This window comes from Barbus barbus, assembly GCF_936440315.1.
Source record: "Barbus barbus genome assembly, chromosome: 42".
In the NCBI taxonomy this organism is placed as follows: Eukaryota; Metazoa; Chordata; class Actinopteri; order Cypriniformes; family Cyprinidae; genus Barbus; species Barbus barbus.
This window is the reverse complement of record NC_136720.1, coordinates 6,065,868-6,191,843: the sequence shown is the minus strand read 5'-3', so window position 1 is coordinate 6,191,843 and position 125,976 is coordinate 6,065,868. Positions and strand designations below refer to the sequence as shown.

The 125,976-nt window shown below is 37.5% G+C and overlaps 3 protein-coding genes across 3 annotated transcripts; 2 read left to right on the top strand and 1 right to left on the bottom strand.

The window, feature by feature from the left end:
• The first annotated feature begins 5,542 nt into the window (after positions 1-5,542).
• On the top strand, positions 5,543-15,751 carry LOC306861395 (uncharacterized protein KIAA0930 homolog). The gene is made up of 10 exons (XM_079403621.1): positions 5,543-5,764; positions 9,254-9,402; positions 10,615-10,719; positions 10,879-10,956; positions 11,466-11,567; positions 13,105-13,245; positions 13,322-13,510; positions 13,610-13,769; positions 14,227-14,382; positions 14,477-15,751. The coding sequence occupies exons 1-10, from the start codon at positions 5,623-5,625 to the stop codon at positions 14,515-14,517; spliced, it is 1,263 nt and encodes a 420-aa protein (XP_079259747.1). The 5' UTR covers positions 5,543-5,622; the 3' UTR covers positions 14,518-15,751.
• Positions 15,752-17,816: 2,065 nt separating this feature from the next.
• Positions 17,817-45,438, bottom strand: LOC306861574 (nuclear pore complex protein Nup50-like). Its single transcript, XM_079403934.1, has 8 exons — positions 45,290-45,438; positions 44,518-44,596; positions 44,029-44,112; positions 43,766-43,943; positions 27,182-27,793; positions 24,736-24,817; positions 24,529-24,647; positions 17,817-18,536 (listed from the first exon to the last, which is right to left on the bottom strand). Exons 2-8 carry the CDS (start codon positions 44,584-44,586, stop codon positions 18,337-18,339), a joined length of 1,344 nt encoding a protein of 447 aa, XP_079260060.1. The 5' UTR covers positions 44,587-44,596; positions 45,290-45,438; the 3' UTR covers positions 17,817-18,336.
• An 11,218-nt stretch (positions 45,439-56,656) lies between these two features.
• Positions 56,657-98,698, top strand: LOC306861403 (PHD finger protein 21B-like). The gene is made up of 13 exons (XM_079403629.1): positions 56,657-56,866; positions 77,851-78,072; positions 85,669-85,761; positions 87,315-87,659; positions 88,579-88,704; positions 89,565-89,616; positions 91,434-91,510; positions 91,596-91,650; positions 91,951-91,973; positions 92,786-92,944; positions 95,077-95,143; positions 95,246-95,349; positions 96,367-98,698. The coding sequence occupies exons 1-13, from the start codon at positions 56,813-56,815 to the stop codon at positions 96,631-96,633; spliced, it is 1,644 nt and encodes a 547-aa protein (XP_079259755.1). The 5' UTR covers positions 56,657-56,812; the 3' UTR covers positions 96,634-98,698.
• Positions 98,699-125,976: the final 27,278 nt, after the last annotated feature.

Sequence of the window (125,976 nt, the reverse complement as noted above, 5' to 3'; positions counted from 1 at the left end):
AAGAAAAGCATCTGGGTGGGCTGTCTGCTGCTCACTGGTGTGCTGGTACAGTTCATTTAGCGCCTCACTCCTGATGTTGTTGTTGGAGCTGGGAGGGATGTATACAGCAACTAGCAGTATGGCTGAATATTCCCTCGGTAGATAGAACGGCCGGCACTTAATAATCATAAACTCCACCAGGGGTGAGCAGTGTTTGCAGACCACAACAGCGCCGCGGCACCATGCATCATTGATGTAAACACAAAGCCCGCCGCCGCGGATCTTACCTCCCTCGACGAGAGCTCTGTCAGCTCGATAGCATGTTAGCTGGTCGAGCTGTATGGCGCAGTCCGGTACGCTGTTGTTAAGCCATGTTTCCGTAAACACAAAAACACAACAGTCTCTTACAGTCCTCTGAGTGGAGCGGAGTAGTCGGATGTAGTCCAGTTTATTGTCCAAAGAGCGTACGTTCGCCAGTACGATGGTGGGGATAGCTGGCTTGTGTGGATTGGCCGCTAGCCTAGCTCGGATACCTCTGCGCTTACCCCTCTTCTGCTTCCTCTCACGCCGCTTGTAGCGCCTCCGCTGTGGGCGAGATGCAGTAGTGGGGGTCAGTGATGTAGTAGGCTTTCGGAACAGACCGAGGTCCCGCAGTTCTTCGGCGTGTGCTGAGTTTAACTCAAAAAATGTGATTCTGCCGACATCGAGCAGAAACTCACGACTGTATGCGCGCTTACAGACAGGTAGACGAGACGAAGATGTGCAAAAACATTGCGACTTACAAGACAAAAAACACGAAAACACCGTTCTGTCGGGAGAGAGAGAAGCCGCTGCGATTGTGCGCGCCGCCATTTCAGATCATTATCTAGTCTGGTGTAAACTCCATATGTGACCTTGGACCACAAAACCAGTCATGTGGGTCAATTTTTCAAAATTGAGATTTATACATCTATAAATAAGCTTTCCATTGATGTATGGTTTGTTAGGATTGGACAATGTTTGGCCGAGATACAACTATTTGAAAATCTGGAATCTGAGGGTTGAAAAAAATCTAAATATTGAGAAAATCGCCTTTAAAGTTGTCCAAATGAAGTTCTTAGCAATGCATAATGCCTATCAAAAATTAAGTTTTGATATATTTACAGTAGGAAATTTCCAAAATATCTTCATGGAACATGATCTTTACTTAATGCCCTAATGATTTTTTGGCATAAAAGAAAAATCGATCATTTTGACCCATACAGTGCATTTTTGGCTATTGCTACAAATATACCCCAGCGACTTAAGATTGGTTTTGTGGTCCAGGGTCACATATAGCTAAAGCTATAAATTAAACTCCTTACAAATATGGTAGAACCATCACTTCTACCACAAAAGACTGCTTTGTAAGTAATCTTCCTGATTTATCTCAATTCCTCAGCATATCCAACAGTGCAGAAAAACTTGATGATATAACAGAAACTGTGGACTCTCTCTTTTCTTGCACTTTAGATACGGTTGCTCCTTTATGCTTAAGGAAGATTAGGGAAAAGAGTCCAACACCGTGGTATAATGAGCACACTTGCGCCCTAAAGAGAGCAGCCTGGAAAATGGAGCGCAGCTAGAGGAAAACTAAATTAGAAGTATTTTGTATTGCTTGGCGGGAAAGTACCCTATCCTACAGAAAAGTATTAAAAACTGCTAGATCTGCTTACTTTTCGTCTCTTTTAGAAGAAAACAAACATAACCCCCGGTATTTATTCAATACAGTGGCAAAATTAAGAAAAAACAAAGCATCAACAGGTGTTGACATTTCCCAACAGCACAGCAGTAATAACTTAATTAACTATTTTACTTCCAAAATCAATACTATTAGAGATCAAATTGTAACCATGCAGCCGTCAGCTACAGTATCGCATTAGATAGTGCACTATAGATCCCCTGAGGAACAGTTCCACTCATTATCTACTATAGGAGAGGAAGAATAGTATAAACTTGTTAAATCAGCTAAACCAACAACATGTATGTTAGACCCTATTCCATCTAAACTACTAAAAGAGGTGCTTCCAGAAGTCATAGATCCTCTTTTGGCTATTATAAATTTGTCATTGTCATTAGGATATTTTCCCAAAACCTTTAAATTGGCTGTTATTAAGCCTCTCATTAAAAAAAACAACTTGACCCCAAAGATATACTTAATTACAGACCGATCTGGAATCTCTCTTTTCTGTCAAAGATACTAGAAAAGGTAGTATCCTCACAATTATATTCCTTCTAGAAAAATGATATCTGTGAGGATTTCCAGTCAGGATTTAGACCGTATAATAATACTGAGACTGCTCTCATTAGAGTTACAAATGACCTGCTCTTATCATCTGATTGTGGTTGTATATCTCTATTAGTGCTACTGGATCTTAGCGCTGCGTTCGACACTATCGATCACAACATTCTTTTGAATAGACTAGAAAACTTTCTTGGCAATAGTGGAAGTGCATTAGCATGGTTCAAATCATACTTATCTGACTGCCATCAATTCGTGGCAGTGAATGAAGAGGTATCATATCGATCACAAGTGCAGTAAGGAGTACCTCAAGGCTCAGTACTAGGGCCGTTAATTTTCACGCTTTACATGTTACCCTTGTGAGATATCATTAGGAAACACAGGGTTAACTTTCACTGTTATGCTGATGATACTCAGCTCTATATTTCTTTGCGGCTCGGTGAAACACACCAAATTGAGAAACTTATGGAATGCATGGTCGATATAAAAAACTGGATGACGAGTCATTTCTTACTGCTAAATTCTGAAAAACAGAGGTGTTAATTATCGGACCTAAACAAATAATAACCTAGAACACTGTATAACACTTGATGGCTGCTTTGTCGATTCTTCGTCATCAGTCAGGAACCTAGGTGTGCTGTTTGATAGCAATCTCTCCTTTGTCTCAGCCTCGTTTCTAGCATTTATAAAACTGCTTATTTTCATCTTAAATATATCCATATAATACATCTTATAATATATCTAAACTGAGACCTATGCTCTCAATGTCATGCTCTCAATTCATGCGTTTATGACCTCGAGGCTAGATTATTGTAATGCTTTATTGGGTGGTTGTTCTGCACGCTTAATAAACAAACTACAAATGGTTCAAAATGCAGCAGCTAGAGTTCTTACTAGAAACAGGAAGTATGACCACATTAGCCCGGTTCTGTCAACACTCCACTGCCTACCTATTAAACATCGTACAGATTTTAAAATCTTGTTAAATACTTATAAAGCCCTGAATGGTTTAGCTCCTCAGTACCTGAGCGAGCTCTTATCACATTATAGTCCTCCACGTCCATTACGTTCTCAAACTCTGGCCATTTGATAATACCTAGAATATCAAAATCAACTGCGGGGGGCAGATCCTTTTTCTATTTAGCGCCCAAATTCTGGAACAATCTACCTAACACTGCACGGGAGGCAAACACACTCTGTCACTTTAAATCTAGATTAAAGACCCATCTCTTTAACCTGGCATACACATTAACAGTAACAGGATTGTTACTGCATTAACTAGGCCGGCCGGTACCGGGAACACTTCCCTTAACACCTGATGTACTTCTAACATCGTAAGAAGATTGACATCTACTCTAATATTAGTCTGTTTCTTTCTTATTCCGAGGTCACTGTAGCCACCCGAGCCGGTCCGTATCCAGCCCAGATGGTAACTGCAGTCACCAGATGCAGTTCGTATCCAGATCAGATGGTGGATCAGCACCTAGAGACGACCTCTACAGCCCTGAACGTCAGCGGAGACCAGCACACCTAGATGAGCCCCAGAGACAGATCCCCAGTGAGGACCCCGCCACCTAGACAGCCATCGGGAAAAGACCACTGGAGCCAGTTGAGCCCTTACAATCTGACTTTGCTGCAGTTGGAATTGAACTGCTAGTTCGTTTGGCCAGAGGAGAACTGCCCCCCCGACTGAGCCTGGTTTCTCCCAAGGTTTTTTTCTCCATTCTGTCACCGATGGAGTTTTGGTTCCTTGCCGCTGTCGCCTCTGGCTTGCTTAGTTGGGGACACTTCATTTCCAGCGATATCGTCGACCTGATTGCACAGACATTATTTAAACTGAACTGAGCTGGATGATGACATCACTGAATTCAATAATGAAATGCCTTTAACTGAAAATTGAGTGTTTAATCTTGTCATTTTACATTATTGACACTATTTTCCTATTTAAATAAAGGTGACTTGACTTGACTTTTTGATTAAAAAATATAATTTAGGGGTGTCAAACCAAAGGACAACCAAACGTAACACTTTTGTAGTGGTTCCAAAAAAGTTAAATACTTGAACAATTCTGAGAGAAAAATTGACCATGTGCACGTGTCATAGGCTTCACAGGGGGCTTCAGTAACATGACCATGAATGGGGTCCTTCAACTAGTTAAAGTTTTCTCTGGAATTGGCTGATTTAAAATCAGGATATGGTGTCACACCAGAGGACATGGTTTTCAGAGACAAAATGTATTAAGTTCCTACGCTTTCAGAAATATATGGATGAAAAAAATGATTGCCATTTACTAAAATAGACATTTGTAGAATTATGCCGGAGCTATTTATTAACATTTTTATGCTTTTCTTTTTCATTTATAAAAGTTGTAATTTATTGAACCATGCTTGACACAGTCACACCATAGGACAATTTTGAGATTTGGCTCAAAAATGTTAAAAATCGAATAACACTGCAGCTTTTATAACAAAAGGTCCATGTAGGACAAGTCAAGTCAAGTCAAGTCAAGTCTGCTTTATTGTCAATTCTTCCACATGTACGGCGCATACATACAGAGAATTTAAATTGCGTTACTCTCAGACCCTTGGTGCATACAGTTAACATTAAACACGTTCAAATACAGATAATACAGTTTAAACATATGTACATAGAAACATATGTACATAGACAAAGAAATGTTTAACCATTTACTGCATTTTAAATAACGACAATATTAATTATATTCATTTTTATCTTGTGGGACAGTGAAAATGCCATGTCAAGTCAACAACCCATACACACACGCACACACACACACACACACACACACACACACACACACACACACACACACACACAGACAGACACAGCTGGGTAGATTAGCCAAAATTTTACAAATTGTAATCCCTTACTGATTCCAAATTACATTAAACAAATTGTAGGTAGTAACGTAATACATTACATTGCACCTTTTAGGTAATGTAACCTTATCAGACTACTTTTTGATTACTGGGTTTTTGAAGGAACTGCAGGGGGTTTATGAGTTGAATGAAAAGCTAATAATTAGTGCTGTCAAACGTTTTTTTTGTGTGTTTTTTTTTTGTTTACATATGTGTGTGTTCTGTGTGTATTATGTATTTACATAAATAATTTATTTACATGATCAATTATCATATATTCATATAATTATTATTATATATAGGTAATTAAGAAATAATTTACTGTTCCATATAAAACACCTATGAGGTGAGAGGCAATATTAGAAGTGGCCCCCTTTAAGTGACGCCCTACGGCGTGACATCACGGGCCGAGCACGGGGTGTTTCCGTCGCCGCTGACGGAAGCGCAGAGCGCTTCGCTTGTGTTGTTGTGCTCGGCTTGTGTCATGTACGGTGAGATCGTGTCATGACTTCCGCGCGCATCATGGCAGCTCTCTCGGGTCAGAGCGATGATCCCGCCGAACCGGACCAGTCCCTGCAGCACATGCTGAAGGCTATCGCGGACGAGCGGAACCGCCTGACCGTCAGACAGGACCTCAGCGGACTGGGTCAGTACATCCAGCCGTCAATACTCACTTTTCGAGCCTGTCCTCATTCACGTCCGCAGAACTTGGTTTAATCCTGACGATCAAAGGCGAAAACAGGCCGCGGTCATCAGCCTTTGTTTCAGCTGATACTCCTCTATGACATCATAATTCACGAGGCGTGCCGCCGCTCTCTCGCGCCTGTGATGTCATAGTCCTGTCTTCTCCTTTCAGCATCTATCTATCTATCTATCTATCTATCTATCTATCTATCTATCTATCTATCTATCTATCTATCATTTATGTCTCCATGTCAGTCAGTGTAATCAGATAACATGTCAAAATGTTTTAGATACTTTATGGTTGATTAAATCATAATAATCAACTCTTTCTTAGCTAACACCTGTTGAAAATGGCATGGTGGTGTAATGTATATTACCGACTAGACCAAATGTTTATACAATTCCTTGTTAAACTACATTTTGGCTGATTGATTTCATTGACATTCCCTTTGGCTTGGGGATTTTCCATCCTATTTGGCAAGGGTTTTGGTGATTTTTTTTGGTCATGTTAGGTGGTTTCTACAGGGTAATTTAAGGGCAAGTTGAGGTTCTACTGACTCTGGTTGGTTCATATTGTAAAAGTGAACCTGTTTGTCCCCATTAAGACCAGCTTTTCTTTACTGAAATCCTGGAAATCCCCTAAGGAGAGATCCCATAGCTGCTGTCTGTGTCTTGTTGTCAGGGTCAGAGTTCTTGTGATTACTGAGTAACTCGAGTCATCATCTAAGCTCACAACAAACACGTTTCAGTAACTCGTATTCATTATAAACCATATAATCTAGATATTTCAGTTCACTGCACAAAGGAAAGTAATTTTAGCCATTTTTTGAGAACATCTTTGATTATGATGTGGTCCTTGTTCTTCTCTCTCTGTCATCTTTCTTTGATGACTTGTCCCTTTTAAATATTTAATTCTCTGTGCGACACACTGTTAATGTTTGGCCTTTTGCACAGTTCTTCACTTCTGCTTTTGTGAACATCTTCCTCTGGTTACAACTGGCGCGTCTAGTACCTCTTGCTGTTTTTGGTGGAACGTGTCTTTTTTGGTAACACTTTAGTATAAGGTTCATTCCATTAACGTTAGTTAATTATGCACTATGCATTATAAACTAATCATATATAATCATATATGTAATGCTAAGTTATAATATTGTTCATTGTGTTTGTTCATAATACATTGACTAATGTTAATTTACACAACATAAAATGTTAAAGATCTAAAAGGGCAAAAATGTAGATATTATCATTAACCGACATTAATAAATGTTGTAAAATTACAGTATTAACCAACTCCACTGTGAATGGAGTTGGTTTAAAACATTCATTTAAAATGTTCCATCCCTTCACCCAGTTGTGTTACCATTGAAAGAACTCACATAGGAAACCTGTTATATCTATAGCAGTAAATATTGCAACTTTATGCCAAGTTTTTCTGAAATTATCCAATTAACCAAGCAAGCTCTGTTTAAGGAACAGATCTGTGATGTCATGAAAACCTTTCAGTCCAAAATGGTTCAGTTTGTGTGACTCAGAAGCATTCAGGACTAGGAATTAGACCGTAACAGTAACTTGGAATATATATGACCCAACAAAATATTGAAAAGATTTCCACAAATTACCAGTGGACAAAAGTAGGGCTGCAAACCTATTAATCGCATTCAAAATGAAAGTTTACGTTTACATACTTTAAGTGTGTGTATTGTGTATATTTATTATGTATGTGAGTGTATGTATATATATATATATATATATATATATATATATATATATATATATATATATATATATATATATACATACATACAGGATGTATATACACACACATACATGTATATATTAAGGAAAAATTTTATATATATATATAAATTATACACAAGTATAAATATATACTGTATACATACAAATATTTTTTAAAATATATACATGTGTGTATTTATATACATAATAAATATATAAAAAAAATCCTCAAATTACTTATGAATCTACAATTCAAATGAATCTAGTCTGATTAAATGGTATAGAAGTTGCCATATGTTATTAGAAGAACTGAAAAGTTTCATTAACTCTAAAAGAACTGAAGAGAAAAATGAAGTAGGTTGCAATGTTGTTGTGCTGGCGGGCAGTGCTTTTAGATAGTGTTGAAGTTTGTTCCTGTTGAGCTGATAAAGAGCTGATAAAAATGTAAAAACTGTTACTTGAATGCAATGTGATACTGGACTTCACCGTGATATCTTGACTTCAGACTTGTCCTGCTCAGTTAATTTGTTTGTTATGAAAGATGAGGTAATCTCGGCTCATGGATTTAAAACATAGTAGTGGGATTTATATGCTGATAAATATTTGCTCAGTTCTACTTGAGGATCCACCACTCAACAAGCTTAAAGGGATAGTTTAAACCGAAAACTGTTATCATTCACTTATACTCAAGTTGTTCCAAATCTATATTAATTTCTTTCTTCTTATGTGTTCAGCAGAAGAAAGAAATTCATACTTTAGGCTAAGTGGTTTTAATTTTTTTTGTGATCTATCCCTTTTGGATCCTCAGGCAGAACTGATCAGATATCCAGCAGTATCTTCCTCCTTTTAAATGGGGATGTGGAAGTCCAAGTCCTGTGATCATTTCTCTTTTTTTTTGTAGATTGATAACCATGGAAGTAAATGTCATGTTAGGAGTTACTGAAACACTACGGTAGCCCCTTTTTATAGCTGACAGGGTGCTGGTGCAGATCTGGAAGTGTTCCAGGATTCTTTACAACTCTCAGTCTCGATGGATTGACATAGAACAAATCTAAATGGCTCATTTGCATCAATAAAGATGTCACTAATCACACGTACAATTGCAGCTAATGATGACATAAAGACACTGAGTTAAATGTCTTTTGAATTGTTTAAAAAATGTTGTGATCATATATTCATTTATTTAAGTATCCATGTTATTCTTTGGGAATTGATTGGATGGTGAAAAGTGGGCTTTTCATACTGGAATGAATGCAAGAATTGCTAAATCAATAAATAAATGACAGTTTTAATTTGTTTAATATTTTCCATACAGTGGATAATGAAAGTCATATCAGAGGTGAAGCAATTTATTATAATTTTTGATGAAAGATTATGAAAATTTAGAGTATGCATTAATACATTTTTCACAGTTAAAACAATAATGTGTATTAATAAGCAAGTAAATAGGATACATTTTAATTTCATTTTTACTGTAATATGTTTAACTGTTTGTTGAACTTGCAATAGCACTGAAAATCACCAATAACATCTGACAACAATGGTCAGAGTTTTTGCTTCCTTAGGTGAAATCTGACCAAAAAAAATACATTTGCAGTCAGTTTTTGTTTCTAACAAAGAAAAGGCAGCAGATATGGCTGAAATTTTGCAAAGGTGCCTTTTGATTAAAACGCTTGTACGAAATGAATTAAACTGGATTCTTGTTTTTTTTAAGGATGCTTCAAGGATGACCGCATAGTGTTCTGGACATGGATGTTCTCCACATACTTCATGGAGAAATGGGCACCACGTCAGGATGATATGCTTTTCTATGTGCGCCGCAAGCTCTCCTACGTCAGTGCAGACAACACAGAAGGGAAGAAGGTGAGGTGAACCTATTAATTCTCATCGAATGAGGTGTAGAGGTGAAAACTGAGAGAATGGATCCGAAAATTTCACACCTAATAGTTAGAGAGCTTCATGCATGCCCTAGCTTTTTTGAGCACTGCAACGTATAAACTGTAACATTTTCATTAGGTAGCTAATATATGTTTTTGAATGAATCAAGTGAGTCAATGATTCAGTAACCCATTTCTGAATGAATCAGCCATTTGAACGAATCGTTTGAATGAATGAATAAATGACTCACTCATTAAAACAATTTGCCACCAACTACTGGTGGTTTGGTTTCATATTTAAAAGTATAATTGCATTTTCCCCATCATTTCTTATTTGTATATTCAAAAATTATTTAAAACAAATCTTATAACATTATTTGTGCATTTGCAATTTTGCGGTGTAAATGCATTTATGGCGCCTCAGCATCATCGAACAGTCTGTGTAAATACATCTAATGCCACTTCAGATGCAGCTTCTGTGTTTCCTGATGTGGAGAGATGGAGTTTGTTGATACTGATTTCATTTGAATGGTAACAGTTTCTTATTATTCTAACTGAATTAATTGATTTGATGTGAAAGATGACACATACATTTAATAAGATTAGGGAAAAAATGCTCATATATAAACATAGTGGGAAATGGCATCTGTTTTGTTATATACAGCTACTCATTTCCACAGAGCACAGAGTCACAGAGCACTTTATTTTGAGAGTTGATCAAGTGAGAGAACATCTAGTCCAGATTAGGGGAAATAATTTATTTTATTATGTAAATAATGTTTTTGCATTGAAAAAAACAAAAAGTAGATTTTTGTTTTTATATGCCGTCAAATATAATTCTTAGAAAGAAAATCGGGAACTGCAGAAATCGGAATTAGCCAAGAAATCTTTAATGCAATCGGTGCATCTTTAATAGTTGTCACTTAAAAGTACTTGCTAAAGTTAAACAAACTTTCCAAGATGGGTAATCTTTGCCTACATTAATAATGTCATGTTATGAAAATTTGAGCTCACCAAAAAAGTTTAGAAATAAGTGTGTGAGAACAATTCCAGTTCATCTGGCTGTTTTAACATGGCACTAACTAAACTGAATGCAGAGGAGAATCAGATGTTCCACCAAAAATCCCTATCCTATCAAAACAAGAGTGTGAAGCATCTGAATTGGGATTTGATTTACTGTGACTTGTGTTGGTTTCAGGTGGAGGTCGAGGTTTACAGAAGAGACTCTAAAAAGCTGCCTGGACTCGGTGATCCTGACATCGACTGGGAGGAGAGTGTCTATCTCAATCTCATCTTGCAGAACGTAAGCAAACCTCAGTGATCAGATGCTATGAGGCGCAATGTAAACACAATTAATTGCTCTAAAATATAAACAATAAACCATAGATTATTTAACTGCGACATAGAAGTTTTCATAATGTCTTTTTGATGTAGTTTTGCTTATAGTCTTTTTGTCCCACAGCTGCACTATGTGGTCACATGTGCAGTTTGCACACGCTCAGATGCAGGAGACATCCACATCCACAAAAAGAAATCCCAGGTGAGACAACATTTATGCAGTTTGTGTGTTGAGATATAATTATGCAGTTCAGACGCAAGGTAACACAGTAGGAAGTCTTACAGTTTAGTTAGCCATCTTTAGTCTAAATTCAGGGTTATGATACTAGAAGGTGATTATTATGTAAGGAATTGTATATGCTTGTCAATTATCAGGTGTTTACTGCACAAAATCATAGTAACAGGGTTGAGAGTCTTGCAGTTATTAGCCTTAGCTGAAGATTGACACCAGAAGGCATTTATTACTAAATCATTTATGGTGCGTTTTAGAAATCAGTTTAAAAAAAAACTAAGTAACAGAGTTGACAGTCTTATGCCCCGTTCTCACCGAGAACGATAACTATAAAAGTAACGACATTAGCGTCCACACCAGTGGACAATATCGTCTGTTTATTCAAAGCACACACTCGTCTGTCGCTTTAAATTCTTGGGCTCGTTATAGCAGGATGGATTCTGATCTATTAATTTAATTATTTTTTTTTTTATTTACAGCAAGTGTTTGCCTCTCCAAGCAAACACCCAATGGACAGCAAAGGGGAGGAGTCAAAAATGAGCTATCCCAACATCTTCTTCATGATTGACAACTTTGAGGAGGTAACCTTTATTTAAGCTCTCAAATCACATTATGGTGCTAGATCGAAACTGCTGGTCATTTCAAGAGCTGTGTACTGCAACATCAGGTTAATCAAAGAAGAGAAAAGTGTGTCATCAAACATAAGGAAATAAACGATATGTTCTGAGGTCATATCGAATTCATATCTTTGTATGCATGAACAGGTTGGACAGGTTTATGTGGTTTTCCTGGGGTTGTTGCTACCTAGTTCACAATGAGTTTTTAATCATAAATGTTCAAGCAGTGAATTGTATGTTGGTTTCAGAAGATGATGTCCAAAAGTTCCACACTTTTTTTTTTTTTTTTTTCAGTTAAGTGCATCATCCATGTATTTAAGGTGCTTTTTTACTATTTATACTACAAAACGGCAAGTTCTTAGCAGTGCATATTACTAATCAAAAATTAAGTTTTGATATATTTATGGTGGGAAATTTACAAAATATCTTCATGGAACATGATCCTTAATATCCTAGTTTTAATATTTTAAATTAAAATTTCTTTGTAATTTTTTTGTAAGTTTAGTACTTCAGTTAAACCTAAATGAAAAGCAGAAATGTTGCCTTGCAGCTAGTTGAAATAAAAGTTCTTAAGGCTTTTTTTAAAATAGTTCCATTAATGTTTATTTTATTTCAAGAAATGAACATGTTTTTTTTAAGGTCTTTGTTTTAGTTAACCATAATAACCCTGCTTCTCACTGCCAGACAGTCATGATAGTTCTAGCTTATGGTTTGTTTGTACTTTGATTCATCAGATCCTCCATTGCTGATCAGACTAAAATGATGGTGTGTCATGCTGTGTAATGTTATGATAATGCTTCTGCTCATAAACATTGCAGTACATGCAGTTTTAAGACAAAGTGTGCTTTCCTCCTGTTACACAGGGCTGGGTGGCTGCTGAATTATACCTAAGACTATAGAAATACAAAGACTGTTCACTCCTATACTTATGAATGGGAGAAACTGCAATGGGCAATATGGTGGAAAAGTCCCAAAAGTCCCAGTTGGAAAAGAGCCAATTGCTGATTGGTAAAGTCATTGTGTCACTTCAGCAGCCGTTATAATCTCCGGTTCCCATAGAAACCTAAGGCTGGACCAGCCAATGTGCATGCGCAGTCATAAGCGTGTTGGTTGGTCTAGCCTGTAAAATAAGCTTTTTAGCGCTATTTGAACATAAGAAACAACATTCATGGGGCAGTTCATTTCAGATTTTGTTGCTGATTTGAAATATGTAATTTAATTGTGAGTTCAGCAAGCGGTTTTTGAGATTTCAGGATTTCCCCATTCATTTAGGACTTGGTCTCGTTTGAGCTGCAAATATGGCCACCGAATGAACAGACTTTCCTGGAAAGGGACTTTGTGTCATTTAAAATTAAATTTGTTGAACAAAACGGTGGGAACTGTACCACTGGTGAGCTGTACTACATAAACACATTAACTAACAGCCCTAATAAGGAGTAATTCTGTATAACCAGTGGTGTAATTGTCATCATTGGCTGTGATTGTTGTGTGTGTTGGGCAGGTGTTCAGCGATATGACTGTTGGAGAAGGTGAAATGGTTTGTGTGGAGCTGGTGGCCAGTGACAAAAGCAACACATTCCAGGGTGTCATCTTCCAGGGCTCCATCCGCTATGAGGCCCTCAAGAAGGTCTATGATAACCGGGTATGTTTCCTTTTACATTTGTCCAAACATTTGTTACATTTGCTTCTGGTGTGTATTTCATGGTTTGTTTTTATAGGTAAGTGTGGCAGCTAAGATGGCCCAGCGGATGTCATTCGGCTTCTACAAGTACAACAATATGGAGTTTGTACGGATGAAGGGACCTCAGGGGAAAGGTCATGCTGAGATGGCTGTGAGTCGAGTGCACACTGGAGACACCTCACCCTGTGGCACTGAAGAGGACCAAGACTCCCCTCTTCACGAGAAGGTCAGTTAAACCCATTTTCTGTTCCCAATTCATTAGATGTTTTCAAGTAATGCATAAATACTGAACCATTTACAGTAATTGTTTCTGTTTTCCTCATAGGTGACATCATTCAGCACTCCCCCGACCCCGGAAAAAAACAGACCCTCCTTCTTCTCACCGTCACTCCGCCGAAAAGTGCCCAGAAACCGAATCACTGAGATGAAGAAATCACACTCAGCAAATGACAGTGAGGAGTTTTTCAGAGAAGAGGATGATGAAGGTACACAGACATACTGGGACAGTACTCGCATTTAACAATATTGAACCGTTTTGCTATTTTAATATATATCAAATTAAATGCTGCATGTCTAAAATTTATATTTACAAAATACAAAGCCCCACATGCAGAAAAAAGTCAATTGTGCATACGATTTACTAAATCATACCCTTCAATTTACTAAATCGTGCACATGAAATAATAATTTGTGCCCTTGTTTTAAGTAAATTGTGCTCTATAATATTTCGTTCCTTCGTTTTAAATAAAATTGTGCACAAGAACTAGTAATTCGTTCTAATTCCTGTCCATATTCTCTCCGATGTAAATGCCTATATCTTTTAAAACGATTCCATGCAAGTTGCAAGACTTTTGAGAATGCGTAAATAACTCATTCCCAACTTCTTCCTTGCAATAGTTTCAGTTTTGAAGTTAAATTAAAGGTGCTTTCCTCTTTCCTCAGACTTGTGCAACGCCACAAACTTGCGCTCCCGCTCTCTGTCAGGAACGGGTCGCTCGCTGGTCGGTTCTTGGCTCAAGCTGAACAGAAAAGAGGAGTATTTTCTGTTATATTCCCATCTCACCTACGTGACTCTTCCTTTGCATCGCATTACCACAGGTACAGCACACCTGCCCTCCATACAAACACGCTTCTTTTGCATCTGTTAGCCTTGAATTGTAGTGGCTAAGTGGCTCCATTGTTTCTTTTTTAGATATTCTGGAGGTGAGACAAAAGCCCATTTTGATGACATAACATTAACTGACCCCTCAAAATCAATGTTACCAAGTGCCTCCTCACATCAGGCCCCTGAGGAACCGTTGTGTGGCGTATGGACAGATAACCAAAAACTATGAACAATACGCAACAGCGAACGAGAAGAGGAAAAGGGACACCTAAGGAACAAACTCCATCAAGAAGTGCCTCTTCCACATGTTCTTCAGAGAGAATGGCTGGAGACCTGGAACTAAAGTGGCACTAGACTGTGACTCAAAAGGGAAATGAAACCCAATAAACGAATGTCGTTCTTGTAAATACACTGCTGCTTAGATACTCAGTGAACTGTACCGACCACAGCCGTCTCCCTTCAACTCTCCTTTAAGAGACACTCGTAGGTTTCACGATATTACTAATTTTTTGTGTAGTATATTTTCCAAAGGACGTTTCCTCACAGCTCTAGGCCTTAATACTTCGCTAACCAGCTAATCTATATCAAACCTCGTCCTTGATAGCCCATTGCTGAGTGAATCGCAGATGTCCAGCAAATGTCCTCCTGTACTTACACACTGTCTGTTACTTGATATGTTCGAGGGGATTTCTGATTTCCAAATACTAGTGAACGTGACGTATCTCCTGAGAAGATTCTGACGCATGTTTCGTAGGCCGTTTCCAGTAGATGGATGACGACACCACCTGAGCACAGTTCTGGGAAACATCTCCGTCCACAAAGACACTTGAACGTGACACTAGATCACATGATCCCACCCAGCAGACGTTGCTTTTTTGATTTGTTCTCCGCCGTGTTTCTTCCCAAGTTTGGTGACTGTCGTCTTTGAGTTTCAGTTTTGAGAACTCTTGCACTAAAGGGCTTTTGGAGTTGAACACATATAGCCAACCCAAAGTGTCAGTATTATTTTGTTTTGTACGTGTGTGTCAGCTGAATGTAATAACTGATCCGACAGCTTTAATATCTATTTGATATTTGATAGGCAGATTTGCCAGCAGCATTTGAAGATGTTGTTCAAACTATTTTAAGACCCTAGTCTTCAGTTTTATTTCATTCTTTGCTTTAGGTGCAAAGCTTCAGTGGAAGGCTGTTTTTAAGGAAGTCCCAGTTTGTTAAATGCTTTACATGCGCTTTTGTATCAAGTGGTAATTTAGCAGTAAATGTGCATGGTGTCGTATTTATGTTGTAATATATATATATATATATATACACATTTTCTGTACATCTTTATGAAAATACACATTATAAAAAAAGTTATTGTTCTAATTTATTGGCCAGTTACTAAAAGTGTATTGTGAGATATCATGCGAATTCTTGGAGATTGCAAAACTTGGATCAGCATTATTTATATGTGGCTACAGACTGTTTCAAAGCAAACACCAGATGCAAACTTCAAATATGAGACAAATTCAAATTCTGCTGCTCTAAAACTAATAGTGTTATTATTTAGTTCGTCACTATAGTATTATTAAAAGATACTCAATGAAAACATTTGTAATAATGCATGTTTGGGCTGAGTAGGAGGTGCGCTTCGAAAAAGTGAATGATTTTGAAACAATTGATTCCAGTTGATTCAAAGTTTCAAAAAGCGTTTTCCCCATCGGTAAATTCCAAACAACTAGGGTGTTTGGCAATAAATAAATAGTAGTGCACACGTGTACATATCTGCCACAGTTAAAAGTTTCACTAAGTACACAAATTTGCATTCAGTCTGACTCCTTTGTTTGATTCAGTTGGATTCACCAGTTAGACAGAGTCTTTAAAAAGAACTACGCAGAACAAATTGACCAGAAAATTATGCTGTATGTTTGACAACACAATAGAAATGTTTTCACATAGAATTCACAAACCAGCAGCTTATAATAATGTGAAGTTATTTACATAGCTGAATATTGCAAACCGCGCACAAACACAAAGCACATCAAATTCAATATCAACAATATTTTAACAATTTATTGATGATGATTATAGTGAAAACTCTTTTAAAATGAATTACCAAAAACATAATATTGCCGTTTCCCACATTTCACATCTTACTGCAATATTTCCCCCTTTACAAATATTTAGATTTACAAATAAAACACCTAAATATTTTCAATTGGTACAAATAATTTAAAATACAAATACATATATCCTTAACTTATAGGAAATGTTAACGATTGTTGGTCCTAAACTAGTTTGCAAACATTGATTTTGTTTGTAGTGATCTAGTTTTATACATTTGATTTTAATTCTATTATTCAAGCTTGTGATATGGAGTGTGTTAGTCAGTGCTTCCAGTTTTAACAGCAAAAACACAAGGGGGCAGCACTTCAAAAGAATCTTCTTGCAAATCATCAGCTGTTTTAGTAACTAGACAGTACTCTCAGTGAAACTAGGTGCTTAACCTTTAGAATATACTGTATTGTTCATCAGTTAAAAACATAAATCCAGCAGTCCATTAGACCAAATACTAAATAAGCTGTTATATTCATTGTGCTACTTATTTAATAAAATTTGCAACCTTATTACTGGTATTTGCGTCTAAATGGCATATTGATAACTGCCAGAATTAATAACGGGAATGCAGAGGGAAAGCTCATCAAAAAATATAATCTGTTTGATAACCCTCATGTTGTTCTAAAGGGTAACATACCCTAACACTTTTTTCACAGGTTGAGATGAAATGAGTGAGTAAATGATAGAATTTATTTTTATGTGAACTGTTTAGTACTAGTAGTACAATCGTGACCAAATGTTGGTTTGTAGATCCATTCTTCTGACTAGGATGTTGTTACTAAAACAAAAAAGGTACCAAATACAACAGATTGTCAATGATAACACCATTTTTAATCTTTAAGATTCATTCAGTAAGTAGGATAACCATTTGTACAAAAAAAAAAAAGAAAGATTTACATCATGCGTGTGCTGGAAATGAAGCAAATCATATCAGGTTCATTTGATTTATTCACCAGTAAATGAATGTAAGGTAGATCTAGTGCTGCTCAACACTTAAAACACATACCTCATTATGTAAGGCAGTAAAAAGGCCACTTACAGGGGAAAGATAAAAAAAAAACCCATAGATCACTTTCAGGACAGATTGCCATAAAGCATTCATCCTAAACCTCAGCAGTTCTGTGGTCATTCAATGTACAGAACAACATCCACACATGCCATAATCCAAAATAAATACCATCACAGAAAGTCCTGTGAGAAAATGAGTTGTGTATATTATATATATATGTATATATATATATATATATATATAAAATAGCCAAGTCTATCTGATCACTTCCTCATATATTCCTCGAAACTGTGGGGAATTACTTTTGATTAGAGCAGTGGAAATCTTCAGATGCCTATTTTATTCTCAAAACAAATATTAGAAGCAAATCAATATTTCAAGATCTTCAAATGTAATACTGACCTCTAAACAATGGTACAGTTTTCCATATTTGCAGGAGGCAATCTTCTCCACACTTATAAATTGAGTCACAGAATTAAAAACAAATCAACAAAACGATCTTTGTAAAACAGTCGGCTCCATCTAAACCTTGAAGAATTCCTTAAATAGCAGCTAAATTAAAACTCAAAGGAATGTCGATGAATCCAGACTCGTGTCATTGCTATAACAAAATGTGGCCGCCGTTTCTCAACCATCTCTGATACAATGAGCAGCATTTACAGTAGGACCACGAGTGATTTCACAGTAGGTGAACCAATTGGTTTCCGTCACTCTTCTAGACGATTTACAGGACGTAGACGAACAATTGTAGATCAGACAGAGAGTGTAAATGTGTGTCGTGTTACTGGAGTCGTACGAGCCACATTCAGTCAAACACATATGAGCGGGGGTGGATGTTGCTTTAGGCTTTTTTCTCTTGCAGGATTCGATGCAGCTCGTCTGCGTCCTCTGCTGTTTTCACTCGTATGAGCACTGGGACGGGCATGCTGGGATTCTTGTCGTCCACAGGAGGGTTTGGCACGCACACCACCATCACGTTGTTTTTGCCAGTTCGTGTGCAGGGCATGGAAGAGGGCACCACGATGTTCAGCAAGATGTTCCCTATGGAAAACCAGAAAAGCCAGTAAGCACTCATCCATCCCATGCTAGGCGAAGTTCTGTGTACAAACTAAAGCTGCATAACTTTTTTCAGGATTCTTTGGCGAGAGCAGCATTTATTTGAGGTAACAAATCTCTTAACCGTCACTTTTGAGCAATCTAATGTGTCCTTAAAGTAATATTTGTGTCTTTTTTAACTTACCCTAAACATCTGGGCCTGTACTCACAAAACACCTAAAGGCTAAAAGTAGCTCATAACTTGCCGATTTAGGAGAAAATCTTAGAAATAATGGGCGTCAGTCCTAAATGAAGACTCCTTAGGAATATTTCACAAAGCGTTTTAGCTAGGGGTGCAATGGATCGTAGATGATCCATACAGACCAATCCGCACGCATGTGATTTGCAGATTAACTGTTAAGTTTAACTATCATAGAGTGAAAGTTTATCATTTGCTCGTTTTGTCTTGCCAATTTACACATTCAAGCAATTTCAGACGATTCAGATGAAGGAAAAGTCTAATCAGGACTTGCGCACCGTTTTCTGTGCTCAAATAATAGTGACTTGACTTAATTTGACCTGTGTCAGTATTAGGTCTGTGCATTTAGTCTTAAAGAGACAGCAGCCTATAATACCTGCTTCTGTCTGCTAATCATCTGGATTTAATTTATGCAGTAAGCATTACTGTGACTGACTTTAAGTACTTCTATACCCCAGCAGAAACTACTAGCTTAACTACTAAAGTAAGCTTTTAGTAATTATTGAAAAGCAAACTTTTTTTTTTTTTTGCTGATCCGAAAAATGATCTTTTCCGTTGCACCACTAGTTTTACTAAAACTAGATCCTAAATTTCTAGTTTTAGAAACTAGTTTAGTGGACTAAACAGCTGTGTGAGCAGAGTGACCACACACACAAAAAAATTTTTTTTCCCCAATCAGAAGCCCTGGATGAACAGAGAGGTTCGCCTCCTGCTCAAAGCAAGAGATGCAGCCTTCAGGTCTGGAGACCAGGAGGCTTACAGCTCAGCCAGAGCCAACCTGAGGAAGGGTATCCGCCAGGCCAAACTCACACACAAACAGAAGATTGAAGAACACTTCAATTCTTCAGACCCCCGGCGTATGTGGCAAGGCATACAATCTATCACAGATTACAAACCACCTAACTCTGTGCCCCCCTCCAGCTCTGCCTCCCTCCCAGACGAGCTCAATCACTTTTATGCTCGTTTTGATCAAAATAATAAGGAGATCTCACTCAAAGCTGAGCATCAACCCAGTGAACTGCCTCTCACACTCTCCACATCAGATGTCTACTCCACTCTGTGTAAGGTGAATGCACGGAAGGCAGCTGGCCCTGACGGAATACCTGGTCGTGTGCTTAAAGCCTGTGCGGAGCAGCTAGCTGAGGTCTTCACGGACATTTTCAATCTGTCCCTGGCCCAAACAACTGTCCCCACTATCTTCAAAACCTCCACCATCGTACCAGTACCGAAACATTCCACTGCCTCGGTCCCTAACGACTTCACTCCCCATCATTGCCCCCATCATTGCCAAGCGTTTTGAGAAACTGGTTGCATCCCACTTAAAATCCTGTCTCCCTGCTACACTAGACCCATTCCAATTTGCCTATCGCCACAATAGGTCAACAGAGGACGCCATCTCAACAGCGCTTCACTCTGCCCTCACCCACCTGGACAGTCAAAACACACATGTGAGAATGCTGTTCATAGATTTCAGTTCTGCATTCAATACTGTAATCCCCTCCAAGCTGATCTCCAAGCTCAGCCAGCTTGGAATCAGCACACCCATCTGCAATTGGATTCTAGATTTTCTGACTAACAGACCTCAGTCCGTTAAGTTAGATAACCTCTCCTCCTCCATCATCACCCTGAACACCGACGTGCCACAGGGCTGCGTACTGAGCCCTCTCCTGTACTCCCTCTTCACCCATGACTGTGTTCCTGTTAATGGCTCCAACACCATAATCAAATTTGCAGATGATACCACGGTGGTAGGTTGCTAAATGGTAGGTTGCACAGCCTTATGCAAATATTTCTACATCATGACGTAGACATGTGGGGACGTGTTTTAATGAGGCGTTTTAGCCCGGTCTGGATCAGCCTTCTCTTTTACACAGAATAAATCCTTTTGTGAGAGACTTTCAGCTTTGTAACTCTGCAGATCTTATACATGCACAAACCAAACACACTACAGAAAAAGGAAAACATTTAGTCGCATCATATGACCCCTTTAAATGGTAAATGTGTGCCTATTTATTGTTTATTTATTGAGCCACTTATCAAACGTTGTTAAAAGTTTCCAAAAAAAAAAAAAAAAAAAGAAAAGCTAAATGTGTTACTAGGAGCATTTGGAAGAAAAATTTGCAAGGGTAGTTTGAAAAGTTAAATAAAGTTATATAAATAAGTGAATAAAGTTGTTATTTTTGTTTTCTTTGCACAAAAAGTAGCTTCGTAAAATTACAGTTGAACCACTGATGCCACATGGATTATTTTAACGATCTCCTTGCTTTGTTTCTGAGCCTTGATCATGTTAGGATGCTTGCTGTCTATGGGAGGGTGAGAGAGCTCAAGGCATGCATCAAAAATATCTTAATTTGTGTTCCAAAGATGAAAGAAGGTCTTACGGGTTTGGAACGACATGAGGGTAAGTAATTCTTTCTTTCTTGACAATTTTCATTTTGGGTAAAGTGAAGTACCTTTAAAGTACAAACTAGTTGACCGCATTTCATGAAATGCCCTGCAGGGGGATCCAGATTTCCTCTAATAATTTGATCTCTATTAGGGTGCTTTCACACTTGGTTCGCTTGCCTGGTCCGAACCAGAGTTCAATTGCTCCCCCCTCCCCCTGCTGGACAGCGTTAATATTTTATTTGGGTCCGAACCGCGGTTCGTTTGCATCAAGCCAGCAGCTGTTTACCCCGTTGCTTAGTAACGACGGCGCAGGAGAAGGCAGCAAAATGCATAACATTTCTCTAGAGATGCACCGATTGACTGGCCAGTGATCGGAATCGGAAGATTTTTTACATGATTTGCAGTGTCACGTCTCGCCGATTCTGAGCAGATCCTTTTATTGCCAGCATCACAGCACACTCACAGTCGCATGCAAACACACAGTTTCGTGTGAGAATGATTCTAATTTTAATTGCATTGTGTAAACGCGACTGATAATGTATTTATGTTGTGCCAGATGAGCGTGTGAGGGAGACAGCACACACAAAATAACTCACAGAAATGTATAGATGCATACTACGGTAGAAGAAAAAAATATATATTTTCAATATATGATTTTGATAAGCAACATTATACGGCCACGATGTTTCCCCGAATATCAATATCAACACGATTGCAACGTGACACTGATTTTATACAATAGTATTTAAATAAACAAGAAGCTAAAATTAAGTGACAAAATATTGACTGTTTTTGTTCAATTTTGCTGATGAAAATAGTTCCGATCAAAGCCATAGCAGAACTGTTGTGTGTCTCCGAGCAACACACAGCGGTGTTTCGTTACTGAATGAATCCATGTTTTGGAACGAATCGAGTGAGCCAGTTCATAAGGACAGTCACTTGCCTCATTTCTGAATGAATCAGCCATTTGAATGAATCGGTTCAATGAATCAATAAATGAAGAGGTGTCATACCAATCACAAGTGCAGTATGGAGTACCTCATATTCTTCGTCATCAGCTAGGAACCTAGGCTTACTTTTTGATAGCAATCTTTTCTTCAAAAAACATATTTCTAGCGTTTGTAAAACTGCATTATTCCATCTTAAAAATATATCTAAATTACAACCTATGCTCTCAATGTCAAATGCAGAAACATTAATTCATGCATTCATGACCTCGAGGCTACATTATTGTAATGCTTTATTGGGTGGTTGCTCTGCATGTTTAATAAACAAACTCCAGCTGGTTCAAAATGCAGCAGCTAGAGTTCTTACTAGAACCAGGAAGTATGACCACATTAGCCCGGTTCTGTCAACACTGCAATGGCTCCCTATTAAACATCGTATACATTTTAAGATCTTGCTAATTACCTATAATGCCCTGAATGGTTTGGCACCGCAGTATTTGAGTGAGCTCTTATCGCATTATAGTCCTTCACATTCGCTGCGATCTCAAAACTCTGGCCATTTGATCATTTCTATTAAATCCATTAAAGGATTGTTAGGTTGCATTAATTAGGTCAACCGGAACTGGGAACACTTCCTAAAACACCTGATGTACTTGTTACATCGTTAGAAGAATGGCATCTACGCTAATATTAGTCTGTTTCTTTCTTATTCCGAGGTCACCGTAGCCACCCAGATCCAGAATGTATCCAGATCAGATGGTGGATCAGCACCTAGAGATGACCTCTACAACCAGGACACCTAGATGAGCCCTAGAGACTGATCCCCAATGAAGACCCTGTCTCCAAAACGACCATCGGGACAAGACCACAGGAACCAGATGAGTCCTTTGCACAATCTGATTCTGCTTTAGCCTAGACTTAAACTGCTGATTTTGTCTGGCCAGAGGAGAACGACACTATTTCGACAAACTATTTCACCGTCTAAATACTGTAAAGCTGATATAAAGCCACCCGGCTTTATATCAAGCCGATGTAAAGCTGCTTTGACACAATTTGCATTGTTAAAAGCGCTACACAAATAATATTGACTTGACTAACTCAAAACAGACACTTGCCGCAACCTACTGGTGGTTTAGTCGTATTTAAAAAGCATAATTTTATAAACATTTATTTGTATGTTGTTAAAAAAAATAAACATTCATCTCATAAAATTATTTATGCATTTGAAATTGAGTGTAAATGCATTTATGACACCTCAGTCTGTGTAAATGCATCTAATGCCACTTCAGATGCAGCTTCTGTTTCCTCAGCAGTGGAAAGATAAAGTTTGTTAATACTAATTTCATTTGAATAGTAACAACTCTACAGTTTCTTATGCTAACTGAATTAATTTAAAAAGTAAAAATTTGATGTGAAAGATGACATTTAATAAGGTTAGGGGGAAAAAATGACCATTTATAAATGACATCTGTTTTGTTACATACAGCAACTCATTTTACGTTAGCCATTTCTTCCTCTTTCCAGTCACAGAGCACTTTATTTTGAGAGTTGTTTAAGTGAGAGAAAATCTGTAACTTAGTCCAGATTGGGGGAATTGTAATGTTTAATAATTTCTTTTATTATGTAAATTGAAATTTGCATAGATTTTTGTTTGCATATGCTGTCAATTATAGATCTTAGAAAGAAAATCGGAATTTGCAAAAATTGGAATCGGCCAAGAAAATTGCAATCTCTACATTGCTCTTCATTTTTATATTTATATAATTTTGACATTTTATATTTGTTTATGAACCATTGGTTTTGTTTCCAAAGCTTCAGTACATAACGACACTTAAGTCTGTTTTAGGAATGTACTTCAAATGCTCTAAAAAACGCAAAAGGCGAACAGAAATGAGACATACAGCTCATTGTTTGCAGCACGTCAGTCACGCTCGTGAGTGAAACGCACAAACACACATTTTTATCAAATAATACACCATAGCGGTTCACTTCCACGATTTGGTACGATTGCGTTCACAGCAGCAGCAAACCGTACCGGAGTTCACTTGAACCGTACCCCAGACCAACCTTTTTAAGCAGACTCTGGTATGGTTCGCAGGTGCGCACGCGAGTTCGGAAGACAGCGTTCACATCCCAAAGAACCAAACTGACGCCAATCGAACCCGGGTGCGCACCAAAAGTGATAGTGTGAAAGCACCCTTAATCAAACAAACCATTAGATGTAACAATTGCAACTTTATTTCTCATACTGTAAGATAAAATGACAGTGATATCTGTGATTACTTATTGCGACTTGATATCTCACAATTTACATCTCATTAATTAACACAGACCTCGACTATAGTCATCAATATAAATCTGTATCTGGATTTAGTTCACTGATGACATAGATGCAGACACTTACCCAGGTTGGTGTCGGCTCGCACTAAAAGCTGAAGTTTGCTCTCAGCCACCATCTTCAGATGAAGTGTTCCGACCCCCTTCTCCTTAAACTCTCCATCCTTCTTATAAAACAACTTACACCTGCAGAAAGATCATTTTGAAATATAAGATACAAGAGAAATAGATGATGTGTTTGTTTAAAGATTGAGTGATGGGATGTTATGTCTACTTTTTGGAGTAGAAGGCATCTTTCTCCTTGATCTCTTTCACCACAGGAACGGGCGGCTCCTCTGATTCCTCCCCATTTTCATCTAAAACAAGGAAGCACAGTAAAATTATGAGAAAAAAACTTGTGCGCAATAATCAAAAATAATCCTCTTATAAATGTTAGTTCTGTGAGCGCACTCATGTATCATGATAAACGATACAATCGATAATGACAATAGCCCACAGGCAATTTCAATATCAATTAGAACCTTCATGCATATTGAATGTGCATTCTTCCCCCATACTGTACGTTTACTTTAGTACACCATCATAAAATATACAAGATTTAACCAGTGGATATAGAAAAACAATCTCGAGAACAAATCACTCCCATTGATATTGATTTTAAAAAGGACATCCGATGCTAAATGTACTTTTACATGGTGTTCGAACTTAAATGCGTGTTGGCAGTGCGTGTACACAACCACCCTATAATGATAAAAATCCACACAGTGCTTTTTTTTTTTTTTTTAAATCCCAACAAATCATAAGCACTTTCTCAGAGCAAGCCGTGCACAGATTCTTGGCAAAGTGACGTAACTTTGCCCAGGCCAGACGACTGTAAACAAACACGTTTTATCAGACCCTGAGTGAGCTGTAAACAGTCTGCCATTCTTGTCTAGACCTGCTCCGGCATCAAACAATGTCTAAGCGACTGAGGTGTTTTGTTGTTGGATGTAATAATGAACATAGCATTCGTCATTTACTCCCGGCATGTGAGCCGCTGAAGACGAAGTCAATTACTTTCTTTTTTTGAAGGGAAAGCACCCCCGATCTACCTAAATGAGTCTATGTTCATGCAAATTATTCATGATCCAGGTTCATCTACAGAAGAAGTGAGTTTATTTTTATTTTCTTTTATGAATCTTTGCAAATGGTCTTTCCAAATAATGTGCTAGTTAGCATGTTCCGCCTCTCAGAAAACGGCTCGTCACCCCACGGAAGAGAGTGGCGGGGTCAGCAGAGCTCATTAGCATTTAAAGGGACATCCACCAAAACAGGTCGCTGTGAACAGATGTTTTTGAAAAAAATTGTTCACAAAAAAAAAAAGAAAAAAAAAAAAAAGATGTTTCTGACAAGGTAAGAAGGGTATGGTTTTACACTACCTTTGAGAAATTTTATCCAAAGTATGTTATAGACTTTTCATGAAGACCCTAAAGAGTCATACCAACTTGTGGAAAAAGGGCATCCGATGTCCCCTTTAAACCCGGAAAGAAAAATAAAAAATTTATTTAAATAAATCTTTGAAACAATCTCGAAACAGGTGTTTAATTCTTAACCTTTTAAAGACAAACTAGTAGGGATATCACATGAACCGATACTACGGTACCAAGTCGGTATTTACATTTTACTATCCTGCCGGTACTTGTTTTTCTTCAGTAGCATAAGTACCGATCGTACCGAAGGTAGCGACTAGCGAGGCTGCAATTCTTCCGGAACTGACGGGGGCAGGCAGCGCTGATCACGCGCACACAATGTTACTGACTGGCTGACAGCTTACAGCTTGTTCATTCGTTGTGTATCCGTCAGAGGATTATCCTTATTAACATTATTGGCTAATATTACTGGCTTAAATAATTGTTTATGGTTTTAAAAAAATATTTTCGGTCTGCCAGTATGTCAGTGAATTGTGTGTGCATACGTGCATGTGTGCGCGCAAGCGAGTGCATGTGTGTATTATTTGAAAGCCAAGTGCCACTTGTTGTGTTTTTGTAATGTTAAATAAAAGAGTTAATGTTTAAGTAATATTGTTATTTTTTTCCGTGGTATCGACTTCGTATCGAGTATCGTGTACTTTTAGAGGTATCGGTACCGACTACTAGATTTTTGGTATTGTGACATCCCTACAACCTAGTTTGACCATGATTGGACAACAAATCAATTTTGAACATGTATTTCTACATATCTTTAGTTAAAAAAATTATGGAAAAATTATACTACATGCAAAACCACAAACGATAAGAAAACCAATATATTTTTGCACACAATGAATGCTATAGTTATACCTTTACATTTTTACAACCTTCAATTTGCACACAGTTTAAAAAGTATAATGTGCAATATTGGGGAATTTAAAAAAAATTAAATTTAGTTATTTAAAACAATTTTCCCCAAAACAAAGTAAAATTTATTTTGAAGAAATCAGATTAACCAATTATGAAAATAGTTAATTGCAGCCTAAATTTTGTATTTTGTTTTGTTCGTAGTATTGTTTTTCTTTTGTTCTGCACATTATTCTAATATTATTCTATTAGATAGACTGAAATGAAACAGAAAACTGCCTTGAAATACAAACTAAGTGACACCACTTACAATTTGACAGTGAGAAGCTGACCTATGAATGTGAATCAGTGTGTTTGCAGTATTAGTGAATAAGTGAACAGGCTCTACATGTGCTGCTCACGTACCTGCAGTCTGGCTGGTGCTGGCTGCATTCAGAGAGGATGACACCGCAGGACTGACACTACTGACCGCTGTTCCAAACACAGACACGCCTGAAGAGGAGGAAAACGAGAAAGACGGTGCTCCGCTGGACGCAAGTGCGCCAAGCACAGAGCTGTCCACCTTTTGGCCAAAATTAAAAGAGACGCCTGGAGGAGCCGCAGCTGCTGGCTTGTCTGCTGCAGCACCATCCTTGTCTTTAAATGAAAAGAGCTGTGGTGCTGCACCGCTGACCGATGCGGTCATAGCAGCACTCGTGCCGGAAACAGAAGCTGTTGTTCCGCTCGTCAGAAGCTGCTTCTGCTCCCCTCCGAATGATGTGCTCTCCGCCTTACTTTCTGATGTGCCGCTGCCATATTTCTTCTCGATGCTGGCCAGGTGTCGCTCGTAGTCACGGAAGATGGGGTTGAGGTCGCACAGGGGGTTGTCATTGACATGCTTGGTGATCCAGTCGCGCACAGAGCAGTTTAGTGCGGTGAGCTGCCGGTTGTATTCTTTACTGCTGTGGGCGGAGCCGTTAGAGGTGACATCACCATCTGTGGGTTTGGAGGGGGTGGAGCTGTTGAACGTTAAGGGACCTGAGGATGAAAGGAGAGAAGTTAGGTGACTCTACAGAGCTGTAATATTACAAATGTTGCTTTGCTAACAGTATGATGACTGCTGCTCATCCTTCCTCTCTGACTGCAGGCGTTGCGTTCAGTGCAGCCAACTCAAGTCATATGACCTGATTTAATGCCAAGTCATGAATAGATATTTGGCCTATTATAAGAATAATGAAAGATGGTGGTTACAGACAAAATTCTGGCTCTCTTTAATGTGACCCTGGACATCCATCCTCTGAAAGCTGAATAAATAAGCTTTCCATTGATGTTTGGTTTGTTAGGATAGGTCAATATTTGGTTGAGATGCAACTATTTGAAAACCTGGAATCTGAGTATGCAAAAAAAACAACTAAATATTGAAAAAAAAAAAAAATTTGCTTTTTAAAGTTGTCCAACTGAAGTTCTTAGCAATGCATATTACTAATCAAAAATTTACAAAATATCTTCATGAAACATGATCTTTACTTAATGATTTTTGGCATAAAAGATAAATTCATCATTTTGACCCATACAATGTATTTTGGGCTATTGCTACAAATATACTCCAGCGACTTAAGACTGGTTTTGTGGTCCAGGGTAACAAATATGTTCACATCTCACACATCCCAGTGTAGTATGCAGTGACTAGAAGACATTTGTAGAATTGTTTGCCCAAGTAGTGCAACACTAACCAAAAACGGTGAATAAATAAAGGGTCTATTACATAAAAAAGCTAGATGGACACACCAATTTATTACATAATTATGTTATGTCAAAATTTGTGTCATACTAATGAATATCCTTGGTTGTGTGACTGTTGAACTCATGAAGCCAATTCTCAATGTGCTCAGTGCTGGGCATCATGTCAGACTGGGTTGGTGCCACAGCACTAAAAATACCAGTTTGTGGTTTATAGGGTAAACAGGCTCTGTGATTGCCAAATGAATAGCTGGAATAATACACAAATACTAGGGATGCTCCGATCAGGATTTTTGCAGCCGATACGGAGTACCGATTTCTTGTCATGGTGATCGGCCGATACCAATGCCAATTCTGATGCTTCAAGCTTTATATAACATATGTAATAATGTAATATACAGGTGCTGGTCATAAAATTAGAATATCATGAAAAAGTTGATTTATTTCAGTAATACCATTCAAAAAGTCAAACTTGTATATTAGATTCATTCATTACACACAGACTGATATATTTCAAATGTTTATTTCCTTTAATTTTGACGATTATAACTGACAACTAATGAAAGTCCCAAATTCAGTATCTCAGAAAATTAGAATATTGTGAAAATGTTCAATATTGAAGACCCCTGGTGCCACACTCTAATCAGCTAATTAACTCAAAACACCTGCAAAAGCCTTTAAATGGTGTCTCAGTCTAGTTCTGTAGGCTACACAATCATGGGGAAAACTGCTGACTTGACAGTTGTCCAAAAGACGACCATTGATACCTTGCACAAGGAGGGCAACACACAAAAGGTCATTGCTAAAGAGGCTGGCTGTTCACAGAGCTCTATGTCCAAGCATATTAATAGAGAGGCGAAGGGAAGGACAAGATATGGTAGAAAAAAAGTGTACAAGCAATAAGGATAACCGCACCCTGGAGAGGATTGTGAAAACAAAAAAACATTCCAAAATGTGGGGGAGATTCACAAAGAGTGGACTGCAGCTGGAGTCAGTGCTTCAAGAACCACCACGCACAGACGTATGCAAGACATGGATTTCAGCTGTCGCATTCCTTGTGTCAAGCCACTCTTGAACAAGAGACAGCGTCAGAAGCGTCTTGACTGGACTAGTGTTGTCAAAAATATCGATATTTCGATAAATATCGATACTGAAATATCTGAACGGTACCAATATTAATTTCCCGAAGTATCGATACACCGATACTAGCCGAGCTGTCACTTTAACTTCTCTCCAAAGGTGCGTGGACAAGACCACACGTGACCGCACTCGTCTCCTTCGCTCTGGTTAAATGGCAAAAGTGAAGTGAATAGAAAGATGACTGCTCTGGTTGTTAAAGAACACAGCAGGTGCGCTATCTGTAGGGATCTATGATCTCCGCGATGCAGAGAACGCACACGGGATCCAGTCATAAAAACGGAATTTACAGTTTAACGCGGAATGTCACGGAATTTGTCAAAGTTTGGATGAATTAATCAAAAGTAGGTCATTACACTTAAATCAAATCGCGATATGGACTAGTATCTGTAAATATTAAGCTGCAAAAGTGGATTTAAATATGAATCCTGCATGTTCTGCGCGTCTCTGTGTGAATGTGCTGCACGTGCGGTTGTGTTTACTAATGTGGCGCTCGCGGTGATTTCAGCGTCTGCCGTCCCAATGAGGACATAAATACATCAACAGTATCTCCAGAACTGATCTGAAAGGCACTTTACGAGCATTTTACCATTTAATTTGAGTAAAACTAGCGTCATATCATACACACAGAACTTTAGAAGTATTCACGGCAACCAGTCAAAATAAAAGTTCGGTTTAACTTAGCCTATTAAAGACGTGTGCCAGATATTGGCTATATTACTATTATTTAGTAGAATGTACATAATACTACTACTTACTACTACTGTTAATTTTTTTAAAGACATAAATCACAAAATATTTAAATTTTAATAGTAAATCCTCTTCATTTGCCAAAAATGTAAATGTTTAATTTTCAAATATAAATGAATTAAAATTGTTTTATGCCTTCATCTGATATCCAGTAAAATTTAAATACACAACACAGAATTTCTGAGGGGGAAAACACATTTCATAAGGCTACTGTAAGAATAAATAAAAATTGTTTGTATGCATTCAAATAGCCTAATAGACATGCTAAAACACTTTTATTGTTACCAAATTTGGTAACAATAAAACATAAGGTGAGAAAAAAATAAAACATTTCATACGGCCCTAAACGTGTCATTTTTGTTACACTTTTAATAAATTAAATGTTAAATTGTATAATTTTCATGATTTTAATGAATTAGACATGCTTTTAGATTAGTAGCATTTAATTTGACCATTAAAAAAAAACAAAAAGAGTCCAGAAAAATTCAAACGGAAAAAAACGGAATCCAGAAAAATTAAAATGGAAAAAAATGGAATTTGGAAAAAAATTTAACGGAATTTGGGGAAAAATAAAACAGATTTCATATGGCCCTATATTTTTAAATATTTTGGTTATGAAGCAAATGAGAATATCAACAAATAGAACTTTGGATTTTAATTAGTACATGTATTAGTAAACGTTAGTTTCAATTAACATTTAACTAAGATTAATAAAAGATTAATAAATAAAACAAATGCAGTACCTCAAGACATTTTTTTGTTCATGTAAAATATACCGCATGTTCTCGACTTGTTACATTTATCTTTAAATTAAAAAAATTACCCCCTTAATATTGTGGCAGTTTTTTTCTCCGTGGTATCGAAAATGGTATCGAGTATCGATATTTTTCAAGGTATCGTATCGAAGTTAGAAATTCCAGTATCGTGACAACACTAGACTGGACTGCTGCTGAGTGGTCCAAAGTTATGTTCTCTGATGAAAGTAAATTTTGCATTTCCTTTGGAAATCAAGGTCCCAGAGTCTGGAGGAAGAGAGGAGAGGCACATAATCCACGTTGCTTGAGGTCCAGTGTAAAGTTTCCACAGTCATTGATGGTTTGGGGTGCCATGTCATCTGCTGGTGTTGGTCCATTGTGTTTTCTGAGGTCAAAGGTCAACGCAGCCGTCTACCAGGAAGTTTTAGAACACTTCATGCTTCCTGCTGCTGACCAACTTTATGGAGATACCAGGAAGTTTTAGAGCACTTCATGCTTCCTGCTGCTGACCAACTTTATGGAGATGCAGATTTCATTTTCCAACAGGACTTGGCACCTGCACACACTGCCAAAGCTACCAGTACCTGGTTTAAGGACCATGGTGTCCCTGTTCTTGATTGGCCAGCAAACTCGCCTGACCTTAACCCCATAGAAAACCTATGGGGTAATGTGAAGAGGAAGATGCAATACGCCAGACCCAACAATTCAGAAGAGCTGAAGGCCACTATCAGAGCAACATGGGCTCTCATAACACATGAGCAGTGCCACAGAATGATCGACTCCATGCCACGCCGCATTGCTGCAGTAATCCAGGCCAAAGGAGCCCCAACTAAATATTGAGTGCTGTACATGCTCATACTTTTCATGTTCATACTTTTCAGTTGGCCAACATTTCTAAAAATCATTTTTTTTGCATTGGTCTTAATTGATATTCTAATTTTCTGAGATACTGATTTTGGGACTTTCATTAGTTGTCAGTTATAATCATCAAACTTAAAGGAAATAAACATTTGAAATATATCAGTCTGTGTGTAATGAATGAATCTAATATACAAGTTTCACTTTCTGAATGGTATTACTGAAATAAATAAACTTTTTCATGATATTCTAATTTTATGACCAGCACCTGTAAATAATCAAAAAAATTATTCCTTATACAGTGAATTTTAATATTCCTTTAAAATGGTGTTTATGCATAATATGTGTATCAGGATACTCAATAGAAGACAAAAATAAATGCAAACAAAATGTTTCTGATGCAACCCAAGGCAGAGATTGGCTAGGACTCGAGTCGCATGTTTAGGCTATAGCCTTCAGACTTGACTTGACCTGAAATGACTCCAGACTTTACTCGACTCGAGGAAAAGGACTTGTGAATATTTAAAAGCAACTTGAGTCTTTTATCCTTAAATACTTATATAACTGATTTTCAAAAGGCGGACCTCATCCTGCCATCCATCCGGACCGCGAGCCGTAACAGCAGCACCATTTTTAAGTGAGCAGCATGTCAACAGCGGAGAGATTCACATAACAAGCGCTCAGGGTCGTTTATGGTAAATATCTTTCTGCGCTATATACTCTAGTATTTTTATCTAAAGCTAAACACTCTTTATTCGAGCCCTTTCAACTCCGTGCGCTTTCTCTCTCTCTCCCGACGTGCGTCGGCACCAAGTTCAAGAGCTGCCGCAGTTATTTTAACAACGACAGAAACATGGCGAGAGGCAAAATTATAGATTACTTTCGCTAAAATACAGCAGCAAAAAAAAAAAAACAATGCTGCAAATATAGTTATTTTTCTTACTATTTATCTATCATTTAGCATCATTAATCTATAAGTACATTTATATATATTTAAACACCAATATGGAGAAGTCTGATGTAACTTATAAGGTCAATACTGTTCAATATAAGACTGAAGAGGAAAAAAGAAATAGAAACACTAAAACTACTGAAAGAACAAAACGGTTATCCACGGGCGCTGCGGATAATAAGCGAGTCGGGTAATAAAAAATGCATTCTGATTATTTGCGGGTGGGTCGTAAAATCACAAATGCAATAACTACATTTTTCTAAAATAATTTTTTTCATTAGGCAGATGATTTCATTTGTGTATGTGTGTGTTCGCCTGATCGGGAAGTTGCAGTGACAGAAACGGTGACATTCCAGATAAAGTTTAAAAGGAGTAAAGCCTCTGTTAATGCTATTGAGTAGGCTAATATGGCCAAAGAAGATATGTTTTATAAATAAATGTTCAAAGAGCAGCCGCGATCAGCTCCGGTGCCTGTGCCATAAAGCCTGGGCTCCGCAGACACGTGCAGTGATGCGCAGATCAGCTCTAACGTCACTGAATCTGCTGTTAAAAATTAACCACCCATTCATCATATCATCATGCAAAACATACACGACATATAACGAATTTTTCATTGTTTCTCGAAACGTCATAGCATTTCCACACTGGTGATGACTTGCAGCATATGTCCCCACGTATCATATACGTCGTCACGCGTTGACGTCATCAAATTGCGATCGGTTCGTGAGATCGGCCAAATGTATGAGTACCGATCGAGTCATAAAATGTGAATATCAGCCGATACCGATCTCCGGCCGAACGATCGGAGCATCCCTAACAAATACAGAAGCAGAACACTGCTGCCCAAAATAGACTATGAATTGAGACCAGATCCAGAGTGAGCCACAAACAACTGGATTATTTATGAAGGTGAAAAGAGAAAAGATGATTTGTGAATGTAGACAAGTATTGTCAGAGTACTTAATCAGGTCACCCTCAGATTTGAGGCAAACAGTAGCACAACATATGCGCTAGACCATGCTCTATGTCCAAAATTCAAAATCAGTCAATTCACATTTGCCCATGGTTTTGCCTGATCTAAATTTAACATTTTGCCACACCTGCTGGGTGAATTTGTCCGTTTTTTTGTAAATCAATGGAATTAAGCAGTTTTGTTTCCTTATTCTGTGACAAAGAGTGCAGATCATTAGCTGTAGTGAGTTGCATTGCTAAACACAGGGTTCCTACACATTTTCCATTTCAAAATTCCATACTTTTCCAGACTCAAATTTTCAAAGCTCTCAGCTCTTCAGACCATATTTAACATAAATGTTTCATAGAGCATTATTTTCAGCTTTATATTTGGTATTTAGTACAGTGAAGTGAAGTGACATTCAGCCAAGTATGGTGACCCATACTCGGAATTCGTGCTCTGCATTTAACCCATCCAACGTGCACACACACAGCAGTGAACACACACACACCGTGAACATACACCCGGAGCAGTGGGCAGCCATTTTATGCTGCAGCGCCCGGGGAGCAGTTGGGGGTTTGGTGCCTTGCTCAAGGGCACCTCAGTCGTGGTATTGAGGGTGGAGAGCGCGCTGGAAAGTCATCTGTAACTATTGTTATTTTCTTAGGCGTTTTTCTATTCATTATCTTGAAGTGACAACAGAACCCCTAAAAAAAAAAAAAAAAAAAAAAAAAAAAAAAACCCCACAGATTTGTACATAGGGCTGTGACGATGGCAGATTTTTAACACCGCGCTGTCAATGGACCAACTACCGGAGGTGATATATACATATACATACATAGATATATATATATATATATATATATATATATATATCTCGATTAAACTCGTCAGCTCATTAGAAGAGACTGAAATGGGTCTGACCTGAAATGGGTCAGAAAAGGTAGAGTTGAGAGAAAATACGATGCGTGTCAGATCTGCGTCATGTTCGGTAGCGGCAGCTCTTCAAGAAACAGCAGTCAAAACAACCTAATAACCAGCTGCTGTGATGTCTGTTCATCAAGAGAAAAAAATAAATAAAATAAATAAATAAATAAATAAAAAAGGAAATCAATAACTTTTATAGCTTTAAGGATTCATCTGTATTTAGTTTAGAATTTAGTGTTTGATAACTTTATTCAATTTCTGTATATTTCTGCTAAGGGGCACAGGTAGATAAATATGACATTTATTATAATGGGTTTATGTGAAGATTGTTTTAAGTTCACTTAAATTAGAAGTTATTTTTAAAGTCTAATAAATGTTAAAATTGATAGTGCTGGTTGTAATTATAATGTAAAGTTCAATGGTTAAATATTGGGGAAACATTTTTATAAGGAAATCAGTATTAAACAAAGGGAAGTCGTGGCCTAATGGTTAGAGAGTCAGACTCGTAATCCAAAGGTTGCGGGTTCGAGTCTCGGGCCGGCAGGGATTGTAGGTGGGGGGAGTGAATGTCCAGCGCTCTCTCCACCCTCAATACCACGACTGAGGTGCCCTTGAGCAAGGCACCGAACCCCCAACTGCTCCCCGGGCGCCGCAGCATAAATGGCTGCCCACTGCCCCGGGTGTGTGTTCACGGTGTGTGTGTGTGTGTTCACTGCTGTGTGTGTGCACGTTGGATGGGTTAAATGCAGAGCACGAATTCCGAGTATGGGTCACCAGACTTGGCAGTATGTCACTTCACTTCACAAATATTAAAAATATACTGTATGTTGTTTGTACCAAGGTTATTTTCGTAAACGAAAACTAAAACGATTGATGAAAAAACTTTCGTAAACTGAAATAAAAGAAAAATGACAAAATATTTGAAAAACTAAAAACTAACAACAGTTATTGAAAAACTAACTGAAATAAATTAATTAACAAAAAATAAATAATCGTTTTCGTAATTATTACATTCTCACCCCTTGGCGGAAAAATACAGCCTATGAGCTGTGAGACTCTTTAGGGAAAGACCTGTAAATGGCGCATCACGCGCATGGGGTTATCTGCCGGAGAGACGCAAAGCGGTTTAAAGAAGAGTCCTGCACGGGTCATGGTTGGTAAATGTGCACCAGCAGTACTTTACAGAACACCCGACCCGTTATCCGACAGCAGCACTAATTTATTTCTGTACCAGACCAGAACCGTTTGACAAAGACCGCGAGTCGTGAGCCGAACCACACCCGCATTAATCTACAACATCAGGTGGGCAAAATTATTTATTTTCTCATGTAACAAGCAATCAAACCAACATTAGGCATTCTAAGTTGGTGCTTTGAAGAAAAACGGACACGTAGCGCAACATGATAGTTAACAGAAAAAAAGATGAGAACGCGCATCCTTTCTGCAAACAATACAAAACTTGACTTCATCTAATATAACCAAATTAAGCTATATTTATTTTCATATTAAATAATTCAACACATTATTAGATATGATAATTAAGCGCAACTTGTGTAGATTTATTTAGTAAAAAGGCCTGACTGCTTCCTTTGGTGTATATTTGTATACTTTAACATCTAATCAATCTTAACAAGCGTTAATTTTGTGTTGATAAATATTTGCCTTACTAATTATGCCCAAGTCTTTTTTTGGCCTTTGCTTTGGAAGTGATCTGTTAATTCTGCTAAACTTTAATTAAAACTGAAACTAAACTATATAAAAACTAAATAAAAATGTGTTCACAAAATAAAAACTAAACTAAAACAAACAAAAATTTGAATGAAACTAATAAAACTAAACTTAATTTCTATAGCAAATTCGAAAACGATATTAAAATTAAACAAATTCAAAAATTCAAAACTATGATAACCTTGGTTTGTACATTAATTTAAAGACTGAATGTGAAATTATTGCAATATAAAAGTATTTTTAAAAACTTTAATGTTAGGTGGGATTAATCACGATTAATTAGTTAATATTTTTTAAATCGACCGACAGCACTAATATATGTGTGTGTGTGTATGTATGCATGCATGCATGCATGCATGTATGTATACACACACACACACATATACATACTCAATTTTGAAACAAAAAAATAAATAAATGCGGGCACGACTCAAACATCTATTAATAAGCGTACACGTACGTGTTTATTTTAGCACTTCCGTCCGTGAACACGGCAACACGCAGCCTGCAAAACACTAGGCCAGTGGTTCCCAAACCGGTCCTAGAGGACCCCCAGCCCTGCACCTTTTGCATGTCTCCCTTCTCTAACACACCTGATTCCACTCATCAACTCGTTAGTAGAAACTGCAAGAACTAAATTGGATGTGTTACGGAGCCATACAAAATGTGCAGGGCAGGGGGTCCTGCTGGACAGGTTTGGGAACCACTGCACTAGGCTATCAATGAAATACAGTTAAATAAGAAAGTAGCCTAAATAAGTAACGTTAGCCTAAATAATTCATAACTTCATTCACATGCTGGAAAATCTGCGTTGGCCTGATAACAATTAGAACGTAAACACTAATGCTTAGGCCTAGCTTGGCTTTTATACAATTTAAAATTCCAGAAAAAGACTTATGACATATACAGAAAAACAAATATGTTGATATTGTCTGGTTTAAAGGGGACCTATTATGCCCCTTTTACAAGATGTAAAATAAGTCTCTGATGTCTCCAGAGCGTATTTGAAGTTTTGGCTCAATATACCCCACAGATAAATTTTTACAGCTTGTTGAAATTGGCACTTTTAGGGTATGAGCCAAAACGCACTGTTTTAAGTATGTTGCTTTAAATGCGAGTGAGCTGTTACTCCCGGAGAAGAGGACGGAGCTTCAAAAGCTCCAGCTCCGCATTAGCAGTGCTAACCTTTGCATATAAACATTCCACTATTAATACAAGTGAAGTGAAGTGACATACTGCCAAGTATGGTGACCCATACTCGGAATTCGTGCTCTGCATTTAACCCATCCAACGTGCACACACACAGCAGTGAACACACACAGACCATGAACACATACCCGGAGCAGTGGGCAGCCATTTATGCTGCGGCGACCGGGGAGCAGTTGGGGGTTCGGTGCCTTGCTCAAGGGCACCTCAGTCGTGGTGTTGAGGGTGGAGAGAGCGCTGGACATTCACTCCCCCCACCTACAATCCCCGCCGGCCCGAGACTCGAACCCGCAACCTTTGGGTTACGAGTCCGACTCTCTAACCATTAGGCCATGACTACAAGCCTGTTATCTTTACAGAAAACTACTTGGTTTCAAAGTCAGTCATCTGATTATACTGTGCATAATAAATTCACGTTTATGAATTACACCGATGGGGAGCACTGCAGGATAAAAATAACAACATAGCTGGTCTCATGCTATCACAAACTTTATAAGTCCCACTTCTGATTATAAGCTCGACAACTTCAAGCGATCGACTCACATTGCTTTCATATGCAACTTTCAATTCACCCCGATCAGGAGCTTTATATGAACGTGCGCTCATCTGTTTTCAATGCAGGTTAACCTCGACGCTTCATCTTCCCACTCATTAAACTCTGACAGGTCCTTTACTGCAAAGAGACGCTCACTGCAACACTCTAAAGTGATGAAACTATGGCGCTATGTACTTTTTAAAAAACATTTTCATAGGTTTCACGTTATATCGTTGGCTCGGAAAATATGTAAATGTGCATGCCCAGTAGCCGCAGCTGTATCCCCTTCTAACCTTAACCACAAATCAGAGAGTAGATTAACTTCGGTGGATTTAAACTTGAAAAATGGTGTGTTCCGCGGTTGTTTACCAACAAGATGCCGCCGTGCATGGCAGCCATTGTGCTTGGCTCTCCAGTTGTTTGTGTTTTTGTTAGTTTTTCCAGTTTTTTGTTTGTCTAACACGATCAGTTTCACCAAGGAAGAACTGCTGAACATTCGGCAGAACACTCCACAAAATCTCCAACCGGTTTTCAATTATTCGGATGTTTTGCTGAACATAGTAGTCGGCGGAGCTGCAGCGCTGTTTAGACGCTTTAGGACGCGCAGACGGGGGGGGAAGCGAGCCGGCGCTCTGGTGAAGCTCAGACAGCATGGATTTCGAATGCCATTGCCTAGTATCCATCTGGCATGTGAGTATCGCGATATTTTGTTTGGCGATACTGTATCGATTCTCCAAAACGGAATATCGATAAAATTTTTTTTTATAAAAATTCATAGATTCATGGCAGTTGTTTCATTTTGAGTTCATATCCCGACCGCTAGATATCAATCTTCATCTCTGAACTTAAACAGTAGGGGTGTGCATTGGCACTGCCCTCACGATTCGATTCAATTACGATTCACCAGGTAACGATTCGATTCAATTCGATTCTCTGATGCATTGCGATCCATCAAAATTCTACTGCACACAAGGCAAATTTTTCATCAGTCATGAGGCAATACAAGCAGATATTAAACAACAGATTTTATTGGCTGCTATGTGTCTCCTGTATCTTTGACATAAAAGTTATTAAATAAAATAAAATGTAATTAAATAAAATGGTACAGGGTATTGGATACGGCATTTTCAAACCTGAAAAAGAAAACAATCAAAATCAGTGCTTTCAGTGCTTTGAATGAGAAATGTTTCTCTTCTCTCTGCTTAAGAACCATTTGAAATTAAATAAATAGAGCAATAAAATAACAGCCAACTTTTTTCAGCAGTGAACATAAATATTTTTTTTTTACACACAGTAAAATAGCAGCTCTAAGACAGGCCACTTCCTGAAGTCCTGTGCAAATATTAAAATAATAAGTAGCACTATTTTAACAACAACCACCCAGGAATAAAAATATTCAGTGCATCAACACACAGTAACCACTTATTACTGTGAAACTTTTTTCAAGTAGTAAAGTGCAAACTATTCTCAACAAAACAGCAGCTTGGCAGCTTTAAGACAATGGCAAAATATGCCTGCCCTGATCCTACATCACATCAACTGCATAAAACAAAATATCAAGATGTGAAATACAGTAATGTAAACCAAAAATAAAGTGTGTAGGCTAGCCTACTACCAAATTTGTGCAAACAAACAACTTCTTCCGTCCGAGTTCAACATCACCATCATCAACAATCCGTTTCAGAGTGAGGAAATGTATAGTTTAACCTAAGCCTACATCATAACTTCTCACTGTTTAGCATTTGGCAGATTTTACACACCGCGTAAGACTTGTCTAGTTTCCTATTCACTTCATAAAATCCAAAATGTGCCCAGATGTCCGCTTTCCAAGCTTTAGGCGCGTTTTTAATAACCCGTCTATCGCGGTCATCTCCCTCCGCCTCAGCCATCTTGCCCGTTGTTGTTGTTATTCCCCCGGAACCGGAAGTATTTGAAACTTCACAACTTTATTTTCCGCCAGAAAATAAACAGTGACATAATCGATTATGGCACTTTGCCGCATCGATGCTGAATCGTTCATGCCCCGCATCGCGATGCATCGCCGAATCGATTATTGTTGACACCCCTATTAAACAGTGACAGGAAATACTAGCATCAGGGCACTCCACTAATGTTAGCGTTAATATAGTTCGCTGCCAGTAATGGAGGATGAAAGAATTGTTCCAGTTGTCGTTTTGATGTACAAAGCTGAAGTGTGGCGCCATTAGGGCTTTTGTGGTAATGTCCGCCCCTGGACCGGCGCGAGCGCAACCTCGGTTCTGCTGCATCCCGTGTTGAAGAGTCTTTGTGTGGGACGCAGCGGGCGGTAGAGCGGGGGCGTTTTGTGCAGTTGGAGCAGTGCTCGCTTCGCGGTCTCGGCGATTCCACGCGGAATATAAATACAAACTGAAAAACCTGTGAAATTTAAGTTGAAAGGATCTGAGAATGTTTAACATCTGTATTTTTATTTGATTGTTTTACAATAGTTTTCTTTCTCTGCAAGCACTTTATTTTCCATTGATATTAAGCAGATATAATTTTTTGTTCAGATCAAATGTTCTGACATTGTATGTCACAATTATAAACTTAAACTGTTAACCTTTAAAGTAGAGTTTATAAATATATATTTTTCTCTTTATAAAATAAATTTTACATTTACACCTACATTTCACTGCTGGTTATACCCTGTATAATTGTGTATGTGACAAATAAAAACTCTTGAATCTTGATACATACATTTAACTAAAGAATCATGCAAGCACTTGAATATTTCCCGCTTTACTCGTACTGCACAAAAATTGGTTCAATAATGTTGAATGTTATAGGGACTGATTATATATCTTGTTGCAAACACAGATCCCAGTGTGTTCTGCAGTGTTCTGGTTAAACAATTTTTTTTTTTTTTTTTTGGCTAAGGTTTGCATATGGTGGTGTGTTCTTAATGACAGCTTACCTAAAAAATATATATATCCTATTCCTTAAATAAGAAATATCCCAATATATCACCTTATATAGCTTACAGTATCGCAATGTATCGCAATATATCGCATCACAACCCCTGTATGGGGAAGTCATGGCCTAATGGTTAGAGAGTCGGACTTGTAATCCGAAGGTTGCGGGTTCGAGTCTCGGGCCGGCAGGAATTGTAGGTGGGGGGGGAGTGAATGTCCAGCGCTCTCTCCACCCTCAATACCACGACTGAGGTGCCCTTGAGCAAGGCACCGAAACCCCAACTGCTCCCCGGGCGCTGCAGCCATAAAATGGCTGCCCACTGCTCCGGGTGTATGTTCACGGTGTGTGTGTGTTCACTGCTGTGTGTGTGCACGTTGGATGGGTTAAATGCAGAGCACGAATTCCGAGTATGGGTCACCATACTTGGCTGAATGTCACTTCACTTCACATCGTGATACGATTTTTGCCAATACACAGCCCCATCACAGACACATAACAACAACACCCAGACTCTGTTTTAATCATTCTCGGGGACTTTTAATAAAGCAAATCTCTCCCGCGAACTGCCAAAATACAGACAGCATGTTACATGTCCCACCAGAGACAGTAATATATTGGATCACTTTTACACAACAATAAAAGACGCATATCACTCTGTCCCACAGGCAGGTTTAGGACTCTCTGATCACTGTTTGGTTCATCTTATTCCAACCTACAGGCAGAAACTTAAATCTGTTAAACCTGTATTAATTAAGGACTGTAAAGAGATGGACTAATGAGACAGAGCGGGTTTTACAAGCCTGTCTCGACCTTCCTGATTGGAGTGTTTTTGAAGCTGCTGATGATCTAGACGAGCTCACAGAGACTGTAACATCATATATCAGTTTCTGTGAGGATATGTGCATTCCTACCAGGACTCATCTAACTTATAACAACGACAAACCTTGGTTCACTGCAAAACTTAGACAGCTCCGTAAGACCAAAGAAGATGCTTACAGGAATGGGGACAGAGTCTTGTATAAACAGGCCAAATACACACTGGAAAAGGAGATCAGAGTGGCAAAGAGGAATTATTCCGATAAATTAAGAATCCAATTCTCTTCCAGTGACACGGCTTCTGTGTGGAAAGGTCTGAAAGACATCACCAATTACAAGACACCATCCACCCAGCACTGTGGAGAATCAACAACTGGCAGACGATCTTAATGAGTTCAATTGTAGGTTTGAAAAAACACCATTCACACCTCCTGCAACCCCCCTCTCCCCCACACCTGAACTGTAGATAAGAGAAGATGACGTGTGCCAGGAACAAGAGAAGGAAGGCACCAGGCCCAGACGGTGTGACACCAGCCTGTCTGAAATCCCGTGCGGACCAGCTGGCCCCCATCTTCACACAGATCTTCAACAGATCACTGGAGCTGTGTGACGTCCCCTCATGCTTCAAACGCTCCAGGGTTCGTTTGAAAGCGTGCCGAGACCACCTCTTCAAGGAGGTCTCGGTACGCTTGTTTGGTCCGCTTACCCGAGTGCGATTGCTGCTTTCTCACCTGCCCAAACGAACCGCACCAAGAGGGAAAACGAACTCTAGTGCGATTCAACCGAACTAAATGAGGCAGGTGTGAAATTGGTAAAAATTAACAGTAAAAATTTTTACCAAGTCCAATTGGTAAAAAATAACCAACAACAAATAGCACTTTAGTGGTGTAAATGGCGGAGGTCTCAAACAACACTGAATAAGAAATAAATAAAAGAACAGAAAAGTAAATAAATAGCTAAACTGTATACAAGCTGAACAGATTTTAAAACGCTTGGTATCATACAATTATACATTTTACAGATGAAAAACTGGCCAACATGAGGATGACACATTACCAGGGCCAGTTGCATAAACATAGCCACTATGTTAAGACTCTGTCTTAAGAACTAGTTTGACAAACTAGTAGTTAGCCAAGAGGAAATTAGTCTTACTTTTATGATTCAAATTGGGCCAATCTACCGTTTTGCGCTTTCTTTCACTTCATGTAAACAACCCATGAGCATGGCACTGCTGCTTATGTAATACACACGCGTCAGCCCGCACATGCATCCTGATACTCTTTCCACAATGGCAGCGCACCGCAGCAGACGGGATGAGGAGGATTATTTTTGTTTTCTTTGGGCACAAAAAGTATTCGCGTAGCTTTGTAAAATTACAGTCGGACCCCTGATGTCACAGATTATTTTAATGATGTCCTTGCTACATTTCTGGACCTGGGAACATTGCAGCTGTGTTTCTGTCTATGAAGGGTTTGAGGGCTCTCTGATTTAATCAAAAATATCTTAATGTGTGTTTCGAAGATGGGTTTGGAACGACATAAGGGTGAGTAATTACTGACAGAATTAAAATTTTTGGGTGAACTATCCCTTTAAATTAACAGCCAACCAGTTACTCATTTTATTTACTAGTCAAACCAAATTTCACTCACATTTGACCTAAGGCAAAGTGTTTATTTTGGACCTTGGACTTACTACTCACACCGAGTTCATGTAAAAGACTTACCACTGTTAGTTTTAGCAGACGTGGGAACATTAAAACCAGCAAAGGATGGGGCCACTGATGCTACGCTGCCATTGGTCAGGCTGGATAGAGGTTTGAAACCAGCGCCATTACCGAAGCCTGAGAAAGATGTGGTCCCTGAGAAGCCCTTAAATGCTTTGAAAGCCCCTCCACTTTCTCCCTGTGACAAAAAAAACAAAACTCATCAATAAAACACCCTTGGAACACATAACTGGATGTCTGCTGAGACACAAGAGAAACCTTACCTCTGCTCCTACGCTTCGGCGCCTGGCTTTCTTGATGGCGCGATTCTTCATCACATCTTCACTCGCAATTGAAAACATTCCTGCCTGAGACCACAAGATATTTTCAAACAAACAAAAAAAAATATGCTTGAAACTTTGGATAGCACATTTCCGCCACTGAAAAAAAAAAGGTAATTGCGACTTCTTGCAATTCTGACTCGGAATCTAAACGAGATATAAACTTGCAATTGCGAGTTAAGTCAGAATTGCGAGACAAAAACTTGCGATTCTGAGAATATAGTCTGTTTTTTTCCTGCAGAACTGAACCTTATAACTCGCAATTGCGAGTTTATATCCAACAATTCTGAGGGGAAAAAAAGTCAGAATTGTGAGAAAGTCACAAACATTTTTATTCAGTGGCGGAAACAGCTTCCATAGATAAGAGTGTTTTCACTGGGAATGTAAAGAGGTTTGACAGTGAAAGTGTGTAGATGCTGGAAAGTGTCACACCTCCTCGCCCTCATCTTCCTGATCCCAGTTCCTGTCCGTCAACTCTTTTTCAGCAATCCGCTTGGCCATCACAGCTCAGCTGTCAAATACAAAAAAAAGCAGAAAAAATTGATTACAATACAAAAAATAAACTGGAGAAACGCTAGATTACAATACAAAGTAAAGGAAACTTGTTTAACGATTTTTTTTTTTTCAAATGTTTTTCTTTCACCACAGAAGTACACTCAAAGATTAGGCTGTGTTTAAAACTTGGCTACTGTTGCTGGCCAGTTCTGTTAACTAGCTTCACGTGACGTACACAAGCAGGACCAGTTCCTGGAGCAATATTCAAATATCAACAGATTATAAGAAACCTGATTTAGTCCTCCGTTCTCGACCGTACTATTGAATTTGACCCATTCGAGATAAGACAACATTCAAACCTTCATTATAACAACTAAAACAACCGAATAGTGCTAAAATACTTTTAGATGCTAACAACATGACTCGTTAATCAGGTCTGGGTAAAGCATTTCATTTGAATGACGTTACAGATTGCGCAAACTACCGGCAGATGAATATTAGACAGCTCAAAACTGATTTTAATCGCTCAATTTCTGACTCAAATCGCATTAAATTATATCCACGGTGTGCTTATCTACTGAAAGGCACATTTATGCGAGTATGATGCTTTAAATTTGCTGATGAAGGGCCGGTTGCTGAGTAAATACGAATATGATGTAATACGGACCAGTGTGAAATAAACCACTAATTAATGAAGATCTACACATACCTCACACTGTCTCCCGCCAACCGTTCGCGCCACACACACACACACTGTATCAAATGTTTGAATGATGACCGCGGGAATCTCGCGCATATAGGAACAGGCCGCGCGCTCACAACGCCATCTTACAAACCCGTCTCACACTGCGCATGCGCGCAGAAAAGCAGCACACGCGCCTCACACTGCGCATGTGCATAAAGCAGTAGAGGCCACAGCTCTATGGGAAATGTAGTCTCTCAGTGCAGCATAGACGGTTTAGAGTCGTGAGAACGCCATGAATGTTTACATTTATTTAATAATACCTTTTAAAATAAACAACGTTGTTTTGTTTAAGCTTGTTATATTTAAGTAATAATGTTTGGTGTTTTTATTATATATCACACTTAAAAAGGTGCTGTAAGGACAACACACAAGATTAGGCTATCAGTCTTTGCTTTCATCTTTCTCTTCTCACTGAAGTCCACACTGCCAAATCCTCACATTTCCACAACAAGATCAACAGTGCTCCAGACATGCGTAATCTCTTCAGAACATTTAATTCTCTCCTCTGTCCCCCTCCTCCACCTCCCACCACTTCGATAACAGCTGACGACTTTGCCACTTTTTTCACAGACAAAACTAGAACAATCAGTAACCAGTTCTCAACTCCACACACACAGGACCTCCAATCAACCACATCCACTGCTCTAACTCCCATCTTCTCCTTCTGTCCCCTCACCGAGGCAGAAGTATCCAAACTTCTCCTCTCCAGCCATCCTACAACATGTCCTCTTGACCCAATCCCCTCACACCTTCTCCAAACTATCTCTCCCACACTCTTACCGGCACTCACACACATTATCAACACATCTCTTCTCACAGGCATCTTCCCCACAGCATTCAAGCAGGCTCAAAAAACCTACATTAAACACTCTCTTTTAGAAAACTACAGACCTGTCTCTCTCCTTCCATTCGTAGCGAAAACACTCGAACGAGTTGTCTTCAACTAGCTCTCACTGTTTCTTTCACAGTACAACAAACTGGATGCTAAACAGTCAGGTTTCAGGAGTGGCCATTCAACAGAGACTGCGCTACTCTCAGTCACTGAAGCCCTGCGAACTGCAAAGGCTGATTCCAAATCGTCAGTCCTCATTCTGCTGGATCTTTCTGCTGCTTTTGACACTGTCAATCATCAGATTCTCCTGTCTACCCTCTCATCACTGGGCATCACTGGAGCACATCAACTGCAGCACATCAACTGGTCACTGGAGTTCCTCGGGGATCGGTTCTTGGACCCCTCCTCTTCTCCACATACACTACATCACTGGGTCCCATCATACACGCACATGGCTTCTCCTATCACTGCTACGCCGATGACACACAGCTCTATCTCTCTTTTCAACCAGATGACCCAACGGTAGCTGCATGGATCTCAGGCTGCCTGGCGGACATCTCGGCATGGATGAAATAACATCACCTACAGCTCAATCTGGCAAAGACGGAGCTTCTTGTCTTCCCTGCCACTCCGCCTCTACAGCATGACTTCACGATTCAGTTAGGCTCATCAATGATTACCCTATCAACTTCGGTCAGAAATCTTGGTGTAATCTTTGATGACCAGCTGATCTTCAAAGCGCACATTGCAAAGACTGCTCGATCCTGCAGGTTTGCACTACACAACATCAGAAAGATCAGGCCCTTTCTGACAGAGCATGCTGCGCAACTTCTTGTCCAGGCCCTTGTCGTTTCTAGGCTGGACTACTGCAATGCTCTTCTGGCTGGTCTGCCATCAAACACAATCAAACCTCTACAAATGATTCAGAATGCAGCGGCACGACTGGTCTTCAACGAGCCCAAAAGAGCCCATGTTACACCTCTCTTCATCTCCTTGCACTGGCTACCAGTGGCAGCTCGCATCAAGTTCAAGAAACTGATGCTTGCATACAGAACTACCACAGGCTCAGCACCCGCTTCCACTCACTATTACGAGCCTACATCCCCTCCAGAAGTCTGAGATCTGCTAGTGAGCGATGCCTTGTGGTACCATCACAGAGAGGCTCAAAATCACTCTCCAGAACATTCTCGTTCACCATTCCTGGCTGGTGGAATAATCTTCCCACCCCTATCCGAAATGCTGGATCCCTGTCAATCTTCAAGCAACTGAGACTTGGTGTTACGAGCACTTCCTCTGTCTGATTGCCTCTTCAAGATTAATCGCTTTTTGTATTCCCCAATTGTAAGTCGCTTTGGATAAAAGCGTCTGCCAAATGACTAAATGTAAATATAAATTTACTGTGTTTGCTAAGCTATAACTCAATGTCAAATACCACATTGGTTATAAGTCAAAAATGTTCCTTATTATTTTATTATCCAATTCATGAAATGTCCTTGGACACAATAGCTATTAGTAGTAGCTGGATTAATCACATGGGCTTACCTTCTACTTCAACTAAACAAGCTTGTTTGTGAGCATTGTGTCAATTTCTAAGTAAGTAAATTGATCTAATTTCTCCCTTAGGAGAACTCTCATCCACCCCAACTGCCTTTCACCTGCTGTTGTATCCATAAAAGGGGCATTATACAACTTAATTATATGATTCTGTGTGTGAGTGGATATTTTGACAGGTTACTAAATCCAGCATTGTTTCTTCCTGTAGGCACAGTCACAGACAGTTTTGAGTGCAGTGGCTTGGAGGAACAGATGGCTGTGTTCCAATCTCTCAGGATCCCATATTTCTGTGCCAACTCAGAAGCAGGTGTTTCAGAAAGCAGGATGTAATGCCAGAGGTCCTGATGGCCACAGGAGATCCCTGGACCAGCTGGATGTGAGAAAGCCTAGGTCTGTAGCCATCATACGAGACTGACTGTGCCGTGTACAATCATTTCTAATAATTAAAAGTGAACAAGACAATTAATTTAAAAGCATAGAAGGCCTTCAGACCACATTTTCCCCCAGAAGGTTTTAGGCTGTCAAAACTACATTTGGCAAGACACTTTTATCCAAAACGATATACATTGCGTTAAAGGTAAACATTTTATTTGTTCATGCATTTCATGGCCATCAAGTTAGTGACCATGGCATTGCTAGGCATTGGAGAGGTTCTCCTGCAGATTTTAGCTCTAATCAAGCACAGCTGAACAAGCTAATCAAGGTCTTCAGGATTGCTAGGAAGTTACAGACAGGTGAGTTTGATCAAGGTTGGAGCTAAACTCTGCAGCAAAGTGGATCTCGAAGGCCAGAGTTTGGAACCTTTGCTTTCCTGCTTGGGGTACAGGAAATTAAAATGGTTTCTTGTCTTAATCTTGACCTTTATATTGTGAAGCACTGAAGAGCCTGTGGATGTGTGGACAATTTCTCTCTTTATAGCCAAAGACATTTAAATTAATTGATTTGTCAGATGCTTTTATCTAAAGTGACATTTAAAACAATAGAAGTGTTCAAAATACAAAATACCATAATTCAACTGAGTACAAGAAAATTACATTATTCTTATCAATCATTTTTATTTTTAATTTTATAAGGTTCTTGAGTTCTTTAGAGATTGAAACCAGTCTTGATTTTAAAATAGGTTCTCAATAGAGTTTCAAACTGGGGTCTGGGGACCCCCATGAGGCCATCAGTGGGTGCAAGAATTTCTGCTTTAAAAAAGTGATTTTTAGGGCAGTCAAAGTTAACATGTTAACTAAAGATATTAATCAAATATTTAACATGCTTTAACAATACAAAGTTGAATACTGCTTCATGCCACTTTCTAAAGGCTGAACTATAACTCTATTGATAACCCTTTTTTAACAGTAAGACATAACCTTTTTTTTTTTTTGTTAAAAAATAGGTCTTTAAATCTCTTTTCTTTGTATTGTACATACGTCCAAGAATAGTTTGTGTCATCTTTCTGTGGAGTTTCTCCTCGCCTTATGGAATTTGAGTTGTACTATGCTCTGCAAATTTGTTTTTGAATATTATTTTTAGCAAAAAATGTGCTAAAATTATTTCAAGTTTAACTGAATATGTTTTTTAGCTTGTTAGGTTAACATAACAAAAAAATGGCATCAAAAAGTTTGAAAACCCCTGTTTTTAGAGCACCAGCCCTAAAACAGGCTAAAATAGAATCTTCTATGACATCCAACTATCAAAACTTTTAAATCTAAATGGAACCTTTTTATTTGAAAATTAAGAGTTACATTTAAGTAAGTAGAACAGTGGAGAAAATGTAAAAGCTGTAATTAAGGTAAGCATTTTTGAGCATTTCTAAAGCGTTCATTACACTCTTGGCAGGCCTATTGGTCTAATATGTTCATAAATTTGATGAGAATAGTCTTCCACTAATCTCATGTAGCCTGACCTTTACTATTAACATAAGGTTGAGTCCATATTGCAGCTTATTGCAGCCAAGATCCACCCACTTAGACAGGAAGACACCCGTTTTTAAAGTCTAAATATAGCAGTAAATGTGGAGACATTCTGTCAAAAAAAAAAAATCCAAATTTTTGTCAGCCTAAAAGTAATATTACAGACCATTTTTCCTGTTCCCAACATGAATTAGATTCTTTCTGTCACCTATGACTCAAAGCGGTCATGGGTTCTCCTCACTAGTTTCTTAATGAAGTCATGAGGGCTGATTATAATTTTTTTTCCAGTATGCGTCTCTAATTGCTAATTTGTTCAGATGACATATTTAAATGTCAGTCAGGCAGCACAGATCAGTGAAAGTCTAATTATGCAGATTTAGATAACATGCTGTAATTAGAGAAGCGAATGGACAAATTAAGAGGAAATTTAGTTGGTTTCTCTTAATGGAACCATTTCTCTGGCATTATCTGCATGTCTTTGACCATTATTTCAGCACCATAAAGCTACCACACTACAATCAGTTTAATCTTTGAAATGAAAGTTATCATCGAAAACAACGATTACACTGGAATAAAAAGACAACTTGCCTGACGATGTGAAATCTATAAGTGATTGTGTTTTATATTAAAGCTAAACAGAACTCAATCTACGACATTGTATATTTACACCCATTAAATATGAATGTTTACTGACTTAAGTCACACTTCTCTTTCAAATAATAAGCAAGAAGAACATGATGCAAAATTATAGATTAAGTGCATTACTGTGATAAATTGTAATGCATATGCAGCATTTAGCCCTCTGTGGTTATATTGAATAAAAAAAATAATGCAAGTCAATATCATTTGTATAGCACTTTTAACAAAGAAAATTGTGTCAAAGCAGCTTAACATCGGCTTTACATCGGCTACATACAGCTTTACAGTATTTAGACAAGGAAATATTTTGTTGAAATAGTGTCATTCTCCTCTGGCCAGACAAAATCAGCAGTTTAAATCTAGGCTAAAGCAGAATCAGATTGTGCAAAGGACTCATCTGGTTCCTGTGGTCTTGTCCCGATGGCCGTCTTGGAGACAGGGTCTTCACTGGGGATCAGTCTCTGGGGCTCATCTAGGTGTCCTGGCTGTAGAGGTCATCTCTAGGTGCTGATCCACCATCTGATCTCGGAATAAGAAAGAAACTGATTAATATTAGCGTAGATGCCATTCTTCGAATGATGTAAGTACATCGGGTGTTTTGGGACGTGTCCAGTTGACCTAATTAGTGCAGCCTAACAATCCTTTAACTGATTTGAATGATAGAAATGCGATAGTGTATTATGTGTAAGCCAGGTTAAAGAGATGGGTCTTTAATCTAGATTTAAACTGACAGAGTGTGTCTGCTTCCCGAACAGTGTTAGGTAGATTGTTCCAGAGTTTGGGCGCTAAATAGATAAACTATCTCCCGCCCGCAGTTGATTTTGATATTCTAGGTATTATCAAATGGCCAGAGTTTTGAGATCGCAGCAGACGTGAAGGACTATAATGCGATAAGAGCTCACTCAAATACTGAGGTGCCAAACCATTCAGGGCATTATAGGTAATTAGCAAGATCTTAAAATGTATACGATGTTTAATAGGGAGCCAGTGCAGTGTTGACAGAACCGGGCTAATGTGGTCATGCTTCCTGGTTCTAGTAAGAACTCTAGCTGCTGCATTTTGAACCAGCTGGAGTTTGTTTATTAAACGTGCAGAGCAACCACCCAATAAAGCATTACAATAATCTAGCCTCGAGGTCATGAATGCATGAATTAATGTTTCTGCATTTGACATTGAGAGCATAGGTCGTAATTTAGATATATTTTTAAGATGGAAATATGCAGTTTTACAAATGCTAGAAACATGTTTTTCGAAGGAAAGTTTGTTATCAAAAAGTACGCCTAGGTTCCTAACTGACGACGAAGAATTTACAGAGTAGCCATCAAGTATTAGACAGTGATCTAGGTTATTACATGCAAAGGTTTTTGGTCCAATAATTAACACCTCTGTTTTTTCAGAATTTAGCATTCCGTTAGTTTTGCAAATTGGTAAGTTTCATCAGGTCGTAAAGAAATATAGAGCTGGGTATCATCAGCATAACATTGAAAGCTAACACCATTTTTCCTAATGATATCTCCAAAGGGTAACGTGTAAAACGTGAAAAGTAAGGGGCCAAGGACTGAGCCTTGAGGTACTCCATACTGCACTTGTGATTGGTATGATACCTCTTCATTTACTGCCACAAATTGATGGCGGTCAGATACGTACAATTTGAACCATGCCAGTGCACTTCCTCTAGTGCACCTCTTTTAGGAGCTTAGATGGAACAGGGTCTAAAATACAGGTTGTTGGTTTTTTTATTTGATTTAATAAGTTTATACAACTCTTCATTTCCAATAGAAGAGAATGAGTGGAATTGTTCCTCAGGGGATCTATAGTACACTATCTGATGCGATACTGTGGCTGACAGCTGCATGGTTCCAAATTTATCTCTAATAGTTTCCACTTTACTTGGAAGTAAAGTAGTTCATAAAGTCATTATTACTGTGCCACTGGCTAATGTCTGCACCTGCTGATGTTATATTTTTTGTTAATTTAGTCACTGTATTAAATAAATACTTCTAAAAGAGACGTAAAGTAAGCAGATCTAGCAGCTTTTAATGCTTTTCTGTAGGATAGGGTACTTTCCCGTCAAGCAATATGAAATACCTCTAATTTTGTTTCTCTCCAGCTGCGCTCCATTTTCCGGGCTGCTCTCTTTAGGGCCCGAGTGTGCTTGTTATACCACGGTGTTGGACTCTTTTCCTTAATCTTCCTTAAGCGTAAAGGAGCAACCGTGTCTAAAGTGCTAGAAAAGTGAGAGTCAATAGTTTCTGTTACATCATCAAGTTGTTCTGAGCTATTGGATATGCTGAGGAACTGAGATAAGTCAGGCAGATTATTTATAAAGTAGTCTTTTGTGGTAGAAGTGATGGTTCTACCATATTTGTAACAAGGAGTTGGCTTTACAGCTTTAGCTATATGGAATATACGCAAAACTAGATAATGATCTGAGATATCATCGCTCTGCTGCAATATTTAGACTTCATATTCAGTGTCTCTAGACAATGTTTTTCATGTATTGTTTTCTTAAAGATGTGTTATGCCATGACATGTTTTATTCATATCTTTTCTGATGCTTCTGATGTTTCAAGCTTTTCTGCCTCTCCAAGGAGAGATGAACCATAAAGGTTAAAAACTCTGATGAATACGTTCAAATAAATCTGCCTGTCATATCACATTTAGTATATTTACAGCTGATGAAGCGTGTGTTCATATAAATTGGTTTAGCAACACAAACTACCTCAGAGCAGTTTCAGGAGAACCTAACATAGCTCTATATTGAAAAGTCAGATATTTTAAAACCTTCAGCTTCAGACTCGAACCTGTAGATCCCACATGAACACTACCGCTCTGTAGAAGTGGTGGAGGTACAGTACAATAATGCCCTATAATATTGATGTGTTTTAGTCATGTCATGTTTGTTTATCATGGTAATTCCACACACTGACTGGCACCTGAGTTAATTATATGAAACTCATAGTGCTGGCATCTGTAGATGAGGGTTACGGTGTGATCAGATCTCCGCTCTCTGCCGTGATGCTTACAGTAAGAGCTGAGCTCAAGTGACACACTCACATCTATTCCAGGAAATTCCGTTAGTAAAGTCAGAGAGTGTCTCAGGACAAGATAGTGTGCTGGTAAAAAATATCTAATGCCATTCATGTAATGACCAGTCGCTTGTTAGACAAAATATAAAGGAAAGTTAGGTGGAATTAATAACATTGTGTTTTATAGATCATGTACTCCATTATCTTTGTACGTGTTTGACCTAATGCTTCATTTCTGAATATATAAGCATTGCCAGTTCTTATGGTTAGTGCTTGACACCTTCTTTTTTTTGTGTGTTTTCGGGTTAGACCTGATCCTGGATTCTTCTGTTCATCTTAGAGTTGTTTTCATAGTAACAGATCCGTGAGCTCCAGAGGTTTGTTTAATGTAAACAGGATTAGATTGTGGATTTATAAGCAGAGTTGATACTGTCTGACCCAGGTGCTGTATCAATCAGTCTGTTTAAACCAAGGACAGTGATAATTTAGTATTATAATAATATACACAAATGACGTCATATACAGGATTTACAAGTACTTTCAAAATTTCAAAAGACAGAGTTTGTGTAATAATCAGCGTGATCGACTGAAATTTAGCACGATATTATTGGTATTTTTTCAACCACATACTGTAAGAATGCAAGTTCTAAAAAGCTTTAATATATGCTATGGTACAACCCAGGGTCGTTATAATTAAATAAAACTATAATCATAAAAATATTTCTGCTAAATGACTAAATGTAAATATATATATGTACAGTATATATATATACACACACTACCAGTCAAAAGTTTTTGAACAGTAAGATTTTCAATGTTTTTTTTAAAGAAGTCTCTTCTGCTCACCAAGCCTGCATTTATTTGAGCTAAAGTACAGAAAAAACAGTAACATTTTGAAATATTTTTTACTATTTAAAATAACTGTTTTCTATTTGAACATATTTTAAAATGTAATTTATTCCTGTGATTTCAAAGCTGAATTTGTAGCATCATTACTCCAGTTTTCAGTGTCACATGATCCTTCAGAAAGACATTTATAATCTTACAAAAGATTTCACTTTCTGATAAATGCTGTTCTTCTGAACTTTCTATTCATGAAAGAAACCTGAACAAATTCTACTCAGCTGTTTTTAACATAATAATAATAATAATAATAATGATTTTTTTTTTGCAGCAAATCAGAATATTAGAATGATTTCTGAAGGATCATGTGACTGAAGTGATGCTAAAAATTCAGTTTTGAAATCACAGGAACAAATTACACTTTAAATGTTTTTTTTACTGTTTTTACTGTACTTTGGATCAAATAAATGCAGGCTTGGTGAGCAGAAGAGAATTCTTTAAAAATGACTATCTTACTGTTCAAAAACTTTTGACTGGTAGTGTATATATATATATATATATATATATATATATATATATATATAATAAAAATAACACACAACAAAATCACTAAAACTTTAGCTAAAATGAAAAACTTGTCATTGAAAATGCATGACTTTTAAAATTACTATATGATCTATTGTTTTTTTTTATGTAGAGTAAATGATGTCATTATATTGCTTACTCATTGGCAACCAATCACCATTGCTGATCATGGTTTCAAGTATCTTGTGTCATTTCCAAAATAAGTGTTTGTTTCATTTCAGCAATGTTTACTGCCAAATGTTTACTGCCAAATGTTTACTGCGTAAAGGTAATTGAAATGAAGTTATTTTAGAAAGTTTGCGGTATGACATGCTTTTTAAATGTCTTTTAAAAATTTGCTAATTGTTTATAGATTTTTTTTTATAGAATTTATAGATACTATGCATGCATCTTGTATTAAAACAGAGACCACAGGACCATTTGAAATGGACAAGTGAAAGTGGAAAACTTCTAAAACATCTAAAAATATACTCTCTTCACAGTGCTTTTTGACTTCCTTCATAAGCACATTCGTCAAGAAGAAAACGATTTACAGTCAGTTGTAAGTAAATGCACCGAACTGCCCTTTCTGCATCACATGAGCTTCCACATCACATTCATCCTTTTCTGAAAGCTGATTGGCTGTCATTCATTCGGCTCATGTGTGTCTGGATGCATATGCTACAGCAGCAACTCCTGATAGGACAGCAGGGCAGAGCAGCGCATGAACACGGTGTAATGCTCCAATTACGTTGTGACTTGTGTTTAGAGGGGCGGAGGGCGGATGCCTGGGAGGGTGGATGGGGGTTGGTACGGGGGCAGGGTGGAGTAAACCCTTCAACTGGGATAAAAATTATTAGCTGGAGGGGAGGGTACCATGAAATGCAAAACATATTAATATGGATGCTCATTTTAGAACTTTTGCTGTAAAGGGGAAATTCTAATATTAACACACAGTCAGAGTTTAGCTTCATTTATTTTATACAAGCAACTGAACCAAGCTGTTCATAGAAGTAAACACAATAAACTTTATCTTCAGCGATAGACACCAGATGTCATGATTTTAGCAATAAAATATTTTATGATAAGGAGATACATGAGGAAATCTACAAGCAATACAGACCCATAAAAGTAGAAGCACTAGAACAGACTACCAATAAAGGTAGTTCAGAGGCTCATATTTGCATTTTAATAGCTGGAGGGATTTGTGTTAATTTAAGCTATGTGGGGGTGAGGTCTGTGAGGGGCTAAGGGGGTGCATACACAGTCCCAAACCTTAACATTATTCATACAGCTCACACTTAATCAAAACACACTCTTTGGTCTCTCAAAATAGTCAAAAAAGATAATTTAAGAACAGCCACTGTAATTGATTTACACACCATTTATTGCTAGAATAATATGCTCATAAACATTTAATGGCAGAACCTTGCTAAAATGTATGATTTTTCAGCTGTAAAATTGTTTTCTGCTTTTTATGCATATGGTATTTAGCTAACAAAATAAAGAGGTTTCCAAATAATTCAATACCTTCTTTTCTTCATAAAGTAAAATAACATATTTGATTTACAGCCCATCAGTGTATCTTAATCAACACATTTTTGTGAACATTTGAAACTAGTTCTGCTGTTTTGTATAGATGTGTGGGAGCGCGCATGACTCCATAACTGTGGGAGCGCGTTCACGTGACAGAGGAAGGGAGAGTTCTTCTTTTCACTGCTCCATCCGGGAACTTTCCGAATTAGCATTGACAACCAAAGCGCAACTTTTTCCCCAGGCAAAGTGAAATCAAGCCGCGCGCTCGGACAAAATATAGTTCCACATTTTCAACACATAGTCTTAAAAATAAAGCCGTGCGTATCGGATATGTCGGATAGGCCTTTGCCGTGTGGATGTCGGAGTGGATCTATGTGACTGCTGAAATCTTTAGCTCGCCTTTTGAGCACTTTTGTTTATACTGGCGTAAAGTGGGTGATGAGTCTTACGGCCAGTAAAGAAGCGAGAACTTGCTGTGCAGCCCGAGTAGTTCTTGCGATTGTTATTGTTGCTAAAAATTATTTGTATTACGCCACAAATAACGCGGATCGCGTCGAAAGTGGGGGAAAAGTGCTTCTGAAGTCGGAATATGGAGCTACAAGGCCTTCAAGAAGCATTGAAAGTAGAAGTCCAATGTCATCAGGTAAATAAAAATGGCATTTTGTTGAAGCTTTCCCGGGACTTCTTATGTGAATACACGCTGGAAGACAGAAATCCGCCGTTTTAATTTGACTGGAAGTCGTAGGCTTTTAGAGTGATACAACGGTAACATTCTTTCGCCTTTATGACGCCATAATCACTTTGTTAAAACGCTCTATGATGCACTTTAACGCGTGCGGCGTGTTTTTTGTTGCGATTTGCACTAATAATGCGGCGGTTTTGTGTAGCGATCGGGACGAGACTTGAATATTTATGAGGTTCAAACGGACTCGCTGCTCGTCGCTTTGTTCCTCCCTCATATCCTAACTTGAAACACTTTAAACGAAACGTCTTCTCGTTGTTTTATTTCGTTTAGAAATTAGTTGCACAGATGAAGCAGGACCCACAGGTAAATCGTTTTATTTGAAGTGTTGAAGAATGGGGCATTTACATTGGGTGAGAAACTTTGTCGGCATCAATAGTTCTTACGCTTTGTCCTTTACGTGACTTTGCCAGATAACACAAACGGTTTTGTCAAGTTTTGAAAATATTTGGCTTGTTTTTTGGGCCGGAATCGTATTGATCATATGTGTATAATTTTATGACGTTGAGTTTAAGAAACAAATACATTAAATGCAAAGCAGAATAACACATCTAAGTGAAAAACAAGTAAGATTTTCCAGCATTTCGATGTAAAACTACTAGAAAATCAGTTCAATCTGCTTTATTTACACACGAACATTGTATTGGTACGGTAGTAAATTGTTTAACACGTCCATTTTAGTTGGTCGACATGTTTCTAGGGAGTTTGTGAAGGAAAGTTTCTTACTTCCTCGGACATGTTGCATTAAAACATCGCTGTTTAGCGTGTACTTAACCTCAATGTACTTATTCCATACTTTACCGACAGTCTTTATCGAGGGGTTATTTTTCTTGGTCACATGACGACGTGGTCGAATTTGATTCGATCCCTGCAGTTCACTTTCACTTTTTTATAATCGCGACTCAAAAGGAAGGTCATCTGTAGCGTTCCTATAGCAATTATTTATAGGTAATTCGTCTGTTTGGCCTTGTTTCGATGCGTTTGTTATAGAACCTCTCAATCCTTCACAGAATGAATCCCTCAGAACGACAGAATTGTGAGTTCGTTCAGTTCATAACGCTACGTTCAGCACCTCGGACAGCGGCGCACGCCTGCATTTCAACGTGTTTGACATGTCAAATGTTGCGGTTGTGTAAATGTTTGTTGTGAGTCTTTTTGGTGTACCTCAGTTTGATAGTGGAAGCTTCCATTTTGTGCTGAAGGGGTGTTGGTTTCTTCCTAACATGGAGCAAAAGTCTGCAGAGTTTCTGGCTGGGGGGAGGGCTCATTCATGGCCATTCTAAAGAGGGGGGAAGGGAGGAGAAAACACTAGTCAGCATCACACAAGACACTACACACAAGCCTCTGTAGGCCTTATAATACTCATTATGAGCTTCTTGTAATTAATAGTGGCTATCACAGTTAGAATGCTTAATAATAATATACTTCTTAAGAGTAAAATAATGTATTAAATACTATAGGAAAGGCTTTAAAATATGTGGTGTATTTTAATGCATTAACATGTTATGCTACTTAATATAAATGATGTCTATTTCAACTGTAGATCGTGTAATTATATCAAAGGCTATACAGTTTTACAAGGCATGATGATGTCTCTATAATGCATTCATATAATTAATTCAGAGCTCTAAGACTAAGAGATTTCAAAGTGTATTATTAATGCACAGCTAAATGTTAACCTTTTAAAAAAAAAATAAAACATAGGCTTTCATAACCCAAGCAAAAGCTAGGTCTTTGCAGTACAATTTGTACATTTTCATTTCACAGATTTTTCCTGCTTACGTTAAGAAGTTAATTATGTAGGCTATTAGAAATGTGCGGAAAGTTTGCAGTGATTTAATAGAAAATCCAGAGTGTTGCAAACCTAACCACAACATTGATTTGCAAAGTAGAGTGAATTCATGTAATCGGACTTAAATGTCATTAAGCTTATTCAGGTTATGTATTAGGTGAGCATCTAGTCTAACTAGAAATATGTTGAACTATAACTGAACATAATATTTGACTTTTTTGTGTCTGGGCCTGTACTGACCCATCCTCTTTATATTTCACTCGAACTTTCATTTGAAGGAGGCTTGAAATGCAGATGAACAGGGGAAGCAAACCCTCCAGCATTTATTAGCTGAGGACATCATAATTGTGTGAAGCCTTTGTGTTCCCCGCAGGGCAAACGTCTTTCATCCCTGTATAAATATCTATCTTAGCTTGTGAGTTTTTAATACATATTGCGTGAGAGGGTTTTGTATTGTTGTCTTCTTGCTAGATGTTGCATCACTGATCCAGAAATGCTCATATACTTGGTGTAAGTCTTGAGCTTTGATTTGCTTGCTTCTACTCAATTTTTGGTCTCTCTCAGGGCTTACAAATCCTTCCTAAAATGATCCCTCTGTGTGTGTTCATGTGTGTCCCTCACGCACAGTGTAAAATGAATTGTATTGTTTTTGCCTCTTGGAATGGAATAAGATTTCCGTCCTGCAAAGATGGCCCGGTTTTCGTTAGCTTGCAGGAAAGGCTACATTTGCGTTGTCTGTTTATTCAGATGATGTTACCCACATTTCCATGTGATAAATGAATAGTTCACCCAAAATTTCATTTTATAGAGAGCGAAGAAAGTACAGGTTTACAGGTTGCATAAGTTTATTGCATTAGCACAATGCAAGTGACTTGTATCTCTTTGCCTGAAAGCAGTTCAGCATTCTGTCCAAAGTGATTTGTGTAGCTCTGTCCCGCGGACTGACAGCAGCTTTAATATGTAAAAGCATCTGATTGTAATTGTGAAAAACTGTATTATATGTGACCCTGGATCACAAAACCAGTGATAAGTAGCACAGGTATATTTGTAGCAATAGCCAACAATACATTGTATGGGTCAAAATTATAAATATTTCCTTTATGCAAAAAATCATTAGGATGTTAAGTAAAGATTGTTCCATGAAGATATTTTGTAAATTTCCTACCCTAAATGTATCAAAACTTGCATTGCTAAGAACTTCATTTGGACAACTATAAAGGCTATTTTCTCAATATTTAGAATTTTAATTTTTTTTGCACCCTCAGATTCCAGATTTTCAAATAGTTGTATCTCAGCCAAATATTGTGCTATCCTAACAAACCAAACATCAATGGAAAGCTTATTTATTCAGCTTTCAGATGTTTAAATCAATCAATTTAAAAAAATGTACCCTTATGACTGGTTTTGTGATCCAGGGTCACATATACATATTATACTCTTGTAAGTAAACATGTAAAAACTGACAGATGTGGTCAATGTTGACTATCATTATATGGAAAAGAGGATCAAGAAGAAACTTGAAAAGTTCTTCTTTTGTGTTTTTGACGCATATGTTTTTGTACAGAAAATTCAGATTTGGAGAGAGACTAGGGCTGCTGTTAGAACATGCCTTTGTTAGCATCATGAAACGGCTCTTCATGGTACATATGGGAAATCTATGAAACTGTTTTTTCTCAACATCTTATTGGAGCAGAATATCACAGTTACTAGAGGTTACAACATGCTTCCTCATTTAAAGTGCATGCAATCCATTATATTGCAAGATTGATATTTTGCAAGGTTCATCTAGATTTGATTTGGCACACTGGTCGTATCTAATGGTAACACATATTTTTGAGAGCAGTAGTGTGAAGCATTCAAGTTCAGACATGACGGTGTTACCTACACAAACTCAGGCCCAGACTCAAGCTCAGTGTGTGAGGATATAAAACCTGAAGGAAACATCCAAAAGTACATGATGGATGACCAGTAGAAGCTTCATTTTAATGAATCTAATTGGTTTGTACCATTTTTGATCTGTGCTCGTGTCTCATAGCAACACTGTCTGCGGTAAATCATTCATGTGGCTATTTCTGTTGATGTATTTCACTCTATTATTGTGAAACGCTTCTATAGCCATTCATTCACAATCTCATAAGACATTAAGTTGTGTAAGTGATTCGTGCCTTGCTTTTTAAAGGGTTGTGAAGCATTCGAGTTTTTCAGACCAAAGTAATCAAGATGTCATCTCCATTATCTTAATATTCTACTCAAGATAGCAGTGTTTTACAAAGATGTGATTTGTGTCCAGTTGGAAATATCTCCAGATTCTATGAATTGAATTTAACTATGTTTTTTGATTTGTGTCTCAGTAAAGACACATGTAAAACAGCACACATGGTCTTGACTCTATGGTAAACGAAACAATATTTTTGTAGCATAGCCTATTTAATGTGTTGTTGTCATTCCAAAAAAGCATGCATGTACTGTATATTCTTATAAAACTATACATGACATATGAACAGCCAGTATTTAATTATACCGCAAGTCCTTTAAATTGTAAATGCCACATTTTTTAATTTAGAAGTTGTTCTAATCTTGTTTGACTTTCTTTTGAAGAACAAAAATGTGATATTTAGTAAAACATCCAAGAAACTCAACTCCAAAACTTGTGTATTACATTCCAAATCTTCATAATTGTCATAGTGAAGGTTTTTTTTTATTTTGTAGGAGGGGGAACAGACCCAAGTAGTTCTATAGTGCTCTCGAAATTCAGTAAGGACAGAAAAAGCCTTTTTTTTTTTTTTCTTTTTCTTTAGACAAAAGCTAGACACAAGCTTCAGTGGAGGGGAATGTTATCAGTGAATAAGGACTTTATTTCAGTCTGTTCCTCACACTGAGCTTTCACACAACTTTAGAAGGAATGTAGTCCACAAGTCATATGGACCATTTCTATGATGCTTTTATGGTGCTGTTTTTGCCCTTTTTAAGAGCTTGACAGATGTGGTCACTAAGAACTGTAAAAAAATCTCCAGAGTGCACGAGGTTCGTTCTGTCATTGAAATGCATCTGAGCTTGATGTCTGATTCAACACTTTGGCTTTCTGTGCTGTGAGACTGTAATGAGCTAATAAGATCATTAGATCATGTTAGATGACCAATAGGATTACTTGATTTGAAGTCGACGCTTTCAATGATGACTGTATGGCTCTGTTCCAAAACCTATTTTATGGTGCCCATTTTAAGGCTGCATTGTGATGAGCTTGTGAAAAACGGCAATATTCAATATTCCTGACTTAAATAATGTAATATAATTCAGTACCCAAATAATATAAGAACAAATTGTCCAACTTAATTAAAATGTACCTTTTTTATACATTTATATACCTACTGTATGTCTTTTGAAGTCTCAAGCAGTGGTGACATTTCAATTATACTGCTGTTTCAGAAGGCAGACGCCTATATAGATAATATACAGCAAGACAGCTCAGTAGGTTTTGGAACGGAACCCAACTGTCTGTCAGATTTAGTCCCTTTTGCCTAAGGAGTTTGATCTATGCGTTTGTTTATAGCATGTTTGTGTCAGTGTCAAAAGCTTTTCTTTTGATCAGTAATTTATTCTTATACAGATTCTGGCCATCAGAAGCAGAGATAGAGTTAGTCATGTAGCCTATGTGATTTACACTGAACAAAATTATAAACGCAACACTTTTGTTTTTGCCCCAATTTTTCATGAGCTGTACTCAAAGATCTAAAACTTTTTCTATGTACACAAAAGGCCTATTTATCTCAAATATTGTTCACAAATCTGTCTAAATCTGTGTTAGTGAGCACTTCTCCTTTGCCGAGATAACCCATCCACCTCACAGGTGTGGCATATCAAGATGCTGATTAGACAGCATGATTATTGCACAGGTGTGCCTTAGGCTGGCCACAATAAAAGGTCACTCTAAAATGTGCAGTTTTACTGTATTGGGGGGGTCCGGGGGGGTCCAAAAACCAGTCAGTATCTGGTGTGACCACCATTTGCCTCACGCAGTGCAACACATCTGATCAGGTTGTTGATTGTGGCCTGTGGAATGTTGGTCCACTCTTCAATGATTTAGACAGATTTGTGAACAATATTTGAGAGAAATAGGCCTTTTGTGTACATAGAAAAAGTCTTAGATCTTTGAGTTCAGCTCATGAAAAATGGGGGCAAAAACAAAAGTGTTGCCTTTATAATTTTGTTCAATGTACATGAACCCTGTTTATCTTACTTCTTATGACATGATGTACATAGTACATAGGTTCTACTCTCCAGATATTTGTACCTGTAACCTTATTTGCAGGTTATGGCCCCAAAATGTTATCTGTTTTAGGCTAGGAAAAAATAATAGGCCTAATTTTAAGATTTCTATTTGAATTGCAATCCTATCCATGTGGACTACACATTTTTTACATTAACTAAATACATTTAATGTGATGCATATTTACCAGTCATACCTAAATGAAATAGGTAAGATTTCTGCACACCAAAATATCTACATCTATTAGATTTAAAAAAATACATTTATTTAAATAGCTTAGAATCAGAATACATCTGGCCATGTGAAAAAGTCAGTATATTCAGTTAAATAGTATGAACACGGTTGAACAAGCAATATTCAATTAGTTACAGATTAGCCACACGTTGGATTTATTGATGATAAATATAAACCTGGTTGTTGTTTATTTGAAACACATGCAGATATGCATCATACAGTATAGAAGTTTTTCGTTTATGCTAAACCGTGTGATCCAAATAGATGGAAATTTTATGTGAAATTCAAATACATAAATCTTAAATTAGGTCTAAATATTCTTTATATACCATTTTGGAAAGCTAGAAGTAATCAGCACGGATGCTGGACACAGATCAATGTCAGTATGTTTGCTCATGAGCTTTGAAGTTGTTGTTGTTTTTTAGTGAACAACAGTACAGTTCAGGAGGGGGGCGTGTCTTGTCAGATGTCCCACCCTCTTCTGCCATCTAATCTGCATGCTTTCTAGGCCGTCAGTAGTGGATGCATTATTGAAATGGCCTTAAAATACATAAAGACTAATTAATGATTGATAAGATAAGGTTGTGTCTTTACGCTCATGTGATACTGCCTCTAGTGTTATTGGGGCGGCAGGGCAGTGCTTTAGTTTCCACATGTTTGCAAGTGTTTACTACTGCCCACGGACTCCCTTAAAAATAAAGCAACTGCTTTTGCTGCAATCTATGAGCTTATTTCCTTCTGAAGTGCTGATTCAGTTTTGGAGTCATACCATGAAAAATGGATTTTATCTTAATGAAATAAAACTGAACAAACACTGTAACGTGCATTGCTCAAAATATAATTTCTAGTCCAAAAAAGAGCCTTTATGAAACAAAATTGTACATGTGACTCAGAGTTACAACTAAATTAGTTTGTACTGAAAATTTTCTGGTCTTTCAGTTTGGTATGCACATGTAATTCTGTGACTTGTGTTGTTTTGTAATGCATGTTGTTGTAACAATTGTAACATTTAATATTGTAGTAATGTGCAAGTAATAGGGTTCAAACTGTTCACAGCATTAGCTGAGATTTTTTTATCCTTAAAAATGTTTTAATTATGATTGAATTTAGGACAGTTAATATAAGCCCTATATAGATGAGCCCTACATAACACAAGGATTTAGCATTTGCATACAGCAGTTTTTATATAAAATGTTTTGATGATATAAAACTTGTTTTTGTGACAAATTTATTTGAACATATATTAATTAATGAAGACAACAGGTTAGGTAAAATATACTTGAATATACCATGTAGTGCATAACGTATCTAGCAAAATGCTCATCTTATTTTTTTTTTGTATGTAACATAGCTTAAAATATTGTTTCTATTTTTATTACTTCATTGACACAATAAAATTTTTGAAACTCCAGATTCTACTTTTTTATACAGAACTACTGATGTTAATTCATGTTTATTTTGTGCTATAATTAGTAGTAAAGAAAAATATATGATTGGTTCATGTGCGTTAATAAGCATCAAAACTGCATTTATTCTTTAAATGTCTTTATAAAATTGACCAAATTTAAAATCTGAGACTTCCATATCAAAAGTTATACAGGACAAGACTTATTGTGATTATTGGATGGTAGGCATGCTACAAATAATGTTTAGTGAAGTTTTGTTCACTCATCAACTGAAAACAACATAGACTAACATCTTGGCTAATCAAAATGAAGCTCAATTAAAAGCAAGAAAACAATATTGTCATTTGCAATATTGTCATAATTGGAATTTGTGTAGTATTTTCACATGACGAAATTTCAGTGCATCACTAATGTTTTAGCTTTCTGTAGTCATGTGGACCTGCTTTTGACCTTGAAGCCTGGCGAGGTGCCCAGAGCCCATGTATGTTTTCAGTGGGTTGTGTGGCTCAACTGGTGCTGTTGATCTTGTGGCCTTTGCTTTCATGTGTTTGTGAAGTCCATGAAAACGTGGTCTTTTAGTAGTCGTATTTTTCATTCAGATGGGTTTTCAGCTAGCCTGACATTGTAGTATGCTGTGGTCCCCACCAGGCTTCTTCTCTAGCTTGACCAGCACCAAACTATTGTAATCACAGGGAACATCAAAACATTTGTATCCAAGTGGAGGAGCACTGGCTTTGAAGACCTTTAAAACATTAACATTTATATACTGAGCAGAAACATTCTTGTCAAGGATATTTGAGTATTATGGGATAGAAGCACAACATGTTTGATGGCGCAGTCATACTTACCTTGGTATTCAAATGCTCAGCATGTTTTCCTACAGGAAATTGTTCGTATAGAACAGCTCTGTTGAGAGTAAATGAACAATAATGAAGGTTCTTTCCTGGAGAAAACGTGCAGCGTTTTGAGTTTTCACTGCACGGAATTAAGTGTTCAGAGAATTGATTTTTTTCTAGTAAAGTAAAGGCCTGACTGCTGGTTCATATTTCACATTCTGTCACTAATATTCCTGGGAAGTCCAACTAATTATAATTCTAAGTAATGCAGCTTTACTGAACTCTCATGACTCCATTTATGCAGTTATTTATATGCAGACTCTGCAAAATGTTTATCATAAATTTTAAACATGAGAGGGATAATAAAAGTTATATTTTTTGAATATGCTTATTTGTTTAAGATTTTATCTCTCTTGGTTAACTAAAATGCTGAGCTGCTTACATATTCAGGAACCATATATACGGACTGCATGTGATATCAGAGTGATGTATGCAAGTTATTTATCTCATATGAAACAGCGTTCACTAAAAAGATCATAACCGGTGGAACAGTAGTTTATCACATTTAGTAAGACATCCAGCTTGGACTTCTTCTAGATAAAGCTGTCTTGCTTATATAGAGAAACTGAAAAAACTGCACTGTCCTGAATGTTGGTATGGTGGTGTAGTTGTTTAAGATCTTGACTGAAGTCGGAAGCCTTGCAGGTTCAATTCCTGCACAGATACTTTCCATAAATAGTAGGGGTATAATGGTACACAAATATTTAAGTCATGGTTCAGTATGTTTTTGGTGCTCTGAATTGTTTTCAATTGCTGTTTAATTTTAGCTATAATAATCACACACACACACACACACAAAAAAAGTATGCCAATTGTACATTCAAGTCAAGTCACCTTTATTTATATAGCGCTTTATCAAAGCAGCTTTACAGTGTTAAACAGGAAAAGTTTGTCAATAAGGATAGAGGACAATAGTAAAGAGTCAAAATGGCATTTGTTGCTTGAATTTCCTGATAAAATAGATGGAATTTATCGGATTATTGGACAAGAGGCATGCTTTATAAAAAAGTATAGTGAGGTTTGAAAGGTGCTGCTGACACAGAACAGCATTTGTTGTTTACGTATGTGATACTCTCCGAAATGGCGCTTGAGTGTGATGCTGAGGAGATGAATTGTTGAATTAAGTCGTTATTTTTGTTTTCTTTGCGCACAAAGTATTCTCGTAGCTTTGTAAAATTAGGGTTGAACCACTGATGTCACATGGATTATTTTACCGATGTCCTTGCTATGTTTCTGAGCCTTGATCGTGTTAGGATCCTTGCTGTCTATAGGAGGGTCAGAGAGCCTATAGAAATGCATCCAAAATATCTTCATTTGTGTTCCGAAGATGAATGAAGGTCTTACATGTTTGGAACGACACGAGGGTGAGTAATTAATGACAAAATTAGAATTTTTGAGTGAACTATCGCTTTACAAGGAGTTTTTTTGTCTTTCTTAAATGATTTTTAACTATTTGCAAAGTTTTGAAACTCTTGCAATAAAACTTAAGACGTGTCCAAACTGATTTGTGTGATGTAGTCATTTTTTAGCACTAAAAATCTAATCACCTGGTTTCACAGACATGGCTTTAGGCTAGTCCCAGACTAAAATGCATGTTTGAGCTATCTCAACTAAAAATATCTTGCTCTGACTATCTTAAACTATGTCAGTGCCAATGATCTGTCTCAAGATGTGCACCTGTAACGTTTAAAAGCTGCTTATATATCTTAATTTATCTAAGGCCTAGTCCTGGCTTAAACACAGTTTGAGTAAAAATGTAGATAATGTAATTTTTACTTATTTTTGCATTCTGTACAAGAGGTTCAAATGCTGTCAGCATCCAGTGTGTCACAATTATAATTTAAAATGTGCTGAAAATCATGTAGTAATGGTTGCATTTAAAATGTGTGACATAGTATGTTTGTACTTATTTACTAAATAATTTAAAATAGTTGTTTACTACAATGAATTGAATATTATTTAACTGGTAATGTTAAAATTATGACACTGTTGTATGATTGTTAGATTCAGTTCATTGAGGTGGGATAGGCCAAAATCACAATTTTAATTTGATGTAAAACTAGCCACTTTTCCTGCTATGTTAATTTGAATAGATGATCAAACCTTCTCCCAACAAAAAAATGGGATTTAGGCTTCAAATGGTTTCTAAAAAGTCACGGAAAACAAAAGAATATTGTGTTCATGGATTGTTATAAATGTCACTTTAGATAAAGGTTGCTTCTTGTTTATTTAGCATTTCTAGCACATGCTGCTTCGGGGTTCATGACATTCTTCTCCTGGCGTCGCTGGCATGCAGCAGCCGGAAGGTGGCATGCTTCATATTCAGCATGCACAGATGAAGCAGCAGAGCTATTAATAGCTTGAGGACAGTTTAAACACACACCGCCCTCCGGGAAAGAGTCGCGAGAGCACTCGAGTGACTCACTGTAAATAAAGAGAGCCTCACAAGCTCTCAAAGACACTTCACATCTCCTGCCCGCAGATCTAACTTCACTTTATCACTTAAAACACCTCATGCCCCTGCTCATGCTGGTTAAAATGTGACTGAAGACCTTTAACTAAGCGTAACAACTTCATCACAGACACAGAAATGTATTCATCTTCTAATATGATGGTGGACGTACTGGAACTGATAGTCGGAGCTGAAGTTCAAAACCTGCAATGCGATGCAAGGGCCAAAAATAGACCACTTTAAAACAGTGCAACTGAAGGGTGATGTGATCGTTTTCATTGATCAGCGTTTGGTGGATGTCAGTGTCTCATGTGGACGGTTATTGGACTTCCTCTCAGATCCTTGGAGAATTCCCAGGAAGCTTTCTTTAAACCATGGTAATCTGACCACGTTAACTGTGGTAATCAATAGTGACATCAGCTCGACCCATCAGATGTATTTTCCTTCTGAGCGGTCAGGTGATGCCAGACTCCTCAGAGAAAAGTAGCTGTAGTTGAACTGCTTTATAGTAGTCATGGTGTTGCTTGTGTCTTGTAAAGCTCCAGTTTCACAGTCTGTCTTTGTAGGGTGGCAGTAAAACAGATGAGGACGGATATAATTGAGGAAAGAGAGGCTGTCCTTGTGCTGTCACTCAAAGACACGGGCGGAACAAAGAGCCACCCATTGTAATGAATGAGACTTTGATTTGCTTTTTTCTGACAAGGTCACTGCGAGGGGAAAAAAAAAACACTTTGCCTGAACATGAACAAAAAGACAGATGCAGAAAAGATAACTCAACTCTGTGACTCAAGATAACTGTGCATTCAAAATGCATGTCTATATTTACTGTTTAAAAGTAGAATTTGTGAGAAGAACATCATGTTCCTGATTTGGCTACAGTTTTGTTTAAAGGGGTGGTTCACCTAAAAATCTAACAGGTCTATGATTGTAGGAATATTTGAGATTCAAAACAATTGAAGCTCAATTGACAGCATTTGTGGCATAATGTTGATTAATTAAAATAATTATGACTCATGCCTTGTTTTCATAAAAAATTAGGTTATGTTGAGGAACCTACAATGGAAGCAAAGAGGCAATGTTGACATGATTTTGGCAGTTACTGTGTAAACGTCATATCCAAAACTTCTGTAAAATTAGAAATGTGAAGCTTATCATTTATAAAGACCCTTACATTAATTCTTCTGTTTAATAGTGTACTGTATATTATTTTGTGGTCAGTTATGGCTTATGAAATCAAATTACATATAACTACGCAGTAAATGCTAAAATCATGGTAACATACGTATTATGTCTTGTGGCTATATACTTTTAAAATAGTATTTAAACATTGACTTTTTGTAAATGGATTTTGTCCCATTCACTTCCATTATAAGTAAATCTTAAAAGGCTAAAAAAAGCACCATAATAGTAGTATATGTAACTCTATACTGTATTATCTATAGCACTATATTCCAAGTACACTAAAGTCACATGATTGTTTTGTGTGCGAAACGGGCCAAATGTAAGTTTGTAATCTTTGATAACACTTTATTTTAATGTATCTGTTATATTTACTTAAGTAATAACTGTTAATTATGCATAATTATAAGCTAATAACACTAAACCAAAACCGAAATCTATAGTAAGTGCATGTTGTTAATTGATATTACTTAGTACTTATGTGTAATTACACTGTAACAACGGCACATTAAAATAAAGTCTCACCCTCCATCTGTGTATTTTAAAGTCTTGTTTTTAAACATGTTGCAATCATTTCATATAAATGCCATAGCTGTTACCATGGGCTGTAAAGGATATAAAAGCTTAATTAGCTTTGTGATTCTTTGCATTGGTATTATAGTATTGTTGCCATTTTAGTATGCTGTATGTTTTTGACTCTTTAAAGGCAGAGGCATGCTTCCTTATTGGTGTATAAAAGACAAATTGAGCAAAGCGTATTAAGATTAAAGAGAATGCTCTGTCTCAGGATGGATTATTGTCAGACTAATATGTGTCCTATGGATGTGCTTTTTACCTGTCATGTCCTGATCTGGGATCCATTAACATTATTTAACACCATATCCTGAAAACAAAACAATTGAATAAAAGCTGAAGGAGTTATTATAAAGACTAAAGAACATGACAGTATTTTAACATCTCATGAATCAGTTATGAGTTTGATTTTGTCATAACAGATATGTAGCCTCATCGTGTGGATTATTCACAAACATAGACAAGAAAACAAGAGCCAGTCAATAAATCTCTTCAGCATGATGTTCTCAAGGTGCTTACACTGTTGTTGAGACTGATGTGAAAAAACAAGATGAGACAAAAATGTGAAAAAAAAAATTTCTTCCCCATTGGTCATTGTTTGTTACATATTTTAAGCATAAGTTTAACAGAGTTTTTTTTTTTTTTTTTAAACGATACATTTAGCAGCACAAATTTATACCTTGAGGTTTACACCCCTTTTGGGAAAACATGAGAAAAATGTTAATCAATGGTATGTAAATATATCCACATAGTATTACTTGAAGTTATTGACACTTAACAGGGATGAAGAAACATGCATGAATGAGAAAATAAAGAGTGAGTTTTGATAACCGTTATTAAGGGCAAAAATCTGTGGGAAAAAAAATCATACGCACAGGAAGCCACGTCTCTCAGACAGCATGCAATCCTGAAATCAGTTCTCTTTCACGTCCTATTATGCTTATGATACATCGTTATGTCAAAATGCCCAGCGTGTGGAGTAAGTAAACACGGTCGGTTATGTCATAAGTAAACATAATCAGTTGGGTGAAAACTGGATGGAATCAATATATTGGATCTGTGTATTCAGTCTTAAGGTGACAGCAGCCCAATAAATCTGCTGCTGTCTGTGTCATTAATGTTAGTCAAAGCCTAAAGACAAAGAGAAAATCAATCACTGCCCTTAAATGAATCACTTGTGGATGTTTAAAATTGTTTATTGAATTTCTGTAGAATGTATTACTACATGTTAAATCTAGATGCTGTAGACATAAAAACTTAGTTTAATTAATTTGTGTCTTTGCTCTGTTGTATGTCCTATTGTTTATAATTATTTACTTTTGTTCTTATTTCTAATAACTAAAATAAAATAACAAAAATGACTACATTGATTGAGATATCATTATTGTGAAATGCATACCATAAAATGATTTTGTTCATTTCACTCACTCTTCTCAGGGACACATCTTTGAAACTGTTTACCTCTTTACTAGGTAAAGATTTAGCTTGTGTTGTAATAAAATAATGTGCTTGTTCTGACTGTCAGTAGAAATTGAGTATAGTAAAGTCATATAAAGTGAAAGTGGTTAAAATGGTTACCCATACTTGGAATTTGTGCTCTGCATTTAACCCATCCTAAGTGCACACACAGCAGTGAACACACACACCGTGAACACACACCCGGAGCAGTGGGCAGCCATTTGTGCTGCGGCGCCCGGGGAGCAGTCGGGGGTTCGGTGACTTGCTCAAGGGCACCTCAGTCGTGGTATTGAGGGTGGAAGAGAGCACTGGACATTCACTGACTCAAACTCGCAACCTTTGGATTACGAGTCCGACTCTCTAACCAATAGGCCACGACTACGAGATTGTGTCAAAGCAGCTTCACAGAGATAAACAGGAAATAGCAGAAGCAATTGTGCAACTGTTGTTTCCTTGTAGAGGAAATGTTTCATCTGAGTGAACTATGGTGATATCAAGAATTACGCTCTTTGTTTTCCATGAATGTGTCACGGTGCACACACGAGGGAGGATCAAGGACACGCAAACGAGGATATAACTTCAAATAATAGTCTTTACTGATGACATCAAGGCAGGGCAAGACACAGACAGGAACACCGGGGAGTAACGAGTAGACCAGACAACACGAAACTCAACAAGCAGGAACTTAAATACACACGCTAATGAGACAAACACACCTGAACAGAATGAACTAATAATCACATGAAACAAGGACAGGAAACAAACCAAATAAGGAAACATGAGGCGGGAACACATGACATACATGACAGAACCCTGACCGAATGTGCATGAGAATGATCAAATTTAATTGTTTTTTTATAAAACGTGAAATTGTTCATAAAGCAGAAAGTGGTTTATTTAACCTTTTTTATCTTCACTTTTCATGGTTTATACATCACTTCAAATGCACCTTATGTGTTGTTACCAGAATTATTAATAAATAACATTCCACTTATTATTGTTTTATGTGGATCGATCCAGAAATGTTTGTGAAAGAATCATTATGTTGAACCATTTTTCCCCCTCATAATATAAAAGACAGCTTTCCTAAGAGAGAAATCCAATCAAGATTGCATGTACCCTTCCAGTGGAAGTAAATGTTAGCAAACATCGAGGAAATGTTAAGCGTATGGCACATTTTCATCTGGAAAATGACACTGGAAATGATGCAAGCCGTTTGTTATACAGCAAACAGAAGAGTCAAACCGAACTGAACTCAGGCCGTCGTGCTCCACCACACACAATAAAAGAAACAAGATGTAGTTTCACTCGTCACATTCACACGCGAACGCCTTTGATAGTTCAGCAAAGATTGATTTCTTCAGCAGTCATAGAGGCTGCCGAAGCTCACATATGACATTTCATTTGTGTGCGTGTGTAATGAAATAGTGATTCACTGTGAGATGAAGTGCCGTGTTGAATCTCACAGGCAGAATGCAGAAGCATAGGCAACTGTCTGAATATTGATCTGCAGCTTTATTAAAGCAAGAAAATGTTCAGTTTCTGAATACAAAACAATACTGAAAGAGAGCTGCGCTTTCATCAGACATGACATGAGTTTTTGGTATTTCAGATCATTGAAATGGAGGCAGTTGATAGACTTTGACTTTGATTTGTGTCGTGTTAAAGTGATAGTATAAACAAAAATATAACCGTCATCATTTACTCACCCTACACTTGTTCCAAACCTGTATGAGTTTCTTTCTTCTGCTGAACGCAAAATAATATTTTTTTAAATAATATTGTTAACCAAATAGTTGATAGAAGCCATTGACTTCCATAGTATTTATATAATTTTTTTTCCATACTATGGATGTCAATGGCTGCTGTCAACTGTTGAAGGGCCTAAATCAGCGGCAGTAGACACAACTGAGAGTTTGGGGGAAATTAGGAGTCAGAATCTAGTTTTGTTTAGACAGTCACATGACAAGGTTTGCTTGTTGTTTATTAGATGAGACCAGTAGCTTCCAGTTCATATGAATTATTCTTTATCTCTGCAACCCTCTATGCACACCTTTTCATATGAATGATTTGGTACATTTCAAATTAATATCAGCTTTTCTTCACAAAATCCACAGCTTTTAACAGAGATGCACATTCATATGTGATATGGTCTAAAAGCATAACTACACTTTTAATAAAAAAATTAATAAATTTATGTTATAATTTTAGTAATTACAACTAAAACGGCTCAACCATGTTGATTGAAAATGTATGAATGCTTATTTGTCATATTAACAGAACTTATGAGCGGGTAGTAGTGTTTCAGACGCTAAAAAATGAACTATAATACTGAAAAGATAATACTACTAATAACAATATAAAACATGCTAGATTCTGATGAGCTGTTGGGTCATTATGTATTCACCTGGCTCGAAATTTAGTTGCAGTTTTGATACAGCTTCAGTTTCTCTCATGCGTTAAATGTGTGTAAAGTTTTCAATAATTGAACAGATATTCTTTGACACAAACTGTTTTGTGTCACTTATGTATTTCTGTGTATTATTATGGTGCCAATTTCCAATTCAAATAGGTCTCATTTAGAAGATTTACATTCTCCACAACATAAAAACAGTAAACAGTGGTTGTATTTTTTTTTTTTTGTCCAAGTGGGCTGATCTTGGTTGGAATAAGCTGCAGTGTGGACCAGATTTAATGCGATAGTAATGGCTTGAAGGCCTTGAGCAAAAATGAGAAGGCATCTTAAAGCTCTTACTGAGGGGTTTGTGTCTTCTTATGTGTTGATTGATGTCCACACAGTCTTATCGTCACAGCGAGTGGAGGATTGGCTCATGGCCTGTTGTTTGGCAGAAGGGTGCTGGTGTTGAGGCCAAATCACACAGCATGAGAGCAACCCGGATTATCCCATTCTCCAGTGGGATCACCTCATGTGAGGGGAGGAGGTGCTCAGGTCATTTGGATGGAACCTACTCTACATTTTCTACAGCTCTCTAGCTCTATAAAGCATGGACCTTGATCTTCTGCAGAGAGAGTTTGATGCCAAAGCAAAGCCCCTTTCCCCTAACAGGGTGCCGTTACCCAGCCCAGTACTGTTTTGACCATAAAACCTGAAGGTCTTCAGAAACCACTGATGTCTTAAGAGTTTTGAGGAGATATTAGAAGATCAAATCATTGCAGTCTTTGAAGCACAGTGGGAAATTGATTAATTTGTAGATTTTCTGACAGGAATCATAATGCTGGCAAAGAGAAGAGAGTTAAAGTGACTCCCTAAAAGGTGTTTAATATCTGAGAGAATTTCTTTTCCTTTCTATTCATCAGGAACAATGAAACTGGAAGCTCAGTGTTGACATGGGACATGTGGCTGATTTGTTTAGCCTGAGGCAAGAGAGGTCCAAGCGCTTCATTATATTGCTGTAAAAGTCTTTAATGTGTGTATATGTCAGACCGTCAACCAACCCCTGTCAGCTCACTGCTGCTGAGCATGCTGGAAAATAACCCTTGTATATGAAATGTCATACATGTTATATACATATACATGGGGGAAGTTGTGACCTAATGGTTAGAGAGTCGGACTCTTAATCTAAAGGTTGTGGGTTCGAGTCTCGGGCCGGCAGGGATTGTAGGTGGGGGGAGTGAATGTCCAGCGCTCTCTCCACCCTCAATACCACGACTGAGGTGCCCTTGAGCAAGGCACCGAACCCCCGACTGCTCCCCGGGGTGCCGCAGCATAAATGGCTGCCCACTGCTCCGGGTGTGTGTTCACGGTGTGTGTGTGTGTTCACTGCTGTGTGTGTGCACGTTGGATGGGTTAAATGCAGAGCACGAATTCCGAGTATGGGTCACTATACTTGGCTGTATGTCACTTCACTTCATACACATCACACTACTGTGTGGAGGAATATTGTCAGTTTTACGTCAAAAAAGGTTGCTGTATTTAACGATTGGATTGAGACGCTTAACTGATCTCCTCCAGATTTGCCTTCAGGAGGTGATGCTGCTCATTTGACTAATAAAGTCAGCCAGAAGCTTGACAGCACTTCAGCTGTTCTTAAAAACAGTGTAATGGACTCATTTTTTAATATGCGCCAGTGTAGCATGACAAAATGCTACACTGGTTTACAAACTCTCTATCATATGGGAAGTTTGATTTATTTGAGTGAATCAGTTTGTTTAGATTTACACGAACAGGCTGCAAAAATGATTCACTGATAAGTGATTCACAGATAAATGATTCACAGGCATCTTTGTGGCATTCAAATTTTTGTGATACACTAAATTTTATATAATTATTTATTTGAAATGTATATATGTATCACTTGCTCCATAAACAGCCCATTTTATACTGATGGATCTCGCATTAAAACATTTTTTACCTTCTTACCCATGTTCCTTGTGCTGTTGGGGGGGAGGGGGCTCTGGTTCATATGGTGACCTTTGAAACAATCAGCGGTGTCTTAAGGTGAATGAGGCAGCAGTGAAAAGTTGTGTCCAGATGCCGGTTGTGAGGTTTCCTGTGGATTACATTGATCCTCAGAAACAATAGAGCTCACCTCATGCATTGTGAGGGAATTAATGCATAACATACGAAAAATCTCCCTGTTCACACTACGTTGGTGAGCATTTGCGGTGATTTTAAATGACTTTTGCTGCACCTGTGCTGCTACTTTTTCGTAAATAAGGGGAAGAGTTTATAAAGCTCTACAGCCTGTCCTTATTGCTGAATGTGTAACTTTAGATGATTTCCAGCATATTATATTATAGAAGTATTTGCATCAAGAGCGATGCATTAAAACAGCTATTCGAACTACATAAACGACACAGCAGATTTTCCATTTTATTTTGTTGACTTGACAACGTAGTGACAATGCTGTGCATTTAACAGAAAACAGACCAAAAATTCAACACCAAACCCATGATGTTAAATTCAGTTTCTGAGAAAAGTTTACATACTATGTGATCTAAGAATAAATTGGCTACTTACTGCCACATCAACGACTGTATTTCATTTATTATATTGTTAACCCATTTCACCACACACACAAAAAAATAAAGTGAGAGCCTGAGTGTGCACCCTGATGTGTTTCTACCACATTAGCATTTGTTCGATGTACAGATTTGAGTGGATTTTGTAAAACAAATCAAGAATTTAGTGTCCGTGGAGATCTGCTGAACCTCTCCATCCTCTCCCTTAAACCTCTTACACCTCATTCCTTATAAACACAGTCGTCGGTGTGTCACGGGAAACTGTGAGTAAATTTTAGTGCTAACAATCTTTCCTTCAGTTTTGCAGCTTTGACTGTGACTGAAAAAAAATCTGGATGGTGTGTCTTATGCAAACACATCACACTGCAAAAGTAATGTGATTCTTCAGAGTCATAAACCGAATATACATTTATGAATATATGTGTCAGTCAGGATTTATTGGCTGTAGGTGCTCACATGTGAAGAACATATTGAAAATGCTGCTTTACGGATAGACGGCCTCTGAATATGAAAAGCTGAATATGAAAGACCTGTCTCTCCCTTTCTCATGCTCCCTTCCCCCTCACAGTCCTCAGAAAACCATAAAAGCAGTTCAGAAATGAGAACAGGAATGGAATATGAAATATTCAGAGTGCTTATAGTGTGAACTGTGCAGATCGGAGCAAAAGAGGGTTTCTGTGTGTCGACACTTTCTCATGCACCGTCAGATTGTATAATCCACACTGTCAAAAATCGATTAAGTCTTGTTTTCCAGTAAAATATTTAAGCATCCTTAAAACAAGATATATTTAAATGGAATTATGTAAGATGCTAAGATCTTAAATTTTTAATTAATATTTATCTTATTCATAAAATTATTTTAAATTTAGTTTTTTGTTTGTTATAAGCATAACCCTTAAAGAATTTTAGTTGATGATTTATGCTTAAAGCTAGTAAATGTTTTCCTAAAATTCATAAAAAAAATAAGATACATTTCATTTTGTAGCAAAACTGTTGAATTAACTTGAAAATAACACACATATGAAGTTTATGCATAAAAATGCCAAAGGGATAACAAAAACTACATCATATATTCTCTAAAATGAGTCTTAATGTCTATATTAATATTTGTTTCCATTTAAAATGTGGATTTATCTTGTTTTAGGGTTGTTTTTACTGGCAAATGCCAAAAACACTGATTAAGAATCTTGTTTGCAGTGTGCTCGACACAACACACACACACACATGAAACTGAATGCTGCTCTACTTTTAAAGACTGTTTGATCATCTGCTGTATTATTTCCCACAGTAAATGAGAGGAAATGGAAGAAAACTTTGAACAACAAAAACACACTTGCATTAAAGTGCACACTTAAATCCCTGAACTTGAGCTGATGCATGAGTACGACCAAGAATCAAAGCAGCTTCGCATTTTATATTTCATCTCTTCATTATGTACGAGCTGCCGTGTGCTGGAAATTGGGCGAACACTTTGATTATTCGTGATAATTTGCATCCCTGTACAAAACTGACATGAATGGCGCTGGTTCAAAAAGTAAACTCCTGTTAGATTTACCAGTAAGTTTTAATCCAGTGCAGAGGTTTTAAGATTATCAGTGTTTTCGGGGTTAATGACCTGCTGCTGTTTGTGTGTTTTGTGCGACAGAAGCTCGCTGTCAGAAGTTGTCCTGTGGGGACAGTCGCCAAACCCCTCGCCCTCATCAAGCCGCCCAGCCAGAGCATCGCCATCTCTGTGGTGCCAGCAAAGACTCCCGTTTCCATGGTGACGGCACACATTAATGGACAAAAGGCGTTGAGTTCTGAGATGCTCCAGACGTCCCCCATCAACCTCCAAACACCCGCCGGACAGCACATCAGCCGCTCACAGGTACAACTACACAACACTATACTAACATCAGCCAGCCACAGATACAATGAATCCATCTGCACATATGTAGTACAGCGTTCTCAAATACTTTAGCGTGAAACAGGAACAGACCCTCCACCTCACAAAATGATAGTATTATAGAAATGCACAGCATCATGCAGTGACAAATGATACATTCAGCCATGTGGCCTTCTCTATGTTGGTCAGTTCTGCCTGGAAGTACTGTGCCCTTGTATAAAGTGTGCATTTAAGTCAGAGTAGATGACATATGTAATTTATCACAACTGAAAGTTGAGCTATGTCTTTTCAAAACTTCACTTTTGTGGTTTGTGTTGGTTATTCATCTATCCACAAACTAGGGCTGCACTAGGGCTATTTATTAATAATAGTAATAATTTACAGAAAACTTTTATTTTATGGAAAACTGCAGGTGATCTGTTAACATGAAGGGGCCTATAACTATAAACCATTAGAAAGGTCTAAAGGCCGTTTCACACTAAGCGCGATGCGAAAAAGCGAGGCGAATCGCCAACGAACGGTGCTTTCAGACAGAGCACGATACGATTGACTGCCTTCTGCTAATTCAATCCTGCATGTTAGGTGGAGCATTTTTCCTCAGATATGTATTTCGTATATAGATTTAACATCATCCGCTGCTCAATATACAGCATTAAATAAAGATAAAGTTTGGTTCTACACAAGCATATCTATAATTCTTAAAAGAATCCTAAAATAGGTACAATTAGCATCAAGCTACACTTGAAAATTTATGTAAATTATTAATGTATTTGATTAAAACCACTCATGAGTGCTTTTAATAACTTACGATTTGTGATCTATAGTTGATTTTGATTCTAAAATAGGCAGACGCGCACTCTTTGTATGCTTAATAACGCTACACCGCTTCTTATTTGTCACAAAAACATCCTTTATTGTTATAAATATACCATGACCTACATACAAAACACATACAGAAAATATATAATCATAATCATATGTCTGTTTGCTTTCATATTTCATGTGTTGAAAAATGTTTCACTCGATTTTTTTTTAATACGGAGGATCGAGATTGAACGTACTCTTGACTTGCGCACATGGAAGAAAACGGACAGTGCTCTCCAGATCACATAATTCAGTGGAATTAATAGAAATTATATTAAGTACATGTGAGAATAAATCTGTTCTCAGATACCAATGATAACAAGAACTCAGCATCCACTGTCTTTTCTCTCGGAATACTCCTCTTCTTTATTTGTTTACACTGGTTTTCAAAACAGCGCCACCACTCTCGCCTTTTTGTGCAACAGCAGCTGTTCTAGACACATGATCTAAGCTCAAATCTAATTGGACGGGCAATTTTATCGTGGAGCGTCAGGGAAAAAAATCGACACTAATCTGAATGTTCGTGCCTAATAGCCCCATATGGATCTATTGTTTTGATTCTAAAGCATCATCGCAACGAATTTTCGCTTTCAGTGTGAAAAGGCCTTAAGGTTGTGTTATTAAATATTATAACTATACGACAAAAATTTCTTACTTTTTGTCAGGAGGTCAGGCATCTATGTCTTAAATATGAAATGTGAGCCTCGTATACATCCACTGAGAAAAAACTCCTGTACACTTCTCAGTTATCTACTAAACGTCCCTTTTCATCCATGGATTCTCTCGTTTACTTCAAATTTCTTCGGAGAGAAAATAAGTTGGTTGTGAGCATTATTGAGTGCTAAACGCATGTAAAATTTCATTCATACTGGAAGCTGGATCATTGAGATCCCTAATATGGATGAAGACATTGAGCTATCGCTGTAGCTAAGTAAAGAGAAACACTTTGATTAAACATGAAGACAATAAACACACAGTCTCATCAATACATGCTTTACTTATACATGGCTCTCTTTTTTTGGAAAAACGGGTTATTAAACACTTCTCATAACAAGTTTGGGAAGTTGTTTGGTGTGTGTTGTTGAAAACTGCAGCCCTTGTGAACCCAAAGGTATGACTGTTTTACGGAGTATCGTTTTTCACTCACTCACAGTACTGTCTTGCCTTTTGTTGTTGGTTGTCTTATGCTCAGCCAACAAAACATTAAACATGTCCTCAAACTTCTACAAACCAAAAAAATTTAAAGTAATTTATTTGCTCAGAGATCATACAACACTGGACACACTGAAAGTGAAAATTTTACTGAAAGTAAACCATAGGAACATAATCTGTTCACAAACTTCTGTAAACAAAACACAATATTTTCATTGTTTGGGTGAACAGGGACAATGTTCCAACCTATTTTACAGTCACCCGTAGCCTCGTTGTTTATATCAGATGAAAAATATTGTCTGCTCTGGTTGGAGTGTGTCCTAGTGCAGGTCTTCATAAATAATAGCAAAGACCTTCCCAACAGAAAAGACTCTTTATTTGCATGAGTAGTCACCCCCTCCACTGCTTCTTTCACTCTTCCTCCCCGTTCTCTCTCCCTTCCCCCTCCTTCATGCTGGAACGCTGGGATTGTTTTACTGCCTTTTATGGCTGTATTGTTTGGGAGAGTGAAGCTGTTTTCAGCTCTCCCAGCTGCCCACTGATTCAAACACTAAAACACCCATCACACTGGAGGAGGAGAACCAATCACAGCCTTTTTGTTTTGTTGATGAATACGGGAGGGGGGAGACACCTCAGACCACCTGGCCAGTCATTTGGAGCTGGATAATAAGTGGATTGTGGTCCGGTGTGAATGTACATATTAACTGCATCATTTCAGCACACATGTACCATATGAAGCAGTTTTACAAACTACAAAAACAACAAGGATAAAACATCCAATAGTTAGCAACATCTTTACCAAAGTTTGTATGGTTGGACTTGCACATCGCCGGTGAAAAGCAAAGGTTAGGACTGTTGGATGTTTTCATGTCCACTCCTGACATAATTTAAAATTTGCTGTAGCGTTTTTGTAGCGTAAAGTTTGTAGAACTGGACAGTAAAAGCATGCAGGGAATGTAAAAAAAAGGTTTTTTCACTGTTAACAGATTTAAAAACATCACTATAGCATTTTTATTTCAAAACAATTTGTATATAACACAGCTCAAGTGTTATAACTTAATCTTATTATTACGGTTTCTTTTCCTATTATTCATCTGTAAAACAATCTATGAATAATATGTATGTGTATTATTAAATTAGACCTCAAATAATGCATGTAATACCATGATTATTAGTGTCCATGTGCAAATGAGATGAACAATGTAAAAGGTTGCTTCATGAGGCAACATGTATTTCAACACCGGAGACACAAAAGAGCAATATTAGGCAACAGATTGAGCTCAGAGATTGGGTTCATTATTTACAGAGTCCATAAAAATGGAGTCCAGCCGCACATCTTTCAGAAAGGTCGTTCTTCTGTCTGCTTATTTACAACCTCCCCCTGACTGTTCTTCTGCAGATGTCTTTACTTTTGTTAGGCAGCAGTCAGATGTATTTCTCTGCTGTTTCTCAGTGGTCAATGCCAAACAAAAGAGACTTATTTCCAGTGGAAATTCTTGGATGTTGGTTTCCAGGATTCAGTTGAATAGATTTAATTACCATTGTTGAAACATACAATTTTGTGACTCAAAAAATGGCATAAAATCACTTGTTCATGTTCATTTGTGTGCATATATATTAGGTGCTTTTAAAGTCTGCCAGAGTAAGACAGCGTTATATCCCTCCATGTTCTATTTATTATTATTCTAGTTTGTGAGCACTTCTCATTTTATCGCCTCCTTAAGATGAATTACTTGCTGTATTCCTCATTTTTAGGTCGCTTTTGATAAAAGTATTTGCTAAATGAATACATGTAAATGTTAATCTTTATCATTATTTTCAAGGTAAAGAGTATTGGGCACAAATATAATGAATTATTAATTAATTCAAGCATAAATATTTGGCGAGTTACAACATGAGAATTTACAACTTGAACTAACTTTGCTTAGGCATAAAAAAGTAAAAATGATGTAATTGACCTTGACACACAGTCATGAGCAGGGGTGAGCAACTCAAGCCCTCGACATCCACTGTTTTACATTGTCTAGGTCCAACCATAATAAAACAGTTTAAAAAAAATTAACCAAATCTTCAGGATTACTTGAAAATAACTGTCAGGTGTTTGATCGGGCTTGGATCTAAACTCTGCAGGTCCTAAACTCTGCCCATGAGGGCCCTCTATATGGTTATTGTTTGTTGTTGCTTGTTGGTTGCACCATGTGACTTTGATTTGACATGCTTAAATAGGAAATTATACTATTTTTAATAATGCAAAATATCAGAAACGTAAACAAGGTTTTCTTATGAAAGTGTATTTTAAGTTATTTTATAGATTCATCTATATTTTTAAATAAATTCATAAATAGGGACAAGGAAAGAGCATCTTATTTAACTATAAAATATTTTAACCATGCAAAGTTTTACATTTGATTCACACACAATGCATTTTTGTTTCACTGCACTGCATTCCAGTTGTAAAAAAAAAAAAAAAAGATGTCTTTAACCATTTTGCCACATCTCACTCACCTCACGCATGAACACGGTCTTTAATATGCTGTCAAATTAAAGGTTCAAATTCAAAACCCATGTCAAAACCCTGCCTTCTTTTCCATTCATCAGTGTTAGTAAATGTTTTGACATGATCTGCAGCTTTGCGCTTCCAGTGTAGACCATCAGTTGTATCTAGTGTAGCCTTAATAATAGCAACCTAAATGGAGATGGGCTCTGTGCCGATGTTTATGCCCCGCTGACAAGTCAGCATTGGGGTGCTGTGCTACAAACAGCCACACACGCCGGTCCAAAAAGCATCACTAATAACTCCCACACACCAGTGACACGGCAAGTGTCAAGTGTTAATTGAATTGCACAGCGTCTACATGTGCAGAGAGAAAATCACAGGGTTGTTCTGACACATTTTGACTGCTTCATTTCATCTTCAAAAGATTATTTCTATCCTGGTTCAGCTAACATGTAAGGTTATGTTTTTTTTTATTTTTTTTATTCAATACTGTAAAATAATAGATGTTAGTTTAATGCTAGCTTTTTAAGGTTGGTTGTTTGTCTGTCTCCATGGTTGAGGTCAACTGTCCTTTGCAGTAAAGGAATGATTTAAATCCGTGTGGAAAAACAAATATAATGTATATGCTTTGGGTCCAACTGTATCGAGATAAACGTCACTGTAGTCTGTAAGACACTCATCTGTAAGTGTCATTTCCTCTTAGGCCAAACTGCTGAAGATAGTGGCTTTATTAACTGTAGTATTTTAACTGCTCACAGCGCCTCCATGTGGTGTTTTCTGGTATTGGACCACTAGTATATACAAGTAATTTTTTTTAATGTGTCATTAAGATTATAAGAACTTCTGTGTTAAGTTATTTTAGTTTTGTCATGCACAGTTTTTTTTTGGTTGTTTCTTTTTATATTGCTTGTAATGTGAGAAAAGCAGTGAACTAATATTCTGTCATAGAACTGTTTTCTGTAGATATTTTAGCACATGAACAAGGAAAACCATGTATTTATAGCAAGATAACAAACAACAATATATAGATTTTTACTACAGAATTTTGCTAAAAATGCTATGGGAAGACTTGCATTTTTTATTGATTGATGAATTGTAGAATCAGAATTTTCTTGAATTAATTTAGTGGTACGTTTTGCTAACTCTTAACAAAGCTTAATATCTTCTGCGGTTTTGCTTGACGAGCAAATTAATCTTAAAGATTTTTAGTTATTTTACTGGAAAACAAGCAAAATACTAAGTAAAATGTTTTGTTTTCATCACATTAAGATATATAAGGCCACACAGAATGTTTCATACAGTATTATAAAAATGTCAGATTTGTCTGTCAGTGATTAAAGCGGATGTTTAAACAGCTATAAGATCTATGACAACTCACACTTGTGCCATTCCAAACCTAAATGACTTGATTTCTTTTGTGGACCACAAAAATAGACTATTGCATTTTAAATGTTCTGATAAACAGCTAAAAATAGATGCTTCAGTTTACGGTTTCAAAGCCAGGTCCAGGCCAGAATAAGCTTTATAGCTTCTGACTGTTCATAAACTCCTGCTGGAAATGTTTCAGTCTTGTTCCTCTATCATTGTGTGAGAAGGCTTTTACACTCATTGCACTCCTACACAGGTCTAATCAGGCCTCTGAATCCTCAAACGGTCTGTGACGTTCCAAGAAAGAGCAGAATTGTTAGCGCTCACCTGATATATCGTTCTTATGGCAGCTGCAGGGGCTGATGGGTAATTCACTGCAGGCCTGCTGTTTAATTCAGTACTTTCACAAAATACAAGCTGAATGCCGCAGCTCAAGGTTACTGCCGTCTCTCGCTCTCTGCTGGGATTCAGCAATTACTAAAATCACAGCCCTGACGGAGCAAGACATTTCATTCGGACCGTTGTCATGGGAACAGGCCGCAGGCTGCCCCACCTCCTCATGTCAGTTCTCTACTGCACAATAGACTGAGATGAGTGACTGAGAGGGATTTTAAAGCAGTACGTCTCAAACTCTTGTCTTGTATTCTTCTGGTTATATAAGACCCCCGTGACAGCAGGACACGAAGTGCAAAATCGGTGCTCACTGTGTACTAAAGCGAACTAAACTTCAGAAGCAAATTTAATAATTAGCATATTTATAATACTATTATATATGGCTGAGGGGTTAAATTTCCACAAGAGTCCTTATTAGTCCTTATTTAAGCAATGTGGTACTCAAGGTCTTGATAAAACATTAAAATACAAAGCTAAATAGATAAATTGTTAAAATAAAAAAAAAAACTGAAGTGACATTACAGAGCTCAAAATTCTCATGTCTTTATCAGTCAACAAGTTTCCAGCTGCACTGCTTAAAATTGAAATGAAGTAATTACCGCGAACATTTTAAAATGTTAAGTTAAAACTTCTTGACTGAATTAGAACACATCTGATATTCTTGTTTTGAAATATATTCTAATAAATATTTTAAAATGTGCTTTTTAATAGCTTTTTATCCATGTGGTGTAAACAATATGTGAATAGAGTAATATGTCTGAATTAAGAGGATTCATTAAGCAGCAGGCAAAAAGTACCCAGATGACTTACTAAAGTTTAAAGTGAGCATCCGATCAGGGTTGCCAGGTTTTCACAACAAACCCCAACCAATTGCTACTCAAAACTAGCCCAATCGTGTTTCAAGGGGGGTCTCTCAGTAAAAATCGCGTTCCGGGGGTAAAATACTATTTTTTTTGGTGGGGTTCCCCTGGTAAAATTAGCATGTTAGGGGATAAATATCACATTGTTGGGGTCGCTTAAACCCGCGGACATGAAAAACAACCCTCAGCAACAGTGTTAAAGTAGCCCAATTCCGCAGGAAATCTGCGTACTTGGCAACAACATGGGAGAGGAGTTGTGAAAGTCAATGAAGTGACGCAACCACTTCATGGAAATGAATCTGGCTCTTCTGTCCTGTTCGGCTGTTTAGCATGAGCAGTAGATGAAGTAACTACATAATTATGGATGTTTTTTCATCATTCTGTCCCCCTAACATCTGAAATTGCTATTCCTGTCTCATCATATGTTTGGTTTCTGTCTGACAGATGTTGGGAGCCCTCACCGCGATCCCGATAAAGGTGCCTCACATCAGATCTCTGCAACGGCTGGCAGGGCACTCACCCAGTGTGCTACCTCAGGTAATACACAACAACACAACAATCAAACCTGTATTCGTGAAATCTTATTATTTAGAAGTAATTTTCATAGCAGGCACTTTTAAAACATGTCAAAGACACAGCAAGCGTCAAGTGTAGATAATGCACTTTGATAAAGCTAAAAGTGAGAATGAGAGTGATTCATAATGGACCCCTTTATTCATTTTATTGCTTTTTATCCCTACTTTATTCTTTTCTTTAAGAGAGTTTCATTTATTTTTGTTGTAATTATTGAATAAATTAATGAACTCGAGTAGTTGACTTACATAGTATCCTTTTCATCAACAAAGATTTGATTAAGATTTATGGTAGTCTATGCCTTAAAGCAATAGTTCACACAGTAATTAAAATTTGTTGTTAATTTACTCACCTTCAGGTAACGTATTTTCTTCAGTAGGACAGTATAGAAGATTGAAACCTTGGTTTTTGGTGATTTCATGAAATGCAAATTCATGGCTACCATCATTTTGAGAATCAAAAAAGAATATACTGCCAAAACAAAATTAATACCGTGGTTCCTGACATTATATTGTGGTCTTATGAAGTGAAACTGTCTGTGCTAGAAATTGAACATTATTTTCAGCTTTATTACCTGCAATCCATAGCTTCAGACAAATAGGAAAGTTTGGTTCTTTTGGACAGTTCATTCTAATAAACTAGTTTAAATAACCGCTTCACCAGCTTGTTCATGTAATCATGTATTTAAGTCACGTATACACAATTATGTTATTAAAGCACCCAATAATGATGTGAAACACAGATGTTTTACATGTCTAAAGCATATAAAGTGAATAAACTGGTTTTAATCCATTCACATTTTTACATGAACCATGAGACGCTATAAAAACTTTCATATCGCCCCTTTATTCAAGTGCTCGGTTCACAGATGCTTGTATAACTGCTCATCAGCTCTTTGGTTCCCAATGTTTCCTTGTTAAATTGAGTGTACTTCTGGAATAACTGAATAAGTTGGCAAAAACATTCTTGGATCATATACGGACGTATGTTGGCTTATTTCGCAAATGATTTTCTTCCACAGACTGATTGTTTCCCTTCATAAGACCTCAATATATTGTCGGGAGCCATAGGTATTAATTTTGTGTTGCCTGCATTTGACTCTCAAATGAACATGAATCACAAAAAATTCTTTACCATTCTACTGAAGAAAAACATGATCTTAATTGGTGGCACTTGCTCTATAAATGATGATTGCAGGGGTTAAATGCCTTCATCATCAGCTTTGTATAGTAATGGAAAAAATGCGACAAATAACCGGAAAACTTTGTGCTCACATAGAATTTTATACATAAACTATTCATTTATGACATAAATATCTGAGATTTATTTAAAGAGATCATAAACAAGCCAAACTTCATCCAAAATAACCTGCAACTAAGCAAATGTCAATCAAAAGCTGACAGAATCTTGACCTGAAAGATTGAACAATTTTGTTTAAGAGATCAATATATTTGAAGCCAAAGTCAAGAACCATTTGCTGCTTAGGGGAATAAACTTTGTGTTCTGTGTCTTTTTAGGTCAGGCCAAAGACTCTCATTCCAGACAGCCTTCCCCACAGCCCATGCCGAGAGCAGCAGTCCAGTCAAGCGCTGGTCGTGCCGCAGAGCATGGCTGTGGTCAGCCCAAAGAGCCAAGGCGCATCTTTGCCAACTGCCAACAGCACCTTCAGTCACGAGAGACTGTACAACGGGCAGGAAGAGAGTTCCTCTTTGCCCTATTCTGCGCCAAGCACGTCCACAGCCTCCGCAAGTCCAGGGGTGGCTTACGCCATCATCTCAGCAGCCTCGCCTGCAGCCCATGGGGTGTCAGGAGTAACCGAGGCCATTAAGGTGCAACCGCTGATTTTCAGCCCTGACAGCAAGGTCAGAAGATCTTTCATCACCTACTTACCTAATAAACATGCTGAATTAGTTTTCAACTTGCATGATCCCGTTAGTGTCACGCTGTGGCAAATGCTAATTAGATTCACATTATCTGTTCAGTTGATTTAAGATTTTTAGGGCCAGTTTTACTAAACAGTGCAAATTGGTGCGAGAGTGCAATTCCAAAACAGTGCCGATGGGCATGGAAATTTCTGTGGGTGATTTACTAACAACACGCAAATTAAAGAACTCCGACACAACATCTCATTTACATATCGACCAATTCAATATACCAAGCGCAGTGCAAATTAGCGTAGTCGCAAATAAAGAATAAAGAAATAAATAAGCCACAGTAGGCTACATTGAGAAGAACTGGAGGCCAAAAAATTAAGGGTTGCAAGAAGTTTTGATAGAGCTGGTATTGCGAGACTCCTAGTTGAGGGTTCCAAGTCGTCTTTTATTTCCTGAAGCAAATTAAAAATAACATGGCTTGGCAAACGATATGTTCAGACAATTTGTTCTTCTGGCATTCCAAATAAATTAATACATGTGGAAAAAATACCATGCACTCTGTTCTCTGCGGTGCCTCCTCCTAGCAACAATAATTGCAGCCATTTCAAGCGCAAAATAGTTTGACATGCTTTTTTTTGGGTGTTAAATAATGCCAGTAACTTGACGAGTGCAAACGTTAGTAAAACACACTGCGTGATTCATTTGAATACTCTCCTATAAATTCTGCGTCTGAAAGGGAAACTCCTACAAATGCATATTCAATAAGGTCAGCCGTGTCCATGCCTTTTCAGTGCTAATTTATCACTTTGCGTCTTTAGTAAAACCTGACAGTACAATTTTAACGCCAAAAGACGGTTTGTGCTGGCGCAAGCTGTTAGTAAAACTGGCCCTTAATGTGTGTATCCAGGTTATAATCATTCAGCCCCAGATTCCCAGCAACTCCAAGAGTTCTCCGGCCTCACAAACTAACAGTCCTGTGAAGGAGCCAAGCCCTGACCCCTCAACCCCAGCCAAAAAGGAGGAGGATCCAGAGGTACACTCACAACTAGTCTTGGCTATTAGACACATTGTTGACATGACCAGTGCACTTTGACAGGAAGAGACCATCTGATTAACATGGCAATGACTAATTACAGCAGTGTTGTAGTACTTGAACTTGTGGAGGACTTGAATCTGAGTTTGGTGTTTTCTGGACTTGAGTACTACAACACTGAATTAGGTAACACTTTAGTATAGGGATCAATTCTCACTATTAAATAGTTGCTTATTAGCATGCTTATTATTAACATATCGGCTGTTTATTAGTATTCATTAAGCACATATTCTGCATGACCATATTCTGTATCCCTAATCCTACCCAACACCTAAACTTAACAACTACCTTACTAACTATTAATAAGCATCAAAGTAGGAGTTTATCGAGGCGAAAGTCGTAGTTAATGGTTTGTTAATAGTGAGAATTAGACCTTAAATTTTGGCCCTGAATTACAGTTCATCCAAATCTTTCTTACCTTGGAATTTGGGGATGCTGGAGCCTATCCCTTGGGTCTTGGGTCATAGACAGGGAAATAACCTCGATGTAGGGCAAGTCCATCATAGAACCACAGTTAATGCATGTGGAATATATAGTTGAGGATATCTTATTACTAATGGCTCAAACAAAACTCTCTTGAATTCAGGATTTGCTCAATCTTTTGTCAGATTGAGTGACTGGTTCTTAAGAACTGATCAGAAATTTGGTACCTTGACTAACTGAGAAGTGGAATTTAGGCCAAATAACTGTTGTCAGTGTTTGGACTTGTTTTCAAGTTAAATTTGTTCTGAAGAGTTAAGTTAACATCAAAGGTATTTCAATGTTTAATGCATTCGCTTTATTACCCTTCTGTTCTACAGAAAATTGCCTTCATGGTCGCACTAGGCCTGGTCACTACAGAACATTTGGAAGGTGAGTTGCATTCAGGGTTTAAAATTACGGATTGTCTATTTACACTAAGTGCAAATAGCCCACCTTGTTGGCAAAGGCTATTTACACTAACTCCACCCACCAACGTGTGATTGGGATAGTCAACACTGAAAAAAGACGCTCATTTTACATCACCTTCAGTGGCGTAGATGGTAATAATCCCGAGTTCGATCCTGCCTTTTTTTCTTCCTTTTCAAATCTCATATCGCATCGGACAGACATTTATTTTCAATAAATATGAAGGAAATAATCAAAAAGTTGAAAATAAAGTATCGGGTAGGGTTAGAGTAGGTGTAGGGAGGGCTTTGTCCCAATAAGGTAGCATCCATTTAATAATTTGAATTAAAACTATCATTTACACTCAATACGTTATTATTGCGTATTGTTTTATAATGTACTACAATACTGAGGTGCAGATAATTGCCGCTATTTGCAATAAGTAGTATATAAATAGCAGAAACTCTTGCTATTTTAACAGTGTAAATATAAACTGGAGCTATTTGCACGTAGTGTAAATAGCATATAGTTCAAAAATACTGCTATTTACACTTAGTGCAAATAGCCACTGGCTTAAAATGACCACTTGGCAACCCGCTAGATCTGGGGGGAAATCAGCCATGGTGGGAACACGCATATCAACTAGCCAGTTTGGCAGGTTATGATTCATAAATTATGTCCTCCAATCAGGAGCCTCCAATATTAGCAAAACAAAGCATAAAGAGGGTTGCACACTGTACGAGAAGTGCCACATGAATGCCACTTCAGTTTCTGAATTTGAACTGAGGTATCGAACAAGATGCTGAATTGTAATTATAATATGAATAAAATTTTGAATAATTAAAATAGAATAAAATTGAAAGCGGTTTATAATGAATTACACGTATACCTATACGCTATTTCCATTAAAAATTAGACATATTAACTCTTTCCCCGCCAGCATAAAAAAAAAAAAGTTTCACTAAAATTTCATGAATAAAAAATATTTTGTTTGGATGAATATCTGAACATGCAATAGATCAAAATAAAGAACAAAGCCTCTCTCCCCAAAAAAATCTGTTTTATTCTAGCTTCATGCATTCTTTGTTTATAACACTTAAATGTAGGTAAGAAGAATATCTAATTTTCCAAATCGCCCTTCAAATAGAGCCAAATATCAATATATCAACAATAGACAGATTTTTTAAATTATTATTATTAATATTTATTTAGCCATTTTTTGACTTTATTAGTATAGGATTGTGTAGAAGTGACAGGAAGCGAAGTGGGCAGGATCCGCAAAGGTCCTTTAGCCGGAATTCGAACTTGGGACACCTGTAGCGCAAACGAAGCTATATGTTGGCGTGCTGCTCACAAGGCTACCGATGCCGACTATAGACTGAATTTTTGATGTCAATATTTATTATCAATGTGATGGTCATTTTGTGGTTCTGTTTGTTAAAAATCTTTTTGATGATTGTTAATTGTTTTGATAATATTGATCTTGGAGAAATATGTCTAGTCAGTTAAAAAAAAATGCATTATACGTTTTAGCGAATAAATGAACGCATTCATCAATTGTGTTGGTGCATGACTCTGGTGAATTGCTTGAAATTGATTTAATTTCAAATTCCAATTCAACTTCCTGTGTGTTGTGACCAATTACATTTAAATTAACACTGAAAGGAGACAATTATTCTGATTTCTGCTTAACTTTGGATGAAACAATTTAACAAATTAACAAACAAAAACTAAGAAAAGGATTCCGTGTGAGATGTTGGGGTTTAAAGTTCCATCACAGATGGTGTTTTCATTTCCGTCAGAGATCCGACGTAAACGGCATGAGAGAAAACGGCGAAGCACAGCTAACCCTGCGTACAGCGGACTGTTTGAACCAGAGGTCTGTCTGCCAGTCATAGTTTCTTTAAATAATGTTAATTTTATGGCTATGTTCATTTGTAAACATCTTGTATTTTGCTTTTCAGCGCAAACGACTTGCCTCCAGTTACCTGAACAGTGCGATGTTCCTGTCGGCGAGAGGTAAAATAGATTTTTACTTCTGTCAACATAATGGTGTTGGGGTTGAGCTGAAAAAATGATGCGTGAAATGCACAGAAACATGTTTGAACAGAATAAATGAAACTCGCACATTCATCATAAGTGCTCATGTTTTAATAGTTCTTTAACCAGTGACTTTGACATGAAAGTTTGACTAATACAGCCAAATGCTAACTGCTTTAACCTGCTGATTACATGCCAACATTGCTGTTTAACTCTAATAACTCAGTTTTGTCAGTGTGACGGCTACTAACCTACTGTATGCTCTTACTCACACGCTAGACTCTGAGGAGCTCTGCTGGAAGGTACGACTTTAACATCACTCTGTGTTTGTGAATCTCATGGCAAGAATATACAAACCTGTATGATTATTTTTTTTTGTGGAACATACACACACACAAAATGTACAGTTACAGTGCTTTCCAATGAGTAAAATTACAATATTCAATTATAGGCGTAAAGTACTTAAAAAATTGAGTAAAAAATTGAAATATAATTGAAGTAAATTACAATCGAAGTACTTTACAGCCTTTCAAACTTTCTGACTGTGTTCTATCGTAAACAAACACTGTGACACCCATAGCATAATATAACTTACCGATCAACTAACATGGTCATTATAATAAGAGAAAAAATAAATAATCAAATAGCACTATTGTGTCTGTACAGTTTCATGTGACCAGTCTGATGCATTGCTGTGGAAATGTGATGGGTTCTAAAATAATGGACTCCTTAAAGAAATCTCAAAGGGGGCTCAGAATATTTAAAATGTTAATTATTTAAATGTTGGTGTCCTTGTTACAGTCTAATTATACATTTACGTACAGAGTAATATTAATTAACTGCTTGTACTTACTATATGGTTAGGGTGAGGATTAGGGTTTGTGTTAGGGTTACTTGCATGTAATTATGCATAATTTATTGTTATTATAATAGTAAGTACATGTAGCATTTATAACAAGGGCACCTTAAAATAAAGTGTTACCTAATTTTTTACATCTTATTTTTACTTGTGAAAGGGTAATAGTTATATGTTTAAATAATATTTAAATTGTATATGAAGAATTGCTGACAGACTGTTATGTGGTGTGCTTTTGTAAATGTGTGTGTGACACAGGAGGAGCTGCAGCATGATGATCACTGTGCAGTGTGTAAACAAGAAGGAGATCTTCATCCGTGCCACACTTGTACCCGCGCCTACCACCCCGACTGCCTGCATCCACCTCTCAAAACTGCCACCAGGGGCATATGGATGTGCCCCAAGTGCCAGAAGAAAGTATGTTCCTCATTGCTTTGAACACACACGTTATAAAAACCCCAACAGCACAAGGATGTCTTTAGGCCATTTATTTGATGTTTTTTCATTTCATCTGGACAATGTAATAATATGCATGGATACAAACAAAATTTTTCTCTAATGTAATTACTAAATGAATAAATTGATCTTATTTTAGGAATAATTAGATATTTTTACTAGAAAATATATATAGCTGTTCGCTTTTTATGTTGTAATGATAACATAAATTCAACATTTCTGATGAAAGTGCCCAAGTCATATTGAAAAAAATGACCTTCTGTTACAAATATATAATTTAGGGGAAAAGCGGTTGGGAATAATTATATTCTGTACTGTAGACGGTTAGTCATTTTAGAAGAAAATATATAAACATTTTCTACAGTTAAAAGCTGTAATTTGGTCAACGTTATTAAATTTATTTGCCTTACGCCTGATAGCACACATACATCCCAGAGATGTCTATTTGATGTGTGTGTTTACATCTGGAAGATGTATTTTTTAAGAGCGTTTGCTTATCAGCAATATGTCTCTAGGACGTTTCTTGTTAGACATCAAATAGATATTTAGAAAATGTCTTTAAGTGCATGTAAAACTGACATCTTAAAGATGTTTATTAGATGTTTGTACACAGAAGATGCTTTCCAGATGAAATTATTTCTAACAGATATCTTGTACACTGTATTTTAAAAGACAATATATACGGAGCCCTTAAAGGGACATGGTGGTGGAAAAAGAAAATCGGCGTGAGTGGAAAAAATTAGGGGTGGGAGGAAAAAATATTTTTCCTTTTTTATTTGTGTGTGTGTTCTCTTGCAAAACCTATGCATTCCCTCGAGAAACGTTGCATTCCCTCACAAACCTTTCGCGTTCTCTCGCAAAACCAGTTGAGTTCAGACAAACACTTCCTGTTTACTTTACAGCTTGCAGTGGTTCATACAAGCTCGTATGTTCACAATGTAGCGGTTTACAGTTTTATTTTGTACTTGGACTCAAGTATAAAGAAACAAAATCAGTGCTTAATTCAAGGCATGGTTTTGGGACATTCTAAAATGTTTAATGTGGCTTAATGTTTTAAAACAGTGACATTGGAGGACTAAATTCGATAATAATAAATACTGATAACATTATTAAGCTAATATTAATAACCTTATTATAATAATAATAATATTACTATTAATAAAGCAGAATAAATAGCCCAGAATATGAACGCAACACGCTGCACGTTAAGCTTTTTCTCCCCTATAGAAAACGGTTAAGGTGGGCTAATGAACAAAGATGGTGATTTTAAAAATACCAAGTCTGTTTTCAGTTTATATTACACACAGAAAAGCAGATGAGGCCAGAACGGAACATGCAGTTTCACATGTTTTCACCCCGTAGACAACCCATTATAAACAAACTCGTTATCATGTTGCTTTTCTGTACATAGTCTATAGACTATTTTTTATAAAATATAAAATGTTGTCTTTTTATCACAGTTTTTTATATTAAGCCACGTTAAGCACACTTTTCTATGGTTGAGAAAATGCTTATGCTATTCAGCTTATATTTTGGGCTCATCTGCTTGCGTGTACATAATACTTATTTTTGATCCCCATTAAGCGTTTTATGAACCACTGCATGCTGTATAATAAACAGGAAGTGTTTGTCCGAACTCACCCGATAGAATGCAAAAGTTTTGCGAGTGAACAAAGTTTCTTGAAGGAACGCAAAAGTTTTGCGAAAGAACGCAAAACATTTGAAAAATATTTTTTTCCATCACCATGTCCCTTTAGGGACTCCAGAAATATATGGAATGTTTTTAGACTTACTATTTTTTTTTTTTTTTTTTTTACGTTTTTTTACAATAAAGTTTTACAGGTTTTCGTTTTTTAAATATTTAAAAATAAAATCATTATGGTGTTGTTTAGAAGTTTGAAGTGTTGTTTATTTTCTTTGTGAATTATTAAATAATACATTAGAGATAATTAATTTTTGCTTACACATAATACAAAATTATACACTGAACAAAAATGAAAAGGCAGAGCTATAGTTCCCAGGTCTTTAGGATTTGTTCATCGAAAGAAGACAAACAGAATTTGCTCAATTTTTGTTCTGTTTCTTTTTTGAAGGTTTTGAACAAAGAGAACTTGTCTTGGCCACAGAACTTCATCCAGTCGTATGTTACACATAAAACGGGTGAGCTGTCAAACACATCTAAATGCACTAACACTCCTCAGGACTCGATTCTCAATGATGATGAAGATGACGATGACGGTGTTGACGTGTTTGTTTGTACAGTGAGAGAGGAGGAACGCAGGAAGCTAATGAGGAGAAACACTGAGCTGAAACTTGAGTGTGAACATCTGAGTGACGAGGACAAGAGACTCTGCGATTCTCTCTCGGTAAGAAACTGCTAAATAGGGCTGGGTTGAAATATAGACTACTTCATTTTAATCTTGATTTTAACAAACCAACATTGATCCTTAAATATAAAAAGTAAATTTTTTTCTAAGATTATAAAGAGTTGACATTTTTTATAAGGATGCATTGATCCAATACTCAGTATCTGTATCGGCTCCGATACTGGCATTTTCTGCCGGATCGGGTATCGGTCAGACAAGAGTCAAGACCGATCGATATGCGATATTCTGTGTATACTATCGTGGGGCTAAACAATAACACAAAAGGCACAAAAACATTCTAAAGCACCATACAATTTTTGTGCACTATATTTCAAGTGTTCTCAATCTGTTCCGTAGTTCAATGTGAGGTACAGATTCAAGTGGACGTAAACTCTTCTCTACGCTGCAGCTGTCTGTCATCCTTCATTCAGCATTCAAACTGTGTGTTGCCTTTGGTTACTAGTCAAAACAATTAAACTATCTTCAAGAGCGCACAATAACTGAGATTTAAAACTGTTAAAAGAAAAGGCTCAGTAAACTATTGCACAGATATAATACATTACGCATCAATACTATGTCTTCCCTTTGTGCTTTGAACTTTTCTATGCGGAGCGTGTGTTGCTTCAAGCGCATCATTCTGTGTATGGGATGCACATAAGCGATTTTTGCAAAGAGTGAAAATCAGGTCAACGCAGAGAAGTATAGAAATTCTACATTTGATTATAAATAAAACTGTGCTGGTATCAGATCGGTATCGGTATCGGCAGATACTCAGAATTTTCTGTATCAGATCAGATCGGTTCTGAATTTTTTTCATTTTTGCATCCCTAATTTTTTTTTTTTTTTACAGCTTTTTGGAATATATTATTACTTTAAAAAGAGCAATGACAGGGTTGATGCATAACCTGGGGACTGGTTCGTTAATTTTCAAACCAAGCAACTGAAAAAAACATAGAAGAACATTAAAACTGTGTCTGACATTGCTCTGTCATACAATTTTAAATCTGTGTTCAACAGAAATGCATTGAGCTGAAGGGGCATCTTTTGGGTCAGCAGCGGGAGACTCAGACGTCCTTTGAGCGTCTCAAGACTCTGATCCGACTCATCCAGCGTGACCAGATGATCCAAGTAACTATGACGGCCACCACCACCACCACCGGAGCATCGCTGCTCTCGCTGCCATGGATCAAAGCCACGGGTAGCAGCACCAGCACCACGGCGCCCACAGCTGGCTCCTCCACAGTACTACACAAAGCCACGCTTCAGCCGCAAGGCAACAACTGACCCCGAGCCCACACAAACACGCAGAACAGCTCTCTACAAGACCACCGAACGTCTTTGTAAAGAGACACGGACGGTGATACCCAACCAACGTGCATTTTCTTCTGGTAACGTCTTACCATAAAATAATGGAAAATTTTGAAAAAGAAATGATGAGCGTCACTCAATTCATAAGTATTTTTTAAAGCCAACACACAGTGCTCACAATATTTTTTTTTTATTCACTGTTTTTTAATGTATTGTTTTTCTTGGCCTTAATGTATTTATGACTAGATTACGATGCTGTTACAGATATATGAAATAAGTATTCTACATAGAAACATTTCTTTTTACGCTTTGCGTTTTTTTTACTGGGGTTTGGTGTGTGTGCGTATCGGGGGGAATAATCTGTCGCATTTAGTTATTGAGAAAGTTAGCGTAGTTATAGTTGAAGACAAGCGACATATAAAATGGAGAGCACTGTACATTGGTATATAGGAATAAACGTTTGTTTTCAGTTTTTGATGAACAATGTTTGCCATAATAATTCAGGTTAAAGCGAGACAGGGAAATGTTTTCGTTTTGTTCATTTTGTGTGTACCTGCGAGCATACAAACATAAAAAAACCCCAACAACTACATGAAATAATTTTTCAGTATTAATAGAGAGAAAAGAACAAAGTATTTAAGATAACAACAGAATTTAGCCTTTTTAGTGAAGAATTTAGTATTTTCATTCTGATGCCTGTTAATGATTTCAAATAAGTATTGGAGAGAGGGATCTTTGTACATATATGATTTTTATTTTATTTCGGCTGTCCCAACAACACAAACGAAAAGGCCATTTGAGTTCTTTGAGTGCCTGATCCCGGAATCCAAAAACGTATGTTTTGTCACCCCACTATATAAAATATGCCAAAAACCCTTGAGTGTTTTTGTACCGTTAACTGTTTAATGTTTTCATCTCATCTTGCTCTCTTGTCCGTTTTAGTTTTCTCTAAAGTATTTAAACGTTTTCATTTTCTTCACATCACTCCAGGATTATCACAAGTTGCATTATTAATATTATTCTTTATTTATACATTTTTTAATTGTTAGCAGTGAACACTGCCTGATGAATAAAATTAAAGAATTCATAACTAAAAAAGTCGATGGAGAAAAATAGGAAATTATTTGAATGGTACTTCTTTGGAGGTAAAGTTTAGCATGTTCATTTGAATGGTTTGTCTTCCTCTGTGGTTCAAAAAACAAACGCCACATCCCTGATGGAGTTACTACAAAATTCAAAAGAAATAAGTGGCACATGGTTAACGACAGCACTATCGTTCTCAACAAAGAATATTTCATTAAAAACAAACATTAGTTATAGTTTTGATTTAGTGTTAAATAAGAAATACCATCATTATATATGTATACCTTTAAGGGCTAACAGACTTGTATTTAACCATATTTGGAGTAAAATTAGTTTTTTCTTTCTTCCGTTTAAAAGGAATATCTATTGAATTCATATGCAGCTGAATTCGGATGGTACATTTGGTAGCATCTGTAAATTGTTTTTTTTGTGTAGCATTTTCTATGAAGTCTGTATATGTAATGTAATATGTGATCTATATGTTAACATATCAGAATCAGATTATAGATTAAAATAATTTTTTAAATGTATTTAATGTTTTTCCTATTAGAAATTAGAAATTCAAAACAAACCAATATTAATAAATGTTGTAAAAAAAAGGAGTTATTGTCAAATTATTTTATAATAAATAAATATAACCACGGTTATAATATTCTAATACTTATTAATGGTCAGTACAACATATTAAAATGAGATCAAGACCGTTGTTATTGTGTTAGATATTTAAAAGGTATAACCCTAAGTATGTATTGTATGTATTACAATCCATGAAACATTATTTATACAGACGTCATAAGTGATTTTTAAATTTTTTTTTTACTTTGAGGTCCTGTATTATCATATTGAGAATGTAACTTAATGCATATCATCTATTGTTTCATAACAGGCGCTTCTGCTAAGTAATGCATTGAGATCAGTAAAAAAAATTCTTGGCAAGCATCTTTCATGTTTTCCAGGTAAAAAAAAAAAGCAAAAAAAAAAAAAAAGTAAACATCCCTAATTTATTTTATACTTGTTTTCAGAAAATTATTTCTGGAAATAAAATAGTTTTTATTTGAAAGTAAATTAGTCTTGCTCTACAGATGTCTACATGTTTTTTTAATTGGAAAACAAGACAATGCTGATTGAGAAAATGACAGCATATTGCAGGGCAGTGGGATGTGACGTTAATATCAGCCCTTTCCATGAATAGTGTAGATATATTTATTTATTATTTTTTTATTTATTTTGTATTTAATTTTTTTATTTTTTATTAAAGTATATCTGTGCTCTATTCTTCATATCACTTCCATCTACATTGCGGCACTTCCCTGATTTCTGTTCACCCATTGTCGCCCATGTTCCAGATATCCTCTCCGGGAGAAACTGTGCAGTGCTTATACAGATCTATTTTACTACACTCAACACTACGTTGAACAAAAATCGAATTATATTCTTTTATCAATGAACAAATGAGGGAAGACAAAAAAATGATTTTTTTTTTTTTTTATTGTTTGCTAATTATGCATTTTGACTTAGCTTGCAATATGTGATGTGTCCTTTTGCAATGGAGAAGGAAGCAAAGCGAAGTGGATAAGACAACACAGGTGTTTAGCTAGATGTCTTTGGACTGTGTTTTTCTTTGTCATTCTGAAGGGGACTGTCCATTGGATAGTACATATAGAAGAGTGTTTGTCTTACATATGCCAATGTAGTTTTTACATCATCTTATGACCTATTAAAGTTGATTGATGGAAGTTCATCAATTGTAAGACTTGTCTCACTTTTTGTGCTTCTTGAAAATTTACTGTGTCAATTGTGTGTATTACAGTTAAGTTCTATTACTATTAGTACTTTGAGCAAATCATGAGTCTTAATGTGGATAGATGTGCTGCTACTTTACAATGTTCACCTGGTGAACAATTAAATAAGTGAATACCCCCCCCCCCCCCCCCCCCCCACCCACAGATTTACACTATAGGAGTCACTTGAGCCATGTCTAGAGACTATATAAGCCAGTAAACAACCATCGGTAACACTTTATTTTAAGGTGTCCTTGTTGCACGTTACATGTACTTACTATTATAATAATTAATTATGCATAATTACATGCAAGTAACCCTAAGACAAACCCTAATCCTAACCATATAATAAGTACATGTAGTTAATTAATATTACTCAGTACTTAAATGTATGATTACACTGTAACAAGGACACCTTAAAATAAAGTGTAACCCAACCATCTAGAATCTGTCCAGAACACCACAGCAATGATTGGTCATGCACTCAGAAAACTGTAGTAACCCCATAGTGCTATAAACCACACAGAAAACCTTAGCAAATGTGTTGCTACACCCTGGCAACCACCTACAACCCCCTGACGACTGCATAGTAATACACAAAAATGGCTTAACAATCCTTAACCGCATTTCAACACACTCAAGTCAAGTCAATATTATTTGTATAGTGCTTTTAACAATGCAAATTGTGTCAAAGCAGCTTTACACTGGCTTGATAAAGAGCCAGGTTAAAGAGCTGGGTGGATTTATATCAGCTTTACAGTGTTTAGACGGGGAAATAGTTTGTCGAAATAGTGTCATTCTCCTCTGGCCAGACAAAATCAGCGGTTTAAATCTAGGCTAAAGCAGAATCAGATTGTGCAAACCCAGATAGCAACATATTTTTGGCCCAGATCCTGCCCACATGTGGGTCAGATCTGGGCCGACACTGCTTGCTGTTTGGGAAGGACTCATCTGGTTCCTGTGGTCTTGTCCCGATGGCCGTCTTGGAGACAGGGTCTTCACTGGGGATCAGTCTCTGGGGCTCATCTAGGTGTCCTGGCTGTAGAGGTCATCTCTAGGTGCTGATCCACCATCTGATCTGGATACAGTCTGGATCTGGGTGGCTATGGTGACCTCAGAATAAGAAAGAAACTGACTAATATTAGCATAGATGCCATTCTTCTAACGATGTAAGTACATCGGGTGTTTTGGGAAGTGTTCCCGGTTCTGGCTGACCTAATTAATGCAGCCTAGCAATATAGAAATGCAATAGTGTATTATGTGTAAGCCAGGTTAAAGAGATGGGTCTTTAATCTAGATTTAAACTGACAGAGTGTGTCTGCTTCCCGAACAGTGTTAGGTAGATTTTGGGAAGAGTTTGGGTGCTAAATAGGAAAACGATCTCCCGCCCGCAGTTGATTTTGATATTCTAGGTATTATCAAATGGCCAGAGTTTTGAGATCGCAGCGGACGTGAAGGACTATAATGCGATAAGAGCTCACTCAAATACTGCGGTGCCAAACCATTCAGGGCTTTATAGGTAATTAGCAAGATCTTAAAATGTATACAATGTTTAATAGGGAGCCAGTGCAGTGTTGACAGAACCGGGCTAATGTGGTCATACTTCCTGGTTCTAGTAAGAACTCTAGCTGCTGCATTTTGAACCAGCTGGAGTTTGTTTATTAAACGTGCAGAGCAACCACCCAATAAAGCATTACAATAATCTAGCCTCGAGGTCATGAATGCATGAATTAATGTTTCTGCATTTGACATTGAGAGCATAGATCGTAATTTAGATATATTTTTAAGATGGAAAAATGCAGTTTTACAAACACTAGAAATATGTTTTTTGAAGGAAAGATCGCTATCAAAAAGTAAGCCTAGGTTCCTAACTGATGACGAAGAATTTACAGAGCAGCCATCAAGTATTAGACAGTGATCTAGGTTATTACATGCAAACGTTTTTGGTCCAATAATTAACACCTGCTTTTTCAGAATTTAGCAGTAAGAAATTGCTAGTCATCCAGTTTTTGATATCAACTATACATTCTGTTAGTTTTGCAAACTGGTAAGTTTCATCAGGTCGTGAAGAAATATAGAGCTGGGTATCATCAGCATAACAGTGAAAGCTAACACCATGTTTCCTAGTATCTCCAAAGGGTAACATGTAAAGCTTGAAAAGTAAGGGGCCAAGTACTAAGCCTTGAGGTACTCCATACTGCACTTGTGATTGGTATGATCTCATTTACTGCCACAAATTGATAGCGGTCAGATAAGTACGATTTAAACCATGCCAGTTGTTATGTCCCATGAGGTAATTGTTGTGTATGTTGGGAGATGGTGACATGTTTTTCTCTCCTCTCTTTTTCTCTCTCTCTCTGCCAAGCAGCGATCCAAATAAGCTGCAATTGATTGCAATTAGCGGCAGCATGGTTTCCCTGTTACACAGTGTGCAATGGATATAAAGGAGCAGAGCGACACAGCTCTGGAGGAGTCCCTTATCTGCTATCCCAGAGACGTCATTGGTTTAGTCGCTCTTAAGCAATTTGTGGGTAAACCTAAAGTGTGGTTACAACGAAGTTACTGTTGAGATTGTGTGTGAGTCTAGTTTTGTGAAACTGTGTAGGGAGTTGGGCGCCGATTTATTTGGGTTTATCCCCTTCTAAATTTGTCACCTGTTTTTCTTTAGGGAGAGAGGTAAGATTGTCTTATTTTGTTTTCTTTTGCCAGGGAAGTTTTGTTATAACCTTTAGAAAGGCTGTTTTGTTTGTTATTTTGGCATTTGGTCTCTCCTGATGACTTGGTTGATTAACTGCCCTGATATTGTATATTTTCAATATATATTCTTTGGGTTTATGTTAAGCCCTTAATAAATCAATTAAGTATATTTCCGATATCTTTTTTTTTTTTTTTTTTGTATTATGATGTTTATAGAGGGTTTTTTGTGAACTTTTATTGGAAGTGTTAATGGTTAAAGTGATAAGAGCTGGGATAGAGGAAAAGGAGATTTCTCAACGTTCTCAAAGATATTTATTTAATCACATCTTTTGACTTTGTCACTTCCGCTCTGAAACCCCTAGACTATAGAGAGGAACATAACACAGTGCACTTCCACTAATGCCAACATAATTTTCTAGTCTATTTAAAAGAATGTTGTGGTCGATAGTGTCAAACTCGGCACTAAGATCCAGTAGCACTAATAAAGCGATACAACCACGATCAGATGATAAAAGCAGCTCGTTTGTAACTCTAATGAGAGCAGTCTCGGTACTATGATATGGTCTAAAACCTGACTGGAAATCCTCACGTATATCATTTTTCTCTAAGAAGAAACATGGTTCTAATATCTTTGACAGAAAGGGAGATTCAAGATCGGTCCGTAATTAATTAATTCGTTACTCAAAAAACAGTGTTGCGGAGTAAAGGTCATTGTACACTGAGTCCAAAATTTAAGTCCGAAATTTTAGCACGTAAAAAAATAAACAAGACCTCATTTATGTTTACACACTGCCTCCAAAACTTTTGTCTGTCAGAAAAAAAAAAAAAAAAAAATCGGATCAGGTTCGATTTTCTGCGTTTTTGCATCCGCTCAGGTATACTAAACTGGCATTTTGATTGGAAAGATGACGAAAAAAAAAAAATATATATTTTTTTCTAGTCAGTGTGCAAGGACCTTAACTAGTTAAATTGAACACAATTACGTAACTTAATTACAAAATAAATGTAAACTGTAATCTGTTACAGTTACTGAGAAAAGTGTGCAATTAAATTAGTTATGAAAATGTTACTTTACAAAGTGTCATGATTCCGGGTCCTGCGGTTCTCCCTTTCACCACAAGAGGTCGCCATCTCCCATCCTCCCGGACTCAATTCACCTGTCATTCATTATTACACCCTCGGCTGTTCCCCATTGTCACAGGCTGTATCCGAAATCGCCCCTATACCCTCATTCACTATTCCCTACATTAGTCCACTCATACAGTTCACTTGAAGGAGTGAATGAAAACGAGTGAGTGAATTTGGACACTGAGTGCACAGGAAGGACTGCCGCTTTTGCATGATTGATTTCTTTCCCAAATTGCACTGACTGCTTTAAAATATGAAACACCAAAGTTTCTTTGGAGTTTAGGACACAGAATAGGACACAAGCTTATTTGATAACTGTTTTATTTCCTATTTAGGTTTATGTATATGCTTTATTTTTTGTTCCAAGGTACTGTTAGCTGGCAGTGTATCCTGTCATAGTTATGCAAGGATTTGATTTCAAACTGCATCTTATGATTTTAAATTTGTATTTAACAATCTCAGATTTAACCTTAGAACGTTCTCAAAGTAAAAAGAGTTTCTAAAGTCAGATTTTTGTGGTGGTTGTGCTTTAAAATGAAATAATTATAATTCAAGTGTTGAATGATTTTGAAAGTCTGACAGTAATCAGTGCTGAGTACTACTGTAAGGTTATCCCTGCCTGCTTCAAATGTTTCTAAATGATTAACAGTTGAAAACATTCATTAGAAATTTAGATAAAGTAATTGAAACAGTTACACTACTTATTACATTTTAAATATGGTAACTTGTAATCTGTAACCATTCCAAAGTAACCTTCCCAACCAAACAAATATAATCTTGCTTTTTCTATAAATCATAATTTCATATGATCCACATCACTACCTCATAAACACTTATGTTTTCCTATGAGATCAGGTTGAAAAAAACAACAACAGCATAGCAACTACATCAGTTCCCTGGCGACCCCTCACAGAATCCAGTTAATTACTTACTGTTCATTTATTTTTCACGGTATTTCAAACATTGACTTGATTCATGAGATGAACCATATTAATTAATTGCAATATCAGATTAGCAACCATTACTTCCATGTTCATGTGTAATGCAGTGAAAGTGTGTAATATTAAGATTAAAGTAGCAGACGAAGCTTGTGAAAAAACCCTGAATCATTTGCTTGGCATCTAATTTGACTGCCTCCTTACCAACATGAATGTTGCATGAAAATGTGTTTGGCTACGCAAACTTTGACATCAAACAAAACAAGGGAAGCAGTTTCACTTTTTAAAGTTGGCCAGTCTATTGTTTTTAGTCTGCCTAAACAACACAGTCATGAAATTGTATTTCAAGAAATCACGTGACACTGCTGGAACAGAACTGTTACATTGTCTATCGTATTTGACCTTTGACCTTCAGTCAAAAGGCAGTGCCCCCCTCTTTTAAAAATCAAATAATTATATCAAGGGTTTAAAAAACCTCCCCCAATTGGACAAAAAACACTAAAATGTATTTACAATACATTTATTTTGTGCTGAGTATGCTACAAATATTTTTGCATATTTATGCACTTAATAAAAACTGCCTGCAATTGTACTTTTGGTATACTAAACTGGTATACTTAAAGTCTGCTAAATTGGAACTAATTTTGTACTTAATGCACTTTAATTGTAAGGAAGTAGTACTGAAGTCTAACTAAAGATATACTTAAGATTGTGGTAAAGTGGAACTAGTGCAAGTATACTTCAGGTACATACAGCTTGCATTTAAGACTGATATTATACCGAAATAATACAATCTTTGTTAATAGTAATATTAAAACACATTTTAAGCAGAGTATTAAGAAATGTGCATAGTGCAATAAAGACATCCTCCAAATAAAGTTGAATTATAATTTTATATCTGTAAGTCTTAAGTTATATGTCAATAGATGTTGATGGATTTGAAGTATACTTAGTATGAAATAAATGTATTTTAAATAAATTATGGCATAGTTTTTTTGAGGGTCCTCATTCTGTACAATGACTATTTGCCAAACTGAAAACTGTCTTTTATATGAGCTGCTTCTTTGTCCTGATTCCAGATCTGCACATTTACTTTCTCTCTCCAACTTCATCAATTCATCCTGGAAGGTTTTTTTTTTTAACTATTAAAGGAGAAGTTTGCATGGTACGCATTTCATGATGCTTCTCCAACATTTTTTAAGTAAAATAATAAAATTTCACAAATTAAAAAATAAACGAAAAACAGTTTATTATTAGCCTTTAAACCATGCTGCTCGTGACGATACATTGAGGTCTTAAGACACGATCCAATCAGTCTGTTTGCCAGAGCACGTTGATGCGTCACGCACCGGCTGTTGTGAGCATGCTCAGGACAGTTGGACATTGCGGTGGATGAGCGGTAAAAATAAATACTGTTCAGTTTCTTGCACAGACTGATTGTTTCATGTTTTAAGACCTCAATGTATCGTCACGAGCCGCAGGGTTTAATTTGGTTTTGTCTGTGTATGTTTTTTTGACTCTCAAAGCCGTGGGTCCCATTAATTTCCATTTTATGACTGACAGACTGCAACGGTTTGAGTTAAAAGTCTTTGTTTGTGTTCTACTGAAGAAACAAAGTCAACTACATCTTGGATACACAGGGGGTAAGCAGATGAACATCACATTTTCATTTTTGGGTGAACTATCCCTTTAAGAACAATGAGCAATGTGATATAATTGTATTGCAGGATGATGGTGCATCAGCCAATGTGTGTGTCCTTTTTAAGAAATATACACAAAAACACTTGGTATTCATGATGAAATTACTACATTAAGAACATAATGCTGGTGCTATTTAAATGCCATCTATGAGCAAGAGAAAAATGAAAGTGGGGGTCATCTTAAATCAATAAGGTCAAATTCCTAATGAGCTTTAACTGAAACCCTCACAAGCACCAAGATTCTAAAACTTGTTGTCATAGATTGCATTTTGAATATAAGTGTGTTTGCTATTTTCTTTCTTTCTTATTTTTGTTCACTTGTCACTCATTTTGCATCATTGATTTCTAAAATATCACAAAAACAATGCACAAAATAAAACTGAAACAACAAGCCCACTACACTGTGACAACCCAAAATTAACAATCGCCTCCCAGCAACACACGGGAGCACCTCCTTCTGCGTTTCTGATTAGAGGACTCCACGGCGGGTTGGCGACTGATGCAACATCCCCCTCTCACAGCCAATGAGCTCATGGCCTCAAGATTTGGCTGTTGTGATGCTGATCAGCTTCATTTGGCTTCTGAATGTTTCCAAGTGCTGCTCCAAACGCTTTAATCCAGAGCTGAAGACTTGCTCCAGGTTTCCTGGTATAACAGCTGCAGTTAATGGCACTGAAGCTCACATAAGCCCTCGGAGTTTCCCTAATATCAGTGATCACACGAGCAGCACGAGTCCTAATAACAAAAGGAAATATTTGAGCTTTGGTAGCTTTTAGTAGTTTCGAACAGACTTTCAACAGTGAGTTCCAAATGTTTTTTTTTTCTTCAGGAAATAAAGGAAATAATGTGTGAAAAGCAAAAACATTTCTGTTTGTTGCAAATTAGTCTTTAATAAAAGTTATTCATTAACAATGTAAAGATCTGGTAGTGAAACTATAAGAACACTGGGTATTACTTTATTTTAAGGTGTCCTTGTTACACATGTTACACGTACTTACTATTATAATACCAATCTATTATGCATAATTGCATTCAAGTAAGCCAAACCCTAATCCTAACCATATAGTTGTCAAGATTCGGCTGCTGCTACTGCGTAGGACAACGAGGAAGCAAGGAGACTTTTTCACAAAAACCATCTTTATTTTCCAAATAAAGGGTTACATAGAGGTAAGATGCACACGTAGCAGGGGGAACAGACGAATAACAGCAGACAGGAAACAAGGGGCAGAACACTGTAAATAGACAGAACTAACGAGGGGAAAACGAGACGCATCTGGAGTCAAATCAAATACGGCTGGGACTAAATGGGGACAGGAGCAGGAAACACCAAATATGGGCACAAGAGGGATGGAAGCACAGGACATAGGGACACAGGGACAGGTCTGACAATAGTTTAGATCAGGGATCCTCAAATCTGGACCATTCCTGCAGAGTTTAGCTCTAACCCTAATTAAACACACCTGAGCTTGCTAATCAGAGTCTTCAAGATCATTAGAAAATCACAGGTAGGTGAGCTTGATCAGGGTTGGAGCTAAACTCTGCGGCAGATTGGACCTGCAGGGAAAGATCTGAGGAACACTGGTATAGATAATTAATCAGTACTTATAAGTATAATTAATTACACTGTAACAAGGACACCTTAAAATAAAGTGTAACTGAACACTGTGCAACTTTTCACTCATAAAGAACACCAAATGTCAAAATGTCATCATTATGAATTATGCTCTGTTTAAACATTTCAAAAGCTATTTATTAACAGTGACATGCCAAGACTTACTGATTATAAATCATATAAGATCATTGCAATATTATTGTAAAATAGCCATTTGTTATTGCCATATCCTGAACACTTTGGCCTAATACAATTGTCTTTATGGGTGAGTCAGTAGACCATTCATTCAAACAATTTACTCAAAAACAGGTTTATTTAGGACAAGGTGTTGGAATTATTTGAATGGTTTTAATTCCTTGGAAAGGCAAGCTTTATGCCTGCATGGTGAGAACTGTCCAAAGCTTAGGTTTTTTCTCTGTAATTACTTTTCAGATAAAAGCTATGCAGGAATATTCAACAAGGCTTCTTGCCTCAGTACTTCTTGTATCGTTGGGGAAATATAGGGAAATCGCAAAGCTTGGTATTACTTCACTCCATTTTGCAGAGAAACAAGGGGTTGTATTTTAAGCTGTCACACCATCAACATGTGTTTCTTTATTAAAGAAAATATTAGCTGTATATGTATAAAGAAAGATTACTAATATTTAAAGCACCAGATCATACATTCTTCTGTGATATTAGTAGGAAAGCGTCGTGTCATACTGTAAGTACACAAAGTTATGCATTGAATCGTAAATTATTATTTGACATTATTTCATCATCTTTTTGCACACTATTACACTTTCAGAAAAAAGGTACGAAAGCTATCCCTTGGGCAGTGCTCTTTCAAAAGCTACTAATATGTACACTTAAAGTACTATTATGTGTCTTTAAGGTACTAATATGCACCGTTAAGGGGTAAATATGGAACAAAGGTGTACTTTGCCGCTGCAATGACAACTTTTGAATGTTTTATTCTGAAAGTGTACAAAATTATTGGACACTTTTAGGATTAGATTTGAAGGATTTTTAAAATGTAATTTCAATAATGCAATTTTAGAAATAAATGTAGGAGAATATTTAGTGTATTTATTTAGCAATTTATAGGGTAAACGTATCTATTAAGCACACCAAAATCTATATTGAGACATTTTTAATGCACAAGATATTGGTTTCAGTACAAAAAGTTATGTTAAAATAAAATATTAATCTCTTACACACAAATATTTAATTTTATTTTAAATGGCAAAAGCATTTCAATTAAGATATACATTATTAAATGCAAAAAGTCTGGCTGTGCTTAATGGGTACATTTCTGTACCCTTTAAGCACACCCATGTTCCCATTAAGCTCACATCATGTTTTATTAAAAATTCTTGTTTATTTTAAACAACCTTTTTAAAGAATAATTGAAAAATATTTTTTTGAAGGTACAAAGTCAATTACAAAAAAAAAATAAAATAAACCAGAACACTAAAATCAAGCAACAAGGCATTCAAGTCGATCAGTTATATATTCATAATGAAGTGTCATCTAAGCACATATCAACATCTAGACTAGTCCACGTTCAGCTAAGTAACACATTCAAAAATCAAATAAAACAAACCAATAAAACATTGGGATGAACACAGAAACTAGAGTCATTATGAAGCATCTTATTAAATGGATGAATAAAAAAGCTGAAGAATTTGAAATGAATGGAAAAGCATCAGGTTTTATTTTCGTGCAGTGTTGCTCATGTAAATAGAATCAGATATTATTAATCATATGGATCTAACATGGCTCGGATATGAATAATCAAGTTATAATAAGCACAGACACAGGGCTAGGCAATTCCTCATGTATATTTAGTGCACCGTGGGAATTCAGACAGGCTGCTTTGAGCACTCACAGAGACCTTGTTCAAACCGTTGCTGTTTATAAAAGAGGAAAGCAAATGGTAGATGCCTATAGATCCCAGAAAAAAGATAAGTAAAGATAACGATTTCATCACTGCATTTAGGTTTAGGGGTTTATATGCTGATCTGAGAGCAGGATTGGAGCCCTGTCCACCAGAGCACAGGAAACACACCTGTATGACATGTGGACAAACTCATTTAAATGAACACTTATTCACTTACAGTTGCTTACTGAATGTATTTTCTTCAATATATTGTGTCAAAGAAAATATATCCATGCCTAAAAATCTCATGCTGGTGAATTGCAAGTGTAAACTTTTCAAATAAGTTGGCTACAGATTTTTGCTAGTGCCATGCTTTAACAGTTAAGCTGCTGATGTCATGCATAGTGCAAATATATTCTGAATAAAACCTTCAAATATCGTTTTTTGTCAGAGTAGATGCACGCACGATAAAAGTAACATCTCAGGAAGTCCAGCAGATGGCAGTATTGTAGTTTACTGTATTCAAATTTTCATCTATTGGGCTCATATGGAAAGCTAAACAACGTTTGTTATGGCCTGTTTATGGGTTAATTATCATGTTTGCATGTTACATGCATCCATGTGTTAGGAGACCCTGAGAGATTCTCTACATAATGAATCATCTCTTTACGGTTTATATAATAGGCTTTGGTGGTCTTTTATATGTGCTGTGGCTCACAAATAGTTAACACAGGTGATGGCGCCAGGGCCATCACGTCCTCTGTGTGAGCGGTTCTTCGTAATCCTGCTTGAGCCACATCTGATCTACTGTGATAGCACACAATTCCCAACAACAACACTGCCTTAGATGCCATGTGCATTGACAGATTAGAGCGCTCATAGTGTGGTCTTGTGTTTGTGGTTTGAATGGACTAAAGAAAGCGCTGACCTCTGTTGGGAGACATCAGTACTGCTGAAAGCCAAGCAGACCACCCGTTTGTCCACCACCACTGTCCTGCGAGGGCATCAGGAGCATTGATTTTCTTCAAGGACCTAATGCCTTTTTGCCGTTTACAGCTTTAGCTCACCACGCTGATGTTAATTATGGTTTATAGCCTATATTTAATGCCACAACACATAATAATATGGTAGAGGTGATGTATTGGTGGTTAAATTAGCAGAAACCAGTCTTATTCTCCCAGTTATAAATGGAGAAAAGCAGTAAATAAGTGCCATCCATCATATTAACCTTGACCGTGGCCGTCTAAGACAATTAGTCCTGAAAAAAATCTGAGCAGTCCGTTGAAAAAAACAGCATATGCTTGTTAGGTATGTTTTGAAGCATGGCAGCTGGTTTGAGTGGGTTTAAGATGGTCCTTAGTTGGTCATGAGTTGATTATGAGCTGGTCTTGAGCAGTAGCTAGTTGCTTAGGACCAGCATATGACCACCTTAAACCATTTTACAACCAGCTCATGACCAACTAAGAACCATCTCATAACCAGCTAATAACCAGCACATGACCAGCTTACAACCAGCATGACCAACTCTTAACCAGCTCATAACCATCTTATAACCTGCTTATAACCTGCTTCTTCATTAACTGCAAGCCGTTCTATTCGCCGCGGGAGTTCTGCTTGTTCATTCTCGTGAGTATTTACATTCCACCGAAAGCGCAAGTGAGCACAGCTCTACAGAAACTCGCTGATCTGATCACAGACACAGAACAACAACACCTAGACTCTGTTTTAATCATTCTCGGGGACTTTAATAAAGCAAATCTCTCCCGCGAACTGCCAAAATACAGACAGCACATCACATATCCCACCAGAGACAGTAATATCACTGTTACACAACAATAAAAGATATCACTCGGTTCCACAAGCAGCTTTAGGACTAGGATAAAATCTTGTACAAACAGGCCAAATACACACTGGAAAAGGAGATCAGAGTGGCAATTATTCTGACAAGCTAAGGAAAAAACTATCTTCCAGTGATCCTGCTTCAGTGTGGAAAGGCATGAAGGATATCACCAGTTACAAGACACCATCCCCCAGCACTGTGGAGAATCAAAACCTGGCAGAAGACTTGAATGAGTTTTATTGTCGTTTTGAAAAAAACACCCCACACCCGCCCTGAACACCTCTCCACACAACCATTAACACCTCCAGCATGCCTCCTCTCCCCCACACCTACAATTCAAATCAGCGAAGAAGATGTGTGCCAGGTCTTCAGAAAGAACAAAAGAAGGAAAGCACCAGGCCCAGACGGTGTGTCACCAGCCTGTCTGAAATCCTGTGCTGACCAGCTGGCCCCCATCTTCACATAGATCTTCAACAGATCACTGGAGCTGTGTGAAGTCCCCTCATGCTTCAAACGCTCCACCATCATCCCCGTCCCAAAGAAACCCAAAATTACTGGACTTAATGACTACAGACCTGTGGCTCTAACGTCTGTAGCCATGAAATCATTTGAAAGACTGGTTTTGGCTTATCTGAAGGACATCACTGATCCCTTACCAGACCCCCTGCAGTTTGCCTACAGAGCAAACAGGTCTGTGGATGATGCAGTCAACATGGGACTGCACTTCATCCTGAAGCATCTGGACAGACCAGGGACTTATGTGAGGATCCTGTTTGTGGACTTCAGCCCCGCTTTTAACACCATCACGGAAACCCTTCAGAATAAACTAACCCAGCTCTCTGTCCCCACCTCTGTCTGTCAGTGGATCAGCTTCCTGACAGACAGACAGCAGTTAGTAAAGCTTGGTAAATTCACATCGGCACTCGTACCATCAGCACTGGAGCTCCTCAGGGCTGCGTACTCTCCCCACTGCTCTTCTCCCTCTACACCAATGACTGCACCTCTAAAGACCCCTCTGTCACACTGATCGGCCTCATCCAGGACGGTGACGAGTCTGCTTACAGACAGGAGGTTAAGGAGCTGGCTGTCTGGTGCAGTTTTAACAACCTGGAGCTTAATACGCTCAAAACTGTGGAGATGATCGTGAACTTCAGGAGAAACCCCCCTGCACTCCCCCCACTCACCATCATGAACAGCACTGTGACTGCAGTGGAGTCATTTAGACTCCTGGGCACCACCATCTCTCAGGACCTGAAGTGGGATATTCACATAGACTCCATTGTCAGAAAGGCCCAGCGTAGGTTGTACTTTCTTCGCCAGCTGAGGAAGTTCAATCTGCCACAGGAGCTGCTGAAACAGTTCTACTCCACCATCATTGAATCCATCCTCTGCACTTCAATAACTATCTGGTTCAGCTCAGCTACCAAATCTGATCTCAGAAGACTACGGAGGGTAGTCCGGACTGCTGAGCGAATCATTGGTACACCCCTCCCCACTCTCCAAGAACTGTACTTATCCAGAGTGAGCAAAAGGGCTGGTAAAATCACTCTGGACCCCTCAGATCCAGCTCACTCCCTCTTTGAACTGTTACTGTCTGGTCGACGCTACAGAGCCCTGAGCACCAGAACGACCAGACACAGGAACAGTTTCTTCCCTCAGGCAATCCATCTCATGAACACTCAACAATAAACGTGGAACACACAACTAATACATTATCCATTCACCACACTCACTTATTTTATTTTTATTTTGCACATACTTGACCTGTACATACATAGTTGTCTATATTATATATTGTGTTTTTGCTGCTTCGTACATTGCTTATTTGGATATTTGTATATTATTATTTTATTATCTGTGTCCTGTCCTGTTGCTGTCTTTCTGTTGCACTGTGGAGCTTCTGTCACTACAACAAATTCATTGTATGTGTAAACATACTTGGCCAATAAAGCTCATTCTGATCTGATTCTGATTCTGATAACCAGCTCATGACCAGCTTACAACCAATTTATAACCAGCTCATGACCAACTAAGAACCAGCTCATGACCATCTTATAACCAGCTCATGACCATCTTACAACCAGCTCATGACCAACTAGGGACCAGCTCATAACCAGCTCATGACCAGCTTACAACCAGCATGACCAACTAAGAATCAGCTCATAACCAGCTTACAACCATCTCATAAAAGCTTAAAACCAGCTCATGACCAACTAAGGACCAGCTCATAACCAGCTTAAAACCAGCTCATGACCAACTAAGAACCATCTTATAACCAGCTCATGACTAGCTTACCACCATCTTATAACCACCTCATGACAAACTAAGGACCAGCTCAAAACCAGCTCATGACCGACTAAGGACCAGCTCATAACCAGCTTATAACCAGCTCATGACCAGCTTATAACTAGCTCATTACCAGATTACAACCAGCTCATGACCAATTAAGAATCAGCTCATAACCTGCTTATAACCAGCTCGTGACCAGCTTACAAGCAGCTCGTGATCAATTAAGAACCAGCTCTTGACCAACTAAGAGCCAGCTCATAACCAGCTTACAACCATCTCATAAAAGCTTAAAACCAGCTCATGACCAACTAAGGACCAGCTCATAACCATCTTACAACCAACTAAGACCCATCTCATAACCATCTTAAAACCAGCTCATGACCAACTAAGAACCATCTTATAACCAGCTCATGACCAGCTTACCACCAACTTATAACCAGCTCATGACCAACTTAGAGCCAGCTCATAACCAGCTTATAACCAGCTCATGACCATCTTACAACCAGCTCATGACCAACTAAGAACCATTTCAAAACCAGCTTATAACCAGCTCATGACCAACTTAGGACCAGCTCATAACCAGCTCGTGAACAGCTTACAACCATTTTATAACCACCTCATGACAAACTAAGGACCAGCTCAAAACCAGTTTATAACCAGCTCATGACCGACTAAGGACCAGCTCATAACCAGCTCATGACCAACCAAGATCCAGCTCATGACCAGTTTACAGCCAGCACATGACCAACTAAGGACCAGCTCATAACCAGCCTACAACCAGCTCATGACCAACTAAGAGCCAGCTCATAACCAGCTTATAACTAGCTCATTACCAGATTACAACCAGCTCATGACCAATTAAGAACCAGCTCACAATCAGCTTTCAACCAGCTCATGACCAATTAAGAATCAGCTCACAATCAGCTTTCAACCAGCTCATGACCAATTAAGAATCAGCTCATAACCTGCTTATAACCAGCTCATAACCAGCTTACAACCAGCCCATGATCAATTTACAACCAGCTCATGTCCAACTAAGAGCCATCTTATAACCAGTTCATTACCAGATTACAACCAGCTCATGACCAACTAAGAACTAGCTCATAATCAGTTTACAACCAGCTCATGACCAATTAAGAACCAGCTCATAACCTGTTTATAACCAGCTTATGACCAGTTTACAACCAGCTCATGACCAACTAAGGACTAGCTTAAACCAGCTCATAACCAGCTGCCATGCTTCAAAACATACCAAACCAGCATATGCTTTTTTTCAATACGTATTCATAATTTTGGAGCTTGTCAGTTTGAAATCTTTTTCACTTTCATTATATGGAAAATAAACACACACAAAAAAAACAACTTCTTGGATATCCTTGGGTAAACTATTTGATTAAAAAATATTAAACTGTTCTTGTTCATTATTTTATCAGCATTACATTTATCAGCAAAATATGAGCAAAAAAGTCTCACAGATCGCAGATCCTTGTCTAATGCGAGATCTTCTTCAAGTGGCTCCATGATGTTAAAGAGATTGGACAGAATCAGTGACCTGTGATCAGAACGAAGCGGTAATGATGAGCTGAGCATTAACTCTTTACAAGGTGAGTGCTATGTTGAGCAATGTCACTGATTTCTTTACTCAGTGTCATACTAAGTTGGGTGTACTGTGTAAATATTTAATGTGGGCACGTAGGAAATATGGACTGGATGCTAGATATATTGATTGGAATATTACACCTCAGTGTAGTGAGGAGCTGTATAAGATTCTGCTGAGCTCAACTTGATTGCCATTACACAGAGTAAATCATTTCTAGGCCAGATTGACCATTCTCTGAAAATGGTTTTGCCCTTATAACTTGCTGATGCAAATACAGCATGTTGAACATGTTGCAAAATATAGTTGTCTTTCTGCGTTTCAGTCATGCTTGATCTTTTGACTCTGTGAACACCTCTGGGGTTTGTATTTGAAGATGGGTGAGTCACAAGCCATCACATCAGAGCAGTGAATGATCTGTAGCATTCAGCAGAAGATTATTACGCTGTCTGCTGGGAGCTCATCATCACAAGTAAAACAAATGCTGTTTTCCCAAAGAATAATTAAAGCATGTTCAAACACATTAATCAACATTGACTTGATCTTTTGAGTGCTTTGCCCTAAAGCTATAATATCCTGTACAGACTAAACAAGCAAGTCCTGGATATGAGTGGATAATATGACGTTCAGACATTGTTTGCAGATTGCCGATTACTCCACAGTCTTTGAATCCAATAAAACAGTTTAAATAAAACATAATTTATATTATAGTCATATAGAAGATGAAAACATTTTTAATTATATTGCGAACAATACATTTAGTATTTTACCAGATTTTACTACTGGAATGAAGGCATTTCAAGAAACCTCCAGTCCCTCGCATAAAGCTATAGGATGATGTCTGAAGACTTGGAATATAGCACACACGTGATACATTTATATATGTAGGATTAGAAGAATGTAAGCTTTTGATTTTGTGTTCGAGAGACTCAGTGTGGAGTGTCTATGTTGCGATGTTCAGGCAATACGCAGAGCATGACCCAGGCAGAGCTCTATTCCTTCAGTGAATTTTGGTGGCGACAGTATTGTCTTTTGAGAATTCTTCTGGAAAATTTAAAAAAAGGGAAGGAGCTCAAACCCTGAAGGGAAGCGTTGCTGTAATCCACGAGTGCACTGGAGACAATGATCCAAAACATACAGCAAAAAGCCCCTCAGGGTAACATCACATCAAAGAGGTTAATGTCCTTGAGTGACCCTGATTCAGGATCCATATCCAACTGAGAATCTAATTTTCTCAAAACTATTCTAAAATATTTGATTTGTCTTTTTTATTTCACATTTCATTTCACACAGTTTGTCCACACCCTTAGCTATACTTAAAATATGAAAAAGGTTAAAAATTATTTTTAAGATCTCTCAGTTTAATAACGTCCTTTAGTAAGCAAGTTAGCAAATTTAGAGTAGCATAAGTTAGCATACTCTATTTACCAATAGACAACAGCATCAGCGAAGAGCTTAAGATGAATTATGAGACACTGAATCTGTGAAGAAAACAAAGAAAAACAGAAAAGGTAAATATCACTTTACAAACAATCACTTTACAATCATGTTTTGAAAAAGAAATGTCATGACATACTACTATATACAAACTATGCATAGACTTTTTTTTTTATTGAAACTATTAAGTGATACTATCAGAATTTATTTAGTCATCTATTAATATGAAATATTTAAATTAGAAGTACATAAATAATCTTTGACAGGACTTAAACAATGTATCGCAAATGGGATTTAACATTTTTATGGTACTTTTCAAGCCTGAAACCACAGATTTATAACTGGAGGTTTAACACTGAGCCACTGAAAAGCTCATATATGTGAACCTGGACCACAAAACCAGCCATAAGGATACATTTTTTTTAAATTGAGGTTTATACATCATCTGAAAGCTGAATAAATACGCTTTCCATTGATATATGGTTTGTTAGGATTCAACAATAATTGGCCGAGATGCAACTATTACAATATATACAACTATAGATTAAAAATCTGGGTTACACTTTATTTTGATAGTCCACTTTAGACATTCTACTAACTATAAGTAGCTTTATAACTACATGTCAACTGCATGTCAACTAATTCTCATTAATTTGCAACTACATGTCTACTAACTCTCAGTAGGGTAGGTTTAGGGGTAGTAGAATAAGTTGACATATACTTGCAAAGTTTCTAATAGTCAGTATGTTGTATGTTGTGGACCCATCAAAATAAAGTGTTAGAAGAAATTAAGCAGACAGTCTACTAATACTCTAATGACTGCTAGTTGACATGTAGTTACAAAATGACTTCTGAACAGAACACAGAACAGCATACGTTGTTTATGTTCAGTGCATCCGTAATCGTAAAATTACAGTTAACCGCTGAAGTCACATGGATTATTTCTACCTGGTCTCATGGCATAAACGTACCTGGGGGCACTTTTTAGTGAGATGCGAAATACGTACCAATAAGTACATAGCACTGCAGTTTCCAAAGGAAAGTAACACTAGAGGCAGTAAAACTCCAACGCCTTTTATTCCTTTTCACACAAATTTACAGAGTTTCAATTAATAAAGCATAATTTTTGCACAATTACTTGAAGAATATCATGTTATGACTTCAAAACAATATTAATATGCTGGGAGATTTGAAAACTGATGCTTTTGAACGTTAGCATCACACATTTCCAGCTTCATATCTATGGGTTTTCATAGGCGGTAGGATTGTTCGGTAGCTCACGGAGTACGGAGTTGTACTTGAGAGGTGAGGGGCTCCTGTTCAAATCCTGTGTAACTACGGTTTGACAAAACAGTTCAAATCTGCATGTAAGATAGTTCAAATAGCATGGTTGCATCAACAAATGTGTTTTTATATCAGTTTTGCATTTGTCAACACTACTGTTAGGTTTAGAGTTAGTGTAGGGCATATTTCCAACACGAAAGAGCATTCATTTTTAGTGACGGTCCCCGGATATTTGAATTCTGAACCGCCGCAATACGTACCTGAAGCGACGTAATAAAAACACAGCAATACGTACCTATATCAACATAATAAAAACATGCCAGGGTTTACTTATTGAACCCGTGTTTTAGCACCACTCAGTGGACATTTCTCTTTGAAACTGCGGCAAAACGAGCAGTAAGGTACGTAAAAACGGTCTCGCTAAAAAGTGCCCCCAGGTACGTTTATGCCATGAGACCAGGTTGAATTATTTTAACAATGTCCTTGCTACGTTTCTGGACTTTTATCGTGGTAGTTCCCTTGCTGTCTATGGAGGATCAGAGAGCTCTCAGAATTCATCAAAAATATCTTACTGTAATTTGTGTTCCAAAGATGAAAGTCTTACAGAATTTAAATTTTTGGGTGAACTATCCCTTTAATATCCTAATTAATTATCGGCATTAGAAAACTGATAATGTATACCCATACAGTGTATTTTTGGCTATTGCTACAAATATGCCCGTGCTACTTAAGACTGGTTTTGTGGTCCAGGGTCACATTTGGTGACCAATCTGAATATTACTGAGGGACACATCAGTTCAACAATTCTTTTATCATATGATGTAAATCCAGTAAACTTCAGACATAAATGGCACTACTGTTTAGAATATGCCACAAAGATTTGTACTTTTTTTCCATGACTGAACCATGATTGGATATATTAAGACACAAATCACACCTGGGCAACAGTATTATTTGGTGATGAACACTGTTTCTCCTTTCTACGTGATCGTTATTTTATTTCCCTGCCCAGCGATGTTTGGCTTGTTTGTGGTGGGACCAATACGGAGGTTGAATGTGTTTACTGAAACACATTCAGCATTCAGTCACCATGATGGTGTGCAACATGGCTGAATCACACGACGGCTGTTTTTTCCTGAGATATTCCACATGGATGCTTTTTTTGTTGAAGGCCTGAAGGTTTGAAATGTGTTGTCAGTTCTAATGTTATTTTGAGTCATTAAATCTGGGCCACAGATTGGAAAAATAGAAACTCTTGTGATTGAATCATTTATAATTTCAACTACTAAATCTGTTTGTGGGATGCTTTTTGAGGTGAATTCCATTCACTGCATCAGTGAATAAAAGCTTTCTTTAGTTCCTGGAGGATGTGATTCAAATGTTCAAGGATGTTTATTTGTCCCAGGGGTTTTCCCTCCAAAACCATTTGCTCCAAACTATATTTGTTCCCAAGAGTCCAGACACAAAGGTTCTCTCATCTCTCTGACATATTCAGTTACACAGCAGGACAGGGAAAAAACTAATTTACTGTTGGGTCGTTCAGATGCTGAGAAGAGGTCTGACAGGTCTGAGAAGTGAACTTGATAGTCCACACACTTTCTAGAAAAATCACAAAGTGATTTGTCAATCCTAAATGTTATTTCAGAAACTATGCATAACTATATGAGCAAATTACAGCATAATAATTTCTAGTTTAAAATTCTTTTTTTGTGTGTGTAAATCTGTGGTGCTTTGTTTTTAACATGTAAAGAATACTACATTTTCTATATAAGCGGACAATTAAAAATATATTCATAGACTTTTTATAGTGCCAACAGACTTTTAATTTTGCAGTCTGTTTGGAGATGGCATACAGTAAATGCAATATAATAATCGGTGCAAAAACAGTCTGCCTCTAGTTGCCTTAAATAATTCTATAAGCAGTCTTAATGAGTAAATCTAATCTCACTTTATTTTAGTCCAATTCTCGCTATTAACAAACCATTAACTACGACTTTTGCCTCAATAAACTCCTAATTTACTGCTTTAAAGAGTTAGTAAGGTAGTTTAGGTATTGCGTTAGGATTAGGGATGTAGAATATGGTCATTCAAAATATGTGCTTTAAACATTCTTATAAAACAGCCAATGTATTAATAATAGGCATGCTAATAAGCAACTAGTTAATATTGAGAATTAGTCTCTATACTAATGTCTATAAATTCATATCTGAACTTGTCTATTTCTACTCTGCATTTTCGTTGAGGTTTTTATGTTTGATTGCACTTACTGGTAATTAGAATAATTTGCGCCTGAGGACGAGCCTGTGTGATTGTGCGAAGTGTTAGTTTCGTCTTGAGCTATTAGCAGTCCTTTAACCTTATTGGCTGGGCTGATCAGAAGCCGGCCACAGCTGTTTTCACTTTAGTTTCCTAGACTGTATTTATTTGATGTCAGAGCGCTGGGAAGTGTTCAGCCGTCGTGCTCAGCCTCCTCGTGTGAAGACCAACGAGTGTAAAGACAGACGACTTTTTCCTGCGCAAGTTTAACTGAGCAACGACACCGAGCACACACTTAAGTATCGTTTTTATCTTCCCTCACACTTTCCTATCCCCTATCCTTCCACCTCTATTATGTGTTTCCAAATCATTCCGGTTCTCTCTCAACCTCTCTCTAAAAACACACGCAGAAGGCTACGTAACCCTGCTAACCTGCGCCCTATCTCTACATCTTCCACTGCACCTCTTTCTTTCTCTGTGGGTCTTTGGAATTGCCAGTCAGCTGTCAACAAAGCCGACTTCATTTCTGCTTTTTCCTTACAATCCACACTCAGCATCCTGGGCTTGACTGAGACCTGGATTCATCCAGAAGACTCAGCAACCCCAGCTGCTCTCTCTCACAATTTCTCTTTCTCTCACACCCCAAGGCAAGTTGGCCGGGGTGTGAGAGATCAAGTTGACTGGTCTGCTCATTTCAAACAATTGGAAATACTCAACCCACTCTCCCCTAGGCAATCACAACTCATTTGAATCTCATGCCATTACTGTAACAGCTCCTATAAAACTCCAGATTGTGGTAATCTACCGTCCCCCTGGCCAAATTTCTAGCCACCTTCCTAGAGGAGCTGGACGGACTGCTGTCCTCTTTCATGGAGGATGGCACTCCACTCTTAGTCTTCGGCGATTTCAACATTCACCTAGACAGGCCTTATGCTACAGACTTCCATTCACTCCTAGCTTCATTTGATCTCAAACGCCTCACCACTACTAGCACACACAAATCAGGCAACCAACTTGACTTAATTTACACACGCAATTGTACTACAGATAACATTCTGGTACAACCACTACATATCTCTGACCATTTCTTCATTACATTTACTTTACATTTTGCTACCCAGGTGCCACCATCTCCCTTACCGGTTACTTTCAGACGCAACCTACGCTCCCTTTCCCCCTCCCTTCTTTCCTCTGTAGTATCCTCCTCTCTTCCCTCGCCTACCCATTTCTCATCTATGGATGTGAATGCAGCTACTGACACTTTATGCTCTACCTTAATCTCTTGTCTAGACGAAATCTGTCCTCTCTCCTCCAGGCCAGCACGGGCTGCCCCTTCTAACCCCTGGTTATCCGATGTTCTTCGTGAGAATCGGACCAAACTCAGAGTGGCAGAGAGAAAATGGCGCAAATCAAATGACCATCAGGCCTGAGTAGGTATCAGTCTTTGCTTTCATCTTTCTGTACTGAAGTCCACACTGCCAAATCCTCACATTTCCACAACAAGATCAACAGTGCTCCAGACATGCGTAATCTCTTCAGAACATTTAATTCTCTCCTCTGTCCCCCTCCTCCACCTCCCACCACTTCGATAACAGCTGACGACTTTGCCACTTTTTTCACAGACAAAACTAGAACAATCAGTAACCAGTTCTCAACTCCACACACACAGGACCTCCAATCAACCACATCCACTGCTCAAACTCCCATCTTCTCCTTCTGTCCCCTCACCGAGGCAGAAGTATCCAAACTTCTCCTCTCCAGCCATCCTACAACATGTCCTCTCGACCCAATCCCCTCACACCTTCTCCAAACAATCTCTCCCACACTCTTACAGGCACTCACACACATTATCAACACATCTCTCCTCACAGGCATCTTCCCCACAGCATTCAAGCAGGCTCGGGTAACCCCACTGCTCAAAAAACCTACATTAAACACTTCTCTTTTAGAAAACTACAGACCTGTCTCTCTCCTTCCATTCGTAGCAAAAACACTCAAACAAGTTGTCTTCAACCAGCTCTCACTGTTTCTTTCACAGTACAACAAACTGGATGCTAAACAGTCAGGTTTCAGGAGTGGCCATTCAACAGAGACTGCGCTACTCTGTCACTGAAGCCCTGTGAATCGCAAAGGCTGATTCCAAATCAATCAGTCCTCATTCTGCTGGATCTTTCTGCTGCTTTTGACACTGTCAATCATCAGATTCTCCTGTCTACCCTCTCATCACTGGGCATCACTAGGATTCCACTTCGCTGGTTTGAATCCTATCTCACCGGTAGGTCTTAGGGAAGGTATCCAAACCACATCAGCTGGTCACTGGAGTTCCTCAGGGATCGGTTCTTGGACCCCTCCTCTTCTCCACATACACTACATCACTGGGTCCCATCATACATGCACATCAGTATGCTCCTTGCACTAGCTACCAGTGGCAGCTCGCATCAAGTTCAAGACACTGATGCTTGCATACAGAACTACCACAGGCTCAGCACCCTCCTACTTCCACTCACTATTACGAACCTACATCCCCTCCAGAAGTCTGAGATCTGCTAGTGAGCGACGCCTTGTGGTACCATCACAGAGAGGCTCAAAATCACTCTCCAGAACATTCTCGTTCACCATTCCTGGCTGGTGGAATAATCTTCCCACCCCTATCCGGAATACTGGATCCCTGTCAATCTACAAGCAACAACTGAAAACTCATCTCTTTCGGCAGTACTTGACTTCATCCTAAAAAAAAAAAAAAAAAAACCTTAATCTTTCTCTCCTTCCCTTACTAGCTTGTACTTATTTGAACAATGACTGAGACTTGGTGTTACGAGCAATTCCTCTGTCTGATTGCCTCTTCAAGATGAATCGCTTTTTGTATTCCCCAATTGTAAGATAAAAGCATCTGCCAAATGACTAAATGTAAATGTTTAAGTTTCACTGACATTTGCAACACACAAACACACACACACGTTTGTTTTTGTGAAAAGTGGGGACATCCCATTGGCGTCATGGTTTTTCTACTGTCCAAACTGTACGTGCTATTGCCCTACACCAACCCTACACCTAAACTTCACAGGAAGTTACTAAACTTCACCTAAACCCTCACAGGAAACTGTGTATTTTTACTTTCCCCTAGAAAAACTCACCCTGTATGATGTATAAGCGTTTTGAAAAGTGGGACATGGGGCAATGTCCTGAAAAGTCACCTTCACCTTGTAATACCTATGTCATACCTGTGTCATTATACAAATTTATGTCCTCATTTGTCACAAAAATACGCACGCGCGTACGCACACACACACACACACACACACAGACACAGACACACACACACACACACAATCAATAAACCTCAATAAGAAAGAAACCTCAATAAACTCAAATTGATTTTTAAGCCTGCAACCTTTTAAAATTGCAATAAACAAATTGTGATCAAATTGCAATGACCTCAAATAGCCAGTTTGCCAGTTTGAGTCATTTTGGCAACTCAAACTATGACAAACCCTGGGTTTCTATAATTATTGCATTGCAAATTACTTTAAACACTTACTGCGGCTACATTATGAACATATTTCATCCAAATCCTCCAAAACTTTCAGGACAGAAATAACAGCTCTGTGTGCAGTTTGTGGGTGGAGAAAGAGATGCATTGGTCAGCTGCCAAAGAAAAGATAATTTCACCCAAATAAAACTACTGATAATTAGAGAAAGCAGTATGGATATGAAGCCAAACATAATGCTGAAAAAACAAGCCTTCCCTGCAAAAGTGTCTTGTCTGAGTCTCATTTGCGCTATGTAAAAACAAACCTGGAAGGCTCTGATGCGATCTGGCAAAAGGTGCTATGGTTTGATGAGATCAAATTTGATTCCAAGCAAAAACACACCATAGTTACAGTGAAGAATGGTGGTGGCAGCAATATTCTCTTCAGCCGGGACTGTGCGATTGGTCAGGATTGAAGGGAAAATGGATGCTGCCAAGTGCATCCAAATCTTTTAAGAAAGCCCGTGGATGGACTTGAAGAGAGCAGTCCATTACCGCTCACCACGGAATTCCCCAATCTGGATGTGCAAAGCTAGTACAGACACATCCAAAAAGATTAATGTAGTTAAAACAAAATGTGGCTCTATGAGGTATTAAATGAGAGAACTCATGACTTTTCTAACCCTGTTATTTTAGTTTTAGAAGTTTTTTTAATTTTTTTTTATCAGAACTGGCCTTTTTCTTTCATCAGTTTGATGTTGTAAGGCAAAATTTATAACTAAAGCTGGAAAAGTTTTATTTTTTGGAATATGTTTGATTCCAGGCTGTATGACAAATAAAGTAACTCTTTCAAAGGGGAATGATGATTTTCTATAGGTTAAGTATATGCTCTGTTTGCATATGTTCAAATGGAGCATACAACAAGCTTAGCGCAAGTGTACGTGTAACCAAGGTTACTAAAGCCCATATAGATCAATTTCATGTAGAAATGTGCGCATTGTGGTGGCAGAAACACACGGTAACAAGTGGAGTGAAACAAGAAAAATCCATGGAATAAGAGATAAAATGTATTGTTGTGCCTTTGGACGTCAGAATCGGAATGCAAATAATTTTTAGAGAATACTGTCGTCAAAAACACCATTGAAGCTAAACGCAGATGTTTAAATGGACATACTAATGAATGAAACCTGTTATGATTAATCTACTTTTATAGCATAAATTTGATTTAAACAATTGGTCTACATAAAGAGATTGTATTCATCCCTCCTGGGGTGGTGCCGCTCTTCTCTCTAGAAATATGGCACATAGTCTTAGAGTTCGTACTTGACTAACTGGGGCCCAGGTCAGGAAGCAGACAGATTGGCTAAACCGACCGTCTGCTAGCCGCCTCACGTCACAGAAGTCAGTTAATTCTCAGCACATAGAGACTCTTTCACCTAGATATCACACTATAGAGACTGTGTCTGTTCCCCGAACTAGAAAATACAGAAAACATCCAAACCAAATTAAGAGTAACAGTCTAATTGCTGTTCAACAAATAAAAAATGCTTACAATACAGAGAAACAATTTATAAAACTTGGCTTACTGAATATCAGGTCCCTTTCTACAAAAGCACTTTTTGTAAATGATTTGATCAATGATCATAACCTAGATTTGCTCTGTTTGACAGAAACATCAAGTCAAGTCAAGTCAAGTCAAGTCAGCTTTATTGTCAATTCTTCCACATACATACAGAGAATTGAAATTGCGTTACTCTCAGACCCTTGGTGCATACAGTTAACATTAAACACGTTCAGATACAGATAAATACAGTTTAAACATATGTACATACAACTATACAAATATACAAATGAGGATATTGTAGAAAAAAATAAGAATTAGATCGATAAAGTGGCATAAGGCGCCTGGCAGATAGAGTGCAAAACCAGTTAAATAAAAACAACACTGTGTAGATATATTTGTAGTGCAAAAGAGCTTATCAGTCTGAGGACATTGTACATAAATAAAAAAAGAGAGATAGATAAAGTGCATAAGGCACATGGCAGAATAGATGGAGTGCAAACCAGTTGAATGTACAAAAACAAAACTGTGCAGATTTGTTTTGTTTTGTTATGAGTGTAGTGCAAGAAGAGCTTATCAGTCTGTTAAAGTGACAAGTTGAAGTGACTTTTCGGATAGTTTTTGTCAGACTATCCGAAGAGGTAATTTGCAGTCAATGTTGGATGGGTAGTGATCAGCCAATGCTGCACAAGTGACAGGTGCAAAGTTTGTTGGTCGGTTGGGGGGGGGGGGGGGGGTCGTCACAGAGTCAGGGTTCCTAGTGGGTTGCTGTGTTAAATGGGGGTG

Coding starts and splice junctions, on each gene's coding strand:
- LOC306861395 (XM_079403621.1), top strand. CDS start 5,623: ATGACTTCCGCGCGCATCATGGCAGCTCTCTCGGGTCAGAGCGATGAT. Junction 9,403..10,614: donor ACAACACAGAAGGGAAGAAG/GTGAGGTGAACC, acceptor TGTTGGTTTCAG/GTGGAGGTCGAGGTTTACAG. Junction 13,246..13,321: donor AGAAGGTCTATGATAACCGG/GTATGTTTCCTT, acceptor TTGTTTTTATAG/GTAAGTGTGGCAGCTAAGAT.
- LOC306861403 (XM_079403629.1), top strand. CDS start 56,813: ATGGAGCTACAAGGCCTTCAAGAAGCATTGAAAGTAGAAGTCCAATGT. Junction 56,867..77,850: donor TAGAAGTCCAATGTCATCAG/GTAAATAAAAAT, acceptor TTTGTGCGACAG/AAGCTCGCTGTCAGAAGTTG. Junction 89,617..91,433: donor CACTACAGAACATTTGGAAG/GTGAGTTGCATT, acceptor CATTTCCGTCAG/AGATCCGACGTAAACGGCAT.
- LOC306861574 (XM_079403934.1), bottom strand. CDS start 44,586: ATGGCCAAGCGGATTGCTGAAAAAGAGTTGACGGACAGGAACTGGGAT. Junction 43,944..44,028: donor GCCGAAGCGTAGGAGCAGAG/GTAAGGTTTCTC, acceptor TTTTTGTCACAG/GGAGAAAGTGGAGGGGCTTT. Junction 27,794..43,765: donor GTCTGCTAAAACTAACAGTG/GTAAGTCTTTTA, acceptor TTTCATCCTCAG/GTCCCTTAACGTTCAACAGC.